Source organism: Coregonus clupeaformis, chromosome 18 (assembly GCF_020615455.1).
Source record: "Coregonus clupeaformis isolate EN_2021a chromosome 18, ASM2061545v1, whole genome shotgun sequence".
NCBI classification, from domain to species: Eukaryota; Metazoa; Chordata; class Actinopteri; order Salmoniformes; family Salmonidae; genus Coregonus; species Coregonus clupeaformis.
The window spans coordinates 20,798,820-20,942,998 of NC_059209.1; the positions used below are offsets into that span (position 1 = coordinate 20,798,820).

General features: G+C 43.4%; 2 protein-coding genes and 1 pseudogene across 2 annotated transcripts; 1 reads left to right on the forward strand and 2 right to left on the reverse strand.

The window, feature by feature from the left end:
* The first annotated feature begins 10,496 nt into the window (after positions 1–10,496).
* On the forward strand, positions 10,497–46,899 carry LOC121550390 (nuclear receptor ROR-beta-like). The gene is made up of 10 exons (XM_041862621.2): positions 10,497–10,820; positions 38,378–38,463; positions 38,680–38,821; positions 39,390–39,818; positions 40,706–40,827; positions 41,793–41,925; positions 42,081–42,188; positions 42,329–42,439; positions 42,946–43,058; positions 43,423–46,899. Exons 1-10 carry the CDS (start codon positions 10,814–10,816, stop codon positions 43,585–43,587), a joined length of 1,416 nt encoding a protein of 471 aa, XP_041718555.1. The 5' UTR covers positions 10,497–10,813; the 3' UTR covers positions 43,588–46,899.
* On the reverse strand, positions 24,189–24,475 carry LOC121550391 (annotated as a pseudogene).
* A 306-nt stretch (positions 46,900–47,205) lies between the features above and the next one.
* LOC121550730 (transient receptor potential cation channel subfamily M member 6-like) lies at positions 47,206–120,452 on the reverse strand. The gene is given in 35 exon segments (XM_041863083.2): positions 47,206–48,636; positions 49,367–49,476; positions 49,616–49,667; positions 49,882–50,087; positions 50,275–50,357; positions 50,697–50,986; positions 51,206–51,271; positions 61,290–61,310; positions 61,517–61,542; positions 62,244–62,287; positions 62,622–62,722; positions 64,360–65,381; positions 65,484–65,616; positions 65,836–66,032; positions 66,187–66,301; positions 66,459–66,633; positions 68,473–68,724; positions 85,708–85,836; positions 86,101–86,169; positions 86,492–86,641; positions 87,035–87,263; positions 87,416–87,725; positions 89,028–89,160; positions 89,310–89,363; positions 89,920–90,054; positions 90,212–90,312; positions 93,435–93,507; positions 93,754–93,877; positions 106,271–106,445; positions 106,647–106,818; positions 107,423–107,547; positions 118,954–119,167; positions 119,353–119,542; positions 119,762–119,807; positions 120,338–120,452. Coding segments are annotated over 35 exon segments (5,523 nt in total). The 3' UTR covers positions 47,206–48,550.
* Between the last annotated feature and the right edge of the window lie 23,727 nt (positions 120,453–144,179).

The window sequence follows — 144,179 nt, forward strand, 5'->3', positions numbered from 1 at the left end:
AAAAGCTTCTAGCCAAGCATCCCTCTGATAGGGCGGAAGTCTAAGGGTAAGGGTTAGAGGTGGACAGGATTTGATGAAGTGGTGAGCGATAGGGGCCTGTGTGATGTGTTGTCAATCTGACAATAGGTAGAGACTTAACACAGTGACAAGCCATAAATGCCTTAAGAAAATAAGATAAATACATAGTGGAAATACCTGCTGTTAACCTTTTAATGACATTCAAGCAGTCATAGCCAACATTACTATTGGAGACTGAATAATCAGAAACAGTAATAGAGTACCACAGTATGAGTCATAATACCCATAAAACCTAGCGGTCAAACAGGGAAATGGTTCCAATCGTTTTTCCACCATTCATTTTTCCCATAGGGGATAATAGAAACACTTGAAATAAGGGCTGTGTTTCGTGTAGGCTTACCCTGCCGTGATGTTTTGATAACCGTGTAACTCTCTCTAGGACAAGGTGACTTTGATCAATATATTTGCATATATTTACCCCTCAAAAATGAAACGCTAATTAGCTGCTAATGTGGCTATCATAAAGAACTACAAATGTCATGATGATCTGGACGAGACTGACGAATCGAGGCAAAGGTAAGAATCTCTGGATTAACTATCTAATGTTAGCTAAATTGGCAACATTTCTTTAAATTGACAATTCTGTGAACTGTCTTGTACAAGTTTTAAACTGACACAATACCTGTTAGCAAAGATGTCAGCCAGAGATGACGTGTAGGAGCTTGCAGGGATTTGTAGTTTTGCATGATGTCTACTTTTATGCTAATTTTGCATTTTCAAATCTGAGAGTAAATAGAGCCACATATATTGCTAAAGGTCACGTTGTCTGAGAGAGATTTACATGATTATCAAAACGTCACACCAGGGTAAGCCTACACGAAACACAGCCCTTATTTTAAGTGTTTCTAAAATCCCCTATGGGAAAATGTTATGGTGGAAAAATGATTGGAACCATTTCCCTGTTTAACCTCTAGGTTTTATGGGTATTATGACACCTCCACTTTGGGGCTCTATGCTGGAGCCAGTGTTCTTGGTCCTTTTTGTTACTCATAGTTGCTATAGAGGATATTTTTCAATAAGGGCTGATGGGAGAACAGTTATTATTGATGTACAGTGGGGAAAAAAAGTATTTAGTCAGCCACCAATTGTGCAAGTTCTCCCACTTAAAAAGATGAGAGAGGCCTGTAATTTTCATCATAGGTACACGTCAACTATGACAGACAAAATGAGAAAAAAAAATCCAGAAAATCACATTGTAGGATTTTTAATGAATTTATTGGCATATGATGGTGGAAAATAAGTATTTGGTCAATAACAAAAGTTTCTCAATACTTTGTTATATACCCTTTGTTGGCAATGACACAGGTCAAACATTTTCTGTAAGTCTTCACAAGGTTTTCACACACTGTTGCTGGTATTTTGGCCCATTCCTCCATGCAGATCTCCTCTAGAGCAGTGATGTTTTGGGGCTGTCGCTGGGCAACACAGACTTTCAACTCCCTCTAAAGATTTTCTATGGGGTTGAGATCTGGAGACTGGCTAGGCCACTCCAGGACCTTGAAATGCTTCTTACGAAACCACTCCTTCGTTGCCCGGGCGGTGTGTTTGGGATCATTGTCATGCTGAAAGACCCAGCCACGTTTCATCTTCAATGCCCTTGCTGATGGAAGGAGGGTTTCACTCAAAATCTCACGATACATGGCCCCATTCATTCTTTCCTTTACACGGATCAGTCGTCCTGGTCCCTTTGCAGAAAAACAGCCCCAAAGCATGATGTTTCCAACCCCATGCTTCACAGTAGGTATGGTGTTCTTTGGATGCAACTCAGCATTCTTTGTCCTCCAAACATGACGAGTTGAGTTTTTACCAGAAAGTTATATTTTGGTTTCATCTGACCATATGACATTCTCCCAATCCTCTTCTGGATCATCCAAATGCACTTCAGACGGGCCTGGACATGTACTGGCTTAAGCAGGGGGACACGTCTCGCACTGCAGGATTTGAGTCCCTGGCGGCGTAGTGTGTTACTGATGGTTGGCTTTGTTACTTTGGTCCCAGCTCTCAGCAGGTCATTCACTAGGTCCCCCGTGTGGTTCTGGGATTTTTGCTCACCGTTCTTGTGATCATTTTGATCCCACGGGGTGAGATCTTGCGTGGAGCCCCAGATCGAGGGAGATTATCAGTGGTCTTGTATGTCTTCCATTTCCTAATAATTGCTCCCACAGTTGATTTCTTCAAACCAAGCTGCTTACCTATTGCAGATTCAGTCTTCCCAGCCTGGTGCAGGTCTACAATTTTGTTTTTGGTGTCCTTTGACAGCTCTTTGGTCTTGGCCATTGTGAAGTTTGGAGTGTGACTGTTTGAGGTTGTGGACAGGTGTCTTTTATACTGATAACAAGTTCAAACAGGTGCCATTAATACAGGTAATGAGTGGAGGACAGAGGAGCCTCTTAAAGAAGAAGTTACAGGTCTGTGAGAGCCAGAAATCTTGCTTGTTTGTAGGTGACCAAATACTTATTTTCCACCATAATTTGCAAATAAATTCATTAAAAATCCTACAATGTGATTTTCTGGATTTTTTTTTCTCAATTTGTCTGTCATAGTTGACGTGTACCTATGATGAAAATTACAGGCCTCTCTCATCTTTTTAAGGGGGAGAACTTGCACAATTGGTGGCTGACTAAATACTTTTTTGCCCCACTGTATGATGAAGTGTTCAACATTTATAAACTGATCTAAGAGGAGTATGTATTGTCTCCCTTGCCAGAGCCATCCAGAACATATCAGACAACAGGCCCTAAAAATGAAAGCTTCTGAGCCTCTGAGTGCTATTCCTCACCATTTCAACGTCAACGTTTATTAAGCTCTCCGAACAAAATCAACGACTAAATTATTTTCAAAGTGCGCCTCAGGCCATACAGTCATATTCCAATGCGTAGTAAAATAAGGACAGGAAAAAAACGACAGACTCAAAGTAAAACTAGATTGAATATCTTAATGGTTTTGTGTGGAAAAAACAGGGATAATACAGAAATCCAATTAAATCAGATGATTGGTACTGTGAGGTATAGTGTGGGAAATAGGCCTGTTTTGTTGGATTGACTAACTCTATAGAAAGCTTTGATGAGATGATGCTTGTTACCACAGACTTTTACTGTAACTGAAGTGCAACACTGTTTAACAAGAATAGGATTAGACCTGTGCCGTGAATCAGATCCTACAGTCATTTTCATTATTCAATAATATTGATATGATTTTCCACATATGAAGAGCATACATGATGAACAGCATACTGCTTGTGCATGCAGCATGTGCATTAATATTTATTTTGATAATGTGTGAATTTGTGTGTGTGTGTGTGTGTGTGTGTGTGTGTGTGTGTGTGTGTGTGTGTGTGTGTGTGTGTGTGTGTGTGTGTGTGTGTGTGTGTGTGTGTGTGTGTGTGTGTGTGTGTGTGTGTGTGTGTGTGTGTGTGCAAAAGTACTCAAATGTCATACTTTAGTCAAAGTAAAGTTATCTTAATAGAAAATGACTCAAGTAAAAGTGAAAGTCACCCAGTAAAATACTACTTGAATAAAAGTCTAAAAGTATTTGGTTTTAAATATGCTTAAGTGTCAAAAGTAAATGGAATTGCTAAAATATACTTAATTATAAAAAGTAAAAGTATTAATCATTTCAAATTCCTTATATTAAGCAAACCAGATGGCAAAAATGTTTTCTTAATTTTTTTTTTACGGAAAGCCAGGGGCACACTCCATCACTGACATTAATTTTTCAAACGAAGCATTTGTGTTTAGTGAGTCCGCCAGATCAGAGCCAGTAGGGATGACCAGGGATGTTTTCTTAATAAGTGTGTGAATTAAGAATGTAGTGAAGTAAAAGTAAAAGTTGTCAAAAATATAAATAGTACAGGGGTGTAAAGTACAAATACCCCCAAAAACTACTTAAGTACTACTTTAAAGTATTTTTACTTAAGTACTTTACACCCCTGTGTGTGTGTGTGTGTGTGTGTGTGTGTGTGTGTGTGTGTGTGTGTGTGTGTGTGTGTGTGTGTGTGTGTGTGTGTGTGTGTGTGTGTGTGTGTGTGTGTGTGTGTGTGAGCAGACGTTTCCTCTAATGCTTCTCAAGGTGACACGGCCTTCCTCTTCAGGGCTTTCCTTTCGATTCTTTTTGGGATTGAAATTATGATTAAGTAATTTTTCTCCAGAAATTGCCTATGTCACTTGTGGTATATTTCTGCAAATTTCTCAAGTGTATTTTCAATCTCTCTCTCGTCCTACCCCTCTCTCTATCTCTCACTCACTCTCACGCTCTCTCTCTCTCTCATTCTCTCTCTCTCTACTTTGACACCTTTGTCAATGTCATATCACAGTTCAGTAGATGATTGTAAAGCACGGGGGCAACCCCTTCATTTCAACTCAGAAAGTTCAAGGTGAATAATATCACACAGACACCCATTTATGCACACAGACACAAATGTTCCCTCACGTAGATTTACACACGCGCATACACACTCACACACACACACATTCATAGAGTGAAAATCACCTGCTTGTTTCGGGAGAAAATAAAAGGCAATGTTGTACATGTCGTTTGAGACGAGAGGGGGAATCCTCAGAGACCACTGGCCTAATTTCTTATTTTCAGGAGGAAACTTATCTAATTATATGTAAGTTAACTTCCTGATGGTCGACTCAAGGGCAGGACAGAGTCCAAAAAAAGGACTTCTTGTTCTCTCTCTCCAGCACACAATCCTATTGCTTATTCTCTTCTGTTCCTGCTCACACACAATAGTCCTCCCCAAATCCTCTTTAATTCTGTGGTGTGTGCACAAAGTGTGCATTTGTGTGTGTGTGTGGGTGGGTGACACACACGCATAAAGAATAAGGAAGATAATAAACCCAAGAAGGTAAAGCAAAGCAGTAGTACTGAATCAAGCAGAGAGACAGACAGACAGACAGACAGACAGACAGAGTGAGAGAGAGAGAGAGACAGACAGACAGACAGACAGACAGACAGACAGACAGACAGACAGACAGACAGACAGACAGACAGACAGACAGACAGACAGACAGACAGACAGACAGACAGACAGACAGACAGACAGACAGACAGACAGAGAGAGAGAGAGAGAGAGAGAGAGACCTTGGATCCTCTCTCTGGTCTGAGTGCTTTTCAGTGCTTTCTCCATGCTAAGCCCTTGGGCATGGCTAGGTCCGTTCCTTTCTCACTTTGCTTAGACCAGCCAGGTCACCCGTGATACAAGTCAGTATTCGACGTCCATCCATGTCTGAGGACGTCGGGAGAAGACGTGGAAACCAGCCACTAGGAGCAACCGTGAGCGCTGTTACGTTCAAGTAGGTTTCAGTTTTACTAGGGCGATGGGGATGGTAGTTGGGTGTAAGCATCTGTCTCTGATTCCAAAGGTTGCATGTTCAAATCCAGTGATAGGAAGTTGTTTTTGAAATTGTTGTTTTAAGCCTATCGCAAACCTTAACCCTTACCTTAACCATTCAGAGTTAATGCCTAACCTTAAGATTTCTGAGTTAATGCCTAAACTTAACCTTAAACACTTTGAAATTTGACGTTTGGAACAACTTTGAAATTTGACGTTTGAGAAACACGAATGAACGTCTTACTAATTCTAATGTGAGACTGTGAGAGCTGGTTGGTTTAGACACCATATGGCAGCAGACTTCTTCAATTCAGAATTACACATTTAGTATACCGGCAGTAGTACTTACAAGGAGGATTTTTGATAAGCCTATTAATATTATTTAATATTTTTTCATCTGAGGTCTATCTTCCGTTACGTACCTAGATGAACCTCCACTGACAAAATAATCGTATTCTCTTTTTTTGATTTACTTATTTTTCCCTTTTCAAGGAACTATTTAATGTCACATCATTTCATTTCCATGTCATCAATAGGTTTTCTCTCCGTTGATAAGGCATCAGTTTGAGAGGTAAACCTGCTTAATGGATCCTTAGTGCTCAGATGGCTCATGCTTACTCTACTGTATGCCATTAAAATCACTGCACACAAAGATCACATGAGGACAGGTTTTATTGCCTGAACAAAAAGGAAAAGCTTTTTGTATTTTGACACAGCTCACTCTTTTCTTTCTTCCCTTCTGTCTGTCTGCCTGCCTGCCTGCCTGCCTGCCTGCCTGTCTGTCTGTCTGTCTGTCTGTCTGTCTGTCTGCCTGTCTGCCTGTCTGCCTGTCTGCCTGCCTGCCTGCCTGCCTGCCTGCCTGCCTGCCTGCCTGCCTGCCTGCCTCTCTGCCTCTCTGTCTGTCTGTCTGTCTGTCTGTCTCTCTGTCTGTCTGTCTCTCTGTCTGTCTCTCTGTCTCTCTGTCTGTCTCTCTGTCTCTCTGTCTCTCTGTCTGTCTGTCTCTCTTCAGGACCATCTCACTTTGACCAGTCTAGGCTTTTGTCACGCTTGCTTTGGTCATTACATCACAATTATGGAGCTGTTGGTACGAGAGAAATTAGAGATGAAAAAAAGGATGGATGAAGAAAGCAAGGGATGAAATGTAGGTCAGTGGAGATGTGCTTGGGGCGTTCTCTCTCTCCCTCCCTCCTTTTTTTGGTCTCAAGACAGTGGGGTAAATACTGTGCTTTTATTTAGGTTGAAACATATACTAGTGGTAGGCCTAGTAGTATTAGTAGTAGTAGTAGGCTAGTAGTCATTGTAGGTAGAAGAAGAATCAGGGACGGCCATGTGCATAAGCGGCATAGACGGTCGCCTAGGGGCCCCAAATATATTTTAAAACATTTAAGAACTCAGTCGGGGTCTCAATTTACAGTTGAGCATTAGATTAGTAAACTACACAAAGTGCAATTTCAAAATGTGGTTGGGCATCAGCAGTTTTCCTCTTGTTATGTCAGGCACAAAACAGGTTTCCATCCAACATTTTTATGCGAGTAAAATACATGTCTGAGAAAAATGTAATGACAGGCCTGATGGAAACAGAAAATGTGATGGTAAACTTTCCAAATGCGCTTTTATGCACAAATATTAATATACTGTACAGTAATAACTATCATATCAAAGTAAACTTTGAGTCACACGATGTTGTGTGGTCCTCCCACTACAACTCGTTGGGAAAGCATGCAGTTTGTTGAGCTACAGATTAAATAAATTATGATGAACTTCACATGGTGGGGAAAGTGCAAGGTGATGAGCTTGATGCTCCTTTCTAATAAGTATCAAGGGTCTTATTCTGGTGACATGATCATTGATGATTGGGTGCCGTTTGACATATAAAAATAGTCTTGCTCTTTTGTCCATAATAATCTCATCATGTAGATTATACCCACACTGTATCTGCCAGCTGTTGGCTAGAGCACATGTGCCAATACCAGAGTGGGCACACGCTATATAACACAACATTTTTTGTAATAAAATCATCAGTAGAGTTGAAAATGTGATGGAAACCCATTTAACTTGTATTTTTTATTCGTTACATGGGAAGTTTACCGCAAAAGGTATTTTTATGTGCACTATGTCATCACACACAGCCTTTTAAGCGCAACTAGTCAATTTGATGGAAACATCTCTGGTAGGAAAATGCGCATATTATTTTTATGCAGATTTTTTTATATTCGCATCTGTCCTCAATTGGATGGAAACCTAGCTATAGACAGTCACTCAATAAGCCCATGTCAGCAAAACATTTTTTTTGATTGATAAGTTAGTCTACCCAGCTATCTAAACTTGTAGTAATTATGGCCGAATTATGGCCAAATTACCAACCAGTCACGAAGGGCACGTGCCCAGGGGTCCTGACCTCCAGGGGACCACCATTGATTTTGTTAGTCCCGCTCACTCAGATATCATATTATATATTGCAAACTTATCGGTAATTTCTCATTATTGAAGACATGCATTGTTTGTTCCTCTCCGCAAAACCCTGCTTAAAACCATGCATGTTTTACACTGTTATTGAAATGTAGTATATGAAATGTCAATCAATCAATCAAATGTATTTATAAAGACGTTTTTACATCAGCAGATGTCACAAAGTGCTTATACAGAAACCCAGCCTAACACCTCAAACAGCAAGCAATGCATATGTAGGAGCATGTAAATGTCCATGTAAATGCCTGTATATGGTTATTGATAATGTAAGTTAAAGGGGCAATGCAGTCAAAAAACGTGTTTTTTCCTGTGTTTTATATATATTTCCACACTATGAGGTTAGAATAATACTGTGAAACTGTGAAAATTATGATAATACCGTTTTAGTGGAAGAACTGTTTGAAAAGATTGCCTGAAATGTAAGATCATTTTGCATGGGTGGAATTTTGGCCTGCCTCGCAACATCACCAGGTGGTATAAGTTAATAGGCCAATAAGAAAGAAAGTTTCAAACCTCTCTGCCAATAACAACTTGTTTTCATATCCCTCCCTAGTAAAATTCTTGCTTGAGAAATTGCTTTTTGCTAAGAAGCTATTTTTGTTTCTTTTTTACCATTTTGATTGAAATATATCATAGTAAGGTACTTAATTGTTACCCAGAAATTATATGATATTCAGATAAAAGCGGCTGCATTGTACCTTTAAGGGGTCCAAGTACAGGTGGATGAATGACTTTCTGTAGGAGCAAGGACTGGATGGAGACTGATAATTACTTAGCAGCTTTAAATCACATTGAACACCATCAGCCCCAACTCAAGACTGTCTGTTACTTCCTGTTTTCAATATTAGCTATTTCCAAAGATGGTGGATAAATAAAGATAGGCCACTCAGGCCGTTTACCATTGAACAAAACTGGTCATTTCCTATGTACCTAAAGGAAAACTCCACCCAAAAACAATATTTGGTACTTGTTTCATTAGTCCATTTTTGATATAGTCCCACAATGTTTTGCATGTCAGTAATCAGGTTTTCAAGATACTGTATATACCTTTCAAAATACAGAAAAACAGCTGGTATGATGCATTTTGCAAAACCGTTATGATGCATTTTACATTTCTGCAAAATGGCAAACACCATCGTGTTCGTGAGAGTCTCATCTTTCCATAGAGGTGTCATAATAGTTTGTAGGCCAACCTGTTCTGACAATACAGACGATTTTGTGAGAAAATCAATTTTCGGGAAGTGTCAAACATCACTCTAGCTCTGTCACCTTTCACCACAGATGCATCCAAACAAGATATCTCTAGTGATGGAATTTTATGGGGATGTTTTAATTATGCTAATTAGAACCCCGCGGGGGCGCGGACATCGACCTTTAAAAACACAGATTCACCACACCACTTATTAGCAATTTGTAAAGTGCCATCATAGAAAACAGGTTAGTTTAGTTTAGCTAAATATAAATCCTCATCAAATAAATTTACAGTAATTTTTTGTCTTTATTTCATGACACTGATTAATGATTTGTAAATAATGGTAGGCTATGGTACAGGTGAAGGCCATTTTGAAAAAGTAAGCTCCTTCATTTCTGTCCTGATCAGACAGGTAAATGTTGGCATGCTGCCAGTTTCAGGAGTACTTGAGCCCTGGTTATTTTGAGGACTCTACTACGATTTGAGTTACGCTCAGTTATCCCCAGTTTATGTTTCCTGTTTTTTAATTGTCCTGTTTGTTGTTGTTTTTTGTACATATTTTGCACATAGTGAACAGTCTGCCAGCTTCTGCACTGTAAATAAACACCCTCACCCTGGACATGCACTGGGAACTACTTTATGTGCCGTAGAGAGGAAACATTAGACATGTGTAATGTCATTTGAGCCTGTACCCTTAGAGCCTGACACATAAGCATTTAAACAGCTAAATTGTACTGATTACCATTTTAGTATTTCATTATATATATTGCAGATGTTCAATATTTTTTCAGTGGTTCTGTTTTACTATTTAATCCACAGCCATTACAGTGTTTAACATCCAAGGAAGATATTAAATATTTACCAGCGAGTGTTGAACTGTGTAACCAATCAACTATTTAGATTCAACCATTTATCAAATCCTAATTCTGAAGGATTTAAAGATTTGCTCATCTATCTGATGTAGCCTAATCTAACTAAGTGTGGGCCTGCATATACATTACAAAATAATTTATGTAACCTATTTCTTTGACTGCAAACTGTCTGTGAAATTAAAGAAAAGTGTGATTTTGACCCCCTTCCATAGTCAACTCTAAAGATTATTGATGATGTAGACATACACAGGCTAAACCCAAACGCTCCTCTTTAGTCTATTAAATTCTGCATAAATATGGTTGTTAGATAGTTGGATTATGTATTATAGTAGGCTAACTAGCTGTTTGTAAACACCATTTATTAGGGAGGACGATATAACAAATTTATCCTCACTGTTATGAAGGTACGTGCTGGATTACGGCCTACTGTATGCTATGGGCTACTACACTGGCTCATTATTGGGGACGTCGAGAGTGGGAGGAGCAGAAAGTGCTAGTCCAATCCCTGCTCCTCTAAGCCTCTCTGGCGCTCTCCCCTCCGCAGGGGGAAACAGTGAAAACCTCCCGTAGATGTAGGCGCAGATGTCATGTGAAAACCCGCATGCTCGCTGCGCGCACGACTCAAACCGTCCGACCACCTCTCCACACTCCACCGCCCGCGCTCTTCTCCGCTCTACCCTTCGCGCCAACAAGCACGAGCCTGTTCTGGTCTGGAATGCTTTTGCACAGAAACAACACTCCCTGAATGAACGTGGACGACGGCAAACATTAACATTGTTTTTCTTCCCGAGGATTTTGCTTTTTAAAGTATTTATGTTTGTTTCTTCATGACTGCTGCATTCGGAAGCGAGTCGCACCAACACCACAATGCGAGGTAAGGATCCAACTGCTTTTGACAGCTCATTTAAATAGCGGGCGCCCGGCCGCTATATCCCTCTCCTCTCATCTACCCACTCACATCACTGGTATTCCCCACATCCATTCGGTACTGTAGTTCTGTTGTGTGTGCGCTGTGTAAACTTTACTAGGGAAGTTTTTTTCTCCCAACTTGCTCATGCCTCTGTCACTATTAGCCCCAGTATGAGGATAACATGGCCATTTATTCTCACTATTTAGTAACCTATTCGGATCTTTATACATTGTGTGTGTGTGTGTGTGTGTGTGTGTGTGTGTGTGTGTGTGTGTGTGTGTGTGTGTGTGTGTTGTTCTCCATGAAACGTCCATGTATGGCCCATTAAACACCTTGTATAAGTGAGTTAACGTCCCAGTGTTGGAGTTAACTCTGAGTTAACTCCACACTATCTAGTTTGGATGAGCATCAAGGCTTCAGATGCTCTGGCTCAAAAGGGTGTGCCATCTTCACAAAGGACAACATTTGATGTTTGCTATTGCCGTAAACTATTGCCACTGATGATTTAAAGCGGCAATCCCCTGTTGAAACAATAACAAAACCTTTCCCCACCCCTGTTTCGGTAAAAAGCTGAGGGATGGGGCTGGAGAAATGTAAATTGTTTAGTAGAGCGTACCCCATCAGAACCCAAAATAAGCTTGTATTACATGTATAGGCTGTGTGTCCGACAGACCTCCATGGTGCCATAGGGCCAAGCAAGGAGGTTCTGTGTTCCAATGTGTCATGCGCTCTACTAACCCATTTCCATCAGTCAAGCGCCGCACCGCACCGAAAGCATCGAAATGCAACATCAGTGCCCCCACACGTCCAACACACACACACGAAAGAGAGAGGAGGGAGGGAGGGAGGGATGGTGGGTGAGACAGAGAGAGAAATGTCCCCATGTCTTCGAGACGAAAGTTCAATCCACAGCTCTCTCCCACTTTTTCCCTCTTTCTCCCGTTACAATCGTGCATTGGATCAAAGGCCTTTAATGCTGAATAGTAGGCCTATTTTACAATTTATTCCTACAATTTATGTCAGAACAACAAAACATAGTGGCATGCTGTTCTGTCCATTAATTGAAAATGAAAATTTCCGTGATGGCCAATTGTTGTCAAATTGCATAGGTCTAGTGTTATTAATTTGTATGATCACTAGCCTATAGGCTACCTTATGAATTGGAAAATAAATATCATCACTTAAAAGCAAATCCGTGATGAAAGTAAGCCTACAGGAAATATTATCATAGTGTAAAATTATAAATAAAGTAACCAGTTTTTTAAATGAAAGACAGTTGAGAGTCTCACTTAGAGGTAGTCTATAGCCTCTGTTGTTCAGGCTGCGTGCTCATTCCTTCGTTGTAGGTGTATAGACCTATGATACATTAAAAAAAAAACACCATTGTGTTGATATTAATAAAGTGTAGTTAAACTAAACTGTACTGAATTATGGGTAATTTAACGTTAAAAATCGATTATCAATGGGTAGTTTAATTTGAGTTTGTCATCATTAAAGATACAACATGCCCCATACAGAAATTACTCTTAAAATAAATAACATTCAAATTATTATGATTATGATTATTAGCCCATTGTTGAAGTTCTAGCTATAAGACAATATTTAGCCTAATTAATTAATATTTGTTCAAAGTATTTTCCTATTTTTACATGACTATTATGGTGTCCATTGTTATTGCTATTTGGCTTTGAAAATCAAGCGCTTGCTTCAACATTAGCTAGATAAAAAGAAACCGCTGTTTACATCTGCGATGAGCAACTTCAGCAATATAGCATGCCTTCTCTTATAACCCTGCTGAAAGAAGAGGACAAAAACATCTCTCTCTCTCTCTCTCTCTCTCTCTCTCTCTCTCTCTCTCTCTCTCTCTCTCTCTCTCTCTCTCTCTCTCTCTCTCTCCGCGCACCTTGCAATAACTGTAGCCTACACACACACACTTTATTGGGCCTTGCGACCGCTCTCGTGCATGGGCTTCTTGAGGGGATGCCAAAATCTCCGGCTTTATAGCTGTGGGAAGAGGGCCCGAAGCGTCTCTCTCTGTCCCCCGGTCTTCCTCTCTCTGTCTCTCCTTCTGCACGCCCCAAAGGGTTTGTCAGATAGAATTAAATCAGTGTGCGCCACGCGGCCCCTCTCCCAACCTTCGCAGCCTGTGGAGTCTACACTGCTCACAGAGAAACGCAATCACATCCACGAGGTTATGAAAAATAGAGGCCCCGGCATATGCCTTTTTAATTATCATTTAGCAATGGCCAAAACTCCTGTCCCGACTGACCGACGGACGATGATGTAGCCTATGATAGAATGATAATCACAACCAACCAAGGGAGGGAGAAAATGCTGTTTGGTGAAAAATATAAAAGTTTATTACCAGATTATTTTCATGTGTGTGATCGTTTTATGCGATTTGCTGCTCTTATACTGTTAAATGTTCCGTTATTCAATGACAAGCAGTTATTCAATGACATCAGGAAACGTTCTGAAACGATTATAACCTGATGCGCCGAAACACATAAAAAAAGAACGCGCTCAGGGTCAAATGTTTTTTACGTGGTCTTGATTAATTGTTGCTAGTTTAATTTGGCTGATGCGATTCCATTACCTCGTCTTTAGGATTTAATGGTTGGGGTCCGAGCATTTTGTTTCCCAAGTTCAACCTTCCCATACATTTTTATTGCCAATTAAATCACTTAAAGATTTTGTTGACAGGGCTATAAGCCTATCCTTAACAATTGTTTTATACAAGTTCTGTAATCATTCTAATCATCGAACAGGCTACTTTTTTTTTAACGAAAATTGTCCTTTCGAATTGAATAATTTTTCATTTTTGGGTTCTTTTTGCATATTTTCCTAAGGTTTCAAACCTAAAATCATATTTAAGCAGATGGGTTCGTTTCTTTAGGTTTGATTATGTTTGGTCAGGGGACTTCTGGAAGCACGTGCACCTTTACACCTCCACTTACTGTACACTCCCACCCTCACACAGTGACCCCCAAAACACACCTTCAGTATAATAGATTGATGCCTCCACGCATGGTCACATCACATGCAAACACACACAATCACTCACACACACATGCTCACAGATATAGGCATACATGCATAAGCCTACCACACGTGACACACACATTAATAATATGTATGTGTATGTGTATGTATGTGTGTACATGCACAAATGCATACCAACAGACACACACACACCCCACACACACACATACACACACACACAATGGCACACAACTGCAATGCAATGCAATTTTATATACCTCATACTATTTATTCCTGTGCATGTGTGTGTGTGCGCACCTATGTGTGTGTGTTCAGTAGGATAGACTGAGTCTGGTGCTTTGTATTACTGATCAGATTAGGCTGTTGCAGCCAGTATCACACAGGCTAACCCTCCCATAGACGGTATAGGTCACTGTGTTCAGTCCAGAGCAGGAGGAGGATGGGTCAGGGGTTGGGTGTGGGCTATGTGATCCTTTCTGTGAGTGATAGGTGTCAATCACAATCTCCCACACTTCCTCTCTAATTGGAAAATATAGAACGCCAGAGAGAGAGAGAAAGGGGGATGACAAAGGGGGTGTGGTGGGTAGATGTGAGACGGCAACACACTCCATAATCTACAGACGGCACCATAGAAGGCCCCACACGCCATAATTAAAAGAGCAAGACATTCCATATCCCTGTTGCTTGCGGTTATGGCCAGTTATGGCATTCCTTTAGAGGTTACGTTGGTATAACTATAGTTGTGATTGTGTATGTTATCATTTCTATCGCAAAGATTAACATTTTATCCTCCAGTGTGCACCCCATTTCTGTTTTGTGTTGGGGAAAAATACTCTCTGACGGTATTGAGGTGAATGTCATTACATTAATTTAATCTGGTCCTTCTATAACAAAATAATGTCAATCTAGTAATCCTATTGCTATATTCCCAAAACTCTCCTTTCTGCTGTAGGGCTAGTTAGTGTGGCCTTTCCATCAACACCTTCACACCCTAGTTCTCTCTCGCTCTCTTTCTCTCTCTCTCTCTCTCTCTCTCTCTCTCTCTCTCTCTCTCTCTCTCTCTCTCTCTCTCTCTCTCTCTCTCTCTCTCTCTCTCTCTCTCTCTCTCTCTCTCTCTCTCTCTCTCTCTCTCTCTCTCTCTCTCTCTCTCTCTCACTCTCACACGCCGTTCTCAGCTCTGGCCTGTAAAACACAAATAGGCACAATGCCATGCATGAGGTCCCAATGCCAATAGAATTTGAGGCATCCTGCATCTGCATTGATTAGCCAATCCCAGCGTTATCAGGGGATCGATGCTTCCTGAAGGTCTATGGAAGCAATCCACAACATAATCTATACTGTGGTGCATAGTTTAATTTACATAATCTACTCCACATCATTTATATCACATTACATGATCTATTTCATCACTTCATCAACATTACCCACAGCTTGATCAGCATTCTCTATATTGTCATAGTTAGGAGCATAAAACTTAATTTCATTGGGTAGCATTCATTGTGGGGAAGAGCATGCCTACACACCTTAGTTGGTGGGAGGAAACAGTATAGAGGAAAATGTACTCATCGTGTATGTGTGTGTGTATGTGTGTGTGTTACTGACTAATGGCCCAGTGTTATGTAACTGGGGGAAAGATTACTCAAAGCCTGGGCCAGGAGAGCTAATCCTTCACACTGAGGTGTTGCACCATCACACACACACACACACACACACACACACACACACACACACACACACACTGCACCCAATTCATCCACGTATGACTATGTATAGCCTCTCTCTATCTATCTATAACTGTGTTCTTCTATCCCCCTCTCTCTCTTGCTCAGTGGTGGAAAAGTACTCAATTGTCATACTTGAGTAAAAGTAAAGATACCTTAATAGAAAATGACTCAAGTAAAACTGAAAGTAACTCAGTAAAATAGTACTTGAGTAAAATTCTAAAAATAAAGTCAAATCAAATCAAATTTTATTGGCCACATGCGCCAAATACAACAGGTGCAGACATTACAGTGAAATGCTTACTTACAGCCCTTATCCAAAAGTGCATTTATTTTAAATAAAAAAGTAAAATAAAACAACAACAAAAAAGTGTTGAGAAAAAAAAGAGCAGAAGTAAAATAAAATAACAGTAGGGAGGCTATACAGTGGGGGAAAAAAGTATTTAGTCAGCCACCAATTGTGCAAGAGGCCTGTCATTTTCATCATAGGTACACGTCAACTATGACAGACAAAATGAGAAAAAAAAATCCAGAAAATCACATTGTAGGATTTTTTATGAATTTATTTGCAAATTATGGTGGAAAATAAGTATTTGGTCAATAACAAAAGTTTCTCAATACTTTGTTATATACCCTTTGTTGGCAATGACACAGGTCAAACGTTTTCTGTAAGTCTTCATAAGGTTTTCACACAGTGTTGCTGGTATTTTGGCCCATTCCTCCATGCAGATCTCCTCTAGAGCAGTGATGTTTTGGGGCTGTCGCTGGGCAACACGGACTTTCAACTCCCTCCAAAGATTTTCTATGGGGTTGAGATCTGGAGACTGGCTAGGCCACTCCAGGACCTTGAAATGCTTCTTACGAAGCCACTCCTTCGTTGCCCGGGCGGTGTGTTTGGGATCATTGTCATGCTGAAAGACCCAGCCACGTTTCATCTTCAATGCCCTTGCTGATGGAAGGAGGTTTTCACTCAAAATCTCACGATACATGGCCCCATTCATTCTTTCCTTTACACGGATCAGTCGTCCTGGTCCCTTTGCAGAAAAACAACCTCAAAGCATGATGTTTCCGCCCCCATGCTTCACAGTAGGTATGGTGTTCTTTGGATGCAACTCAGCATTTTTTGTCCTCCAAACACGACAAGTTGAGTTTTTACCAAAAAGTTATATTTTGGTTTCATCTGACCATAAGACATTCTCCCAATCCTCTTCTGGATCATCCAAATGCACTCTAGCAAACTTCAGACGGGCCTGGACATGTACTGGCTTAAGCAGGGGGACACGTCTGGCACTGCAGGATTTGAGTCCCTGGCGGCGTAGTGTGTTACTGATGGTAGGCTTTGTTACTTTGGTCCCAGCTCTCTGCAGGTCATTCACTAGTTCCCCCCGTGTGGTTTTGGGATTTTTGCTCACCGTTCTTGTGATCATTTTGACCCCACGGGGTGAGATCTTGCTTGGAGCCCCAGATCGAGGGAGATTATCAGTGGTCTTGTATGTCTTCCATTTCCTAATAATTGCTCCCACATTTGATTTCTTCAAACCAAGCTGCTTACCTATTGCAGATTCAGTCTTCCCAGCCTGGTGCAGGTCTACAATTTTGTTTCTGGTGTCCTTTGACAGCTCTTTGGTCTTGGCCATAGTGAAGTTTGGAGTGTGACTGTTTGAGGTTGTGGACAGGTGTATTTTATACTGATAACAAGTTCAAACAGGTGCCATTAATACAGGTAACGAGTGGAGGACAGAGGAGCCTCTTAAAGAAGAAGTTACAGGTCTGTGAGAGCCAGAAATCTTGCTTGTTTGTAGGTGACCAAATACTTATTTTCCAAATAAATTCATAAAAAATCCTACAATGTGATTTTCTGGATTTTTTTTTCTCTCAATTTGTCTGTCATAGTTGACGTGTACCTATGATGAAAATTACAGGCCTCTCTCATCTTTTTAAGTGGGAGAACTTGCACAATTGGTGGCTGACTAAATACTCCCCCCCCCCCCACTGTATATACAGGGGGGTACCGGTGCAGAGTCAATGTGCGGGGGCACCGGCTAGTTGAGGTAGTTGAAGTAATATGTACATGTGGATAGAGTTAAAGTGACTATGCATAAATAATTTACAGAGTAGCAGCAGCGTAAAAAGATGGGGTGGGGGGGCAGTGCAAATAGTCCGGGTAGCCATGATTAGCTGTTCATGAGTCTTATGGCTTGGGGGTAGAAGCTGTTGAGAAGTCTTTTGGACCTAGACTTGGCACTCTGGTACCGCTTGCCGTGTTGTAGCAGAGAGAACAGTCTATGACTAGGGTGGCTGGAGTCTTTGACAATTTTGAGGGCCTTCCTCTGACACCGCCTGGTATAGAGGTCCTGGATGGCAGGAAGCTTGGTCCCAGTGATGTACTGGGCCGTACGCACTACCCTCTGTAGTGCCTTGCGGTCGGAGGCCAAGCAGTTGCCATACCAGGCGGTGATGCAACCAGTCAGGATCCTCTCGATGGTGTAGCTGTATAATTTTTTGAGGATCTGAGGACCCATGCCGAATCTTTTCAGTCTCCTGAGGGGGAATAGGCTTTGTCATGCCCTCTTCACCGACTGTCTTGGTGTGTTTGGAACATGATAGTTCGTTGGTGATGTGGACACCAAGGAACTTGAAGCTCTCAACCTGTTCCACTACAGCCCCGTCGATGAGAATGGGGGCGTGCTCAGTCCTCTTTTTTTTCCTGTAGTCCACAATCATCTCCTTTGTCTTGGTCACGTTGAGGGAGAGGTTGTTATCCTGGCACCACACGGCCAGGTCTCTGACCTCCTCCCTATAGGCTGTCTCATCGTTGTCGGTGATCAGGCCTACCACTGTTGTGTCGTCGGCAAACTTAATGATGGTGTTGGAGTCGTGCCTGGCCATGCAGTCATGGGTGAACAGGGAGTACAGGAGGGGACTGAGCACGCACCCCTGAGGGGCCCCCGTGTTGAGGATCAGTGTGGCAGATGTGTTGTTACCTACCCTTACCACCAGGGGGCGGCCCATCAGGAAGTCCAGGATCCAGTTGCAGAGGGAGGTGTTTAGTCCCAGCATCCTTAGCTTAGTGATGAGCTTTGAGGGCACTATGGTGTTGAATGCTGAGCTGTAGTCAATGAATAGCATTCTCACGTAGGTGTTCCTCTTGTCCAGGTGGGAAAGGGAAGTGTGGAGTGCAATAGAGATTGCATCATCTGTGGATCTGTTGGGGCGGTATGCAAATTGGAGTGGGTCTAGGGTTTCTGGGATAATGGTGTTGATGTGAGCCATGACCAGCCTTTCAAAGCACTTCATGGCTACAGACGTCAGTGCTACAGGTCGGTAGTCATTTAGGCAGGTTATCTTAGTGTCCTTGGGCACGGGGACTATGGTGGTCCGCTTGAAACATGTTGGTATTACAGACTCAGTCAGGGACATGTTGAAAATGTCAGTGAAGACACTTGCCAGTTGGTCAGCACATGCTCGGAGTACACGTCCTGGTAATCCGTCTGGCCCTGCGGCCTTGTGAATGTTTACCTGCTTAAAAGTCTTACTCACATCGGCTACGGAGAGCGTGATCACATAGTCATCCGGAACAGCTGGTGCTCTCATGCATGCTTCAGTGTTGCTTGCCTCGAAGCGAGCATAGAAGTGGTTTAGCTCGTCGTTATATCCTTACATTAAAAGTATCTGGTTTTAAATATATTTAAGTACAGTTGTGGAAAAAGTACTCAACTGTCATACTTGAGTAAAAGTAAAAAGTAAAAGTAAATTCTAATAATCAAATTCCTTATATTATGCAAAGCAGAGGCCCGCTTTTCTTATTTTTTTGATGGACAGTCAGGGGCACACTCCGACACTCCGACATAATTTACAAATGCAGTATTTGTGTTTAGTGAGTATGCCAGATCAGAGGCAGTAGGGATGACAACACGTTAAATTGATGGTGCGTGAATTGGACCATAATGCTGTCCTGCCTGAGCAATCGAAATGTAACGAGTACTTTTGGGTGTCAGGGAAAATGTATGGGAGTAAAAAGTACATATTTTCTTTAGGAATGTACTGAAGTAAAAGTAAAAACTGTCAAAAATATAAATAGTAAAGTACAGATACCCCCAAAAACTACTTAAGTAGTACTTCAAATAAATGTTACATAGTTACTTTACACCACTGCTCTTGCTCTACCCCTGTATCCCTGTCTCTCCTCACTCGACCTGTCTGCTCTGCTATCACTTGTGCTCTCAACTCAACTTAGGAGAGCTAATGTGTGTGTGTGTGAGGGTTTGTGTGTGTGTGTGCTGTTGCATGTTTGACTTATCAGTGTATTTTAGATAATGTGGTTAACAGCAGTCTGTAGACCGTGCTTCTCTATCAGTGTGTGGTCCCAGTGGTTCTGAGAGTGAGGGTGGCATCCAAGCGTGCTTACTTAGCGACTGCTCCGTGTTGATTTTATTCCTCAGTGTCTGAGGGATTCTATGCGATACCCCGCTGAGAGGGATGGAATATGTTCAGTCAGTGGGGTGTGTGTGTGAGAAAGAGAGAGAGAGAGCGAGAGTGTGCGTGTGCGTGACTAGCAGTACATTGTGAGCTGGAGCTAGCAGTACATTGTGAGCTGGAGCTAGCTGTACATTGTGAGCTGGAGCTAGCAGTACATTGTGAGCTGGAGCTAGCAGTACTTTGCTTCTAGTTTATCTTGGCTGTGAGGGATCTTTTGCTATCACCCCAGTGCTGCCTGACCCTGAGTTAAAGAAACAGGCTTTTTCTCTTTAGTATGTCCTTGTTAAACACACTGGAGGTATCTCTCAATTATGCAGTGTATCCATACACTGGCTGGTGGTGGTAGCAGAGGCACCCTGGTAGTATGGTGGAGTGTGATGTGGTGCAATATGGGATTGAACTTTGATCTCATCAGCTCACTTTTGTTCAGTAGTAACGAGATGTGTTCATTGTGGGTGGTAGTCATCATGATGTGAATCACATGGATACAAGAACAGGCAAGGAAGAAAGCGAGATGGGAGAGGGAAAGAGAGAAGGAGGGAGAAAGGAAAAAGATAAAGAGAGATGGAGATGGAGACAGAGAGAGAGAGAGAGAGACTTAAGAAGAGTTATGTAATGGTAAAATCAGATCTTGTGAGCGGTTAATTCAAGTTTCTGGATGTGTGCAATTCACCATCTGTGTGTGTGTGCGTGTGTGTGTCTATGCGGTGTATTCAATTCAATGACAATGACAGCTAATAAACAGCTAATAAACAGTTAATACAATTTCATGGACACAGTGTGAAGTCAGGCAGAACCCTTAACGGTACTTTCTAGAGGCACTTAGCTTCTACAGTAGCCTCCACCATTCAATTTTTTTAGTTGTATTAATGGAAAATAAAACACTAATATATCTTGATTAGATAAGTATTCAACCCCAATACATCAATACATGTTAGAATCACCTTTGGCACTCTGATTATTTCTGGGTAAGTCTCTAAGAGCTTTGCACACCTGGATTGTTCAATATTTGCCCATTATTCTTAAAAAAATTATTCAAGGTCTATCAAGATGGTTGTTGATCATTGCTAGACAGCCATTTTCATGTCTTGCCATAGATTCTCATGCCGATTTAAGTCAAAACTGTAACTAGGCCACTCAGTAACATTTAATGTAATCTTGGTAAGGAACCAGTGTTTATTTGGCCTTGTGTTTTAGGTAATTGTCCTGCTGAAAGGTGAATTTGCCTCTTGTTGGAAAGCAGACTGAACCAAGTTTTTCTCTAGGATTTTGCCTGTGCTTAGCTCAATTCCGTTTCTTTTTATCCAAAAAAGACTCCCTAGTCGTTGCCGATAACAAGCTATGGGGCGGCAGGTAGCTTAATGGTAAAGAGCGTTGTGCCAGTAACCGAAAGGTCGCTGCTTCTAATCCCCGAGCCGGCTAGGTGGAAAATCTATTGATGTGCCCTTGAGCAAGGCACTTAACCCTAATTGCTCCTGTAAGTCGCTCTGGATAAGAGATGACTAAAATGTAAATGTAATACCCATAACATGATGCTGCCACCACCATGCTTGAAAATATGAAGAGTGGTACTCAGTGATGTGTTTGCCCCAAACATAACACTTTGTATTCAGGATTTTACAGATAATTGTATTTGTGGGGTACAGAGATGCTGTAGTCATTTACAAATCATGTTAAACACTATTATTGCACACAGAGTGAGTCCATGCAACTTATTATGTGACTTGTTAAGCACATTTCTACTCCTGTACTTATTTAGGCTTGCCATAACAAAAGGGTTGAATACTTATTGACAGCTTTTTATTTGTAATTAATTTGTAAACATTTCTAAAAACATAATTCCAATTTGACATTATGGGGTATTGTATGTAGATCAGTGACACAAAATCGCAATTTAATACATGTTAAATTCACGCTGTAACACAACGAAATGTGGAAAAAGTAAAGGGGTGTGAATACTTTCTGAAGGCACTGTAGTGTTAAGTTATGTCCCTGTTACATTCCAGACTTTACTATGCCCTGGGAGGAAACTAGGTGTAATTTCTGCGCACTTAATAGCGTCCTATAGAAGGTGACCATAGCTACCATGGAAGTAACACATTTGTAGTTACCTAAAGCTCTTTTCTGAAGACTATTCTATATTATGCATTTAGCATGTATTCTACAACTCAATGCCTTTTCCATAGAAGGAGGTTTGTGGTAGCATACCTATAGCACTTACTGTGTCAACTAGACGGATGAGCTTCTAATAGGGGTTAGTGTCAGTGTGGCATGTTTTGTGAGTGGCAAAGATTAGCCTGTGTTAGCGTCAGTAGCTAATCTCATTGAGGAGATTCTCCAGGGCATCATCAGTTCTATTTCCCTCTTGTGAGCTGCACTTCATCTTGAACCTCAGTACCAGACCTGCTGGTACTGACCTGCTGGTACCGCCCACAATACCTCCCACAATTATAAACCCTGCCCATCTGGTACTCCAGATGGGCTAAAGCAAACGCTCAAAGTATTTGAAAGATTTCAAATAGTATTTTAACCCAGGTCTGCTCTAACCTCAGTGCTCTGAATAGTGTCCTTATAAAAAAAAGAATCATATCTCATTATAGCCTCTTTGTTTTAAGCAGTGCCTTCATATTCATTTTCATGAAATACTCATATTGTATGTGTGTGAGAGAAAGAGAGAGAGAGAGGGAAAGAGAGAGTGCAGGTGAAGTGAACAGTTTGATTGTCTTTGTGATCAATTTGGCTCTTTGTGAAAGATGCCCCTGGGGCCACTTTGGGAAAACCTTGTTAGACTGAGTTAAATTGTGGCCTGAGGCGAGCTATTAGCGTCCATCCCTGAGAGACACATACACACTCACTCTCCCTCCCTCACACACACACACATTCTCTCTCTCTCACACACCCTCTCTCTCTCTCTCTCTCTCTCTCTGTGTCACACACACACACATTCCAAGGCAAGTGTTGTAGTTTGGTCCAAATATTTTTGTATGCACCACTGTCTTCTCTGTGGATTACAGTAACACTTATTTTAGTATAATTGATATGTTTAGCCTCCATTCCTTTGGGTCCATGTGATTAGCTAGTGTCCTCCAACCAAGATGTGGCAGAATCTGCAGGTTTTTAATGCTATAGCTCTCTTGTTTTTCACTCTCTTTCTCCCTATTAGTCCCCTCTACCCTCCCCCTCTCTCACACACACAAACACACAACACACACACACACAATGTCATCTACAATTAGGATCAAGACCATAGGAAGAACAGTGTGAGGTTAAGGGAGGGTTAGGGGGCAGGCAGTGACAACAAAATGTTTTTTTCTCAAACCAGAAAAGGCGTGATGCTACGATGACATGTGCTCCAGGCATTCACTTATTCTTGTACACTCCAGCAAATACGTGATTTGGATAATTCTTATCATTAGCTCTGTACACAGTGTGTAGGCTACCCCTGCTCTCAGAGTAGAGGGGGAAAGACCAGATGCTGCGGTCACACACGTCATCCTTAGACTTGTTCCTTCCAGTCCGATGCGCCCCCCCCCTCCCTCTCTCTCTCTCTCTCTCTCTCTCTCTCTCAGGCCTGAAAGAAAGCTCAGAGGTCAAGCCCGGGGAGGCCTTACAGGTCACAGAGGATGGTGTTGGGAAGGAGATAGTACAGTGTCCTTGATAGGTAGACCTGAGGGGGCAGGGGGGTGGGAGGGATGGGATGGGGGCGTTGGGATTTGGTCTACCCTGTGGAGTATTTCCCACGCCTCCCTTGCATGCCTCCCCATCTCAGGGCCACTCACTAGGAACCCCACAATGTGTTGTGTGGGCTTCACTTATAGTGTTTATATACATTTACATTTACATTTTAGTCATTTAGCAGACACTCTTATCCAAAGCGACTTACAGTTAGTGAGGGCATTCATTTTTTTATTTTTTATATATATTTTTCGTACTAACCGCAATAATATTTAATTGAATCCTCACATCCTCCCTCCTTCTCAAAGCACATTGGAGTAGATCTTAGGTTCCTCTCCTCTGATTTTCTCCTCCAATGCATTTTGAGAAGGAGGCAAGTAGAGGATGCAAGGAATCAAGGAAATACAATTGACATACACACCAGGAATTGGACTATTGTGAGGTCATCCTAGAGAACGAGGCTGGCCGACTATCCGTCTTGCTGCTGGATGAAGGGGTTGGGGATGGCTTCCATGCCGTCCTGAGGACAGATGAGCACCACGGACGTCCCTCTACAAACCACCAGGCCCAGCTGCCGCGTGTCCTCGGTCAGCTTGAACTGGTCGTCAGGATCCCACAAGTACTCAATGGTGCTATCCAATACCAGGTTCAACAGGGGGTCAAACCCCTTTAGAACTCCACTGGACTCTCTTTCTTCTTCTTCTCTCCTTCCTTGTTTCTGTCCTGGTTTCTGTCCGCCATTTTTAACCTGTTCCAGCCACACAGTATGTTTCTGTGCAGAAAATATTGTATACTCATACACACAGTTGTAGTTAATACATAGGATGTATAAATGCTATATAAACACTATCATGTGTGCGTACGTGTGAGTGCATTTGTACGTGTGTGTATACATATGTACACTTTTGTGTGCATGCATGTGTCTGTGTGTGTGTGCGTAAATCGATGCGTTGGACGTCAGCCAGTGGCCCCCTTCTGTTCGATCTCTGGGGTGTACAATCAGAACACAGAGCTGGATTCCATGAGCCCAATGCAGCTGATCCCAGACCTGCCCCATAAGCAATTACCCACAGAGCATTGCGGCCTTGCGGCAAACTGGACAAGCCTGTGCCCTCTGACACATAAGGGAGGGGAGGAGGGCAAAGGGGGAGTAACTAACATCCTTGATGCATCATGGCTACTGTCAACTGGACAAAGACATGTTTGCCCCACATCACACAGGCAGGCATCAGGGGAGGGGAGGGGGGATGGGCCCCTGACTGCCTGCCCTGCGTTATTCTTCACTCCAGCAGATTGTACGGACCCCATGGAGACAGTGCCAACCACACAGACAGGTCTGAGTAATTACCTACAATACCCGGCTGCTGCCACGATGCCAGAGCCGTCCAAGTGGGTCAATGTAGGCGTTAGTGACCCTAGTGAAAACACAGGTGCGAGGGTCCGGGAGAGTGTGTGTGTGTGTGTGTGTGTGTGTGTGTGTGTGTGTGTGTGTGTGTGTGAGCAGCAACACAAGTAGAAACATAACCCATATTGTTGCTATTCCACAGTCCTATCCCATGCAACAGCATGCTGAACACAGTATAGCCCCGGGTGTGTTTCTTTGTAACTAGTCCCCTCTAGCTAATAAATGAAACATGCATGTCCAGGCTGCCCCTCCTGTTCACGCTTACATAAATAGCCCCTACGGCTGTTGAAATACAGCAACACCTAGTGGTAGAAAGATCACTCCACAGTTTTAGAGGCGCTCAAGGTGAGGACGATTGCTGGTCCAATAAGGGCTGGAATTGCACTTGGTATTGATGTTATTTTTGGGGGGGGTGGGGGGATCAGCTATCAAATTTGCAGATAGAATTGGAGTCTGTGAAATAACATTACTTGCATCATTTCTAATCCCCTTTTTATATATTTTTTATTATGCCCCTACTCCCCTCTTTCCTGGTTGGAGGACTTGGTGGAAAACATTACAATTCAATATATAACGTTTATTTCCTAATCATACTGGATTCTAAGTTTATCAGCCAATCAACCAATCACTCTAATCTTAATTCCAACCCTCAGATTTCCACAGACTAACCCATCTTTCCCAGTCCACTACCATTTTACAATTTCCTTTTGTAATACATTCTTCTATTTTACTGTGATGTCTTACGAGGGTCTTGAACCTCTTTATTTGTACCATTTCTACCGAGATTGCCCTAAAAAATGTATTGTTTACCTAACAGTATAATCATATTTTCCATTGATTGATCATGGTTTTTCAGATCTCCTAACAGTACTGTTTGTAGAACCATCTGGGACACAGACATTATGACTTAACAACCACTCCTGGAACTGACATACAAAAGCGAACCAAAAGAGATTTACATTTTAGTCATTTAGCAGACGCTCTTATCCAGAGCGACTTACAGTTAGTGAGTGCATACATTTTCATACTGGCCCCGCGTGGGAAACGATCCCACAACCCTGGCGTTGCAAGCGCCATGCTCTACCAATTGAGCTACAGGGGACTATTGATGATTGAGATGATCTATTGATCCTTGAGTCTGCACAAGGATGACTGTTCAATGCTATATTCACTACCAGTCAAAAGTTTGGACACATCTACTCATTTCTTTATTTTTACTATCTTTTACGTTATAGAATAATAGTGAAGACATCAAAACTATGAAATAACACATATGGAATCATGTAGTAACCAAAAACGTGTTAAACAAATCAAAATATATTTTATATTTGAGATTCATCAAATAGCTACCCTTTTCCTTGATGACAGCTTTGCACACTTTTGGCATTTTCTCAAGCATCTTCATGAGATAGTCACCTGGAATGCATTTCAATTAACAGTTGTGCCTTGTTAAAAGTTAATTTGTGGAATTTCTTTCCTTCTTAATGCATTTGAGCCAATCAGTTGTGTTGTGACAAGGTAGGGACAAGGTGTGGTCCTCTGTAGCTCAGCTGGTAGAGCACGACGCTTGTAACGCCAAGGTAGTGGGTTCGATCCCCGGGACCACCCATACACAAAAATGTATGCACGCATGACTGTAAGTCGCTTTGGATAAAAGCGTCTGCTAAATGGCATATTATTATTATTATAGGGAGGTATACAGAAGATAGCCCTATTTGGTAAAAGACCAAGTCCATGTTATGGCAAGAACAGCTCAAATAAGCGAAGAGAAACAACAGTCCATCATTACTTTAAGACATGAAGGTCAGTCAATACGGGACATTTCAAGAACTTGGAAAGTTTCTTCAAGTGCAGTCGCAAAAACCATCAAGCGCTATGATGAAACTGGCTATCATGAGGACCGCCACAGGAATGGAAGACCCAGAGTTACCTCTGCTGCAGAGGATAAGTTCATTAGCGTTACCAGCCTCAGAAATTGCAGCCCTAATAAATGCTTCACAGAGTTCAAGTAACAAACACATCTCGACATCAACTGTTCAGAGGAGACTGTGTGAATCAGGCCTTCATGGCCGAATTGCTGCAAAGAAACCACTACTAAAGGACATCAATAAGAAGAAGAGACTTGCTTGGGCCAAGAAACACGAGCAATGGACATTAGACCGGTGGAAATGTCCAAATTTGAGATTTTTGGTTCCAACCGCCGTGGCTTTGTGAGAAGCGGTGTGGGTGAACGGATGATCTCCGCATGTGTATTTCCCACCGTAAAGCATGGAGGAGGAGGTGTTATGGTGTGGGGGTGCTTTGCTGGTGACACTGTCTGTGATTTATTTAGAATTCAAGGCACACTTAACCAGCATGGCTACCACAGCATTCTGCAGTGATACGCCATCCCATCTGGTTTGGGCTTAGTGGGACTATCATTTGTTTTTCAACAGGACAATGACCCAACACACCTCTAGGCTGTGTAAGGGCTAAGGCACTGCATCGCAGTGCTAACTGTGCCACTAGAGATCCTGGTTCGAATCCAGGCTCTGTCGCAGCCGGCCGCGACCAGGAGACTCATGGGCGGCGCACAATTGGCCCAGCGTCGTCCAGGGTAGGGGAGGGAATGGCCGGCAGGGATGTAGCTCAGTTGATAGAGCATGGCGTTTGCAATGCCAGGGTTGTGGGTTCGATTCCCATGGGGGGCCAGTATAAAAATAAAATAAAAAATGTATTCACTAACTGTAAGTCGCTCTGGATAAGAGCGTCTGCTAAATGACGTAAATGTAAATGTAAAATGTAAGGAGAGTGATGGAGTGCTGCATCAGATGACCTGGCCTCCACAATCCCCCGACCTCAACCCAATTGAGATGGTTTGGGATGAGTCAGACGGCAGAGTGAAGGAAAAGCAGCCAACAAGTGCTCAGCATATGAGGGAACTCCTTCAAGACTGTTGGAAAAGCATTCCAGGTGAAGCTGGTAGAGAGAATGCCAAGAGTGTGCAAAGCTGTCATCTAGGCAAAGGGTGGCTATTTCAAGAATCTCAAATATATTTTGATTTGTTTAACACTTCTTTGGTTACTACATGATTCCATATGTGTTATTTCATAGTTTTGATGTCTTCACTATTATTCTACAATGTAGAAAATAGTACAAATAAAGAAAAACCCTGGAATGAGTAGGTGTGTCCAAACTTTTGACTGGTACTGTATATTGAGCATGTTCTTTGTGGCAAGAATTATATATAATAATTACTTAGGCCCATCGCTCCTATGAGGACATAGGCCATAAGTAGTACTTTAAAGTATTTTTACTTAAGTATTTTTTGGGGGTATCTGTACATTACTTTACTATTTATATTTTTGACAACATTTACTTTTACTCCACTACATTCCTATAGAAAATAATGTACTTTTTACTCCATACATTTTTCCTGACACTCAAAAGTACTCATTATATTTTAAATGCTTAGCAGGACAGGAAGATGGTCCAATTCACGCACTTATCAAGTGAACATCCCTAGTCATCCCAACTGCCTCTGATCTGGTGGACTCACTACACACAAATGCTTCGTTTGTAAATTATGTCTGGGTGTTGGAGTGTGCCCCTGGCTATCCGTAAATGTAAAAAACAACAAGAAAATCGCGCCGTCTGGTTTGCTTAATATAAGGAATTTTAAATTATTTATTTTGATACTAAAGTATATCGATTACATTTCCTTTTGATACTTAAGTATATTTAAAACCAAATACTTTTAGACTTTTAATCAAGTAATATTTGAATGAGTGGCTTTCAATTTTACTTTAGTCATTTTCTATTAAGGTATCTTTACTTTTACTCAAGTATGACAAATGGGTACATTTTCCACCACCGCTTCAATGACTCCTCTCCATCGCACTCTGTTCTGGGCAGTGTTTTCAGGCTCGTTCCACCCCATGCTGGTTCTCCTTGTATCTGCCTCAATCTCCCGCCTCCAGGTGTTTTTTTCGGGAGCCCTCTTTTCCTTTTCCCTTGTGGGTTCCAGGATAGAGCTTGCCTGGTGATGTTGGAGGGGAGCTTTCAAAGGGTGTGGCCGAATCATCCCCATCTTCTCCTCTGGATCTCCTCTTCCACCGGGACCTGGCTGGTGGGCTCCCACAGGTCGATGTTACTGACTCTGTCCATCCATCTGTTGTTAAGGATGCGTCACAGGCACTTGTTTATGAAGGTTGTTGTTATTGTGGTTTTAGTTGTCTTCCATGTTTCCGAGCCATACAGCAGTACTGACCATACAGCATACTGACATTGGTGTTGAAATGACAGATTTTTGTATGTTGTTTTTATTTTCTTGGAGCTCCAGATGTTTCTCAGGGAGACGAAGGCTATTCTTGCTTTGTAATCTAGCCTCTACATCCTCCTCGGTTAGGGATACCTGGTCAGTTGCACAACTGAATGCATTCAACCGAAATGTGTCTTCTGCATTTAACCCAACCCCTCTGAATCAGAGATGTGCAGGTGGCTGCCTTAATCGACGTCATCGGCAGCCGGGGAGCAGTGGTTGTTGGGGGTTAACTGCCTTGCTCGAGGGCAGAACGGCAGATTTTTCCACCTTGCCGGCTCAAGGGTTCAAAACCAGCGACCTTTCGGTTACTGGCCCAATGCTCTTAAACGCTAGGCTACCTGCCACGCCTTGTTTGGTGATGATGCTGCCCAGGTAGTTTTAGGAGCTGACGTTCTCCAGTGGTTCTTTGAGGGTGATTGGAAATGTGGATTTGTTGTTGAGCCTTATTATCTTGGTATTGTTTCTGTGGATATGGAGTCCTAGTTGGGATGATGTGGTGTCCAGGTCTGTTATTTTATCTTTGTCACGACTTCCGCCGAGGCTGTCTCCCCTCCTTGTTCGGGCAGGCTTCGGCGTTCATCGTCACCGGAGTACTAACCACTGCCGCCCCAATCATCATATCAATTGTCTTGTCAATCACACATACCTGGTTCTATTCCCCTAATTAGTCCATGGACATCGAGGGGGCCCCGGCGTACTCTATTCGTGCCATCCTGGATTTGAGGCGTCGGGTGGGGGGCCTTCAGTACCTCGTGGGGTGGGAGGGGTACGGTCCGGAGGAACGGTGCTGGGTACTGGTGAGGGATATCCTCGATCCCTCCATGTTACGGGATTTCCACCGTCGCCATCCGGCTCGCCCTGCTCCGCGTCCTCCTGGCCGTCCCCGAGGCCGGAGGGGGTACTGTCACGACTTCTGCCGAGGCTGCCTCCCCTCCTTGTTCGGGCAGGCTTCGGCATTCGTCGCCACCGGAGTACTAACCACTGCCGCCCCAATCATCATATCAATTGTCTTGTCAATCACACACACCTGGTGCTATTCCCCTAATTAGTCCATGTATACGTTTTCCCTCTGCCCCCTTGTCCTTGTGGATGATTGTTTGTTGTGGAGGTTAGTAGCTCGGTGGAGCTCTTGTATTTGGTATCGACTGAAGTATTTTTCCCGTGTGCCTTGTATTTTCCAGTGTGCCCTGGAGTGTGTTTGACGCATTTCTGCGTAAACCTGTATTTTTCGTATTAAAGCCTGTTTCTGTGATTTACCCTCCTGCACCTGACTCCTTCAACACCACCTTATCACAATCTTGCATTTGCTGTTGACTGTGTGACAGAAGTGCTAGATCTTCCGCAAAGTTGAGGTCGTCCAACTGTGTCCATAGAAACCACTGTATGCCATTTCGCCTGTTCCCTGTTGTCTTCCTCATGATCCAGTCAATGGCTAACAGGAAAATGAATGGTGACAAGAGACATCCCTCTGCATGTTGTGCCATCATAGGTGGTGCGGATTTATATAACAGTTTAAATTGAAAAGAACGGATTGATGCATCAATTGTTGCTTTGAATATCAGTTCATAAACCCGATGCCATGGTTTTGGGACATAAAAAAATCTCTTACCAACAATCTTGAATTTGAAGCGGCATAGTTATCAAACCTCTCGACTTAGACTTAAGTGAAACTGATACATTTGACAATTTATACTAATAATTTTAGGCCATGCATTGTTTTTCATTGGAGGCAGACAACACATTTAATTCCTTTCTCTTTTGAGTAATTGCCTCTTCCATTTTTGTGGCAGAGATGCAATGAGTTGATTATAATTTTGTATTGAGCATACATCGCCATACACCGTTGTTAATTGCTTGTGTGACATAATTGTACCATCCTTATTTACAATGTAATTCATAAACATGATACCTTCCTTATACATTTCTCCCAAGAAAATTGATCTTTCCTCTATCAGTACATTGGAGTTTTGCCATATTATTTACTGTAATATTTGTTCTGCCTCTTCTGGAGGATGAAATTGGAATTGTAACCAACTCTGTATCGCCTCATTTAAAAAGGATGATACTTTAAACAGGGATCCATTGTCAATCCACCGGAAATGGTTGTATAACGGCAAAAAGACCCCTTTGAACCTTGCGTGCTCTTAGTAGCCTGCTGCAAAACAAGTTTGGATTTAAATATCATTTCAGTATTATAATGGAGGCTTTAAGAGAGAGGTTTAATGCCTTAATATTTCATTGTTTTAACCCTCCTAACTCATGTTCATAATACAAATGTGGCCGTTTAACATTATCTGGTTTGCCATTCCAAATAAAATGAAAAAAATAAATGTCTTGCATGGCTTGAAAAGGACTCTCTTGGAGTCAGTAGAGTCGTGAATAAATATGTAAACTGCGATATCAATAGAACATTAATCAGGGTAATTTTCCCGTAGATGGACAGGTGTTTTCCTCTCCACAGTTTCAAGATCCTATCTATTTTTAAATGTTCTATCAAAGTTAATAGTAGCAAGATCGCTAAACTTTTCTGGGATATGTACACCAAGCACATCAACTTCAACATCCACCCATTTAATCAGGAGACCACATGGCAATTTAAAGTTTTTATGTTGTCTTGCTTTGTGCTCATATCCTCTGTTTGTGTGTGTTCTTTATAAATTGAGTTATGGTAAGCCAGTGCTCATGTATGGGTGCTCCCATCTCCTCTAATGAAGCTAATTAAGGCTCTATTTAGAGAGATGGGAACCCAGGAGACTGAGTGGAGTTCCTCACTTCATTAAAAATCAATTAACACACTCGACTCACTGCACCAACCAGACTACCTTAGAAAACTGTCTCTCTTACATTACTGTAACCCACCTGTCTGACTGTATGTTGGTCTCTCTCTCTCTCTCTCTCTCTCTCTCTCTCTCTCTCTCTCTCTCTCTCTCTCTCTCTCTCTCTCTCTCTCTCTCTCTCTCTCTCTCTCTCTCTCTCTCTCTCTCTCTCTCTCTCTCTCTCTCTCTCTCTCTCTCTCTCTCTCTCTCTCTCTCTCTCTCTCTCTCTCTCTCTCTCTCTCTCTCTCTCTCTCTCTCTCTCTCTCTCTCTCTCTCTCTCTCTCTCAAGAGATTGTGGGGCTGAGCTCCTCTTAGCCATGGAATCGCCAGCGCTGCACTCCGGCTCTTACATAACCTTTAGATAACACACAGCCAGCCAGTCAGAGGGTCAGAGGGCAGCCACGCCCACACAGCCAGCCAGTCAGAAGGCCTAGGTATCATTAATGCAGCTATTTATATGCTATCTATGTGTTCTAAATATTGCAAACTCATGTAGAATAGGCTCCTGAAGCACGTGTTCCATATATACAGTAGTAACTGCACTCAATCTACCTGTCTGCATTACCACTATGTAAATACACAGTTTTAGAGCTGCATGGTGAAAAATACGACCATAGTGTTGGTGCACCAAGTGAGAGGAGGCAGTAAGAAGGGTAGGATGGTGATAGTAAGCAAGAAATACTCCAGAATTTGGTGACATCACTTCCTGTAGGCGTGTGTGTGATATCTCAGCAAATCATTGCTCTGACAGCCAGACGACAGAAGCGAGTGGGTGGTCGTCTTAGCAACAGCCAAGCTGTCATGACTGGCTCCTTATTCCACCTGACAGGCCCAGTGGCTATGCACACACTCTCTAACACACACACACACAAACACACACACACACATATTCTGAAACACACACTCTCTAACACACATAAGAATACAGACGCCTACACACAAACTCACATACACAAAATCCCCCAAAATCTTACACACTCATACACACTCACCCACATGAACACAGAAACATTGACAGCTGGATTATAATCTTTGTCGGTTCACACACCCCTCAAGCCGTTATTATAAACTGTAGACTGGTCAGTTGATAAATGCGTTTTTAAGCTGTCCATCCTTGAAGTTCAATTAGGAGTTGTTCCTAAAGGAGCTACAAAGAGGCATTCTGGGATATATAGCAGAATGTGGTTGTAAAAGAGAGCGGTGGAACACACATACACACACACACAAAGAGTTTTGTTCTCTGTTTATTACTGCCATTTCCTGCAGCACAACTGACCTGTTTTTCACAATATAAATAGACATCTTCACTGCATCACACTGTGTGTGTGTGTTCCTTCCCAGTCCGGCCCAGTCCAGCCCGCTGCGCTGACCCAGTTTGGCACTGGCCAGGAACTGGTGGAAATGGGTCACCTCTAGAACCAACCCAGAGAGTCCTTTCTTCATAACACTCACAGTCCCAGTCCACACACAGCAGCTGTGGACTTCAAACACACACACACCCCGAACATACAGTTAATGACTCTCATTCACAATGTGTATGTAGGGCTTGTAGATCGATAAGGGAAAGGGAAAGGAAAAGGTAGAAGATTATATAAATGGGGGTTTGAAGAGGGTCAGTAAGTACAAACTGTCCTGTCTGCTGAGGGTTTTCAGCTCTCAAGAGGGCCTTGTCTTACCCCTCGTCAGTCTTAACCCCTACTCTACCTCTTCTCCACTCCCACATGAGTGGCTAAGTGTGTGGCCGACCAATCGTGAGGCTGAAAGAATGTTACAAAGACTGTTACAGTATATGGAGTCTCCATAACCCATACATGAAATTGGACATTGTTATCTTCAATCTTTCAATTTCTGTCTATCTTGCTGATTATGTGTCTGTCTGTCTGTCTAGAATATAATAGTGTCCTGGGTTGGGTGGGGTCAGGAACTAACTAACCTTGTGTCACCACATGGTCTTAGACTCCGGGGTCAGAGAGGTCATGGTCATTAAACCCCTAGTCGGACCCTCTCTGACTCAGGCTTTGTGGGGGGAGTGGGACGTCCCTCCCTGGGTAAAGAAGTACAAGACCGCTCCAGTTTAGACAGCAGACAACTCTGAGTAGTCATCATCTCCCTGAGCTAATCCCATTATGACACTGTATACACACATGCACACAGATGACATACAAACCACATACACACACTCCATAAACACTGCTGATGCTCATCAGACCAATTAGGTCCTGGACGTAAACCAATCAGACACCCACACAACATGCATATGCACACAATCATTACCACACACACATTAAAACACCTGTTATCCTGTTGTAGCTGCAACACAGAGCGGTGTGTGTAGGCTACATGTGTTTATGCATGTCTCTCCACGGAAAATGAAAACGGATGCAATAGGTAAGAAATACTTTTGGACATTGCCTTTGACCGCAAATTACTACATTAATATGAGAAGCTCGGGTTAAAATGTTAGAAGATTAACCCTTTGTAATTTCTCTGTGTACTTTGCAGTTTTTCTGCTATTGCTCTTCCACAGATCGTAATGAATCCTTGGTTGTGTTCATTAGGGCACACATAAAAATAATGTTTGTAACGTAAAACAAAAAGTAGTGTTTCTTATTGGGCAAATCCAGGTAGTCCCTTCCTGTTTCTGTACATTTTTCTTCCGTTTGGTTCCTAATGAACACAACCCAGTTGGGGTCCCTTGTTTTGTGTAGTTTTGTGCTATTCTCAGGGTCATCAAAGTTCTATGTGTTTTTATCTGTTTCAGACTAAATCTGAAGGCTATTAATTCTCGTAGATTTGTGGAATATTACTATTTCAGAAACTGAAAATAGGACAACTTCTAGGGCTCTATTCAATCCGTATCACAGACGTTCAGCGTTACAGCGTGATTGAAATTTAAAGGCAATGTTCCCGTGTTAGCGGAGACTGCATTCACGGTAAATGCTGCATATGTCGGTTCAATCGGAAATTACCTTTACATTTCTAACGTGCAATCTGTAACGCTTCAGCGATACAGATTGAATAGAGCCCTAAAGCCTCGTTCATAATACCCATAAACACTCCGTTACGTTGTGCCGGATGTCATGCATTTCAATGGAAACATCCACAATGTAGTTGAAGGCTCCGTCACGAAACGGGCACCGCATACTTTGAAAATGTTCAACCTTTGTGGAGATGGCTTTATGGTATAGCTAGCAACTTGTAAACAATTACCCATTCCTATAAGTGAGTACTATTTTAATGGTAATATTTAAAAAATAAACATGTTTAAAAAAGGTATAATCTTATATCATAAATAGGACTGGTGGAGTTGTCACACATGCAGCTAACAGAAATATATGGAAATGTCTGCTCTACCCAGATTTACAACCAACTAATTGCAGCATTACCGCAAAAATGAAAGAGGCAAGTTTCATTTAAAGACCAAAAAATTGACAGCTGTGCCATATAGATTGCAACATAGTTGGGAAGAGATTTTCGATGTACGGATTCCATGGCACATGGTTTATGAACTGATACACAAAACGACTTATAATTTTTATGATTATACAAAATTCTTGCAACCAATAGAATGTTAAATATATGGGGGATAGAACCATCCCAGCTCTGCAGATCTTTCTGCGAAGAGACAGAATCATTAGATCATTTGTTATGGTATATGTAGCTTGTTTTTGGTCGCAGGTTCAGGAATGGCTGAAGAATTGCAACATTTACCTGGAGCTAACTCTGCAAATAGCACTGCTGGGTGATTTGAAAAGTCATAGTCAATCGATCAATAATATAATAATACTTTTAGCAAAAATGTTTATTTAATTTACAATCTGTAGAAACTATGAAGGTTCAGAACTTTTGTGAAACATCACGGCACAGTTGAAAGATATATGGCAAATATAAATAAAAACTGGATGGTCTTCAGAGATAGATGGGAGGGGTTGAGGGTAGCTGAAGGATTGGATTAAAAACAAACAAAAGATAACTACTGTAAAATACATTGTGTCCGTAAAATGTATATACAGTTGAAGTCGGAAGTTTACATACACCTTAGCCAAATACATTTAAACTCAGTTTTTCACAATTCCTGACATTTAATCCTAGTAAAATGTCCTGTTTTAGGTCAGTTAGGATCACCACTTTATTTTACGAATGTGAAATGACAGAATAATAGTAGAGAGAATGATATATTTCAGCTTTTATTTCTTTCATCACATTCCCAGTGGGTCAGAAGTTTACATACACTCAATTAGTATTTGGTAGCATTGCCTTTAAATTGTTTAACATGGGTCAAACGTTTCGGGTAGCCTTCCACAAGCTTCCCACAATAAGTTGGGTGAATTTTGGCCCATTCCTCCTGACAGAGCTGGTGTAACTGAGTCAGGTTTGTAGGCCTCCTTGCTCGCACATGCTTTTTCAGTTCTGCCTACACATTTTCTATAGGATTGAGGTCAGGGCTTTGTGATGGCCACTCCAATACCTTGACTTTGTTGTCCTTAAGCCATTTTGCCACAACTTTGGAAGTATACTTGGGGTCATTGTCTATTTGGAAGACCTATTTGCGACCAAGCTTTAACTTCCTGACTGATGTCTTGAGATGTTGCTTCAATATATCCACATAATTTTCCTTCCTCATGATGCCATCTATTTTGTGAAGTGCACCAGTCCCTCCTGCAGCAAAGCACCCCCACAGCATGATGCTCGGTGCTTCACGGTTGGGATGGTGTTCTTCGGCTTGCAAGCACCCCCTTTTTCCTCCAAACATAACGGTGGTCATTATGGCCAAACATTTCTATTTTTGTTTCATCAGGCCAGAGGACATTTCTCCAAAAAGTAAGATCTTTGTCCCCATGTGCAGTTGCAAACCATAATCTGGCTTTTTTATGGTGGTTTTGGAGACTTCTTCCTTGCGTGTGCAAAGCTGTCATCAACGCAAAGGGTGGCTATTTGAAGAATCTCAAATATAAAATATATTTTGATTTGTTTAACACTTTTTTGGTTACTGCATGATTCCATATGTGTTATTCTACAATGTAAAAAATAGTAAAAATATTGAAAAACCCTTGAAAATGATGCAGACAACTACAATCTATCTGCATTATTAAAGCTGGTCTATAAAACACAAAATATATATATATATTATCTGACTGTTGCCTCCCGTTTAAATGTATTTTGATGGTAAGGAGCTTTGATTTTGATGATAATTGTTAGGTTGAGGTTGCTAGCTACAATGGTATCTTCAACCTAGCCTAGCTTTTAGCTAGCTAACGTTAGCTGCTCTGCAGTGCAAGCTAGCTTGACTTGCAGTAAAGTTAGAGAAACAATTTGAGGAAAAAATAACTAAACAAAACATGTTTTGTTATCACCTGAAATGTCTGTTTAGTCAGTTAATAACCATCTTACCTGGTTCTACCAAGTGCAGGTTCAGGTACAGAGAGAATATTAGGGAATTGTTGCTTTGGATAAGCCAGTGTGCAGCGCAAGGAAACAGCGTGGGAGGAAGAAAATCATTTAGGATTAGATTGAGTGTATAATCTCTTTATAGTCAGTGTACAGTCTCAGCAGATATGTGCCATCTATCTCTCTATCTATCACTCTCATTCTCCATCTTGAACTACGTGGCTACACTGGTTACTGTGGTCACTGGACGCTCCTAATGGTTTCTGTGTGTGGCGATTTCAGACCTACAGTACACAGTTCAGTCCTACAGTACACTACATTTACACTACGAGTGAGCGAATAAATGAAGATACTTTGATGATGTAACCCCATTACAATCCTGGGACCACATCTAAGGACCCCTGCTCGTCCTCATGACATAAAGTATGTCACTAGTGTTCCTGTCATTACCACTACAGAAAACACTGCTAAAATTAACAGGATGTCCCAATGTCACAGTGACCTGTTGACTGGAGAGGTTCCTTCTGATTGGTAGAGCTGTGCCCCTTCACTGGGTCACATGTGACAGAAACACACACACACACACACACACTCTAATGGGCCCCCGACAGAGGGGGAAAAATTGAGTGGCCATTAATTCTGGTACAGTACAGGCAAGTGTGTGTGACACAATAAAACGGTTATGTAACCCAGGTGTGTGTCTTTTCCCCTCCCCCTCTCTCTGTCCGCAGCCCAAATCGAAGTTATACCATGCAAAATTTGTGGAGACAAGTCATCAGGAATCCACTATGGGGTCATCACGTGTGAGGGCTGCAAAGTGAGTTCTCAACACAGCTCTGTCGTTTCCTCTGTCCATCATTCTCCTCTGTCATTTAGTTTTATATCTCCTTTCTTATTCCGTCGTCTCCTTACTTCTCTCCGTGAGATCTTTTCAATTATATTCTTTTGTTTTCTTTCCACATCTTTTCTTTTATTTCCAAAACATTGACCAAACAACGTTAACTGACCGCTCGTGTTTGTGATTGTCCTGTAGGGGTTCTTCAGACGTAGTCAGCAGAACAACGCTGCATACTCCTGCCCTCGCCAGAGGAACTGCCTGATCGACAGGACCAACCGAAACCGCTGCCAACACTGTCGTTTACAGAAGTGTCTCGCACTCGGAATGTCCAGAGATGGTGAGACCGGTTAGACACACACATGCACGTACACACAAATACATGCACAAACACAAGTGTAGACACTTGCTTACTTAAAGGGATAGTTTGCGATTTTGGCAATGAAGCCCTTTGTCTATTTCCTAGAGTCAGATGAACTCGTGGATATCATTTTTGTCTCTGCGTACAATATGAAGGAAGTTAGAGGTAGTTTCGCGAGCCAATACTAACTAGATTAGCGCAAAACCTGGAAGTCTTCAGACACAGCTAGCGCATGCTAGCTGTATCCGAAGACTTCCGGTCTTTGCGCTAAGCTAGGGCTAACGCTAGTTAGCATTGGCTTGCGAAACTACCTTGAACTTCCTTCATACTGGGCGCAGAGACAAAAATGGTATCCATGAGTTCATCTGACTCTAGGGAAGTAGATAAAGGGCTTCATTGACAAAATCCCGAGCGATCCCTTTAAGATTGTCAACTACACATACCATTTACACTATTATTGTCATCTCTAAAATGTAAAAGCACAGGTGAAGCTGAGAGAGAAAACAAACACAATGTGACTAATAAAGAACCCTCCCTCTGTGTGTAGCGGTGAAGTTTGGCCGCATGTCAAAGAAGCAGCGAGACAGCCTGTACGCCGAGGTGCAGAAGCACCAGCAGCGGATCCTGAATGAGCGGCAGCAGCAGACTGGTGAGGCCGAGGCCCTGGCGCGCGTCTACTCCTCCAGCCTCACCAACGGCCTCAGCACCCTCAACCACGAGATCGGAGGCACCTACGCCAACGGCCACGTCATCGAGCTTCCCAAGGGTCAGGTGAATGGTGGTGCCCCGGGCGGCTACTACCACGGAATGGACTCCACCCAGCCCTCCCCGGATCAGTCAGGCCTGGACATGGCGGGCATAAAGCACATCAAGCAGGAGCCTGTGTACGACCTGACCCCTGTCACCAACCTGTTCAACTACAGCGCCTACCAGGACAGTCAGCTGGCGCCAAGCAACGTCAGCATGGGAGAGCTAGGTAACTAAGGGTTAGGGTTAAGTTCATTCAAAGATGTTCAATTGGACCATCAGTGCACCCTCAAAAACATTAGGTGCATGATGAGGCCTGAGTGTTGTACTGGGTAGGAAGACACCAGGCCTTAGTTGATGATTTGAACAGGAAGGTGTCATGGCGAGGCTAAGTGTGATAAGCTGTCAGTGTGATAAGCTGTGTGAGGGACATGAGATCAGACATGCTTAGCGAGAGCGAGAGCGAGAGAGAGAGAGAGAGAGAGAGAGAGAGAGAGAGAGAGAGAGAGAGAGAGAGAGAGAGAGAGAGATGTTTTTGTCCTCTTCTTTCAGCAGGGTTATAAGAGAAGGCCTGCTATATTGCTGAAGTTGCTCATCGCAGATGTAAAGAGTTGACCATGCATCATATTGAAGCTCAGCCCATCAATGCAGGAAAACCCTGTGAGATTGCAGAGTGAAGCTTGAGTGTTGCCTGCCTTACTAAGGTTGCAATGTCAACTCAGCTGAACACAGTTTTACTAGTGCACTCTATATTGGAGTTTTCACATACTCGGATGGGGGTATACAATACATTACCTGATTCTTGTAAAGATCTGTTCTGCTGTTGTCTATACCCCGTTTCAATTAGCCCCAGGATTCAGACAACATTTTTTTCTACAATTCAGATTCAGATACATAAAAATAAACTTTGTCCCCTGACTGGTGGGGACTTGCATAAAGACTAAAACTTTCGGAAGTTGAATAAAGTTAAATAAAGTTTTCATTAAATGTATGAACGGTTCATCAGTTTCACACTCCATAGACAATGAATGGTAAGCTACCGTTTTGCTACAATTTTGATCAAAGTGTGTGTCTGACTCTGTCTCTTCTCTGTCCTCTCCCCCTCTCCCTCCATAGATCGTATTGCCCAGAACATTATAAAGTCTCACCTGGAGACCTGTCAATACACAGCAGATGAGCTCCAGCAGCTGGCCTGGCAAACACACTCCTACAATGACATCAAGATGTACCAGAGCAAAGTGAGTGTGACTAGTGTGTGTGTGTGTGTGTGTGTGTGTCACAGGAGGTTGGTGGCACCTTAATTGGGGAGGACGGGCTTGTGGTAATTACTGGAGCGGAATCAGTGGAATGGTATCAAATACATCAAAAACATGGTTTCCAGGTGTTTGATGCCATTCCATTTGCACCGTTCCGGCCATTATTATGAGACGTTCTCCCCTCAGCAGCCTCCTGTGGTGTGTGTGCGTGCGTTCCTTGTGACCAGCCGAGTTTACACTGCTCACTAACCTACAACCTCTGAGCACCCCCCAACTTTACTGTCATCCAATGTCTCTTTTGTTCCCTATACCAACTGCCCTCATTCTCTCCCAAACTCTGCTTGTCTATAGAATCTCACCCCCCTCTCTTTCTGTCTCTTTTATTTCTCAAGTTCTCTCTTTCTCTGCTCATTTCTCCTACTTCTGTTTCTATCTCTCTCGCTCCTTTTCTCTGCCTGTGTGTGTGTGTGTGTGTGTGTGTGTGTGTGTGTGTGAAACAGCAGTAGTTCCTTTATATCACTGTGACTTCTCTCATTCCTCTGTGTCTAATGGATTATGGGTCATTACAGAAGAACCCTTTGAAATATTCTCCATAGAGATTCATCTTACAGACAGACATTATAGAACACACAAAGGCAATTTGCTGATATTGTACTTTGGATATTCTGAGTAGCGAGGGAGCTGACTATTTTATAAGTAGGCATTTTCCAAATTCCTGTCTTTGTATTGTACTTAATTTAACTGTAAAAAGGGATGACTTACCCAAATACAACTCTGCGTGTCTTGTTGTGTGCATAGTCCTGTGGCATAAACAATACGGTTTGTATTTGCACTTGCAGAAGTGCTATAGCAGTGTTTGAAAAGTGTGTATATGAGCCGTCATAACACACGCATTGATAGGTCTGCACAGATGTCCCTAACATGCCAACGTGTGTATTTCTCTGCAGACGCGAGACATGCTGTGGCAGCAGTGTGCCATCCAGATCACCCATGCCATCCAGTATGTGGTGGAGTTTGCCAAGCGCATCTCAGGCTTCATGGAGCTGTGCCAGAACGACCAGATCCTTCTGCTAAAGTCAGGTGAGCTGACACTGTTGACCCACTGGAAACAAGCTGCTTGAAACAACCACGTTTCCACGTCCTTAAAAAATGATGTTTTATCAACGATGTAGCACCAACATGAAAAACGTATTGGATTAGCAAAAAGTCATCAACGTCTCTTTCTCTCGATCTAGGTTGTCTGGAGGTGGTCCTGGTTAGAATGTGTCGGGCGTTTAACCCGCTCAACAACACAGTGCTGTTTGAGGGGAAGTACGGGGGCATGCAAATGTTCAAAGCCCTAGGTAAGGCACTGCTGCTAGCGCTACTGTACCACCTCCATCAACTGCCATCTAAGTAGCATGATGTACTACACTACCCATAATGCTCTGGACAAGATATAACTATGACAATGAATTGACCACCGCTTTATTGTCTCTCTCAGGCTGTGACGACTTGGTCAGCGCAGTGTTTGACTTTGCCAAGAGTCTGTGCTCTCTGCAGCTCACTGAGGAGGAGATCGCTCTGTTCTCCGCAGCAGTGCTCATCTCCACAGGTCAGTACTGACTACACACAGCCACAGCTAGCCTTCTGCCGCCACCTACAGGCAAACCTTACTGATGTTATTGCCTGGCTGGAGAATGCTGCTGTCACAGTGATTGACATGTGCTGCATTACTGAAGCTGTCTTTATTATTAGTAAGACAGACACGATTTATTCCTAGATTCCTGCCTTTATAGGGAGTTTTACGTAGCCACCATGCTTCTACATTTTACATTTAGTCATTTAGCAGACGCTCTTATCCAGAGCGACTTACAGTTAGTGAGTGCATACATTTTTTCATACTGGCCCCCCGTGGGAAACGATCCCACAACCCTGGCGTTGCAAGCGCCATGCTCTACCAACTGAGCTACAGGGGACTACTACACCTGCATTGCTTCCTCTTTGGGGTTTTAGCCTGGGTTTCTGTATAAGCACTTTGTGACATCTGCTGATGTAAAAAGAGCTTTATAAATACATTTGATTGATTGATTCACATGTGGTTGTGTGTTCCTTTGTCAGACCGGCCGTGGCTGATGGAGCCCAGGAAGGTGCAGAAGCTCCAGGAGAAGATCTACTTTGCGCTGCAGCACATCATGCAGAAGAACCACATGGATGAGGACACGCTGGCTAAGGTAGGGCGCATCACCGCACAGATCACTGAGCCTCATACAGTACAGCTGTTGTGAGGCTTCACATTGGCATCGAAGAGAGTTACACCTAGGCGCTGTTAGATGGCAGCAGGGGCGCAACTTTGGTTTTAAAAGTGGAGGGGACAATTATTTGGTAAAAAAATATCCAGTCGGATAAACACTCCAAACAGCCTACCCGACCACTCGGAGGTGTCTGCGTGGTCCTAAAGCACACTGTTGCCTCGTTTTGTATCACATTCCAATGATAAAACTGATGGCAATGTATTTTAGACAACCTATTTCACTTTAGCTGCGGTTTGTACAGCCTGAGACTTCTTGACCTCTGACTCCTCTCTGTCCTCTGTAGCTGATTGGTCGGATCCCCACACTGTCGGCCCTGTGTACTCTCCACACCGAGGAGCTACAGGCCTTCCAGCAGCTTCATCCCGAGACGGTCAATGTGCTCTTCCCCCCGCTCTACAAGGAGCTGTTCAATCCCGACCCCAATGCAGCCATCAGCATACCCAAGTGACTGCCTACGGTCCAATCTCAGAGAGTGGACCACAACGTGGCCACGGATGCATCATTACCGCAACCGCAAAGCCCGGACCCCAGGCCTGGACCATCCAGACACTTACAGCCGCAAACACTAGGAATGTCCAGCACTTATCCGACCCTATTCACCGATACAGTCTAAAGAATGTATATAATGCACCTATGACCAAGGGGCTCTTCAGAACTGATCAGAAATGTACAGACTTTAACTAGCAAATGTAAACTGTCTTTTAACTGGGTAAGTCAATTTGTTTATCTTTTTTTTTTTTTTTTACATGATATTGTGATATTGAAGGTGGGGAGGGATTCAGAAAAGCTATTGTAGATATTCTTTAGCACAGAGCGGATTCCAGTATTACTTCTTGTTCTGTTATTATTTTAGTCCTAATTTAAAACTGCAGCAGCCCTATGTGGCTGATACCTTGTCTATGTGTTTTTGTATTTGATAGATTCATGTGTACAGTATTTGTAAAGTTTAAATGAGACTTGTTAAAGAATATTGGGTTAAACCTGGGGGGTGATTTCTGTAGGTCGAGAACACTTGTCTGGGCTCTGTTGATATGTGAAGATGGTATTGCATCTTTCAGTTGAGAACTATTAAACTGTAAAAGAAGGATTAAAACAATTAAGGCTACTTTTCAAGGTGAAGATATGTACATACATATTCTATTTTGGGTGAAAAAAAGGTTCTGGCAGATTGCCATCCTGCCAGCCCCCCTAAACCTACCATCACCTCTCTCCACCTCTCCCCACCTCTCTCCACCTCTCTCCACCTCTCCCCACCCCACCTAGCCAAAACGACTGTGTTGATCTTGGTGTCTTTTCATGATGGCTTACTTAGCCAGTGAATATAAGAACCACAGTCACTGCATAAACCTCTTCCTCTCTACATCCCCCTCATTTTGCACAATCTACGCCCATCCTAATCACTGGGCAGTTTATATGAAGAATACTTTCTCTCTCTTTCTCTCTGAGGAGATATAACTTTCACACTGCTTTATCCTTATTCTTGCATTTCTCTGCTCAGCCTCATCCTTCTAGAACAGTCAATCACAGGGTAGTCATGATTAGCTAGAGTGGATACGCCAGTATGTCCACTGATCAGTTCTTTCCATTTGACTGACAATATTCGGACATTCAATCTTTCAGATTAAAATGGAAACTTGAAACACACTCCACATTACAGAGAGTGCTCTCTGGGACTGTAGATCTTGCACTGTTTATTCTAGAACAGGGGTAATAGATATTCTTCACTGAAACGTTTGCCACTTAAAGTTGCAATACATTGTACAACCTTTATAGTAAACTATGATAGACAATCACTTCCTGTTTTGTTTTATTTATTAACATTTTAGAATGTTTTTCAAATGCTTTTTAAATGTTAATGTTGAAGATCTTCGAGGATTTCCTTAGATGTTATAATAGACACGTTTCCGTGTTTCGCACAGTTGCCAAATCCCTCTGAGCTTTTAGTGGAGACTAGATGCTAGCCAGTGCCAGTGTACAGAACAGTATGACCTGAAACATTATCCTCGACTTCCTATATCTATTTCCCCAGACCCTTTCCCATATGCAGTGAACACTATGTTGTCCTGTCATCCTCTGTACACACAGAGGATGAGCTTCTCCTAGTCATAGCTTTCCCCCCCAACCCCCTGCGCCCCATTCCATACCCAAAAAGTAGTTCCCATCCCTCTCCCCTCATAGGTCAGAGGTCAGTTAAAGACAATCACTCGCATTTCGATGCACTACACAGCATCTTTCTCAGGGAGCAACAATTTTTCTGTCTTTGCATAAAAATATCATTTTTATATTTTTGAAAAATGTAAGCATTTTTTTGGAGATATAAATATGCTGGTGGCTCCCAGTGAAGGAACCTACCCAGACAAGGCTTGTGTGTGTGTGTGTGTGTGTGTGTGTATATGTATCTGTGTGTGGGAAAGATTCACTGTCCGGGTGCATTTTGAGTCCATATAAATGGGGAGAGCTATTATCTACAATAGTCCCAGAAATTCATGTTAATAATGTCCTGAAAATAACATTTTCAGGTGCGTTCATAAAACCACCCGTTCTAGATGTGCTGCTTGTGTTACAATGAAGGAAGACCATAACTAAGCTGGCGTCCAACCATTCCATGCCTATAGGACAGTGAATTCAACCCCACTTTGTCTTTATTTTCCCTTTCTAGACTGTGAATCGGGGAGTTTGGTTTGGGGGACGGGGTTGGTAATCTGAGTGACAAATCAACACTGTAAGGTACTGTAGCAATAATATCTGGAAAGAATTTACTACTGTATTGTAAGATTATTTTAATTTTATTACCATTACTATTATTATTGTTATTATTATTATTACTACTACTCTTATATTACTATTAGCCTATTGTCGTTCTGTTATCTTTGCATGCCGTTTCATGGCAATGAAACATTGGGGCTTTTGTGTTTTCTCATGCGATGCTGTGGGTCAGATTGATGGGTTGGTTTGGGAGGGGCGGGAGGTGGGGTTATTTTATTCTGAATGTTATGGAGTAGCGTGTTCAGCGTGAGGGACTGAACGCATTATGCGCCTTTTACTCCATCAACAGACACCACGGAGCGCAGACAAATGTGGTTGTTATCCCAACGAGACCACTGGACAAAGTGTGCTGACATTTTATATACTTAATCAAAAACATTTCACATACTTAGTCAAATACACTCCACCCCAACTTATGCCTCCTTAGAGAACCCGTGCATATGTGTGTTTGTGTGTGTGTGGGGGCTTGTGTAAGAGAGAGAGAGGCTGAAAGAGAGTGAATGAACGAGAGAGCGGGAGAAATTGAGGTTCTTTGCTCTATTGACGCTTTGTATGCTTTCTTAATGCATTAATAATGTGTGCTATTGGAGTAGTGTTGAAACTGTTAATTTATTGATTAGAATGTCTTTGCTTCCCATGATGAGAAAGTAAAGTAAATGTAGCATCTGTGACCAAAACTCTTAAAAAGGTACTTGGGGTAAAGAAGAAAAAAAAAAAAAGGGGAAAAAAGGAACACGTTTTTTCAAGTGCCATAGTTAGAGAGGACGAGATGGATTGGCGAAATGGGAAATAGTTGCTTTACTGTTGAGTTTACTTGAGAACCAATCAAAAAGGGGAATTTTGAGGCAAGTGTATATTTGATTACATTGTATTGTTTGTTTATATATTTGCTTTTTTCACTTGTTGAGTCAGCTCAAACCTTAGAACTTTGACCCAGCTTTGTGTGTGTGTGTGTGTGTGTGTGAGTGTGAGTGGAGGGTGAGTGTGAGTGTGAGGTGAGGTGAGTGTGAGTGTGAGTGAGAGAGTGAGAGAGAGAGAGAGAGAGAGAGAGAGAGAGAGAGAGAGAGAGAGAGAGAGAGAGAGAGAGAGAGAGAGAGAGAGAGAGAGAGAGAGAGAGAGAGAGAGAGAGAGAGAGAGAGAGAGAGAGAGAGAGAGAGAGAGAGAGAGAGAGAGAGCAAGATAGAGCAAGATGCATAAATTAAGAGCTTTGGTGATCCAGTTGTGTTGAAGTTCTGAGTTTTCCTGAGCCATCTCAGTGTCTCCTCCTTCGAGATGTAAATAATGAGGTCAAGGTCTGAAGTGATTTTTGTTAAATTCTATATTTTATCGCTTTTGTAGACATTTCTTTGTGGGAAGAAAAATAAAAGAAATGTTATGGATGCATTTCTGTCTTGTTCTTTTTCCATTCACACACACAAACACACAAAGACAAACTAGCATTTTAAGGGTTACAATGCTGACATCTTCAATGAGAACTGCACTATAAGCGAAGGACTAATAACAGTATCTAAACGTCTGTGCTATCAATTATAATAATTGTAATAGTTTGAGTCTGAGCCGTGCAAATTCCAACTACCAAGAGACCAGATTTAGTTATTCTTGTGTAAGCCATAAACCATGCGTCAGCCGAGTTATGTCAATGCTTATTTTCCAAAGATGAGAAGCATTGTTTTTTCATGTAACCACTTTGAACCTAAGCAGCATAACAATACATTTTTGCATTCAACATTGCTAAAAAATGAAAATATGATTTCACACATACACAAGTGTTTGAAAACAGAAAAAAAAAATGATTTCATGAATTTGAGAGGGTCTGTTATGCTGAAAAACAAATCCCAGATTGAATGTTTAATGTGCAATGTCTCTGATAAATAAATCGTCTTTTTTTAAATGAAGTTTTGTTTTAATTTCCAAAAGAATAACATGCTTGAGTCCAGCCAGAGCAATTTGGTCAGTGTCTCTAAAGACGGTTTCCTGTTGAGTCACAAGCTTGATGTAGTCATTGCATGCTAGGAATATGGGACCAAATACTCAACTTTTGACTACTTTAATACACTATAAGTGAATTTGTCCAAATACTTATGACACCATCAAATGGGGCGACTAGTTCAATAAAGTGCTTTAATTTCAAAAAATACCCTCAAATTAAAGTTTACATACTGTACTGTCACCTCATATGAAACATTTGATCTCAAATCCAAAATGCTAGAGTATAGGGCCAAATTTCGCTTCACTGTCCAAATAAATACGGAGGGGAGTGTATGAACATAACATTAATTCACCTTGGCCTCCCTCCACTATGCACTCCATAGGTGGAACGAATGGAAGACTACGGCATCTGGCTTGCTGCTGAGACTAGTGCAATGTTAACCGTTATTACAACCAAAGCCCTACCAGCCATCTAACGCAAGAGGTAGTCCACATAAAGTTATACAATGTACACTATCCATTCAAAGCCCCAAGTGAGTACTTTCATTCCTGGTAGAAGTTGCCCTTAAGCACACCTCTGGATCAGCTTAGCCTTCCCAAATCCTATCCATAACCATTTAGGGAGAAAAAACAAAACCGACTTAGATCAGTGTCTATGCTTTAATGGCAACCCAACCAGAGGTTAAGATGGCGTACATCTGCTTTCAAGTAAGCGGTTACACTCTGGTCATGTTCACTCCTCTTTCCTCTTCAGAAGATCTGTGTTCTGTTTTCCTACAGCTGTCCGTGCTCCTCTTCAAATCTGACAACACAAACATCAATCAGCTACATGGTAGTCGACACAGTCATTACCACTAAAACTATAATTTGATCAGACCTGAGAGGTGGTCCATGGATTTTTCAATAATAATATGTTTTGATTTTATGGGAATCTTGGAGAGGACACAAAAACAAAAAAAACAAAAAACACCTTTGAAAATATCAAAACAAGTATGGCTGAATGTTTGCTGTGTGTGTTTGTCTGTTTGCTCACTTGTTTGTTTTGGAGTGAATTTCCGAGGCGAGGCTCCCTCTAGATGCTGGTATCATGTGTCTCGTGTCTACCCAGATTAATATCTAATCAAAGCTAATGTCTCCACAGCACTTTGCCAGCACAAAGCCCTGTTTAATATGTAATCAAAGAGAGCCCAGCACACCGCACAAAGCAAGTCCCTCCCCCTGCCTCCAATGCTTTGTTGTCATCAAAAGAAATGCTTCCCTTGGCTTAATTAGCTGGTTCTATCATCATTTGAAGTTCAGAGCTTCATCTCCAAGCCAACGAGACTCCCAGGTGAAGACATGAAGGTGACACACACACACACACACACACACACACACACACACACACGTGCACGCTACAGATCCACTCTCTGATTACACATGCCAAACTGACCACACATTCTCACACATTACAAGATCGCATACACACACACACTCTATCTCCTCTATAACCCCTTATGAAAGTGGTGGACTGAATAGTTACTTTCTCTCACCTGAGAGTCTGAGGTTCTTGCAGCAGGAGTTGCAGGTGTGTTTGAGGACAAAGCTCTGGATGGCAGTATCTCCCAGGTTAGCAGGACCAAACACCATGTCACCAGTCAAGCTACAGGTAGACCAGGGGCAGAAGAGAGTACTCAAAATTCTAAGTTTTTCAGACATCTTTAAACCTCAAAAGAATATATGTCAAGAAGATGATAAGTGTCAGTGTCACACACTGAACCTCCACCGTGTGAGGCGAGTACCATTTGTTGTCCGCTCGGATGACTGATGGGTCTGTAAGCTCCAACCCCACTCCTGTGAAAGATTAAGGAGAGAGAGAAGAGACTTCAATTCAATGTAGTAGTTTATACGACAACCCTGTTAAGTGATGTGGATGCAAAACAGTATAAATAATAAAGAGGAAAGCATGATGTTAACTAAATTAAAATCTATCCATAGTCAGATATACAGACAGCGCAACAGAATGGGTCGGACGGACGGACAGACAGAACAGGACAGAGAGACAGACCCTGTATGTCCAGCACCATTAGTTCTCTACGGGAGTATTGGTAGGTCCAGTGGGAGAAGGCCAGGAGCGTTTCCTCCATCCCACAGCAGGGGGCGATCTCCTCTCCTGTGTTATTGTTGTACTTCCTGAAGTCTCCCACCAGGTTCCTCTCTATGGTCAACCACTGGCCGTCTGAATGACAGTGAAGAAGAGACACATCCAGGAATCTAGGAGGGAGATACACATTCAAATATGTAACACATAACACACACACACACATAAGTTGATGCACATATGAACACACGTACACATGTGTGCACACATTCAAACATACACAGACAGATTCAATCAGCTCACACAAGCACACACACACACACGTGTAATGTAGACAATTCCTAGCTGTTGAGTAAAAACCTGGGAGAATGTGGCACGTTTTCTGGTTTGACTTGATTGAACACATGCATGAGTTTCTGAGCAGCTCTCTGTTGCTGTATCTCCTGTAAGAACAAGAGAAGGCCAGAATGATGCTATTAGTGGATGTAACACATGCCAAGTAAAACATTAGGGTAAAAATAAGAAGACAACGATGTGAACAGCTTTCTGTGGAAAGTGGATGTACATAATTGTAGTCAGGGGTTTTCCCTGACTATGTGACCTGAACAAGAAAGAATCTGAGCACCAGTTAAAGCCTATAACTATAAGATACTATAGGCTAACAATAACCAGGGCCCAGAGTTTAACTGGTCTCATGGTCAGAAAACACTCCTGGCCCCAACAACAATATATGATGTTACAGTATATAATGTATATGATGATGTTATATATGAATTGTATACCCGCAGACAGAGTTGGAGGGGGGTGTCGCTGTGGAAGACCCTCTGCCAGGTGCAGATCACCTTGGGCTGGAAGGCTTTGACCACGTACACGCAGCCCACCCTCAGGACGTCCCCCTCGGCCCAGGTACACAACACGCGCATGGTCCTACGCAGAGCCCCGTCTAGACAGCCCTCGCTGGACAGCGGCTGCAGCACTGCAGACAGCCCCCGGGGCAACCAGGAGATTATGGAGGACTCCGCACCTGCAGTTTCCACCTCCTCCAGGGAGTAGACACTCACCACCTCTCCTGCTTACAGGGACCATGCAACCATGGGGGAGATGGGTATTAGGGAGGCAATGGCATGCTTTTGAATCCATCCCTAACAGAAATTATTCTATAAATTGCTACATAACCAGCTAACAAATGTAAGAACACTTTGGAGGAAACAACCACACCCTAGGAGTAAAAAATAATAGAAACTTCAAAAACAGTGAACTATCCCTTTAACGTGACTAGCTGATGTCTTACCGATTATGGAGACAGGTGTGAAAGGTATGGTGTGAGCAAGCCTCATCAGGTTGTTCTTTTCCATGGCTAACACGGCCACAACACAACACAACACATTTACAACACAACATAATATAACACAACCAGATAAAAACACACATGGAATGAGGTAATATAAATTAGTTATCAGATATATTTTTGGGGTTCACAAAAAGCTGTGAAACCTATTGTTTCTGTGTATTCTTCTTGGCATGGTCAAATAACTCAAGCATAGATTGGTAGCTTTTTAAAATTATTTTCTAAACACCAAATGTAGTAGGTAAGCCCATGGTACATCTCTTAATTTAGTTTAAGAAAAACTAACGGGTTGGTTAAGAGACGGCTGAATTATTGATAAATCAGGAAATCAGATCCACAATGGCCTATTAACTTGAAAAATGTTTGGTTCATTAAAGCCATTACCATGATGAGCCATGTTCAGTTTGGCATTGATATCTTAAAAAAATAACGAAACTATTAAGAATTCACTTTTTTGACAATGTAATGCAAATGCTTAAAATAATCATACAAAATCTACTTGTCATGAACTAAAAGTCAGATTCCCTCCAAATTTGTTCTATGGACTCATCACAAGTCCATAAAGAATTTGAAAAAATAACAGATGCATTCAAAGATGGCCACATTATACCAGTAGATGCATATTAGCACATACGCTAATATGCTAAAATATGCTAAACATACTTCAAAAATCTTCTTATCATGAACCATAGGACTGTAGGCCCATGGTACATGTCTTAACTTAGTTTGAGAAAAGCTAAGGGATTTGTCAAAAGATGGCTGAGTTATTGACAATAATCATCTGCAATCATCTTCTCCTCATGAACCACACATCAGATTCACTCCAGATTTTGTATTTAGACTTATTACGTCAGTCTTTAATGGTTCTGAGAATAATTAATTGCTGCATTCAAATATGGCGGCACTGTACCTATAGATGCACGTTAGTACATATGCTAATGCAACAAATATTTTTAAATGCGTTTTTTCTGGATTTATTTGTTGTTATTCTGTCTCTCACTGTTTAAATAAACCTACCACTAAAATTATAGACTGATCATGTCTTTGTCAGTGGGCAAACGTACAAAATCACCAGGGGATCAAATACTTTTTTCCCTCACTGTATATATGAATTAGCCTCTAATGAATTTGAGAATGATTAGCTGCTGCATTCATAGTCAGACACGCTACACCACTGAACCGATGGACATTGGGACATGATACAGTTGAAGTCTGAAGTTCACATACACCTTAGCCAAATACATTTAAACAAATACATTTAAACTCAGTTTTTCACCATTTCACATTTAATCCTAGTAAAAATTCCCTGTCTTAGGTCAGTTAGGATCACCACTTTATTTGAAGAATGTGACATTTCAGAATAATAGTAGAGAGAATTATTTATTTCAACTTTTATTTCTTTCATCACATTCCCAGTGGGTCAGAAGTCTATACACTCAATTAGTATTTGGTAACATTGCCTTTAAATTGTTTAACTTGGGTCAAACGTTTCGGGTAGCCTTCCACAAGCTTCCCACAATAAGTTGGGTGAATTTTGGCCCATTCCTCCTGACAGAGCTGGTGTAACTGAGTCAGGTTTGTAGGCCTCCTTGCTCGCACACGCTTTTTCAGTTCTGCCCACAAATGTTCTATAGGATTGAGGTCAGGGCTTTGTGATGGCCACTCCAATACCTTCACTTTGTCGTCCTTAAGCCATTTTGCCACAACTTTGGAAGTATTCTTGGGGTCATTGTCCATTTGGAAGACCCATTTGCGACCAAGCTTTAACTTCCTGACTAATGTCTTGAGATGTTGCATATCCACATAATTTTCGTTCCTCATGATGCCATCTATTTTGTGAAGTGCACCAGTCCCTCCTGCAGCAAAGCACCCCCACAGCATGAAGCTGTCACCCCCGTGCTTCACGGTTGGGATGGTGTTCTTCGGCTTGCAAGCATCCTCCTTTTTCCTCCAAACATAACGATGGTCATTATGGACAAACATTTCTATTTTTGTTTCATCAGACCAGAGGACATTTCTCCAAAAAGTAAGATCTTTGTCCCCATGTGCAGTTGCAAACCGTAGTCTGGCTTTTTTATGGCGGTTTTGGAGCAGTGGCTTCTTCCTTGCTGAGCGGCCTTTCAGGTTATGTCGATATAGGACTCGTTTTACTGTGGATATAGGTACTTTTGTACCGGTTTCCTCCAACATCTTCACAAGGTCCTTTGCTGCTGTTCTGGGATTGATTTGCACTTTCCGCACCAAAGTAAGTTAATCTCTAGGAGACGAACACTTCCTGAGCGGTATGATGGCTGCGTGGTCCCATGGTGTTTATACCGGTGTACTATTGTTTGTACAGATGAACGAGGTACCTTCAGGCGTTTGGAAATTGCTGCCAAGGATGAACCAGACTTGTGGAGGTCTACAATTTTTTTTTTGCGGTCTTGGCTGATTTCTTTTGATTTTCCCATGATGTCAAGCAAAGAGGCACTGAGTTTGAAGGTAGGCCTTGAAATACATCCACAGGTACACCTCCAATTGACTCAAATGATGTCAATTAGCCCATCAGAAGCTTCTAAAGCCATGACATCATTTTCTGGAATTTTCCAAGCTGTTTAAAGGCACAGTCAACTTAGTGTATGTAAACTTCTGATCCACTGGAATTGTGACAGTGAATTATGAGTGAAATAATCTGTCTGTAAACAATTGTTGGAAAAATTACTTGTGTCATGCACAAAGTAGATGTCCTAACCGACTTGCCAAAACTATAGTTTGCTAACAAGAAATGTGTGGAGTGGTTGAAAAACTAGTTTTAATGACTCCAACCTAAGTGTATGTAAACTTCCAACTTCAACTGTATACAGTGGGGAAAAAAAGTATTTAGTCAGCCACCAATTGTGCAAGTTCTCCCACTTAAAAAGATGAGAGAGGCCTGTAATTTTCATCATAGGTACACGTCAACTATGACAGACAAATTGAGGAAAAAAAATCCAGAAAATCACATTGTAGGATTTTTAATGAATTTATTTGCAAATTATGGTGGAAAATAAGTATTTGGTCAATAACAAAAGTTTCTCAATACTTTGTTATATACCCTTTGTTGGCAATGACACAGGTCAAACGTTTTCTGTAAGTCTTCACTATTTTATCCAAATAAATGTCATGGATATCACAATGAATTGATCCAGAAGTTGAAGTCAACACTTAATTGGTTTCTGATGCAGCTGGAATCATTTAGTCACTTGTCAGTACACTTCTATAAAACACAATTATACATTTACATTTACATTTACGTCATTTAGCAGACGCTCTTATTCAGAGCGACTTACAAATAGGTGCATTCACCTTATAGCCAGTGGGATAACCACTTTACAATGTTTTTTTATTTTTTTGGGGGGGGTGGGTTGGGGTAAGGGGGGGTAGAAGGATTATTTTATCCTATCCCAGGTATTCCTTAAAGAGGTGGGGTTTCAAATGTCTCCGGAAGGTGGTGAGTGACTCCGCTGTCCTGGCGTCGTGAGGGAGCTTGTTCCACCATTGGGGTGCCAGAGCAGCGAACAGTTTTGACTGGGCTGAGCGGGAACTATGCTTCCGCAGAGGTAGGGAGCCAGCAGGCCAGAGGTGGATGAACGCAATGCCCTCGTTTGGGTGTAGGGACTGATCAGAGCCTGAAGGTACGGAGGTGCTGTTCCCCTCACAGCTCCGTAGGCAAGCACCATGGTCTTGTAGCAGATGCGAGCTTCAACTGGAAGCCAGTGGAGTGAGCGGAGGAGCGGGGTGACGTGAGAGAACTTGGGAAGGTTGAACACCAGACGGGCTGCGGCATTCTGGATGAGTTGTAGGGGTTTAATGGCACAGGCAGGGAGCCCAGCCAACAGCGAGTTGCAGTAATCCAGACGGGAGATGACAAGTGCCTGGATTAGGACCTGTGCCGCTTCCTGTGTAAGGCAGGGTCGTACTCTCCGAATGTTGTAGAGCATGATCCTACAGGATCGGGTCACCGCCTTGATGTTAGCGGAGAACGACAGGGTGTTGTCCAGGGTCACGCCAAGGCTCTTCACACTCTGGGAGGAGGACACAACGGAGTTGTCAACCGTGATGGCGAGATCATGGAACAGGCAGTCCTTCCCCGGGAGGAAGAGCAGCTCCATCTTGCCAAGGTTCGACCGGTCAGGTAGGACGCAATCCAAGAGTGAGCCGCGCCGGAGATGCCCAGCTCGGAGAGGGTGGAGAGGAGGATCGGATGGTTCACAGTATCAAAGGCAGCAGACAGGTCTAGAAGGACAAGAGCAGAGGAGAGAGAGTTAGCTTTAGCAGTGCGGAGAGCCTCCGTGACACAGAGAAGAGCAGTCTCAGTTGAATGACCAGTCTTGAAACCTGACTGGTTTGGATCAAGAAGGTCATTCTGAGAGAGATAGCAAGAGAGTTGGCTAAAGACGGCACGCTCAATAGTTTTGGAGAGAAAAGAAAGAAGGGATACTGGTCTGTAGTTGTTGACATCAGAGGGATCGAGTGTTGGTTTTTTGAGAAGGGGTGCAACTCTCGCTCTCTTGAAGACGGAAGGGACATAGCCAGCGGTCAAGGATGAGTTGATCAGCGAGGTGAGGTAAGGGAGAAGGTCACCGGAGATGGTCTGGAGAAGAGAGGAGGGGATAGGGTCAAGCGGGCAGTTTGTTGGGCGGCCTGCCGTCACAAGTCGCAAGATTTTATCTGGAGAGAGAGGGGAGAAAGAAGTCAAAGCATAGGGTAGGGCAGTGTGGGCAGGACCAGCAGTGTCATTTGACTTAACAAACGAGGATCGGATGTCGTCAACCTTCTTTTCAAAATGGTTGACGAAGTCATCCACAGAGAGGGAGGAGGGGGGGGGAGGAGGATTCAGCAGGGAGGAGAATGTGGCAAAGAGCTTCCTAGGGTTAGAGGCAGATGCTTGGAATTTAGAGTGGTAGAAAGTGGCCTTAGCAGCAGAAACAGATGAAGAAAATGTAGAGAGGAGGGAGTGAAAAGATGCCAGGTCCGCAGGGAGTCTAGTTTTCTTCCATTTCCGCTCAGCTGCCCGGAGCTCTGTTCTGTGAGCTCGCAATGAGTCATCAAGCCACGGAGCTGGAGGGGAGGACCGAGCCGGCCGGGAGGATAGGGGGACATAGAGAGTCAAAGGATGCAGAAAGGGAGGAGAGGAGGGTTGAGGAGGCAGAATCAGGAGATTGGAGGGAGAAGGATTGAGCAGAGGGAAGAGATGATAGGATGGAAGAGGAGAGAGTAGCAGGAGAGAGAGAGCGAAGGTTGCGACGGCGCATTACCATCTGTGTAGGGGCAGAGTGAGTAGTGTTGGAGGAGAGCGAGAGAGAAAAGGATACAAAGTAGTGGTCGGAGACATGGAGGGGAGTTGCAGTGAGATTGGTAGAACAACAGCATCTAGTAAAGATGAGGTCAAGCGTATTGCCTGCCTTGTGAGTAGGGGGGGACGGTGAGAGGGTGAGGTCAAAAGAGGAGAGGAGTGGAAAGAAGGAGGCAGAGAGAAATGAGTCAAATGTAGACGTAGGGGAGGTTGAAATCCCCCAGAACTGTGAGGGGTGAGCCATCCTCAGGAAAGGAACTTATCAAGGCGTCAAGCTCATTGATGAACTCTCCAAGGGAACCTGGAGGGCGATAGATGACAAGGATATTAAGCTTAAATGGGCTAGTGACTGTGACAGCATGGAATTCAAATGAGGAGATAGACAGATGGGTCAGGGGAAAAATTTAGAATGTCCACTTGGGAGAGATGAGGATTCCTGTGCCACCACCCCGCTGACCAGATGCTCTCGGGGTATGCGAGAACACATGGTCAGACGAGGAGAGAGCAGTAGGAGTAGCAGTGTTTTCAGTGGTAATCCATGTTTCCGTCAGCGCCAAGAAGTCGAGGGACTGGAGGGTAGCATAGGCTGAGATGAACTCTGCCTTGTTGGCAGCAGAACGGCAGTTCCAGAGGCTGCCTGAGACCTGGAACTCCACATGGGTGGTGCGTACAGGGACCACCAGGTTAGAGAGGCAGCAGCCACGCGGTGTGAGGCGTTTGTGTAGCCTGTGCGGAGAGGAGAGAACAGGGATAGGCAGAGGCATAGTTGACAGGCTGCAGCAGATGGCTACAATAATGCAGAGGAGATCGGAATGAAATGAACTAAACATCTGGGAAAGGAGAGAGCGGGGCCTCCCTCACCACAACTCCCAAATATAACTCTCCCAACTTCCACCTCAGAAACTATAATTGTTGTAAACTACAGCGGTTCAATGTTTTCTAGGAATAGACTAACTTAGTTTATTCAGCTAGCTAACTAGGTGCAGTATTATTCCGTGAAAATCGTCCTGGCACCTAGTCATAAGACGCCACAGCCAGCTAGCATGCCGGACTCCAACAACACGGTTTAGCGCCAATACTCGGCCACAACAAACCACCAGTGTATCAACACGCAAGCAGATCGTTCGTGTCCGTGTCTAACATTGTAGGTTAGTCCCGACAGCTTGAGCGAATCCGTCGTCAACTTATTCAGCCAGTTAGTTAGCTAGAATAGTTAGCAAACTAGCTAGCCATTGCTTTCAGACAAAGAAGAACCCCTCCTTTCACGGCACGAACACACAGAGAGAGCCAAACTAACATTAACTAGTCACCCATGTCCCAAATTCCTTGAACGACTCGGGCTATCAATATGTAAAAAACTAAACACAAATGTAGGTTATGACTTACTCCTAGCAGCTACTGTTAGCTAGCCAAGTGCAAAGCTAGCCACTGAATTGACTCAGCCAGTTCGCGTCTGTTCGCTCGGTCGTTCCAGCTATTGTTTACTAGTAGCTATCCAGGTAGCAACAAGCTAGCTAAATTTCAAGCACAGTAGCCACTTGCTACCTAACGTTAACATTATATACATATGTACAAGCTAGCAATAGCTATACCACAATGCAGTTGTGAGCATACTAGGTATTCTATATTAAACTACAACATCAGTCTAACTGAATATGGATATTGTGTTGGTTGAATATTGCAGGCAGGTTCCAGAATGTTCTTCAACTGTTGCACCTCTTCTTGTGTTGGGTAATGGCAGCTGGTTTAGCAGGCTTTGGCGCTGTGGCGATGTTGGCAGGGATGTTGGGTTTGGGGTGCTGTGACTCTGGCTCCTTGTAGACAACCGTCTGGTCCTTTCTGCACTTCACAACAAGGTGGAAAAGCCTCTCCCTGAAGTGGTGGGTTCTGGGCTTGTACACTTTCTTCAGCACCCACTGCTTCGACCTCTTGCAGAAGATTTGTTTGTACTGCAAGTGTCCTGGAAAGACATGAAGACTGATCATGAGGATGTGTAACTATAAAAGAAACCATGTTATCTGTAAACAAATAAGGGTACAGTAGACTGGTAAGTGTTTTCTTACACTCAGAGTCAATAATGGCGCAGTGAAATGGGCTGTTAACAAAGATGTGAAAGGTTTTAGGGGGGCTTGACTTTTAGACAGTCTAGTCATGTATTGTCGTGTATGAGCACCTACAGCACCTACACCTAGAGTGAATAGGCTAGAAGAATATGCTAACAGCCCCTCTCCCCATGCCAAAGAACTGACTGCAAGGGTATGAAGAGTTTTGTTTTCTCAAGAGTGAATTGTGCTTTCATAAATACAGTACCCTTGGCTGTCCTGGCTTGTTTCAGAGTCAGATGATGTTGAGCTCGAGCTTGTTCCTGGCTGAAATCTTTATCCAATGGGTCTACACTCATTTGCTGTCATCTAGTGGACATTATGCTTAATTGCCCTCAGCTATGTTTAGACTGTTGTTGTTCATGTTTTGCTGGTTTCTAGTGTACTATGGAATATATTGCTTTCTTATTTTTGACACTTTTCCCAGTCCTATTTAAGGTTAGAACTACCTTTCTAAGTGTTCTGATACTTCTAACTTGGAGTTGTATTTGTATGATAACTTGACTTTTTCTTTGACTTTTCCACTTTGTTACGTCACAGCCTTATTCTAAAATTGATAAGTGTTTTTTCCCCCTCATCAATATACACACACTACCCCATAATGACAAAGCAAAACAGGTTTTTAGACATTTACATAAGTATTCAGACCCTTTACTCAGCACTTTGTTGAAGCACCTTTGGAAGCGATTACAGCTTTGAGTTTTCAGTATGACGCTACAAGTTTGGCACACCTATATTTGGGGAGTTTCTCCCATTCTTCTCTGCAGATCCTCTCAAACTCTGTCAGGTTGGATGGGGAGCATCGCTGCACAGCTATTTTCAGGTCTCTCCAGAGATGTTTAATTGGGTTCTAGTCCGGGCTCTGGCTGGGCCACTCAAGGATATTGAGACATGACCTAAAGCCACTCCTGCGTTGTCTTGGCTGTGTGCTTTGGGTCGTTGTCCTGTTGTCCCATTGCCCCAGTCTGTGGTTTTCATCAAGGATCTTTCTGTACTTTGCTCCGTTAATCTTTTCCTCGATCCTGACTAGTCTCCCAGTCCCTGCCGCTGGGAAACATCCACAGCATGATGCTGCCACCACCATGCTTCACCGTAGGGATGGTATTGGCCAGGTGATGAGCGGCGCCAGGTTTCCTCCAGACGTGACGCTTGGCATTCAGGCCAAAGAGTTCAATCTTGGTTTCATCAGACCAGAGAATCTTGTTTCTTATGGTCTGAGAGTCCTTTAGGTGACTTTTGGCAAACTCCAAGTGGGCTGTCATGTGCCTTTTACTGAGGAGTGGCTTCCGTCTGGCCACTCTGAGCTCCATTTTGAGTCTCATAGCAAAGGGTCGGAATAATAATGTACATTGTTTATACAATTGCACAAATAAAAAATAAAAAATGTTTTTGCTTTGTCATTATGGGGTATTGGTGTAGATTGATGAGGAAAACAATTAATTTAATCAATTTTAGAATAAGACTGTAAGGTAACAAAATGTGGAAAAAGTCAGGGGGTGTGACTACTTTCCGAATGCACTGTATTTGCTCATCATGGAGCCATGGAAAGATTTAGCAAATGTGACTTACACTAGTTCCTGGTGCTGAGCTTGATGTTGAGGCTGCTGCAGATGTTGATGGGATCGGGCTCTAAATAGAACACTTAGTCACGTTAGCCTCTGCGGTAGTTAGTTAGCTAGTTAGCTAACGGTTAGATATGGTCCGGTAGGCTGTAGCTAATGTAACCTAATTAAGCTAACGTTAGCTTGCAAAGCTACAAAATCACGTCACCTTATAGCAACTGGCTAATTACATTGATTTGCTTTGGAATGTCTAGCCAGCATATTATTAAATCTAGCTAGCTAGGTTTAAATAAACAAATGTAGTTAGCTACGTTACCTCAGCTTGACTTATTTTCTGCTGCGCTGATGTTCGCTGATCGGATGCCTCCCTTTTTTAAGTTAAGGGGAAAATCGATGGAATAGCTTCACTTTTCAACGTTCGATGACCTGGCAACTCCATCAGTTTCGAAATCCTCTGGCTGAAAGTGCTGGTTACAAACGCAGACATTTTGGTATTCCTCCACATCAACTGGATCCACCTCCAATGGGGCAGTACTACGTCCTGAAATCGCTATGAATTCTGGATATTGTGGTTTGCTTACAACCAGGAAATGAGATGCAGAAACGCTGATATTTGCTTGTAGTGAAGAGATGATCGATTTTTATGACACGTGATATGTTAATAACATATTAATGGACATACAGTTTAAGTCGGAAGTTTACATACACTTAGGTTGGAGTATGCTATCTGGGGGGGGGGCCCGACCTCCAGAGGGCCCACAACCCAAAAAAAGTAATAAATACATTTGGTTGGGGGCCCCTTGGAGGTCGGGGGCCACAGAGCACATGCCCTGTGTGCCCGATCGGTAATCTGGTCCTGCTAGTGTCATTGTGGTATTGAGAGATAAACATGGTAATGATTGCACACAAAAGAAGATCGTTCCTACATGATAAAGTCCTTACTTTGTTATCCAACTGATCTTGTGTCGTATCTGTCATCCTGTGAACCCCGTTCATTGCTGCTTGCAGCTATATTTTTATGTATGATTTATGTGATTGTTGGGGAGTACCTGAGTAGTGTGGGTCCAGGTCTTCCATCGATTGAAATGTAACAGACAAACACAGGGATAACAACAAAGAACATAAAAAAAAAACAATTACAGTTAACAATTACGACATTGATTTGGAAGGTGAATATTCTAGCAGAAGGGAAAGCTGAGAAAAAGAATGAGGGAAAACTAATATATACATTTTATAAATACAAGCAATTAATCTAGACATGAGTCAGGTTGCCTACCTTCAGGTGTGATCCCACCCTGCACTCTATAACAGAAGAACATACAGAACTGATAAAACTATCCTACTATACACAACTTCAGTACTTCCACAATGACTACTTTCTCCACAATTCCAGCACTACTCCATGCAGACCTGAGATCAAATGTGTTTTCCTTCAAATACTAGCTGCTAGCTAATTGATAGCCAATCACTAGCTGTGGTTGATTGATATTGCCTGGTGCAATGGAACCAATGGGATCGTACACTGGGCCCCGTGTAGCTCAGTTGGTAGAGCATGGCGTTTGCAATGCCAGGGTTGTGGGTTCGATTCCCACGGGGCGCCAGTATGAAAAATGTATGCACTCACTAACTGTAAGTCGCTCTGGATAAGAGCGTCTGCTAAATGACTAAAATGTAAAAATGTAAATGTACCAAAACTGTAAACCCTGCCCATCTGTCACTCCAGGTAGGCTCAATCAAACGATCAAAGTATTTGAAAGTTCAAGAAAATTATTTGAACCCAGGTTGGACTCCATTTGGGCTTTTTACACTACTAAGCCGAACCGAGCCAAACTGAGCTGCACAGATGCATCCACCATAATAACTGGAACCATGCTAAAAAGGACCATGTGGAAAGGAAACATTCGAGCCAGCAGAGTTTGGTTCGGGTCGTCACGATTGTGTAAAAAGGGTACATGTATAGTACATGTGATCTCATGGGCTCGTCCCACCCCATGCAGACTTACGAGACAGAGCGGGCCCAGTTGGTCCACACGGACTGACTGGAGTCCTGCAGGACAAGAGCAGGACATACATAACAGTTGTTGCATTGCATCAACCAATAGTTGGTTGCCATGTCACCGACTGCACAGTCAGGCATCAGATTGCTACAGTGCCTAGTGAAAGTCTACACACCCCTTGCACAGTTTTCACATTCTGCTGCCTTAAATTTAAATCTAAAAAGGGATACAATTAGATTTTTTTCCCAACTGATCTACACAATTTACTCCACATTTCCAAAGTGAAAGAAAATGTATAAAACATTTCTAAAATGATTAAAAATAGGAAACTAAGATATATGATAGAACAGATTCAGTGTTCAGATGTCGGTCTGTCTGTCTTACAGCGTCTGAAGAACTCCCCTCCGAAATCTTGACTGTCTTCCTGGCCTGACACCTCTCTCTGCTCCCTGAGGTCATTGCCAGGTCAGACGACTTGGACCACTCTGTAAAACACAACCAGGACAGGTAGAATCACTAGAGGTACATTGGGAAATGGATTAGTGTCATGGAATCATTACCTTATGGGTATTTGTACTTGTACATGAGTATGTGGTCAAGGTAATGCCAAGGTAACCTGTCTAAATAACTATCGTCCCGTAGCATTCATTCTGTAGCCATGAAATGCTTTGAAAGGCTGGACCCACTCCAATTTGCATACCGCCCCGCAATCTCTATTGCATTCCACACCGCCCTTTCCCACCTGGACAAAAGGAACACCTACGTGAGAATGCTGTTCATTAACTACAGCTCAGCGTTCAACACCATTGTGCCCTCCAAACTCATCACTAAGCTAAGGACCCTGGGATTAAACACCTCCCTCTGCAACTGGATCCTGGACTTCCTGACGGGCTGTCCCCAGGTGGTGAGGGTAGGCAACAACACATCCGCCACGCTGACCTTCAACATGTGCTTAGTCCCCTCCTGTGCTCCCTGTTCACCAACAACTGCGTGGCTGCGCACAACTCCAACACCATCATTAAGTTTACAGACGACACAACAGCCTGACACCAACGACGATGAGACAGCCTACAGGGCGGAGATCAGAGACCGTGCACTGTGGTGCCAGGACAATAACCTCTCCCTCAATGTCAGCAAAGGAGCTGATTGTGGACTACAGGAAACGGAGGGGGCTGTTGTGGAGCTGGTCGAGAGCTTCAAGTTCCTCTATGTCCACATCACTAAGGAACTATCATGGTCTACACACATCAACACAGTCGTGAAGAGGGCACAACAACGCCTCTTCCCTCTCAGGAGGCTGAAAATAATCGGCATGGGCCTTCAGATCGTCAAAAAGTCATACAGCTGCACCATTGAGAACATCTTGACCGGCTGCATTAGCGCTTGGTATGGCAACTGCTTGGCATCCGACCGCAAGGCGCTACAGAGGGTAGTGCGGACGGCCCAGGACATCACTGGGGCCAAGTTCCCTGCCATCCAGGACCTCTATACCAGGCGGTGTCAGAGGAAGGCCCTAAAAATGGTCAAAGACTCCAGTCACCCAAGTCATAGACTGTTCTCTCTGCTACTACACAGTAAGCGGTACCGATGCACCAAGTCTGGAACCAACAGGACCCTGAACAGCTTCTACCCCTAAGGTATAAGACTACTAAACAGTTAACCAATAGCTACCCGGAATATCTGCATTGACCCCATTTTGCCTCATCACATACGCTGCTGTTACTGTTTATTATCTATCCAATTACCTAGTCACTTTATCCCTACCCATATGTACATATCTACCTCAATTTACCTCGTAGCCCTGCACATCGACACGGTACTGGTACCCCGTGTATATAGCCAAGTTATCATTACTCATTGTGTATTTATTCCTTGTGTTATTATTTTTCTACTATTTCTCTTTTTTTTCTCTCTGCATTGTTGGGAAGGGCCCGTAAGTAAGCATTTCACTGTTAGTGTACACATGTTATTTACGAAGCATGTGACACATAACATTTTATTCTATTTTATTTGAAATGTGGTACATAATACAAATGTGATGACAAAATAAAATATTGGGTAACTGAGCCTTCTTTGCGTGTTGTTGCTAATGCTCACCAAGCATAAGGGGGTAGTACAGTACCTCTGCTTTTACTGCAGCCAAGGGGTATGTCAGCTGTGAAGCTCCGCTCCCCTGATAGGCAGTCGAGGGAGGGGAAGGAGGCTTGTAGTGGCCTCAGGGGGGGATTAGATAGAGCCATGTACTCCACGCTAGAGGAAGGAGAGCGGCTGTGTCTGTACTGCTGGTCCCTGGAAAGACACGCCCACCGACGAGGACACTTCCTGCCCCACTGGCCCAGTCTGGAGCAAGCTGCCCCAGGGTCGTCATCCTTACAGAAGGCAGGGTTCACCAAACCCCTGGCCCCACAGCCTCTCTCGTCTTGGGGGTCCAACAACAGAAAGGCATGGCTAGAGGCCCTGGACACATCCACATCAAAGGACTGCCCAACCTCCCGCTCTTCCTCCTCCTCCATGGACATCTCAGGGTCACAGCAGGCCCAGGGTTTGCAGTGGGGGGGTTCCAGAGAACCCTCTACAGCCCAGGCCCAGGGATACGGGGGAGAGCCACAGTGGGATGACTCACAGGGGGTCCTGTCCCTAAGCCCTGAACCGCCCAGGTGAGGGAGAGAGTCATGGGGGGCAAAGCCGTATCCCACCGGCCATACCTCGCCACTGTGATGCACCATGATACTCTGTTCCTCCTGTTCCTCTTTTGTCTCGCCAGTCCCCCACCCCCCACGGCCGCCGACCCCCCAGGTCCCCGGGTGCCACTCCAGTGGCGGGCGTTGACTGCGGGAGGAGGTGTGGCCCCGCAGCAGGGAGGGTGGGGTGCTGCGGTAGGCCTTGGGGGTGTGGCAGGGCGTGATGTCAATGTGGGGGAGGGTCCAGCTGTGGGGATGGGAGGGGGCAATTGGCCGGCAGTGGCCCAGGTGGGCTTCCTTCTGCTGCAGGCTGTCAGAGGCCGACAGGAGGGTGAGGGTGTCCACGGCCAGGGCGGACAGGTCCTGCAGCTGGCCCAGCTGGCTGTCCAGCACCTGCAGGGTGTCCTGGATGAAATGGACCCTCTCAGACACCTCGCCAATAACTACACCCATCTCCTCAGCCCTGTCAGGTCAAGGACACAGACAGACATTCAGGGGAGTCACAAAAAGGGTGTCTCAACGGCTATTGAGAGGTAGTTGGACTCTTTCGAAGTCTCAGTCTCACCTTTCTGCAGTGGCTCGGATCCTGTGGATCTGGCTGCAGAGAACATCTTGTTTTTTCTTGTGGAAATACGCCATCACACACCTCTCCTCAAACTCATGCAGCCTCTTCAGCTCCGCTTGGCCCAGGTAAAGCTCTGACAGACGGAGAGAGAGATTACAAACAAGTCCATATTTCAAACACACATACACTCACTTAAAAGTACTGTAGCATTTTCCTACCACGTGGAAATGCTTTGAATCAATACTGTCATAGAACAACAGTGTAGTAGGCTAAGGCTAAATCAGTTGCACTCATCCAAAAACATACATACACACACACACGCATACATGCACACACATACACACACACTCACTAAGCCGACAGGAGTCTCTCTCCTTCTCAGACGAGCCCCTGTGTTTCCGGTAAATGGTGGTCATACACAGGGTCATGTGACACAGGCTGATGAAGGGCGGGGGCAACCACGGCTTCTCCTGATAGGTCATAATGTAGCGGTAGCGGTTGTACTTCCACAACTTTTTGGATTTGAACTTCATTTTAAAGTAGACATTGCTGTCAAAAAAAGATCCATAACAAACCGGTAAGCACTGAGAGAAGCTGCAAAAACCCATTTGTACATAAAGCATAAACATAAAGACACAATCAGGCAGAGAAAAACAGATTCAAAAGACAATTTATATTTTGATGGAGAGTTTAGAGTCCCTACTTGAGAAAGGCAAGGAGGATGTTGACCATGATGAGGTACTGGACGAAGAGGTAGATGGCCTGGAGGTAAGGGTTGAGGAAGGCCCCGGGTGCACACGACTTGCCGTCTGCACAGGCTGCCACAAACACACAGGGGAGGAGGGTCTCAAATGGCACCATATTCCCATTGACTGTGGCCCATGCAGGAGTCAACCCCCACAACTCTGGTATTGCAAGCAACTCCACCCAAACGGAGGCACTACTGTGACTGGACACTGGTTAGTAGTTACTCACCGTCTATTTCATCGGGGTACCCTTCTCCAAACATCATCCAGTACGGCTGGTTGACCACATCTCTGAGCAGGCTCCATGATGGAGCTTCGTCTGGAGACAAGATGGCCTTCCTGGACACGCCGAAACTCAGCAGCACGATGGCCATCATAACCACAATGTAAAACATGTTACTGGTCTGAGCAGATGGGTCGAGAACATAGAGGAAAATATTGAAAATATATTAAATTGGCCGATTCCACGCAAACGGGAGTGGTAAATATTTTTGGTATCTCAGAGTGTTCTGCCAATTTTCACATAAAAACTTAATTGAGAGGAAGAATGTTTGACATGTTTTTTACATTTGTATCACACATGTTTTTTGTTTTATCATGATAAAACGTTCAATTTTAGGCCCTTTTTAGAACTACAGTGCATTCGGAAAGTATTCAGACCCCTTGACTTTTACCACATTTTGTTATGTTACAGCCTTATTCTAAAATGGATAAAATAAATACAAATCCTAATCAATCTACACACAATACCCCAAAACGACAAAGCGAAAACAGGTTTTTAGAATTTTTTGCGAATGTATTAAACATCAAAAACGTAAATAGCTTATTTACATAAGTATTCAGACCTTTGCTATGAGACTTGAAATTCAGCTCAGGTGCATCCTGTTTCCATTGATCATCCTGGAGATGTTTCTACACTTGTGGTAAATTCAATTGATTGGACATGATTTTGAAAGGCACACACCTGTCTATATAAGGTCCCACAGTTGACAGCGCATGTCAGAGCAAAACCAAGCCATAAGGTCAAAGGAATTGTCCGTAACGCTCCGAGACAGTATTGTGTCGAGGCACAGATCGGGGAAAGGGTACCAACATTTTGCAGCATTGAATGGTCCCCAAGAACACAGGGGCCTCCGTCAAGTAAAGGGGTGTAATTACTTTCTGAATGCACTGTATGCTGTGGCATTAGGGCTGGTACAATTACTGTATAACTGTGTAACCAACGATTATGGATGAAGACCGCCATGAAAATAAAATAACAGTCATAACGGTTTGCTTTTTTGTGGAACAAACAGCTGACTGAAGAAGGGACGGCCGAAACAAGTAAGGTGTAGTAGCAACAAGTCTTCGGGTGCCTAGTCAACGCCCCCCTCCCTGCAGCAGCAGCACACCTAGAAATAGAATGAATAGAATGGGCTTGGAACCTCTAACCCTGGCAATTTGACTGGTAAACTCATGGGTACACTCACAATGGCTGGCTGGTATTGTGATGCAATAATTTCCATGGTAATCCCAGCACATCACAAATAGCAAATCACAGCACATATTGATGGGTACACTTCCTGCTTGTAATTCCTGCTTTGCTCCTATTGGTACACTCGTAATGGCCACCAGTCCACCCATTATGCCATAATTGATTTGAATGGGGACGCGCATTCTATTCATTCTATAATGGTGACCGCGGTCATTTGGCTGACCAATAAAAATAAATCCAAAATTCCATGACCGTCACATCCCTATGTGGCGTAAGTCAGTGTTTTTCCATCCTGGTGCTAGGGGGGCACACAAGGGTGCCCATTTTAGTTGTCCAAGCAACAAAACAAAACCCCTGATTCTTATCAACAAGCCCTTGATTCGCTTCATCAGGTGTGTTAGTGCTAGACTAGAACTAAAACGTGCATTCCTGTGGGTCCCTCTAGACCAGCAGGCTCCAGACTACGTAGTCTGGAGCCTGCTGGTTTTCTGTTCTACCTGATAATTAATTGCACACACCCGGTATTCCAGGTCTAAATCAGTCCCTGATTAGAGGGGAACAATGGAAAAATTCAGTGGAACTGGCTTTGAGGTCCAGAGTTGAGTTTGAGGGCTATAGACCAAGATTTTAAAAACACTGGGCTAATTAGCTATTACACTAACCCAGTAGTGTGCACCTGAAATGGCTTACAAAAATAGTGCAGTATATAGGGAATATAGTTTTGTACGTACCCTAGATGTTAGTCCAAGGAAGGAAAGGCTATACTCACCATCTTGGTGATCATGGTGAGGTAGTGTCCGGCATACTGGTTGACCGCTAGCAGGTCCAGCATCCGGACGTACCAGAAGATGATGTCCAGGCAGTAGGTGACCCGCCCTGCTGTCTGATAGGACCCACTGTGCCAGCGCAGTGCCAGCCCCACCAGGAAGAGGAGGATGGCCAGGAAGTCAGCCACGTTCCAGTACTCTCCGAACCACACCTTCAGCTTCTGACTGGGCTTCTTCGGCTCCGACATGAACACCTAACAGGTAGCCACAACCCACACATTTGTCACATAAAAAAACAACAACATATAAAGCCAGTACACACATTTAGGCTGTGTCCCAACTGACCCCCTATTCCCTAATTAATGCACTACTTTTACCAGAGCCCAATGGGCTGCATAGTAGTAAAGTAAAACATTTTGTTTAGGGGCTGCTGTTGATTATCTGATTAGCCCTCAAATTCTAAATTATAATTTAATTTGACTCAACAATACAACATGTAGAATTGTAGCTTTATCCAGCCATGGAATTGAAATCATACTTATGTTGTCTCCCACAGCAATTCCTTGAATTACAATGGTGATGTAATGCAAGACATTGTGTATGCATGTATTCTATGATCAGAATCAGAACACAGCTCACACCGAAAACAAAGGCTGATTAATGTATATCAGTGTTAGACACTTTTCCTGATTCACATTCCATGTAGTCCATTCATGGATGTAACACTTCATGTTGTAGCTAGTTGTATGTAAAGGTAAAATCAGTTAGATAACATTTGGCTGCATTTTTTGCCACCTTTGTTTGTCATGCAGCTACATATTGAGTTGTACTGGTGAAGTGAGAAAGTGAAGTAGTATGAGAGGGATACTGTAGCTACCAGTGTGGTAGTCTGAAATTGGGGAACAGCTGTGGTAAGACATTTTAAACAGAAAAGCTTCTGCAGTAAATTAACATTCACAGTCTAGTAGTAGAAGTGCACTTGAGTGGGTACAGTGCAGAGTAGAGGTCTGCGCGGGACTGATTAATTCATCCCGCTCTCGTCCGCACCCGCTGGCTGTCTGTCTGACTCCCACCCGCTACCGCAGTTACTGGTCCCGAACCTAACCGCAGTCCCGCATTGTTATTTGAGTCATGTGACGCAGCTCACTTGCCAGCCATGGTCCCTCTAGGCAATATCAAAATGCGCAAAAATTACCTAAGAAATAGGTTAAATTAGCAGAGATTCTCACGTGGACCGTTATATTAGGCTATACTAGGCAGTATTACAGTCATAGTTTTACTAAGACGTTGTGGACGGATTTCAGCGGTTGGACATAATAATCTGCCTCCGGTGCCAATGGTTGCATTTTCGAATCCAGCTATAGAAAGTTATTATTTTTGTTTTTGTTTGTTTAAGCCTATCCCAAACCTTAACCATTCAGAGTTGATGCCTAACCTTAAGATTTCAGAGTTACATTTACATTTAAGTCATTTAGCAGACGCTCTTATCCAGAGCGATTTACAGTTAGTGAATACATATATTTTATATATATTTTTGTTTGTCTAGTTTTTTTTTTTATATACTGGCCCCCCGTGGGAATCGAACCCACAACCCTGGCGTTGCAAACGCCATGCTCTATCAACTGAGCTACATCCCTGCCGGCCATTCCCTCCCCTACCCTGGAAGACGCTCCGCCCATGAGTCTCCCGGTAGGTCTTAGTCCCCTCCTGTACTCCCAGCCGGCTGCGACAGAGCCTGGATTCGAACCAGGATCTCTAGTGGCACAGTTAGCACTGCGATGCGGCGCCTTAGACCACTGCGCCACTCAGGAGTTAATGCCTAAATGTAACCCTAACCTTAACATTTCGGAGTTAATGCCTAAATTTAACCTTAAACACTTTTAAATGTGATGTTTGGAACAACTTCAGAATTTGACATTTGAGAAACATGGATTAACGTCTAATTCTGATGTGAGACTGTGAGAGCTGGTAGTAAAAATCACTATGTAAAGTCTAATGCAGTGTAGGAACAGTCTGTATTATTGTGAGGTTTAAAGAGATTATTTGGTACTTTTGTATACTTTTTAGACAGCAGTTCTGAAAGTAGTGCTTATGAGCAAAAAGTGGTCCCAGAAAATTGCATACTACATCACATATGTGCACAATGTCATTGCTCTCTCTCACTCTGCTGTGTGTGCCTCTTGCTAGCTGTCACTCAAATGGCAAGGGGCTGAAGCTCATTGGCTAGAACTCTAATTGCTAGGGGGCTTGCCACGTGTAGGAAAAATGTAGGGATAATGGCGCCGCACAGCTACCAGTAAACCGTCGCTTTCAAACTAGGGATTTTGTGGCTAATTGCGGTAAAACTAATTCTGCTCATAATTAAATTATGCATGTATGAACTACATATTGACACATCCAGCCCAAAGTGGGAGGTTTATAAAATACTTGTTTGAATGATAACTGAAATATAACTAAATATAGATTGAAAAAACAGGTGTCACTAATTTCCTCCAACGTGTGGTCCTCTGTAGCTCAATTGGTAGAGCAATGCCAGGGTAGTGGGTTCGATCCCCGGGACCACCCATACGTAAAAATGTATGCACACATGACTGTAAGTCGCTTTGGATAAAAGCGTCTGCTAAATGGCATATTATTATTATTATTTAGAAATGCTCCTCTCCCCATTAGTAGGTACCCTCTAGGCTAATCTCAAATTACACCCTATTTCCCTTAGTTCATTTATGCGCTACAAACACTCTCCTCAAAAGTAGTAGCCTATTCCAGTCTGTAATCCCCACATGTTTTAAGAAGACCACCACCATCATTCCTGTTCCCAAGAACTCTAAGGCTTCATGCCACAATGACTACCGCCCTGTAGCACTCACATCTGTAATCATGAAGTGCTTTGAGAGGCTGGTTATGGCACACATAAACTCCATCATCCCAGACACCCTAGACCCACTTCAATTTGCATACCGCCCCAACAGATCCATAAACGACGCAATCTCAATTGCACGCCACACTGCCGTCACCCACCTAGATAAGAAGAATACCTATGTGAGAATGCTGTTCATTGACTACAGCTCAGCGTTCAACACCATTGTCCACTCCAAGCTCGTCACCAAGCTTAGGACCCTGGGACTGAACACCTCCCTCTGCAACTGGATCCTGGACATACTGACGGGCCGACCCCAGGTAGTGAGGGTAGGCAACATCACCTCCGCCATGCTGACTCTCAACACATGGTCCCACAGGGGTGTGTGCTTAGTCCCCTCCTGTACTCCCTGTTCACCCAGGACTGCATGGCCATGCATGAATCCAACACCATCCTCAAGTCAAGTTTGCTGACGAGATGACGGTGGTAGGCCTGATCACCGGCGACGATGAGATAGCCTACAGGGAGGAGGAGGTCAGTGACCTGGCAGTGTGGGGCGCGGAACAGCAACCTCTCCCTCAACATCAGTAAGACCAAGGAGCTGATCGTGGACTACAGGAAATGGGGGGGGGCGAGCACGCCCCCATCCACATCGACAGGGCTGCAGTGGAGTGGGTCGAGAGCTTCAAGTTCTTCGGTGTCCAAATCACTAACAACTTAAAATGGTCCACACATGCACAGTCATGAAGAAGGTGCGACAGCGCCTCTTCCCCCTCAGGAAATTGAAAAGGTTTAGCACCTCAAATCCTCAAAAAGTTATACAGCTGTACCATTGAGAGCATATTGACTGGCTGTATCACTGCTTGGTATGGCAATAGCACCGCCCTCGATCGCATGACGCTACAGAAGGTAGTGCGGACAGCCCAGTACATCACTGGGGCCGAGCTCCCTGCCATCCAGGACATCTATATCAGGTGGTGTGAAAGGAAGGCCCGGAAAATCATTAAAGACTCCAACCCCACAAGTCATAGACTGTTCTCTCTGCTTCCGCACGGCAAGCGTTACCAGTGCATCGAGTCTGACACCAATAGGCTCCTGAACAGCTTCTATCCCCATGCCATAAGACTGCTAAATAGCTAACAGAATGGCTACACAGCTGAGTTGACCCTTGTATTTTATTCTTATGCACACTGACACTCGAACAAACATACAATCACTCACTCCATCATTTGCTTACACACACATAATATGCACACATTTATACTGACTCTACACACACCCACTCACATACAATCATCATATACGCTGCTGGTACTCTTTATCATACAGTATTTCCTGATGCCTAGTCACATTACCCTTATACATACAGTATCTACCTCTATCGATCCAGTATCCCTGCATATTGTAAATATGGTACTGGAACTGACCCTGTATATAGTATGCTGACTTATTTTATCGTGTTCTTCTTATTTCTATATCTCGTGTGGTTTTGCTCTAGCTTGTTATTTTTAGTATTACATTGTTATTGATTACTGCATTGTTGGGGTTAGAGCTTGCAGGAAAGGCATTTCACTGTACTTGTGCATGTGACATTAAAACTTGAAACTGAACTTGGTTAAACATTCCTTTATGGTAAAATAATGACCCAGGCGTTATTCAGTGAATGTATATTTATGGGTAGACATTATTTTTCTAGGAGAGCAGTGAGCAAGACGACGTGCAGATTTTCAGTGAAGCTCCTGTTATGGTGAGTTGATTTGGTTTTTTGTTGTTGTCTATATCATATTTTCTTCAAGATAAATCAGTCCCAAAGCTTTTTCAAGTCTTGAAGGTGTCCGACCCAAATGTTGATAATAAATATGCAGAGGAAAAATTGTGTGTCCATTTTGGGGCTGTAACTCCGTGCACCACAAGCGATAAAAACATGGTAGTGTTCAAGAGAGCGAGAGTTGCACCCCTTCTCAAAAAACCAACACTTGATCCCTCTGATGTCAACAACTACAGACCAGTATCCCTTTAGCCAACTCTCTTGCTATCTCTCTCAGAATGACCTTCTTGATCCAAACCAGTCAGGTTTCAAGACTGGTCATTCAACTGAGACTGCTCTTCTCTGTGTCACGGAGGCTCTCTCTGTGTCTCCTCTGCTCTTGTCCTTCTAGACCTGTCTGCTGCCTTTGATACTGTGAACCATCAGATCCTCCTCTCCACCCTCTCCGAGTTGGGCATCTCTGGCGCGGCTCACTCTTGGATTGCGTCCTACCTGACCGGTCGCTCCTACCAAGTGGCGTGGCGAGAATCTGTCTCTGCACCACGTGCTCTCACCACTGGTGTCCCCCAGGGCTCAGTTCTAGGCCCTCTCCTATTCTCGCTATACACCAAGTCACTTGGCTCTGTCATATCCTCACATGGCCTCTCCTATCATTGTTACGCAGACGACACACAACTAATCTTCTCCTTTCCCCCTTCTGATAACCAGGTGGCGAATCGCATCTCTGCATGTCTGGCAGACATATCAGTGTGGATGACGGATCAGCACCTCAAGCTGAACCTTGGCAAGACGGAGCTGCTCTTCCTTCCGGGGAAGGACTGCCCGTTCCATGATCTCGCCATCACGGTTGACAACTCCGTTGTGTCCTCCTCCCAGAGTGCGAAGAGCCTTGGCGTGACCCTGGACAACACCCTGTCGTTCTCCGCTAACATCAAGGCGGTGACCCGATCCTGTAGGTTCATGCTCTACAACATTAGGAGAGTACAACCCTGCCTTACACAGGAAGCGGCACAGGTCCTAATCCAGGCACTTTTCATCTCCCGTCTGGATTACTGCAACTCGCTGTTGGCTGGGCTCCCTGCCTGTGCCATTAAACCCCTACCACTCATCCAGAATGCCGCAGCCCGTCTGGTGTTCAACCTTCCCAAGTTCTCTCACGTCACCCCGCTCCTCCGCACACTCCACTGGCTTCCAGTTGAAGCTCGCATCTGCTACAAGACCATGGTGCTTGCCTACGGAGCTGTGAGGGGAACGGCACCTCCGTACCTTCAGGCTCTGATCAGTCCCTACACCCAAACGAGGGCATTGCGTTCATCCACCTCTGGCCTGCTGGCCCCCCTATCTCTGCGGAAGCACAGTTCCCGCTCAGCCCAGTCAAAACTGTTCGCTGCTCTGGCACCCCAATGGTGGAACAAGCTCCCTCACGACGCCAGGACAGCGGAGTCACTCACCACCTTCCGGAGACACTTGAAACCCCACCTCTTTAAGGAATACCTGGGATAGGATAAAGTAATCCTTCTACCCCCCCTTACCCCACCCCAAAGAAAGAAAAAAATAAACATATTGTAAAGTGGTTATCCCACTGGCTATAAGGTGAATGCACCAATTTGTAAGTCGCTCTGGATAAGAGCGTCTGCTAAATGACGTAAATGTAATGTAAATGTGTATGTGTGTTAACTCTTCTAAATCACCTAGTCAGGGTGCCATTATTTTCAACAACTCACTATGAGTAAAGTTTGGAGCACACATAATAAGCAAGTCATGAGTGTGTTACACCAGGTGGCACTCTAAAAAGACCCCAGGGTGCCTTCTCTTACCCACACACAAGCCTTATGATAGAGTTCACTCCTACCAGTCGCCGCCTCTCTCCACTGACCCCTCACACTCAGCTGGTTGACCCACAGGGAGGAGATGGACAGATGAAGTGGACCCACAATGTTAAGGATGACATTGATGATAATACCATTGATGACACTGAGACAACTGGCAGTGAGGCCAGCTATGAGGCCAACGATGAAGTCAAAGATGGCCACGAAGCGAAGGATAAGTCCAAAGTTATACATTTTATAAAATCCTAAATTAATCAGGAATGAGCAGAGTCAGCTATACCATAATAACCCCTTATTCATGTCCTCATTACATGTAGTGCAGTAAGTCCACTCATGGTCTGTAGTTCTCTACTTTTGATATATTTAAACAAACAATATTGGAATCACCATAGTTACAACCATAAACTCAACTCCATCTGCCTGATAGAATATGAATTTTGGTTAAAATATGTTAAATTTAATTAGGTTTTAGAGTCAAAGCAACTGAGGAAAAGCTAAATTGCTAGTGTGTATACCACTTGAATGAAGAAGAAAAATGCTATTTTGTCAACTCAGTAAAACATAAACTCAGTCAGATTTTTTTATAACATCAACTCCGTCAGAGTGCTTAAAGATCTGATAGAATGGTTGTTTTTATTGTGGATTTTCAAATGAATCTTTTTACATATTTTACAAATGTTTTGTATTGAACTTTTTATAGGCAAAACATGTTGTCAACTCTGTCAGTGGCTTGTCAACTCAGTCACTGATGGCAAACCCCCTTAAAATAGATTTTTTTGTCAATATTCTGACAAAATATTTTCAGCACTGTTCTGCAACCTACGCTTAAAGCCAGACTCAGTAAGTCACAAATCAAATGTCACAATTTCTTTCTGGTTTAATATATCTCAAAATGTATAGATGAAGGATGAATTTGCCATTTGGATCACTTCAAAGTGATACAAAAGTAGGTTTTACGAATTATAAGTACAGCACCTTCGTTTACAAATTGCATGTCAGATTTCTCCTGGTAATTATGACACATGGGCCTATTGATACATTCTCTCGCGCACGTTCTATCCGTCGGTCTGATCCATCCATGACTACAGCAACACATCAAAATACATATCTAGCTATATCCCTCTCAATACAAACGAAACTCATAAATGAGAGTTGAGTGATACAGAATAAACGTGTAATTTAGCTGAGAAATGCATGTCGTAAAGGTTAATAATATTGGCTCCTGGCTGTCCGTCCGTCTGTGCGTCTGCCTGTGTGCGCAACAGCTGACCATATGCAGGAGCACAGATTTGAAAACACTGGTGGGTTTGTCATTACAAAGTTGCTTTGATGTTGCTAGCTTGAGCTTCTGAATTGTGGGCAATTTTCATTCAGCAAGGGATTGAGAATATTTTCCTAGAACAACACTTGCTAGTTGGACCATATTTCAGACTTCTCAGCACAACCAGTGCCAGCAGTATGCTGGACACTATGGATAATAATCACGAAAGCCAGTTCTGTCTACTGTTAAGTTAAGCAAGCTAGCCAGCTAGCTAATTTAGCTGGCTAGCAAACAGATAGATCCACACCTGCATTGCTTGTAAGTGGGCATAGCCTGCTGGTGGGTGATTAGCCTACAGCCAAATAAATGTTCATGCACTTAAACTTTGCTGGAGTTGCTAGCTGGCTAATTGTTTTCCTCTTAGATGTGGAATTTACTATTGCAACCTTTTGATGGCGAATTTATTCAAATCTGGAGCATTTAATTGTGCTATAAAACAAAACAAAAATACGTTTGGAGATTTGTATTACATATTTGAATAATCTAATGTTAGAATTAAATAATCAAGGCCTTTAAAAACTTGTTGGACAATTATTGTAAAAATGAAATGCCTTTTATGTTGTCTGACGGAGTTGACATAAATCCAGTTAGTTGCATTTTATGAAAACTGTCACGAATACCGCCGAGGCTGCCCCTCCTCCTTGTTCGGGCAGGTTTCGGCGTTCGTCGTCCCCGGAGTACTAGCTGCCACCGTTTGATGTTTCGATGTTTGTTTGGTCATGTCTAGTTTAGTGCACCTGTTTCGTATTCTGTCCTGATTATGTCACCTATACGTTTCCCTGTGTTATGTTTTGGAGTTGTGTGTTGTTGTCCGCCTGTCGTTTATCTTTGGTCGGTACCTGTTTGCATTTGTGTATTTTACGCGTTGCACGTATTCTTTGCCTCCTGTGTGTTTCGAGGCCATTTATTTTTGTATTATCATTTTTGAGTCTCAGTAAAGTCGTTTGACTTATCCGCTGTGTCCTGCGCCTGACTTTACCACCACATCCACTAGTGTACCGTGACAGAACAACACACCACTTACTATGGAGTCAGCAGGAGCAGCGGGGGGAACCGAGTCGCTGGAGGATCGGGATCCAGCAACTCGGATCTGCCATGCAGGAGGTCATGGACACCCTGCGCCGATGGGAGAGAGGAGGTTTGCCCACACCTCCTCCTACCTTACCACCACCATCGGCCAGCCCCACCATACCAGCTCCGGAGTCCAGTGGCATACGGCTCTCGCTCCCGAGGGCATATGATGGCACCGCAGCCGGGTGTCAGGGGTTCCTCCTTCAAGTGGAGCTCTACCTGGCTACCATACACCCGGCACCCTCGGGATACGAGAGCGTTTCCGCCCTCATCTCCTGTCTCTCCGGCAAGGCGTTGGAGTGGGCCAATGCCGAATGGAGGGGAATAGACGCCGCCACCATCAGCTACGCGGAGTTCTCCCGCCACTTCAGGGCTGTGTTCGATCATCCCCCTGAGGGTAAAGCGGCGGGAGAGCGTCTGTTCCACCTTTGACAGGGGAAGAGGAGCGCACAGGAGTTTGCCCTGGACTTCCGGACTCTAGCGGCGGATGCGGGGTGGAATGAGAGGGCCCTCATCGACCACTATCGGTGTAGCCTGCGTGAGGACGTTCGACGAGAGTTGGCCTGCAGGGACACCAATCTCACCTTCGACCAGCTGGTGGACATGTCAATCCGTCTGGATACCCTGCTGGCCACCCGCTGACGTCCAGAGTTGGGGCCGTCCATTCCATCCCCCAGCACCTCGGGGGTGCTGGCGCTAGAGAGAGGAGGAGGGAGATACCGAGGTACCAACTGTGGTCGTAGAGGACACACTGCGGCTAGGTGCTGGGGAGGGTCTCCAGGGGTTCGAGGCAGCAGGTCGCGCACTGGGGAGTCATTCCAGGTGAGTAGGCGCCCACCTCACCCAGAGCTCTGTTGTTCACTTTTGTATACCTGTAGTATTTCCTCAGGTTGCATCTCAGTCCCAGCATAAGGCGCTAGTCGATTCAGGCGCAGCTGGGAATTTCATTGATCGTAATTTTTGTGTTAAGTTAGGGATTCCCCTCCTGCCCGTTGATGCACCCTTCCCTATCCATGCCCTAGATAGCCGTCCGTTGGGATCTGGGTTGATTAGGGAGGTCACAGCGCCACTTAAGATGAGGACGCAGGGGGTCATGAAGAGATTATTCAGTTGTATCTGATCGACTCTCCTGCGTATCCCGTGGTACTGGGGCTTCCTTGGTTAGTCGCCCATGATCCCACCATTTCGTGGCAAGGAGTGGTCTAACCAGTGTGTCGGGCGATGTTTAGGTGTTTCCGTAGGGGCGACCACGGTGGAGAGTCCGAACCAAGTGCCCGCAATGCACATTCCCCCCGAGTATGAGGATTTGGCACTCGTGTTCAGCAAAACTAGGGCGACGCGTTTGCCACCTCATAGACAGGGAGATTGTGCGATAGATCTCCTGGCGGGTGCGGCACTTCCGCAGAGCCATGTGTATCCCTTGTCTCAAGAGGAGACGGCGGCTATGGAGACATACATAGCCGAGTCTCTGAGACAGGGATACATACGGCCCTCCACTTCCCCTGTGTCCTCGAGTTTCTTTTTTGTGAAGAAAAAGGATGGAGGATGGAGCCCGTGTATTGATTACCGTAATCTCAATCAGATCACAGTTAAATACAGTTATCCTCTTCCTCTGATTGCGAGTATGACGGAATCATTACGCGGAGCGTGTTTCTTCACAAAACTGGATCTCAGGAGCGCTTACAACTTGGTGCGCATTAGGGAGGGAGATGAATGGAAGACAGCATTTAGTACCACCTCGGGTCATTATGAGTATCTCGTCATGCCATATGGGTTAATGAATGCTCCTTCAGTCTTCCAATCCTTTGTGGACGAGATCTTCCGGGACTTGCATGGGCAGGGTGTGGTCGTGTACATTGACGACATTCTAGTGTACTCGTCTACACGAGCCGAGCATGTAGCCCTGGTACGCCAAGTGTTGGGTAGGCTGTTGGAGCATGACTTGTATGTCAAGGCAGAGAAATGTCTGTTTTTCCAGGAGTCCATCTCCTTCTTGGGTCATCGGTTGTCCGCGCCAGGGGTGGAGATGGAGATTGACCGTGTGTCAGCCGTGCGTAATTGGCAGACTCCAACCACTGTTAAAGAGGTGCAACGGTTTTGGGGTTTTGCCAATTACTACCGGAGGTTTATCCGGGGTTTTGGACAGGTGGCAGCTCCCATCACTTCCCTGCTGAAGGGGGGCCCGGTGCGTTTGCAGTGGTCGGCTGAGGCGGACAGGGCGTTTGATAAACTTAAGAACCTGTTCACCTCGGCTCCGGTGCTGGCGCATCCGGACCCCGCTTTAGCGTTCCAAGTGGAGGTGGACGCGTCAGAGGCCGGTATTGGGGCAGTATTGTCTCAACGCCCAGGCACGCCTCCTAAACTCCGGCCCTGCGCTTTTTATTCAAAAAAGCTCAGCCCGGCCGAACGAAATTATGTCGTAGGGGACAGGGAGCTGCTAGCCGTAGTTCAGGCCCTAAAGGTGTGGAGGCATTGGCTTGAGGGGGCTCACGGGAACACCCTTTTCTCATTCTGACTGACCATCATAACCTGGAGTACATCCGGGCAGCTAGGAGACTGAACCCTCGTCAGGCTAGGTGGAACATGTTTCTGACCCGGTTTGTCTTTAAGCATACGTACATCCCAGGGTCCCAGAACGGTAAGGCAGACGCACTGTCCCGGCGGTATGACACAGAGGAGAGGTCCATTGAGCCCTCTCCCATATGGCCGGAGTCTTGTCTGGTGGCACCGGTGGTGTGGGAGATCGATGCGGAAATCGAGCGGGCGTTACGCACCGACCCTACTCCTCCGGAGTGTCCAGTGGGGCGGACGTACGTGCCGCTCGAGATCCGTGATCGTCTAATATATTGGGCTCACACGTCACCCTCCTCTGGACATCCAGGTATTGGCCGGACAGTGCACTGCCTTAGTGTTAAGTACTGGTGGCCAACATTGGCTAGGGACGTGAGGGTTTATGTCTCCTCCTGCTCAGTGTGCGCCCAGTGCAAGGCGCCTAGACACCTGCCCAGGGGGAAGTTACAGCCCCTGTCCCTTCCACAACGGCCGTGGTCTCACCTCTCTGTAGACCTTGTCACTGACCTACCTCCCTCCCAGGGGAATACCACCATTCTGGTCGTTGTGGATCGGGTCTCCCTACTGCCCTACAGACCACAGAGGCTTTGTTTACCCACATCTTCCGGCACTGCGGGGTTCCCGAGGATATAGTGTCCGATCGAGGTCCCCAATTCACCTCTAGAGTCTGGAGGGCGTTCATGGAACGTTTGGGGGTCTCGGTTAGCCTTACCTCGGGTTTTCACCCTGAGAGTAATGGGCAGGTGGAGAGAGTGAACCAGGATGTGGGCAGGTTTCTGAGATCGTATTGCCAGGACCGGCAGGAGGAGTGGTCGGGTTATATCCCAGAGATTGCCCAGAACTCTCTTCGCCACTCCTTTACTAACCTGACCCCTTTCCAGTGTGTGTTAGGGTATGAGCCGGTTCTGGCACCATGGCATCAGAGCCAGATCGAGGCTCCTGCGGTGGATGAGTGGTTTCGGCGCTCGGAGGAGACGTGGAACGCTGCACACGTCCATCTGCAGCGGGCTATCCGTAGACAAAAGGCGAGCGCCGATCTCCACCGCAGTGAGGATCCAGTATACGCACCTGGAGATCGAGTCTGGCTCTCGACTCGAAACCTGCCCCTTCGCCTGCCCTGCCGGAAGCTGGATCGGCGGTTTGTGGGGCCATTTAATGTCCTGAGGAGATTGAACGAGGTATGCTACAAGTTACAACTGCCTAATGAATATCACATCAACCCCTCGCTCCATGTGTCTCTCCTCAGGCCGGTGGTAGCTGGTCCACTCCAGGACTGTGAGATAAGAGAGACTCCCCCGCCCCCACTGGACATCGAGGGGGCTCCGGCGTACTCAGTCCGGTCCATCGTGGATTCGAGACGTCGGATGGGGGGTCTACAATATCTCGTGGAGTGGGAGGGGTACGGTCCGGAGGAACGGTGCTGGGTGCCTAGGAGGGATATCTTAGATCCCTCCCTCCTGACGGAGTTCCACCGAAACCATCCCACGCGCCCTGCTCCGCGTCCTCCTGGCCGTCCCCGAGGCCGGGGTCGGTGCACGGCTGGGGCCGCGCGTCAAGGGGGGGGTTCTGTCACGAATACCACAGAGGCTGCCCCTCCTCCTTGTTCGGGCAGGTTTCGGCGTTCGTCGTCCCTGGAGTACTAGCTGCCACCGTTTGATGTTTCGATGTTTGTTTGGTCATGTCTAGTTTAGTGCACCTGTTTCGTATTCTGTCCTGATTATGTCACCTATACGTTTCCCTGTGCTATGTTTTGGAGTTGTGTGTTGTTGTCCGCCTGTCGTTTGTCTTTGGTCGGTACCTGTTTGCATTTGTGTATTTTACGCGTTGCGCATATTCTTTGCCTCCTGTGTGTTTCGAGGCCATTTATTTTTGTATTATCATTTTTGAGTCTCAGTAAAGTCGTTTGACTTATCCGCTGTGTCCTGCGCCTGACTTTACCACCACATCCACTAGTGTACCGTGACAAAAACATTTAAGATTTTAGGAGGTTGTTCCTTTACCTGGTATGATAGCTGATACTTTGGTCTATCAAAATATATATTTCAAATTGTGTTAATATTAAGACAAAAATTTGTGGAAAAAAAGGGTAAAATAGCACGAGATTAGCTATACAACTGCACATTTGGGGGGCACTTAGACCCCGCCAAACTCCGCTATGCCACTGGCCACTGTGCCATGTATCCACAGGCACATCATCAACAAGCTCATCCACAGGGACCGTGATGAAGAGGGGGGTATCTGCCCTTAGCCCCATGCGATCACTGGCCTGACAACGGCTCCACTGTGGCCAACCACCTGGATGAGCCTCCCACCACTCTGCTCTGCGCCACCCTAGTGATGCCTGTGAAGATGAGGGGCTCGCACGGGCAGAGGAGGAGCTACAGATACCCTGGAACCTGGAACTGGTGACGGTAAAAGAGAGGGAGAATGAGGACAGTGTAAAAGACAGCAGGGTAAAGAAATGGAGGAAGAGGGAACTGAGAGCGCGAACGAAGAGATTGACACTCCCAACAACAGTGTGCTGAGAAAGGCAGAGGCCAGCTGTGCAACCGAGCACATCACAGCCATGTCATACGATGAGAGAGTTGCCTTCATAAAGATCGAGGCTAAGAAGACAACCTTTCATTCAATAGAATAAATTAAGAAGAGTATAGTACAAAAATAACGGGTATCAGAATAAAAACGTCGATAACAACAATAATGTCAACAACAAAAAAGTTCATTTGAGTATGATTTGCCCCCCCCCATATATATATTTTTTTTTACAACAAATAGATAGAGCTGCAACAACCTCTTTGAATGAAGTGAGATAAGAAAGATGGATGAAAATGTGAATGAAAGAGAGGAAATCAAATGAGATTATGAGGAGAAAGAAAGAAAGGGAGGAGAAGAGGTTAAAAGAGAAGGAGCAAAAAATATCTCGGGAGGAGGATAAGTTGAAACAGAAAGTGGAGGAGCAAGAGAGAATGGAAAAGAAAAGGAGGAGAGGAAGAGATTTGCAGAGCAGATAGAAAGTGAGAAGCCCAGATGAAAGCAAAGATACACAAGGAGATCCAAGATGTATGAGGATTCTATGAAGAGGTAGAAGACAGTCAGGAGGAGGAAGAGGGGATGTTGTCTAATGTAGATTTTGACTCAATATAACAGCAGTATAACATAGTAGAATAAAGTATACCAATAAAGTTGTCCTCCGATGAGGAGGGGTGGTAGAGGATAAAACTATGTTATAATATGCCCGGAGTAGACATGTCTTTCTGAAAAAATGCAGTAATAAGTAGGGCTGTCAGAGTTAATCAGTCAACCCAAGTTTTTGTTGTGCACAATTGTTTTATCGTGATTATTCGCATTGTCTAAAAGCGTTCAAAATACACTGAAAACATCAAAAAATACATAATCTATACAGCTAAAAACAACAATGCGATGTCAAAACAAGTTGACATTGAGGTTAAAGAAAGTGTGCTTTATCAATTTATTTTATTTTGCTAACTGTTACTGTGGACAACATCTAGATGTCAATATTCTTGCAATACTTTTTGTATATATAAAACAATGTAATTACAGCTCAATTTGAGCAAATTCTGAATTTGTGATTAATCGTGATTAATCACAGCAAATCCTGCCATTAGCGCTCTTTTAAAAGAAAAATCGTTTGACAGCCCTAATAAAAAGACATACAAGTATTTATGTATTGGTGTGTGTTCTTTTTTTTCAACAATTCAAATGCTTTGTGATGGTGAATAGAATCATATTATAAATTGTGGAGCAACAATTCTAGTATGTTCTCATGTACAGTTGAAGTCAGAAGTTTACATACACTTAGGTTGGAGTCATTAAAACTCGTTTTTCAACCACTCCACAAATTTCTTGTTAACAAACTATAGTTTTGGCAAGTCGGTTTAAGACATCTACTTTGTGCATGACACGTAATTTTTCCAACAATTGTTTACAGACAGATTATTTCACTTATAATTCACTGTATCACAATTCCAGTGGGTCAGAAGTTTACATACACTAAGTTGACTGTGCCTTTAAACAGCTTGGAAAATTCCAGAAAATTATGTCATGGCTTTAGAAGCTTCTGATAGGCTAATTGACATCATCTGTGGATGTATTTCAAGGCCTACCTTCAAACTCAGTGCCTCTTTGCTTGACATCATAAAAAAAATATATATATATATATATATATATATATATATATATATAATTGTAGACCTCCACAAGTCTGGTTCATCCTTGGGAGCAATTTCCAAACGCCTGAAGGTACCACGTTCATCTGTACAAACAATAGTACGCAAGTATAAACACCATGGGACCACGCAGCCGTCATACCGCTCAGGAAGGAGATGCATTCTGTCTCCTAGAGTTGAACGTACTTTGGTGCGAAAAATGCAAATCAATCCCAGAACAACAGCAAAGGACCTTGTGAAGATGCTGGAGGAAACAGGTACAAAAGTATCTATATCCACAGTAAAACAAGTCCTATATCGACATAACCTGAAAGGCCGCTCAGCAAGGAAGAAGCAACTGCTCCAAAACCGCCATAAAAAAGCCAGACTACGGTTTGCAACTGCACATGGGGACAAAGATCGTACTTTTTGGGGAAATGTCCTCTGGTCTGATGAAACAAAAATGGAATTGTTTGGCCATAATTACCATCGTTATGTTTGGAGGAAAAGAGGGTGGCTTGCAAGCCGAAGAACACCATCCCAAACGTGAAGCATGGGGGTGGCAGCATCATGCTGTGGGGGTGCTTTGCCGCAGGAGGGACTGGTGCACTTCACAAAATAGATGGCATCATGATTGAAGGAAAATTATGTGGATATATTAAAGCAACATCTCAAGACAGGAAGTTAAAGCTTGGTTGCAAATGGGTCTTCCAAATGGACAATGACCCCAAGCATACTTCCAAAGTTGTGGCAAAATGGCTTAAGGACAACAAAGTCAAGGTATTGGAGTGGCCATCACAAAGCCCTGACCTCAATCCTATAGAACATTTGTGGGCAAAACTGAAAAAGCGTGTGCGAGCAAGGAGACCTACAAACCTGACTCAGATACACCAGCTCTGTCAGGAGGAATGGGCCAAAATTCACCCAACTTATTGTGGGAAGCTTGTGGAAGGCTACCCGAAACGTTTGACCCAAGTTAAACAATTTAAAGGCAATGCTACCAAATACTAATTGTAAACTTCTGACTCACTGGGAATGTAATGAAAGAAATAAAAGCTGAAATAAATCATTCTCTCTACTATTATTCTGACATTTCACGTTCTTAAAATAAAGTGGTGATCCTAACTGACCTAAGACAGGGAATTTTTACTAGGATTAAATGTCAGGAATTGTGAGAAACTGAGAAAATGTATTTGGCTAAGGTGTATGTAAACTTCCGACTTCAACTGTATCTTGTGAAATAGCTTAATTACAAACAAGTTAATTTTTAAGGTTAGCAATTACAATGTCCTACTAAGTTAAAGATGAGACTGCATGCAAAATAAAGGAAATACGTGAAATTGTATTCTGACTGTGGGTATGAGGTTGAACAGTGATAAAAGAGGGGGAGAACATGTGAAAGAGAACGAGACAGAGACAGAGTGGGAGGGAGTGAGAGAGAGAGAGAGAGAGAGAGAGAGAGAGAGAGAGAGAGAGAGAGAGAGAGAGAGAGAGAGAGAGAGAAATAGAAAGAGAGGTAAAGAAGGATAGAATAAGAGATTAAAAGAAAGAGAGATGTGAATCCCTATCAGGTGTAACAGATAAGCTGTGTCAGACCTTTGAGTGTAACATGCCAGATAGAAGACAGCTTTTTACTTATTACACACACACTCACCTCTCTTATTTTCTCCACTGCGGTGGATACAATATAGGTAATGACCAGCCACTCCTGAGTGCTGGGCCGATCCTCCATCTTCACCAGAACAGTGTAGGAGAACAGCATGAGAAAGGCCAGGTAGGACATCTAGACCACACAGTGAAAAAGCATCAGCACATGGACCAGAGTGTGAAAACCACCAAGACACAGGGATCTAGTGATTCTAATCACTGTCATTTGTATCAGACTGAGAAATATTTTCAACAAAAGGTCCCTCTTTGCATAATAAGCATGTCCTGAGGCGTAGAAGAGTTTTATGATTACTTTTTTTCCCTCAACATATTGCAAACTGTATGGGAGAAATGACAGTGATAAACAGAGAAGTGGGGTGGGTGCATGCTGCTAGCTCACCGTGTGGAACATGAACTTGACGACAGGAGCGTTGTAGAACTCGTACAGCCTCCTGGTCCAGAAGAGACACTGAGTGGTAACGGGTGTGACTGTGTCAGCTACGGGGTCTGAGATCCTCTCCCAGCACGCTGACCCCTTCTCCACATACTGGCCATCCTTCAGAGCACCAAGAGATCAGGGCCACGTTCATTAGGGCACACAACAGAAAACGTTTTGCAACGGAAATCAATAATGAGCAAAGTCCCTCCCTGTTTCAGTCCATTTTCTTCCATTTGATGCCTAATAAAAACGACCCTGGTATCAACAATCTCACATTAGAATACCAACCTACATGACAGGAATGAAATTCAGAGCGACTGGTGTACGGTGTACATTTTGGCACCTTAGTTACTGTATGCCCCTCCTCCTGGTCTGCCTCTGGTCTCCCCGTGTCCCAAACAAACTGCAAAGCCTCCTGGGACTGGGGCACATGGGACATATCCGCCTGGCTCTTAAACTCTAGTAGCAGGATGGCAGGGGGCATGAGGATGCTCAGGATGATCTGACACACACACACAAGATTGAGACACAAAAACAAACATCTAATCTGAGGTGTAACTGCTGGAACAGCACAACATCGACTGATATTAATAGACTAATAATAGACTATTTATAGACTAATCATATTAATAGACTAAGAATACACTTGAACTAATGCTTATTTATGCTGTCATTCAATCTCAGCATGGAAAGAACATTGAGGTGCACTGGCTTTACATTACTTTCCAGAATCGTAAAAGGAGGCAAGGTGCCTTGAACACTCAAACTGGTGGCCCTTAGGCCAGATACGGCCCATTATCTGATTTAATGTGATCTGCGGTTGTCTTAGTATGTACGGCCCGTGGCTTTTGAGGCCAAGGCAATACAGAAGACAAAATAAGTTTGAGACCCTCACCTTGAACCAGGAGTTCTTCCTCATGTTGAGGCGACCAGTCCACAGGTCGGTGAGCAGCATCTGGGTGCAGGAGTGGGAGACGAAGGGGCGGAGCTGGGAGGACATGGCCATCTGCAGGCAGGTGAAGTGGCTCCAGGCCTCCATCTCCGAGGTCAGCAACTTCATGGCCATGCGCTCGTTCTGCCTGAAGGCATTGTCCAGCACATCCACAGCCAGCTGACCAAAGTCCCTGCAGCCATCCATTCCACAACAGACGAACATTGAGAAACACAGACCGGAAAACACGCACTCATAAACATAGTAACACAACCACAAAAGTCCACTCTGCTGAAACAACATACAAAAAAAAACATTTCAACATGTGTACAAGGAAACACTGACAGCGAGTAGGTTTTGAGTTGCTCCGTCGTGTTGTCATCCATGTTGCTTTGCTGAGCCTCGTGGGCCATGGCACGGTACAGCTTACAGGCCACCGTAGCCCGGACCATGGCCTCCTCCCCGTGCTGCCACAGGAATAGCGCCATCTGCTGGCGTCTCTGCAGCACGGCCCACACAAACAGGTCGTTGAAGTTGAACACAACCAGAGAAGAGTCGCCCAGCTTGGAGCTCTGCTGATGGGCTTCCTTCAGTTCCCTGGGCACCATGGATCTCTCCTGTAGAGAAAGGAGAGAGAGGAGGGAGGGAGGGAGAGAGGAGAGAGAGGAGGGAGGGGAGAGGCAGCCAGTCAATGAGAACACTAATACACAGGGGGTATTTGTAGCCACAGAATATACTAGCAATCAATAGCCTGTGTGTGTGTTTCAGTGTGTGAGTGGAGACAAGAGTCTTTAAAAGACTTTGCGTTTGTAGGAGACAAGTTAGCCTAGTCCCAGATCTGTTTGTGCTGGTCCCAGATCTTTCACAGACCTTGCGTTTGTAGGGCTGAGCAGTGTGGAAGACGGGTGGGCATGACGGACTGCTGTTAGGGCTTTGGGGTGGGTTGATGGTGCAGGCTGCCCTGTTTGGTCCGGGGTCCTGAACTGTCTTGTCCAGTCCAGTGTCCTGGAAATGATGGCCACTCAAATCAGTAAAGTACACAAGGTTACATTTCAAAACAAAAACATAACAAACGAAAACCATAACAACAACAAAAAATACTGCTATATTATTGGTGTCCATTGGTGTCCACTGCTTGAGGGCCAAGGGTAATATCTTGCCGTGCGTGTACTGTATACAGACATTTAACATGGGCTGTGTTGTAGACCAACTACATTGTAGTCACACTGCATGCAGCATCCAATGGCTGTGTGCCATGTCATCGACTGAATAGTGGGGCTCTACATTACTATGGTCGTGTTCCTCTGCCAAGATGTTGCTGACGCATTCCAGATCTTAAAACACCTGGATAGGTATTTTATGTAGGCCTATCTGCTAACCACATCACACACTGAGTATACAAAACATTAAGAACACCTGCTCTTTCCATGACATAGACTGACCAGGTGAATTCAGGTGAAAGCTATGATTCCTTATTGATGTCACTTGTTTGTGTCATGAACTGCAACATTGCTGGGTTTTTCACGCTCAACAGTTTCCTGTGTGTATCAAGAATGGTCCACCACCCAAAAAACATCCAGCCAACTTCACACAACTGTGGGAAGCATTGGAGTCAACATGGGCCAGCATACTTGTGGAATGCTTTTGACATGCCCTGACAAATTGAGGCTGTTCTGAGGGCAAAAGGGAGGGGTGCAACTCAATATTAGGAAGGTTCCTAATGGTTGGTATACTCAGTGTATGTTATAGCAACATGGTGCCCGACAGCACAGTCGATGACTTGGCACGCAACCATTGGTTGATGCATGCAACGTCTGAGCAGGGGAACACAACATATATCATATGATGCGGTCAGTTGATAGGCCTAGGTTAAATACCTATCCAGACACTGTGACATCTGGCAGGCAACTTCAAAATAGTCGGCCTGAAACGCGACCATGGTCTCTTACCATAGAGTGGGCTTGTAGGCGTTTATAGTAGGCCCGGAAGTGTTTCCGTGTGTATGTGCTCCGATAGGCTCCTCCTATCAGATACTCAATCACCTGCCCCACGTCTATGAGGGAGTATCTGTATCCTTTGGGTATATGGTTCTACACACAAACGCACACACACATACACACAACACACGCACACACACCTGAGTATTTGAAACATAAATATTTCCACAAACAAATACTGTAGAAACACACATACGAAAACCTTACATTTTCACTAATGTTCCATGTTCAACAGTATTCACCTGTTTCACATCTTCCACAAGTTGATGGAGGAAATTGTCTGTTGGTCCCTGTTGCTATATGAAATAATGACATGTCATCTCTTCATTATCCACAATCAACTCAGAAATAACCAAATGCCAAATGCCAACCAGAATAATATTTAAATGGCTAGTAATCTGGATTATAATACATTTGTTCCTATGGAATGAAGTAGTAGACCAGATTAAAAAACTTTCAGAAAACAAACTTCCACAATTTTATATGATCATATATGTTGTTACTTGTCTCCTTATGGAGCTACATTATTAAAAATGTAATGAATTATTGAATATTGTTTATAACTGGAAAGACCATCCACAGCTGGACTAATGACAAAGAGCTATGTGATCTACAAAACATATTCAAACAATTGGAAAACCAAACAACCAAAGAGATACTTACACTGTATTATTGTGATTGCAATTAAAAACCACTGCTATGGCAATTGTGATATATGAGTAAGCTAATAGCCACTGTACTTTCAATATGAAAACCCATAATTGCTTCTTTATGTACAGCATACAATATATTGTAACTCATAAATACGGAGCTGAAAAGATGACAAGAGAGAGAAAGTGATCAAGTCAGTACCGTGTTATAGAGCTCTTCCAGACGTGACACGGTCAGGAAGCGGTTCATGGTCATACCGTTGTCGATCAACAGTTTGACAAAGCCAACACGGTCCATGACGAGAGCATCCAGCATGGCCTGCTCCAATGAGCCAACCTGACAGACAACAACCACCACCATCAAGCATGACTGTCATACCATCAAACACAGCAGTTCCATTTTACTTCCTGAATAAAAATGTTTTAACAAAAATTAAACATAAAATCAATGACAATGGGTAGCCTTGCCCTGGCTGCCTCCTTGTCTGTGTTACCTGCCAGTACTGGCCGTACACTTGGATGTGTTTGTTAGCCACGTCTGCTCTGTCCCAAGCCAGAGCTGTACTGAGCTGCTCCACCGGAGATGCCTTGGTACCTGTCAATCATCACAAAATCTGTCAATGACTGTGGGCCGATCCTAACGCAACATTCGCCCTGCCTAACTCACAATTTTGTACATTTACATTTACATTTACGTCATTTAGCAGACGCTCTTATCCAGAGCGACTTACAAACAGATCATGTATAGGTTTATTTAGTTACAGGCTTCTCCAAGGTCTGATGCTGCTGATGGCCATTAGTAGCCTACCAAACTTGCTAACTGCCTGGTACTCAGCACTCTATTGTCCCTCTAATCACTCTGACATCAATGCAAATATAATCAAAATCTAATCAAACACTTCATCAGAGCCCATGAGCTCATGTTGCACAACATTTCTATAGGCCATGCAATTCCGTGAGAAAACAAAGTTTTGATGGCCTCTGTTAAAAAGAGGAGGATCCCATCAGCTTTCTATAGGCCAGGCCTACTATATTTATTTCTCAACGTTCCTAATATTAAGCACATTGCTTCTCTTTACAACAGGAGTGCAGCCTACCTGACTGGCATGAAAATGAACCACGGGAAAAGTGTCCTCCATTTGCTATTTAAGTGCATAGATGACATGTAATTTTTTCCCCTGCCCCTGTTTCAAAACAGGTGCATGATAATGGTCCATTCGAAATCAGAACAAATTTCATAAAAATGTTATTTAGTATATGTAAAGACAAGATTAAATCAAGAATAGTCTGATGGGTGACAATATTAGCCTATCACTTGTGAATGATATACACTACATGACCAAAAGTATGTGGACACCTGCTCGTCAAACATCTCATTACAAAATAATGGGTATTAATATGGAGTTGGTCCCCCCTTTGCTGCTATAACAGCCTCCACTCTTCTGGGAAGGCTTTCCACTAGATGTTGGAACATTGCTGCAGGGACTTGCTTCCATTCAGCCACAAGAGCATTAGTGAGGTCGGCACTGACGTTGGGCGATTAGGCCTGGCTCACAGTCGGCGTTCCAATTCATCCCAAAGGTATTCGATGGGGTTGAGGTCAGGGCTCTGTGCAGGCCAGTCAAGTTCTTCCACACCAATCTTGACAAACCATTTCTGTATGGACCTTCCTTTGTGCACAGGGGCATTGTCATGCTGAAACAGGAAAGGGCCTTCCCCAAACTGTTGCCACAAAGTTGGAAGCACAGAATTGTCTAGAATGTCATTGTATGCTGTAGCATTAAGATTTCCCTTCACTGGAACTAATAGGCCTAGCCCGAACCATGAAAAACAGCCCCAGACCAGTATTCCTCCTCCACCAAACTTTACAGTTGGCACTATGCATTGGGGCAGGTAGCGTTCTCCTGGTCTCCACCAAACCCAGATTTGTCCATAGGACTGCCAGATGGTGAAGCGTAATTCATTACTCCAGAGAAAGCATTTCCACTGCTCTAGAGTCCAATGGCGGCGAGCTTTACACCACTCCAGCCAACGCTTGGCATTGAGCATGGTGATCTTAGGCTTGTGTGCAGCTGCTCAGCCATGAAAACTCATTTCCTGAAGCTCCTGACGAACAGTTATTGTGCTGACGTTGCTTCCAGAGGCAGTTTGGAACTCGGTAGTGAGTGTTGCTACCGAGGACAGACGAGTTTCAAGTTTGGGGAAGATAATTTTCACCATAAGAATACACCTTTATAATAAAGCATTACATGCATAATCGCATTTGCGGTCACTTTTGAGAATGGTGTTTTCCCAGTAATTGATTGCAATTTGGAACATTTGCGTTTATAGCCTACTGCCGAGTGCACACTGCTGTGCTTATAATGTGAAGAAATAGCCTAATAGTTTATCAACATTTTAAGCTAAACATTCTGATCTGTTGCATCAGCCTCAATGCTTTTAAACGTTTTTTTGATGCCTGTGGTTGTATTAATTTGGGATCTATCGGATCGCATAACTGTCCCAGTTAACATAGGTCAACATTTGTACTATGGGGGATAGTAGATTGACATACGCTAGTGCTTTTGCTGTTCGTTAGGCCTACTCATCTTGTTGGCTGACGAAAAGTAAAAAGTAAATAGTGGATAGTTCCTCCAACATCTTTCAATATGCGCCTCGGAATTCGATAAGGACGCGCACAGTTGCATCCCCGATGTGTCTGTCTTCACTTGTAGCCTGTGAGAAGGACCTGAGATGCCTGCGAGAAGGACCCAATCACGTGAAGGGCATTGGCTAATAAGAATTGGGATATCTGAGAGAGACGTGAGTGAGAGAAGGGAATTCTAATGATTATATTCAACCCAAGGGCACACAGGCCCCACAAAGGAGATGCTGCTGGGAAATTTGAGTAATTATCAAGTTCTTGTCAAATTGTGAATGAGAGACTGATGAAGCGAGTGCAGCCTGCGCAAAAAAACAAAGCAGAGCTCATGCCTTTCATGCGTCTTTTTTCTATTCATTATTAGAGTCGCATCATGCAGCCTTAGAATGAAATATCAAAACATATAGCCCAACGTTTGTGTCACAACTAAAGTTGCATAAATAATGTAGGAGGACCTGATTCTTTGTTAACCGCTCAACACAGACTAGCCACATTTGTGTACTCCCTCAAATCGTTTGGAGAAAATATAATTTATATTTTATTCAGCTATGTTTAATTGTATTCTTCATACTATAAAATACTATAAAATAATGCCACTGCATTCTAAGCATAACTTGTCTGCTAAATTAAATAGTGTAGCCCACAGCCACATGGCATAGCCAGATCAGGGCCTAACATAAGGACAACTCAGAGTATGCTATTCTGTTCTTCTGAAATAAGCTACATTATCTTCATATCATGTTTCTTTATACCTGTCTAAAATAAATAATGGATTTATTGTGATGGTATAGGCTATATTTAATGGATTTATTAGACTTTTTGAAATGTAGATGTTCCAAAGGTCTGCATCAGTGGCTTGTAGGCTATGCATGGAAGCCAGGAGATGCTAAATGTGTTTATGTTAATTAACGGTCAATTACCGGACCGGCAGTTATTTGCTTGACAATCACCAGAATGTCATGACCACCACAGCCCTAGGCACGACATGACTGGGTCAAGTCTCATCTGAGTATCTACTGAATGACAACACACATTCCAGTGAAAGACACAAGCATAAAGGGCAGGAGGAGGGGTACCTTTCAGTGTGGCTGTCAAAATGGCGCAGTCTGCCTCCTGTTGATCTTCGGATTCCGAGTCGAAGATTGTTATCTGTATTTTATAAAGATAGAAATAGTTCTATGCAGTGAACAACAGTCATTGGATTTCCACCCTTTATGTAAATATTATACTAAGCCTGGGAGCCTGTTGAAAGGTAGAAAATAATCATGAACTGAACATGGACGGGATGGTTTCCTAGACCCAGGTTAAGCCTAAATCATTCTTTAAAGGAGAATCTCAATTGAAAGTGCATTTTAGTCCATGAGTAGGCAACCGGCCCACAGTCAAATTACTCACAGACTGTCTGTAGTCCATACACTCCATCAGAAGGTTGTAGAGCTGGGTGACGTCTGCTCTGTCCAGACCAAACATGCCCCCTATCCTCAGAAGAAAGTCCTCCTGGATGTCTGTGTCCAGCTGCCTGTACACAGTACCAACAGTAAGTATAGACTGATACACCAGTGAGGTAAGACACAGGCCAACAACATGGGTCCATTTGGCCCGACCACATGCTAAGATATGAGGTCTGATTATCTAGCTTCCTCTTCCTCTCAGTTCAAATGTTTGTCATGTTTTGGCCCAGAAAACGGCCTGTGTTATGCCTCTATACACCTATATACAGCGTACCGCATACACACTGACTACAGAGCTACGGATGCACATGAGTAGAGCCCTGAGATTTTCCTGAACCTGTGACCTGACCAGGAAAAACTCTGGGCCTTCCACTGGGTTAGGGACAGCTCTTAATTTACTGTTGGGGAGGAGTGATCCAAAATAGGGGAGGGTTGTCCCAATTTTTTGTTGTTGCTTTGGGCAGGGTTGTGTGGTTTTTGGGGGGGCACAGGGGAGGGTAGTGCATTTTTTCCCTAGTTTAGATGTTCTCTTCTGCTCGTATTTTTCCTATAGACAATGGCTTGACTTACTTTTGATATTACCCTAAGAAAGTTTAGAAACGTTTGTGAAGGTTCGGTATGGTGTGGCTATTTGTAGCGGGTGATTTTGGATGGAGTCAGGCGCAGGACTCCATCCCTTTGACGCGCAGCGCCGACACTGGCCTCGGGGACGGCCAGGAGGACGCAGAGCAGGGCGAGCCGAATGGTGACAGTGGAAATCCCGCAACAGGGAGGGATTGAGGACATCCCTCACCGGGACCCAGCACCGCTCCTCCGGACCGTACCCCTCCCACTCCACGAGGTACTGAAGGCCCCCCATCCACGCCTCGAATCCAGGATGGAACGGACAGAGTACTCCGGGGTCCCCTCGATGTCCAGAAGGGGGTGGAGGGACCTCCCGCACCTCAGACTCCTGGAGCAGACCAGCCACCACTGGCCTGAGGAGAGACACGTGAAACGAGAGGTTAATACGGTAATCTGGAGGGAGTAGTAACCTATACGTAACCTTGTTTACTCTCCTCAGGACTTTGAACGGTCCCACAAACTGCGGGATCAGCTTCCGGCAGGGCAGGCGGAGGGGCAGGTTCCGAGTCAAGAGCCAGACCCGATCGCCCTGTCGTGACTTACTTTAATGTATGACTGTTATTTATCGAATCGCCTAACTATGTTTAATTGTCACTCGATTAAATTAATCATGCAACAATTAACTCATTAGGAATTTGGGGCACCACGGAATAAGTTGTTTAACGAGTTAACATCTCCCGAATTAAACTCTTAGAATATATATATGTTATATATATCGCTAACAGTCACTTGTGAAATAATTACCTCTTATCAGTCTCATTCTGAACGTCACATAATCCTTGAACCTGCAAAAACCCTAACCTTATTGATCAATCAACAATACACAAATTGGCTTCATTATTTATTTACTAACTAACTAAATAATAACACAATACAAACACACACACATAGATTATTGATTACTAACGTAATACAATGAAAACAGGTCCCTAGTGGACTGGACTAACAATAGCATGAATGCTTGGGTAGAAGGAGGGTCAGAGTGGAAGGGAGAGACAGAGATTTAAACTATCGTAGTTACTTTGGAAACTATGCTCACAGTAATCATATTACTTATGCACCATAATAACGCTAATTCGGATTAGAAATGCAACATGTATTTACGTGTTGCTGTCCTCGATAGTTGAGTTGATGATGTAGGACTCTGGTTTGCCCACCAGAGATCTCAATGTCCTTGGTAGAGTTTCTGGTCGTAGTGGTGGTTAGAATGGATACTTCAGATGTACCAGCGGTTGTCCTCTAGCTTGTGTCTTTAGTGAAAGTTCTCTAGATGACTATACATGCCAGCTGCAGACTGAAATGATAAAGTCTAGTGCATTTTCTTCACCTCGTGTAGAGGTTGAGAGTTTCAGAGTTTCTCAATTTCAAACGTGTGGACTAACGTCTCACGTTTTCTGGTCTTTCTAGTCTAACCATTTGCAACGTTTAGCTCACGCTCCACGTCTGCTGGTCTGAAGTGAATTTTGTCAAAAGGCTTTTTATGCATTCGGGGTAAAAGGGGCATTCGATCATGTTTGTGCTCATCTGGGCGTGTCCACTGACTGAGAACAAATCAATATGGAAAACAATCATCTCATCTAGAATGCTAAAATGACATTGTTATCTTCACAAAAGTATTATTATACTTAATCATTCTTTTTATACAACAAATAGATGCAACCCTAACTGGGAAGTGTACCCCCCTGAGATACAGTTATGCTGTTCCACCGTCTTTAACGGTAACGAATTTGACATGATTGTACTTTAAGTCCCCTCAACCATTTCCCACATACTTTTAAGTAGGAATGTTGTTTCATTATCCACTTTTGGATGTTGGGGTTTTAGCGGGAAGACTTCCTTTGTTAACAAAGGGGTCCTTTCTCCCAATACTTCATGGCAAGGAAGAGAAAGTCTCTGCAAGGAATTTACAACCGGTCATAAAACTGGCCCCCAGGAAAGGGGGTGTTCAAACCTTTGCCTATCAGGAATTGTTGATCCTCAGCCAATGAGGGCAAGTCATGACAACCCGGTACAAAGACCGGGGCCTCACTGCGGTGGCAGTCAGCATTGGCCTTCTGGCGATGCACAGCGCGCTGGAGTTGGACATGGGCAGCGTTCCACGTCTCCTCCGCGCGCCAAAACCAGTCATCCACCGCAGGAGCTTCGGTCTGGCTCTGATGCCACGGTGCCAGGACCGGCTGATAACCTAAAACACATTGAAATGGAGATAAGTTAGTGGAGGAGTGGCGGAGAGAGTTCTGGGCATATTTGGCCCATGGAAAGAACACCGACCACTCCCCTGGCCGGTCCTGGCAGTAGGACCGCAGGAACCTACCCACATCCTGATTCACCCGTTCCACCTGCCCATTAGACTCGGGGTGAAACCTAGAGGTCAGGCTGACGAGACCCCCAGACGTTCCATGAACGCCTTCCAGACCCTGGACGTAAACTGGGGACCCTGGTCAGACACTATGTCATCTGGCACCCCGTAGTGCCGGAAGACGTGAGTAAACAGGGCTTCCGCAGTTTGCAGGGCCATGGGGAGACCGGGCAGAGGAAGGAGGCGGCAGGCTTTAGAAAAGCTGTCCACAATGACCAGGATGGTGGTGTTACCCTGAGAGAGGGGAAGATCAGTGAGGAAGTCAATTGACAAGTGGGACCATGGCCGTTGTGGAACTGGTAAGGGATGTAACTTACACGCTGGAAAGTGCGTAGGTGCCTTACTTTGGGCGCACACCGAGCAGGAGGAGACATACACTCTCACGTCCATAGCCAAGGTAGGCCACCAGTACTTCCGGGTCAGGCAGCGCACTGTACGGCCGATACCTGGGTGACCAGAGAAGGGGGACGTGTGTGCCCAATAGATAAGACGATCATGGACAAGAGACGGCACGTACCGCAGCCCAGCTTGGCACTGAGGTGGAGATGGCTCTGTGCGTAACGCCCGCTCTATGTCCGCGTCCACCGCCCATACTACCGGCGCCACAATGCAGGAGGCCGGGAGTATTGGAGTATTGGGGTGTTGTCTATGGGCCTCTCCTCTGTGTTGTACAGCCGTGACAGTGCGTCTGCCTTCACGTTCTTAGTGCCTGGTATGTATGACAGCGTGAAATCCAACCGGGTGAAGAACAAGGCCCACCTGGCCTGGCGAGGGTTCAGCCTCCTCGCTGCCCGGATGTCCCCCAGGTTACAGTGGTCAGTCCAGACGAGGAAAGGGTGTTTCGCCCCCTTGAGCCAGTGCCTCCACGCGGTCAGGGCTCTGACAACAGCCAACAGCTCCTGATCACCAAAGTCGTAGTTCTGCTCCGCCGGTCTGAGCTTCTTAGAGAAGCAGGCACAGGGGCGGAGCTTGGGTGGCGTGTCCGAGCATTGGGATAGGACATCGCCTATCCCTACCTCGGACGCATCCACCTCCACTACGAACGGTAATGATGGATCGGGATTGGCCAGTACCGGGGCTGATCTTGCCAAAGCCCTGGATAAACCTCCGATAGTAATTGGCAAAGCCAATAAAGCGCTGCACCTCCTTTACCATGGTTGGAGTCGGCCAATTACGCACGGCTGAAATGTGGTCTCCCTCCTTCTCCACACCTGAGGTGGTGATGTGGTATCTGAGGAAGCAGACGGACTGTTGGAAGAACAGACACTTTTCTGTCATTCTCCAACAGTCTGCCCAGCACTCTGCGAACCAGGGACACATGCTCGGCGCGTGTAGCGGAATACACCAAATGTCTTCGATGTAGACCACCACGCCGTGACCAAGCATGTCCCAAAACACCTCGTTCACAAAGGACTGGACGACTGATGGAGCATTCATCAACCCGTACGGCATCACCAGGTATTCATAATGCCCCGTGGTTGTGCTAAATGCTGTCTTCCACTCGTCCCCTTCCCGGACACGCAACAGGTTGTACGCACTCCGGAGATCTAATTTTGTGAAGAAGCGCGCCCCATGCATTGAATTGATAACAGAGGAGATGAGGGGTAGAGGGTAACTATAGCGAATGGTAGTTTGATTAAGTGCCCGGTAATCAATGCAAGGGCGCAGACCTCCGTCTTTCTTCTTCACGAAAAAGAAACGCGAGGAGGCGGGCGAAGTGGAGGGACGTATGAACCCCTGGCGCAGGGACTCGGAGACGTATGTCTCCATAGCCTCCGTTTCAGCCTGCGACAGGGGATGTACATGACTCCTGGGAGGCACTTCGTCTAACCGGAGGTTTATCGCACAATCCCCCGCCTGATGGGGTGGTAATTTGGTGGCCTGCGTTTTGGAAAACGTGTGTGCCAAGTCGAGGTATTTGGGGGAAATGCGCACGGTGGAGGTAGCGTCTGGACTTTCTACCGTGGTTGCACCAATGGAAACAGCTAGACACCTACCCTTACACTCTCGCGACCACCCCGTGAGAACCTTCTGCGGCCATGAAAAGGTGGGGTAATGTAGTGCGAGCCAGGGAAAACACAACACAACAGGGAAATCAGGGGACTCAATAGTATGAAAAATGTATGCACTCACTAACTGTAAGTCGCTCTCGATAAGAGCGTCTGCTAAATAACTAAAATGTAAAATAATATAAAAGGTGATTTGCTCCATATGGGTCTCCTGCATCATCATCGTGACTGGTGCTGTAACCTCCCTAACAAAACCTGACCCTAATGGTCGACTGTCAAGTGCTTTGATGGGCAATGGAATGGGTAGGGGAACCAATGTGATACCTAGACTATTAGCTAAAGACCTGTCCATAAAGTTCCCAGCTGCGTCTGAATTGACCAGCACCTTACACTGGGGAATTACCGTGTGCTCAGGGAAGTTGACGTGTATGGTGAAGTGTGCAGCAGAGGGCTCTGAACAAGTGTAGATTTGCGCTACCTGGGGTGACGCGAGAGTGCCCTGCCTGCCACCTCCAGACCCAGAAGAACTCTGACAACAGCGTGCAGCAGAATGTCCTCTCTTGCCACAAGAGTGACACTGGATCTGTCGCCCTCCGTTCTCCCGGATCACTGCACCACCCAGCTCCATCGGAACGTAATCCGGGTTGAAGGGGGGTGAAACGGGTAGGCCCCTTCCAGGACGTCCTCTAGAAGCCAGCAGGTTGTCCAACCGGATGGCCATGTCCACCAGCTGGTTGAAAGTCAACGTGGTATCCCGGCAGGCTAGCTCCCTTCGGACGTCCTCACGCAGGCTGCATTGGAAGTGGTCGATGAGGGCCCGCTCGTTCCACCCAGACCCAGCCGCTAGAGTTCTAAACTCCAGGGCAAAGTCTTGCGCGGTCCTCGTACCCTGCCTCAGATGGACCAGACGCTCGCCCGCCTCTCTACCTTCGGGGGGATGATCGAAGACTGCCCGGAAGAGGTGAGTAAACACCCCGTAGTTGACCAACGCGTCTCCTCCTTCACTCCAGACCACGTTGGCCCACTCCAGGGCTTTCCCCGAGAGGCAGGAGACGAGGGCGGACACCTTCTCCCGCTCCGATGGAGCCGGACTGATGGTGGAAAAATAGAGGTCCAGCTGCAGGAGGAATCCCTGGCAGCGGGCCGCTGTCCCGTCGTACTCCCTTGGTCGAGATAGGTGAATACCTCTGGGCGCTGGGGTGTGGGTGGCTGGATCCGGTCGCTCAGCTGGTCACGAAGGGTAGGGTCCTCTCCTCTCCAGGCGTTGGACAACCTGGAGAACCCGATCCATCGCTTCGCCCAAGCTGGCTAGCATGTTGGCATGCTCCCGGACCCGCTCCACGACTCCAAGCATATTCTCCGCTCCTGCTGACTCCATGCTGTTGGGTGTGTGATTCTGTAGCGGGTGATTTTGGACGGAGTCAGGCGCAGGAAGGTAAATCACAGAATAAATGGTTTATTCAGCAATACAGCGGTACGCAGCAATGCGTGAAACACTACAGTGCGGTAAAACGGCGCACTGGAGAAAACAAGGCACATGGGTGAATATCCCGGCGATACAAAATACAATATACAGTGGGGGAAAAAAGTATTTAGTCAGCCACCAATTGTGCAAGTTCTCCCACTTAAAAATGATGAGAGAGGCCTGTAATTTTCATCATAGGTACACGTCAACTATGACAGACAAAATGAGAAAAAAAATCCAGGAAAATCACATTGTAGGATTTTTAATGAATTTATTTGCAAATTATGGTGGAAAATAAGTATTTGGTCACCTACAAACAAGCAAGATTTCTGGCTCTCACAGACCTGTAACTTCTTCTTTAAGAGGCTCCTCTGTCCTCCACCCATTACCTGTATTAATGGCACCTGTTTGAACTTGTTATCAGTATAAAATACACCTGTCCACAACCTCAAACAGTCACACTCCAAACTCCACTATGGCCAAGACCAAAGAGCTGTCAAAGGACACCAGAAACAAAATTGTAGACCTGCACCAGGCTGGGAAGACTGAATCTGCAATAGGTAAGCAGCTTGGTTTGAAGAAATCAACTGTGGGAGCAATTATTAGGAAATGGAAGACATACAAGACCACTGATAATCTCCCTCGATCTGGGGCTCCACGCAAGATCTCACCCCGTGGGGTCAAAATGATCACAAGAACGGTGAGCAAAAATCCCAGAACCACATGGGGGGACCTAGTGAATGACCTGCAGAGAGCTGGGACCAAAGTAACAAAGCCTACCATCAGTAACACACTACGCCGCCAGGGACTCAAATCCTGCAGTGCCAGACGTGTCCCCCTGCTTAAGCCAGTACATGTCCAGGCCCGTCTGAAGTTTTCTAGAGTGCATTTGGATGATCCAGAAGAGGATTGGGAGAATGTCATATGGTCAGATGAAACCAAAATATAACTTTTTGGTAAAAACTCAACTCGTCGTGTTTGAAGGACAAAGAATGCTGAGTTGCATCCAAAGAACACCATACCTACTGTGAAGCATGGGGGTGGAAACATCATGCTTTGGGGCTGTTTTTCTGCAAAGGGACCAGGACGACTGATCCGTGTAAAGGAAAGAATTAATGGGGCCATGTATCGTGAGATTTTGAGTGAAAACCTCCTTCCATCAGCAAGGGCATTGAAGATGAAACGTGGCTGGGTCTTTCAGCATGACAATGATCCCAAACACACCGCCCGGGCAACGAAGGAGTGGCTTCGTAAGAAGCATTTCAAGGTCCTGGAGTGGCCTAGCCAGTCTCCAGATCTCAACCCCATAGAAAATCATTGGAGGGAGTTGAAAGTCCGTGTTGCCCAGCGACAGCCCCAAATCATCACTGCTCTAAAGGAGATCTGCATGGAGGAATGGGCCAATATACCAGCAACAGTGTGTGAAAACCTTGTGAAGACTTACAGAAAATGTTTGACCTGTGTCATTGCCAACAAAGGGTATATAACAAAGTATTGAGAAACTTTTGTTATTGACCAAATACTTATTTTCCACCATAATTTGCAAATAACTTCATAAAAAATCTTACAATGTGATTTTCTGGATTTTGTTTTCTCATTTTGTCTGTCATAGTTGACGTGTACCTATGATGAAACTTACAGGCCTCTCTCATCTTTTTAAGTGGGAGAACTTGCACAATTGGTGGCTGACTAAAAACTTTTTTCCCCCACTGTAGCTCCACCGACCTATAGTAACCTCCACAATAAACAATCACACACAAAGACATGGGGGCAGAGGGAATACTTATACAGGTACTGATGAGGGGGTATGAACCAGGTGTGTGTAATAAACAAGACAAAACAAATGGAATGGTGATATGAGGAGCGGCAGTGGCTAGAAGGCCGGTGACGACGAACGCCGAAGCCTGCCCGAACAAGGAGAGGAGGCAGCTTCGGAGGAAGTCATGACACTATTACTAAGCTTTAGCTACTGCAGGCCTATGATATGAAGGCAGTGCGCACTGGCACTCCAACTGACTCCGACAGTTGAACTTGAGGTGAGGAAGACTGTTTCAGGCCTACCAGAGTTACTCCTATATCTAACAATATCTGAATGCATATGGATGTCCGTAAAAGTTCTCAAATATCCGGTAAATTAAAATGTTCACTGTCATGTTGTCCAGCGACACATTTTCCTAAAGGAAACTCTGAAATGGCATATTGTTTTTATGAAGATTTTAGAATATTCACATGAAAATCTGTCGCCAATTGGATGGAAACCTAGCTATAGACACCTTAAATAATCTGGCAAGTGCGCTAGTCCAGTGTCACTTTGACTATGCCTGCATATCACGGTTCACCAGCAGCCCCAAACATCTAAAGAATAAGCTACCAGCCAAACAAGCTTGTAAGAATTGTATTTAAACCCCCCTCATACTCATCTTGAGTTTGAGTTTTTGTTTGTCTCTATCTCTGTAATGTGTCTGTATCTATGTAATTGTATATGTAATTATGTTTAAAAAATAGGGACCACAACTTTATTGTGCAATCCCAGTCAAAAATCTTTGTGTATACAGTGCATTCAGAACGTATTCAGACCCCTTCACTTTTACCACATTTTGTTACGTTACAGCCTTATTCAAAAATGGATTAAACACACAATACACACATTACCCCATAATGACAAAGCAAAAACAGTTTTTTTGACATTTTTGCGAATGTATTAAAAATAAAAACTGAAATATCACATTTACGTTAAATATTCAGACCCTTTACTCAGTACTTTGTTGAAGCACCTTTGGCAGCGATTACAGTCTCAAGTCTTCTTGGGTATGACGCTACAAGCTTGGCACACCTGTATTTGGGGAGTTTCTCCCATTCTTCTCTGCAAATCCTCTCAAGCTCTGTCAGGTTGGATGGGGAGTGTCGCTACACAGCTATTTTCAGGTCTCTCCAGAGATGTTAAATCGGGTTCAAGTCCGGGCTCTTGCTGGGCCACTCAAAGACATTCAAAGACTTGTCCCGAAGCCACTCCTGCGTTGTCTTGGCTGTGTGCTTAGGGTCGTTGTCCTGTTGGAAGGTGAACCTTCACCCCAATCTGAGGTCCAGAGCGCTCTGGAGCAGGTTTTCATGAAGGATCTCTCTGTACTTTGCTCCATTCATCTTTCCCTCGATCCTGACTAGTCTCCCAGTCCCAGCCACTGAAAAACATCCCCACAGCATGATGCTGCCACCACCATGCTTCACCGTAGGGATGGTATTGGCCAGGTGATGAGCGGTGCCTGATTTCCTCCAGACGTGACGCTTGGCATTCAGGCCAAAGAGTTCAATCTTGGTTTTATCAGACCAGAGAATCTTGTTTCTCATGGTCAGAGTCCTTTAGGTGCCTTTTGGCAAACTCCAAGCGGGCTGTCATTGGCCTTTTACTGAGGAGTGGCTTCCATCTGGCCACTCTACAATAAAGGCCTGATTGGTGGAGTGCTGCAGAGATGGTTGTCCTTCTGGAAGTGACCATCGGGCCCTTCTCCCCTGATTGCTCAGTTTGGCCGGGCGGCCAGCTCTAGGAAGAATCTAGGTGGTTCCAAACTTCTTCCATTCACGAATGATGGAGGCCACTGTGTTCTTGGGGACCTTCAATGCTGCAGAAATGTTTAAGTACCCTTCCTCAGATCTGTGCCTCGACACAATCCTGTCTCGGAGCTCTACGGACAATTCCTTCCACCTCATGGCTTGGTTTTTGCTCTGACATGCACTGTCAATTGTGGGACATTATATAGACAGGTGTGTGCCTTTCCAAATCATGTCCAATCAATTGAATTTAACACAGGTGGACTCCAATCAACTTGTAGAAACATCTCAAGGATGATCAATGGAAACAGGATGCACCTAAACACAGTTATTGTTATTTGTGGTTGAAAACATTATTTTGAGTTAATTCTATGAGGGGGGAAGGTGTTCAATTTATTTCAGAGTGCAAGGGAAGGGTCATGTGAAAATATGTTTTACTTTGGGGAGGGCGCACCGCCGCTGCTAAATTGTTGCCGCCACACCAAAAAACTATGGAACAGGAAAAAATATTGCGATGTTAATGAAAGCCTTCGGGTAGATGGAAAGGCTTTCCCAAAAACCTTCTCAATTAAATGTGAACTATGAAATGAAGCCTATGCCTACTTGGCAGAATGATATCATGATTATTTGCATCAACCCAGTGGGCATTTGTTTTGCAAACTTCATCACATGTGTGCGCCACAGAAACGCTGCTAACCAAACAACAGTGCTAGGTGCATTCACTTGAATTAACGGGTAACTACACACAAAAAAAAAATTCACAGAAGTGGTCTCCTGATTTGGTTTTATCATAGTTGTGTAATTAAAGTGTGATTTTGAGAGCGAAAACCTGAAATAAACATATACAGTGGGGAGAACAAGTATTTGATACACTGCCGATTTTGCAGGTTTTCCTACTTACAAAGCATGTAGAGGTCTGTCATTTTTATCATAGGTACACTTCAACTGTGAGAGACGGAATCTAAAACAAAAATCCAGAAAATCACATTGTATGATTTTTAAGTAATTAATTTGCATTTTATTGCATGACATAAGTACTTGATACATCAGAAAAGCAGAACTTAATATTTGGTACAGAAACCTTTGTTTGCAATTACAGAGATCATACGTTTCCTGTAGGTCTTGACCAGGTTTGCACACACTGCAGCAGGAATTTTGGCCCACTCCTCCATACAGACCTTCTCCAGATCCTTCAGGTTTTGGGGCTGTCGCTGGGCAATACGGACTTTCAGCTCCCTCCAAAGATTTTCTATTGGGTTCAGGTCTGGAGACTGGCTAGGCCACTCCAGGACCTTGAGATGCTTCTTACGGAGCCACTCCTTAGTTTCCCTGGCTGTGTGTTTCGGGTCGTTGTCATGCTGGAAGACCCAGCCACGACCCATCTTCAATGCTCTTACTGAGGGAAGGAGGTTGTTGGCCAAGATCTCGCGATACATGGCCCCATCCATCCTCCCCTCAATACGGTGCAGTCGTCCTGTCCCCTTTGCAGAAAAGCATCCCCAAAGAATGATGTTTCCACCTCCATGCTTCACGGTTGGTATGGTGTTCTTGGGGTTGTACTCATCCTTCTTCTTCCTCCAAACACGGCGAGTGGAGTTTAGACCAAAAAGCTCTATTTTTGTCTCATCAGACCACATGACCTTCTCCCATTCCTCCTCTGGATCATCCAGATGGTCATTGGCAAACTTCAGATGGGCCTGGACATGCGCTGGCTTGAGCAGGGGGACCTTGCGTGCACTGCAGGATTTTAATCCATGACGCCGTAGTGTGTTACTAATGGTTTTCTTTGAGACTGTGGTCCCAGCTCTCTTCAGGTCATTGACTAGGTCCTGCCGTGTAGTTCTGGGCTGATCCCTCACCTTCCTCATGATCATTGATGCCCCACGAGGTGAGATCTTGCATGGCGCCCCAGACCGAGGTAATTGACCGTCATCTTGAACTTCTTCCATTTTCTAATAATTGTGCCAACAGTTGTTGCCTTCTCACCAAGCTGCTTGCCTATTGCCCTGTAGCCCATCCCAGCCTTGTGCAGGTCTACAATTGTATCCCTGATGTCCTTACACAGCTCTCTGGCCTTGGCCATTGTGGAGAAGTTGGAGTCTGTTTGATTGAGTGTGTGGACAGGTGTCTTTTATACAGGTAACGAGTTCAAACAGGTGCAGTTAATACAGGTAATGAGTGGAGAAAAAGAGGGCTTCTTAAAGAAAAACTAACAGGTCTGTGAGAGCCGGAATTCTTACTGGCTGGTAGGTGATCAAAATACTTATGTCATGCAATAAAATGCAAATTAATTACTTAAAAATCATACAATGTGATTTTCCGTCTCTCACAGTTTAAGTGTACCTATGATAAGAATTACAGACCTCTACATGCTTTGTAAGTAGGAAAACCTGCAAAATCGGCAGTGTATCAAATACTTGTTCTCCCCACTGTAGATGACTACAGTGTCACTCCACACCTATCCATAGTGGTCTGTTTGTGTAAGAATGCCAGCAAGTCAGCCGCCCGGCCTGATCCCTCGAAGACGAACACAGGCACGGGGGGCACACTGCTCACATAGTCCAGCACCATGGACACAATTCCAGGGCCGCCCTCCACCACCACACACACCACTGGCACACCCTGGTTAAGCCCTGCCAGAGAAAGATACATCACACACACACACACACACTGTTACACACGTGTATTACAATACTCTCACACATACAAACACACACACACACATTGCAATCTTTCTTTTTCTTACACACACACACACACACACACACACACAAACACACACACACACACACACACACAGATCGACACATTCACACAGCCACACACATACTCACTAGGATGGATCTTCTGCAGTTGAATGTGTCTCTCCAGCTTCCTCCTGAGTCCCAGCTGGCAGCCATGTTTTCCCAGAGTTCCATCGTCCACTAACAGGAAGTGGGAGTGCAGGCTGTTCAAACACACCGTCTTACTCAAGGGGTTTCTCAGGGGCTGGTAAGGCCTGAGCACCTGGTTTAGGTATCAGAAAACAGGTCAGAAAGCAGGCCAGAGAGAAAATAGAAGAGGATTTGGGATAGTCCAAGCGGAAAAGTGAGAGCATATGGCAACTCAAGGGAGATAAAAGGTGACATTTTCGTGGCAAAAATGAGTACAGATCTGTGCAAAAAATACAGCAATCCTTCTTATAATGTGGACGCATGATGTAGCCCTTTCCTGCAGTCAAATTACCTAGTGGCCTCATGGGTGGAATGTTATTAATATTTTTCATAATTTCATAAATAATCAACATTATTTTTTAAAAGCCGCCGACAATCCAGTGTTTCTATGTCAAATGGTTTTGTTTAGTTCAGTCTTCTGTGATGTATATAACGTGTAATATTGGGATGCAAATTATAAATTGAATACATTTCAACTCTATATCTGACATGGTAGAGGTGTCTTCTTTTTTAAGCCCATAACCATATGTGTGAGGTGTATACTTTTGTTTCAAAGTAGATTTGTTTAATACTACCAAGAAACACTCTGTGTGACCCTGATTTAGCCCATTGCAGTAAAAGGTTCATTTGAAACTTTCCTTAAATGCACTGATATCTTAACAGAGAACAACACTCACATCTCTCCCTATAAGGTCACTGTGGTTGTCAATTACGCCCCAGGGCGTGACCCCTACAGCGTTCCTCTTCCTGCGGCAATGGGTGCCGTATGCTTTCACAGCCTCCCCTACATACTGGGACACACCTAGGAAGGGTCGTATACTCAGTCCATTTACATACAGTACCAGTCAAAAGTTTGGACACACCTACTCATTCAACGGTTTTTCTTTATTTTTACTATTTTCTACACTGTAGAATAATAGTGAAGACATCAAAACTATGAAATAACACATATGGAATCATGTAGTAACCAAAAAAGTGTTAAACACATTTTCTTCAAATAGCCACCCTTTGCCTTGATGACAGCTTTACACACTCTTGGCATTCTCTCAACCAGCTTCATGAGGTAGTCACCTGGAATGCATTTCAATTAACAGGTGTGCCTTCTTAAAAGTTAATTTGTGGAATTTCTTTCCTTCTTAATGCGTTTGTGCCAATCAGTTGTGTTGTGACAAGGTAGGGGTGGTACACAGAAGTTAGCCCTATTTGGTAAAAGACCAAGTCCATATTATGGCAAGAACAGCTCAAATAAGCAAAGAGAAACGACAGTCCATCATTACTTTAAGACATGAAAGTCAGTCAATACGGAACATTTCAAGAACTTTTAAAGTTTCTTCAAGTGCAGTCGCAAAAACCATCAAGCGCTATGATGAAACTGGCTCTCATGAGGACCGCCACAGGAAAGGAAGACCCAGAGTTACCTCTGCTGCAGAGGATAAGTTCATTAGAGTTACCAGCCTCAGAAATTCTGGTTTGGTCTGATGAGTCAAATTTGAGATTTTTGGTTCCAACCGCCGTGTCTTTGTGAGATGCAGAGTAGGTGAATGGGTGATCTCTGCATGTATGGTTCCCACCGTGAAGCATGGAGGAGGTGGTGTGATGGTGTGGGGGTGTTTTGCTGGTGACACTATCAGTTATTTATTTAAAATTCAAGGCACACTTAACCAGCATGGCTACCACAGCATTCTGCAGCAATACGCCATCCCATCTGGTTTGCGCTTAGTGGGACTATCATTTGTTTTTCAAGAGGACAATGACCCAACACACTCCAGGCTGTGTAAGAGCTATTTGACCAAGAAGGAGAGTGATGGAGTGTTGCATCAGATGACCTGGCCTCCTGATAGAATACTTTTTAATGTTAAAAGTAGTGACTAAAGTATTCCACCCTGAAACTATATAACGGTGTGAAATGTATTAGAAATATAAGACTATAATCTAGTAATGCGTGTGCGTAGGACACGTTAAGATTATGACATTGTTTAGCAATATAAGTAGGAGTTAGGTCAGACAACAAAGGAGAAGGAGAACTGTCGACAGACAACTTGTGACAACTGTGAAACCAATAAGAGGAAATAGGCCTCCCAACCCAGGGAGGGGAGAAACTGTTAGGCTCTGAGAAGATTATGAAACATGTTGCAGAATATGAAAAACAATGTTTGTGTACAGTGGAAAAATACAGCCCGCCTAAAGCGGGTGGGATTTTCGTCTGACGTGTGTAAAGGATGGGCTCTGAACATGAGAGGCCAGAGCGCTCTCTGAATAAAGAACTGACCATTGTATGCTGGGACTCTGTCTGTTTCTTATAACTGGAGCTTTACAACCTCCAGGATACAGATGGAATTATAAAATAGTCCAGTTAGAACATTGAGATAGAAATTCTCGTGACAACTTGGTCCTTCGAGACGGATCTCAATACCTGTTTTGTCGTCCCAGGGAACCCCGAAACCATGCACGGGCGGATCCAGGATCCGTAAGACAAAGACCTGACCTCTGAAATTGAGGGTCTATTTCAGGTCGGTAAACTGGTACACGACAGAAACGGTGACGAGATCCAACCAAAATTGAAATCCCTGCTGCAAGGATAAAGTCAGTAATTTTTATTCATGGATTTTTGGGGGGATTGATATCTGGAAACTGCAGTAGAAAAAATTAACAGTTTAAATCTGCTGTAGTGAGGGTAGTAATCCGTCGATAATCCAAAACGGGATCGTCATCCGGTATACCGTTTTTTGACGTTTATCTAGAAAAAACCCATGCGCCAGTATTCTAGATAAATATAAAACGGGGTTGGGGCCGCAATTGACTACAGGTAGTTGAGGCCATTACCCAAAATAAACTAACCTTGTGTTGAGACAATTTGGGATTGTCAATAGTATACAAGAAGGAAGTGAACTTCGGCATTTTTAGACGTTTATCTAGAGAAAACCCATGCGCCAGTATTCTAGATAAATATAAATTAAGGAATAATTGTTGACTTGTGAAATAGATATATTAATAAACGGTGTATACGTGTGAGACCTAATAATCTATCAACAGTCATAATATAATTATTAGAGGGGGGGGGATTTCTTATTTTTCCATCATGGGAAGCAAATCCTCAAAGGAGGTCCCGGAGATAACCGGGTATGAGAAATCCTGTTGGAGGAACAGGTCACATGTACGGGTGTCACGCCCTGACTCAGGGGACTCTTATATGTTGAGTCAGGGTGTGTGTATTCTTTGTTTGTATAGATTCTATGTTGTATATCTAGCATGTGTGGATCTATGTTGGCCGGTGTGGTTCCCAATCAGAGGCAGCTGTCGCTCGTTGTCTCTGATTGGGGACCATACTTAGGCAGCCTATTGGCACTGTCTAGTGGTGGGATCTTGTTCCGTGTAAGGTATGTTGTGTGTGCTACCTTGGACTTAACGTTTCGTTTAGTTTGTTGTTTTGTCGTGGTGTTTATTCAGTTTTAATAAACATGTACGTATACCACGCTGCGCCTTGGTCTGACCCGTCCTTCAACGAACGTGACAACGGGTTGATCATAGGACGTCAACACATTGTATTTCGGCCAAGCTCTTAGGGGTTATTACATTTTGGAAATTTAGAAGTAATATAGGATTATGGTAAAATTGACCATAGTGAGATATCAAACGTGCTAGGGTGAACATTCCAAATCTGGGCACTTTTATAGAAGAAAATATTCCTGTAGGTTATATGAATATTGATTGTGTGTTGGGAAATAGCAGTGTGTGAATGTGATATGAGAGTCGTGTGAATATGAGAATGAGGTTATCTGAAGTTTGGAGAATAAGCTGTTGATATAATGATATTTTGGGGGATGTAAGATCAGTGAATAGTGACCAGTCTATAGGATTCTGGGAGGATTCTATGACTGAGGGAAGGGGTCTAGGTAGTAAAGTGATAAGTGCTGGCTTGCGCGCCCAAACACGTAGACGTACGGATGGGGGGTGGGAGACAGTACATAAATCATGTGATAAAAACAAGATTAAGCATTATAAAAACAAACTATCATCTCGGAGCAGAGGTAATATAGTAAAGACATAATCCATTTAATTACATTTGTTAGATCTGTTTCCAAATCAATGAATGTAGATTTGACTCGTTGACTGCTAAGTCATTCCCTTTGAGCTTGTGGGATCTTTGTCCTGTAAAGCTATTTTCTGATAAGTGTGGTGTGTGCCAGATACTAAAACTACAGACTTATAATTGGAATAAAGGAGGATTTACTTGTCATTTCAATAAAGCATAGATTCTGCATTACTGACTAAAATCTAGATTTTCTGATTATAGTTCAACTATGGTTATGGGGTTGTGTACATTAATAAAACAGCCAGTGTTGATTTTGGGATGTAAGACTGGGATGTAGTAGTTTGCGGGGTTCGAATTGAACGACTCACTTATTCAACAAGAATAGTGGGGGGAGTAAAATAATTATTTTTGTGTTGCCGAATGAGTTGATAGTTTAAAAACGACTGAGAATAGAGTTGTAATGTGGACTATTGAATTGAAATACATGGAATCTAAGGATAACCTCCATTATGGAACTAGGTGGAGGGAGAGGTATGGGTTTGAGGGGCGTCTAGACATAAACAAACTTGAATCCATGGTAAAACAGATGCACAAGGTGTGTAGAGATAGAGTAGAGAGACAGCGATTAGAGGGGCTAGACACTGCTAGGGTGTGTCTCTCTGAAGCTCGGAAGAGAGAGGAAGGTCAGAGAAGGAAGGAGGAAGTAAGTGAGAAGAAGGTGAGTGAGATGAAAAGAGAAGTAAAGGTTGAGGTCCCAGTGCCTCCCCCAGAGCAGAGGGCAGAAAGGTTATATCCAGTCCTGGCAGAACAGGCTTGGAAAGAGAATCCAAATTATGAGGTTGTTGTGTGTAGAAGAAGATTAGGACAGGTCCCCGCATCTCCCCCGCCATATGACGGCCAAGCCGGAATGTTTGAGGAGGAAGGAGCAGTGGGGGGGAGGGGAGAGACCAGTAAAGATTAGGAAGAGGGGGAGAGCAAGATAGAGAGAGAAAGCGAGAGACAGAGAGAGAGCGTAGGGAGGATGTAGACAGACTGAGAAAAGAGCTGGAACGAGCAGTCAGACAAGTGGTAGGAAAGGATTGGGCAGCTGTGAAGGGAGACTGGACCCCAGGAAGGGGGGACAGAGTTATTTTACAGTGGGCTGTAGACGAAGAGTATCTAATAGCGACTCTCGGGGAAATAGAAGATCAGCATAAAGGGAGCTTTAAGGGAAAGGGACCTAACAGAGAAGGGAAAAAATGGACAGGATCAGACGATAGAGTGTTTTAATTGTGACAAAACAGGACACATGGCAAGGGAGTGTAAAGCTCTTCCAAGGAATGACAGACAAAGACAGTACCGCGACAGACAGAAAAGACAGAACAAAAATAGAAAGAGAGTGGAATGTAACAGGAATAGAGGGAACACCAAATACTAGCAATGATAGGGAATGTAATATTAAAGAACATTTATAGTAAGTATAGTATGTTAAAAAAGGATAAAAATATATAACAAGAAAAGATAACAAACAGAATAATAGATCTTCAAATACAACTAATTGGCGGGCAATTGTTGTTTTGGCGGGCAGTTGTTGTGGTTGGTCCTGTGTTTTCCCTGGCGTCCTTTCCCCCTTGCGGCAGGTGTGGGATGCAGGTGCATTTGCGCGCTCGGCCCATTTCCTCCGCAGTCAACCATGTGGTGTGCATTTTTGTGTTTGGAAGGGTGTGGCGTTAAGTGAGTGAGAGGGGAAATGGTTGCATATCCCAGAGCCGACGGGTGTCTATGAGCAGGGGTAGTGAGAGAGAGCTTTCAATTTTGTGCAGATGAGGGACATACATTTTTAAATATAGTATACATCTAATCTAATTTTTTATTGTCCTATCATGAAAGATCCCCAACCCTATATCCTGGACACCCACCTGAGCGACCCATACACCAAAGAGAAGTTCCCATCTGTTTTATGGACCTGCTGTGAGTATGCAGCCTAAAGAGAGAAATAATGCAGTCAAAGACCTACTTGAGCAGCACCGCCCCCTCAGGATTCTGAGCCTGCCTGGCAGGGTTGGTCATACAAAGCCAGAGCCCCCTGATGGGAGAGCATTATATACAAGGAAATTCTCAAAGCTGCTAATGAGAACCTTGACGACCTTGTACCTAGCCGGTGGGGATTCCGGTTGGGTACCCCCACCCAGGTAGTGGCAGTGCTGGCAACACTGGCTGCAGTAACCCATGGGGAGGGGGTAACACTTGGACAATCAGAGAGGGGGTTTATCATTGTGGCCCAGGTGGCACAAAATAATCAAAGGTCTGACTGCACGGAGATGCTTGGGAAAAATGGTTACAACGGGGGACCAGAGTGTTTGTATCTCAGGTGAAGAGGGTGGATCTGATCTCCATCACCTAGAACTTGACATAGATTAAGTAGATTGATCAAATCTCACATTGTTGTCAATATCTGCTCAATCTTGCATGCTTTCTCAATTAGCTGTAACTGTATGTGCACTTGTAAATCAGGTCCTTTCTTGAGTTGTGCTCTGGGATGTAACAACCGTTGAGCATCTGATTTTATGGTTGATTGTGGAGGAAGGGGGTTGAGTGTGTTGGAGTATGTGAGTATGTGCGTGTGTGTTTGTCCCGCATCTGTTGTGGGGGGGTGAGGATGTTGGGGGGAGGGTATGGGATGGACCGCGGTAATTATTTGCTAGGATAATAATTGCTTGTCAATAAATTAAATGTCATACAATGGCAATCCGGGTTGTATGTTGACATCCTGCGCATGAACTGCCGACATTGTTACGCATATTAATTGATAATGATGGAAAATAAGATATGCAGGATATTTGAATAGATATATATTTTAAATAGTTATATATATATATATAGAGGTGACAGCATTGGAAATGCTTTTGGCGGTTAATCTGCTTCTGTTTTTGTGGGTGGCACTGTGTGCTGTTTTCGATGGATGGGTCCTGGCCTCTCGGGGCCCTAGGGATCCGGAGGGACGTGGGTGGGATGCCGATCACTGGGATGACGGCTCAACTTGGAATGGGGAGGGGCTTTAGCGGGGGAATTAGTGGAGAACAATTGAAAAGTTACTTAGTAGCAATGCAAATATCACGGTACAGCTATATGGACACTCAAACATTACAGTATTTTTAATTGGTAAATTTACAAACATATATAATGATAAATAGACTTGAAACTTGTATCTCATTATGGTGTATGGTGAAATAAGTATAGCCAGTTATATAATTGTAATGGCTTAGTTGATAATAACAAAAGAAGAACAATATTTACATGGCTCAAAGAGAAGGAATATAATATCTATTGTTTACAGGAAACTCATTCAACAATTCTAGATAAAGTTGCGTGGAAAAAGGAATGGGGGGGGGGGGGGGCAAATATACTTCTCCCATGGGCAAAGAAATTCAAAAGGGGTGATGATATTAATTAATAGTAATTTCGATCCGAATGTGCAAATTGTCCAAATAGATACACAAGGTAGATGGATTATTTTAAATATGTTATTGGACCATAAACAGATATGGCTCATTAACCTTATGGACCAAATAATTTTGATCCACACTTCTTTGACAATATATATAATAAATTATCAACCCTGCAAGCAATTCAAGACAATATTATTATGGTGGGGGATTATAATACTGTTTTAAATAGCTCAATGGACCGTAAAGGAAATAACACCACAAACAATCACCCACATGCTCTTAAGGTAATTGTGAATGTCATGGATACATTAGAACTAGTAGATATATGGAGGCTTAAATATCCTGATCTAGTGAGATACATGGCGGAGACTCAATCAAGCTAGTCGTCTTGACTTCTTTCTTATCTCATTCTCGTTGGCACCAAAAGTTTAAAAAGTGTTGATAGGGGACAGAATGCGGTCGGACCATCATATAATTGGCATATACATTACTCTTACTGAATTTCCACGTGGACGAGGATATTGGAAATGTAATCAAAGCCTATTGGATTATAATTTATTTTTTACTAGGACAAAGGAATTTATAACTGAAGCTAATTGTAGAGATTTTTTTTCTATTGATAATGTAAAATTAACAACCACACAGAAAGTCTCATGTGAAGGTGAAATTACAGAGGATGAACTTCTGGATGCAATTAAAGACTTTAAGTTCGGGAAAACTCCAGGGTTGGATGGCATACCAGTCGAGGTATACCAAACCTTTTTTGATATACTAAGAGGACCGTTATTAGCATATTTTAACCACTCCTATGTAAATGGTAGATTATCTAACACTCAAGAAGAAGGTCTGATCTCATTATTACTGAAACAGGATTGTCATGGGTTCTGCCGAGACTGCCCTTCCTTCTGGTTCGGACAGGCTTCGGCGTTCGTCGTCACTGGAATACTAGCTGCTGCCGATCTATGTTTCATGTTTCTATGTTCATCTGGTTGTTGTCTAGTGTTGCACACCTGTTTCCCATGATGGTATTATGTCCTTCCCTATTTAACCTGTTCGCTCCCACTGTGTGTTGTGCGTGTTTGTAACTTGTTTCGAGTGTTGTTTGTGAGCGCGTTTGCTCCTCCCTGTGTTGGAGGTTTTGCTTGTTTCTTTACTATACAGTAAAGTAGATTTTCATTTCATTCTGTGTCCTGCGCTTGACTCTGGCCTACCGCATTCCACAGACATTCATGACAAGGATACAAGTGGAAAATATAAAGATCCAGTCCATTAAAGAAATTGGAGGCCCCTTACACTTCAGTGTTGTGATGCAAAAATTCTAGCAAAATGTATAGCGCATAGAATTAAAAAGGTATTGTCGGATATTATTCATTCTAATCAGACAGGTTTTTTACATGGAAGATACATTGGAGATAATATAAGGCAAGTATTGGAAAAAGATAGAACACTATGGAAAATCTGGGAAACCAGGCCTGCCATTCATAGCAGACTTCGAAAAAACATTTGATAAAGTACGACTGGGGTTTATATATAAATGCCTGGAGCGTTTCAATTTTGGAGAATGTCTTATAAAATGGGTCAAAATCATGTATAGTAACCCTAGGTGTAAAATAGTAAATAATGGCTATTTCTCAGAAAGTTTTAAACTGTCAAGAGGAGTGAAACAAGGTTGTCCACTATCGGCATATCTATTTATTGTGGCCATCGAGATGTTAGCTATTAAAATCAGATCCAACAATAATATCAGGGGATTAGAAATACAGGGCTTAAAAACAAAGGTGTCATTGTACGCTGATGATTCATGTTTTCTTTTAAATCCACAACTAGAATCCCTTCACAGCCTCATAGAGGATCTAGATACATTTTCTCTTCCTCTCTGGATTACAACCAAATTATGACAAATGTACTATATTACGTATTGGGTCACTAAAAAATAAAAATTTTACATTACCATGTAGTTTACCAATAAAATGGTCTGATGGTGATGTGGATATACTCGGAATACATATCCCAAAGGAAATAAATGATCTCACTAGCGAACAGTTTTTTTTTATTATATGAGAAAAAAATATTCCATTGTAAAACTAATTTTTTTGACAAATAAAAAAATAAAAAAAGGTATAATCTTTGTAAATGATATCATTGGTAGGACTGGTGGAGTTATGTCACACATGCAGCTAACAAAAACATATGGAAATGTCTGCTCTACCCAAAATTATAACCAAATAATTGCAGCCTTACCGCAAAAATGGAAGAGGAAAGTGGAAGGGGGAGACAGTAAGGAACTTGTCTGTCGGCCTTGCATTAAAGAACATCATTGGTTAAGGAAAACTGTGATAAATAAAAAAGTATATCAGTTTCTTAAGGACCAAAGGATTGACAGCCATCCCATATAGATTGCAAAATAGTTGGGAAGAGATTTTTGACGTACTGATCCCATGGCATAGTGTTTATGAACTGATACGCAAAACGACACCGGATTCAAAACTTTTGCTACCAACAGAATGTTATTTATATGGGGGATACAATCTTCCCAGCTCTGCAGATTTTGCTGCGAAGAGACAGAATCATTAGATCATTTGTTTTGGTACTGTCCATTTGTAGCTTGTTTTTGGACACAGGTCCAGGAATGGCTAAAGGATTGCAATTTTTACCTGGAGCTAACCTTGCAGATAGCATTACTGGGTGATCTGAAAAGTCATAGTCAATCGATCAATAACATAATAATACTTTTAGCAAAAATGTTTATTTTCAATTCACAATCTGTAGAAACAATGAGAATAGAAAGGTTCAGAACTTTTGTAAGACATCACAGTACAGAAATATATATGGCAAATACAAATCCTATATGGATGGTGTTAAAGGATAGATGGGAGGTGTTGAATGGAATTGAAGGATGTGACTAATAACAACTAACAACAAATAATAACAAGATAACTAATAATGTAAGCATACTGTGTCCATAATAAGTATATAGGTTGTAGTTTGGGAGCTTTTGTGAAAGATATGGCGTATAGAAGCAAACCGGATGGACATCATGAAAATGATCGAAGAGGTTGAGAGTAGAGGAAGTTCAGGAGAAAAAACTAACAAAATATAATTATTGTAAAATTGGAATAGAAAATAGGAATAGAGGGGAAGTAAGTGAAGGGAACTGAATATTTGATGGCCACATTGGGAAAGTTTGAACCTCTGGAAGGAAGCCACATTTTAATTTATGTAGATGATATTCTATTGGCTAATCCCACTCAAGAGGGATGTAAGAAAGATACACTCCAATTGTTAACCTTTCTGGCAGAACAGGGATACAAATGTAGCAAAAGGAAACTTCAACTCTGGCAGAGCAAGGTGATTTACTTAGGACATACCATAACTCAGGAGGGGCGAACGTTAAACTCATCCAGGAAAACTGCTATACTTGAAGCACCAAAACCGTTAAACAAGAAACAAATGATGAGCTTTTTGGGAATTATAAACTACTGTAGAGCTTGGGTACCCCATTATGCACTGCATACTGGTAAATAAAGTGATCTTATCTATGGGAAGGCAATGGCAGGCCATGATAAAATCATTTGGAACTCCGAGGCGAAGGAACAATTTATAGAGATAAAAAAGTTGCTCACTTCCCAAACAGTCTTAGCTTTTCCTAGATATGACAGGCCTTTTACCCAAACGGTAGACTGTAGGGAGGGATATATGACATTGGTCTTGACTCAGAAACATGGTGATGAGGGAGATTATTTAGTGGACTATGAGATAAACTTGGTTAATCACAAACAGAGAGCTAGAATTCTTTGTTGCTAGGCAAATAACTTAATTGGGTCATTTCACTATGTGTGTGGGTGAAGTGGGAATCTGACCTAGGGTCGAATTGCTCGCTCTTACTTAAATCCATGGCTGTCCTACTTTATCAGAGACTGAAACCAGACTGTGGCCTTTTGCCTCTCCTCAAACAAAGTGGAAAGAGAGCCGGGTTGAACAGAGTTTAAACTAAACATTAGTGTTTTTGCAAGATAAGGGATTGATTGATTGTATTACTATTGATTCTGAACTGAATGAAAGTCGAATTTAGCCGCCATCATAGACAAAATAAGTGGGCGGAGCGATAAAGAAGCAAGGGTCAGTCTCAAAAGAAGGGACATGGCATAAGGATAATTTACCAATATTACCTAAGTAATTGTTTATATATGTGGCAATATTGACACATGGGCAGAGCCACCTTCAATAATCACCCGACATCAACCCAATTGAGATGCTTTGGGATGAGTTGGACAGCACAGTGAAGGAAAAACAGCCAACAAGCTCTCAGCATATGAGGGAACTCCTTCAAGACTGTTGGGAAAGCATTCCAGGTGAAGCTGGTTGAGAGAATGCCAAGAGTGTGAAAAGCTGTCATCAAGGCAAAGGGTGGCTACTTTTAAGTATCTAAAACATATTTTGGTTTTTTAAACACATTTCTGGTTGCTACATGATACCATATGTGTTATTTCATAGTTTTGATGTCTTCACTATTATTCTACAATGTAGAAAATAGTAAAAATTAAGAAAAACTCTTGAATGAGTAGGTGTTCTAAAACTTTTGACTGGTAGTGTACATACAACACATATAAACGTAATACACCCCCTCCCACACACACAGTATAATACACGTAAAGTGAGCCAAAATCACACACACAGACGCTCACATCCACACATGCTTACTGTCTTAAAGCCCCAGTGCAAAATGAATCTGCGATATTTCACACACCTGTGTTGATGCCGTCTGTGAGTATCCAGGCTCCAGTGCTCTGGGCTGCGGTGATCAGGCCTTTGCTGAAGGCCTGTCTAACCTTGAGGGGGAGAGGGAAGTTCTCTGCCCCCCCGTGGACAGTCAGCAGTAGTTTAGGACGTTCCATCTGCCACTCCCTCAGCATCAGCTGCAGCAGAGCCTCAGCTTCGGCATCGACCGCAACACGAATGTACTGCACAGTCATCACATAAAGCATGGTCAACCACATGAATATGAGATAACAGTTCCTAACAAGCTTCCAAGTGGGAAATACAAGTGGGAAACCCTGGTAGCATCGTTGCACCCCCAGTTTCCCAGTTGGATATTTCTGAGTTTCCTAGTTCCGACTAGCACATGAATGCAGCAATTGCTACAGACCTTGGCATGGCAGTTACGTTCAGCGCTGTCCTGGAAGTCAATGGTTCCGTAGGCATCGGTGGCACTGGCTTGTGTGTGACACTCCACTGACCACCTCTCTTCCTGTTCTGCCTGGGGTCCAGGCCAGTGGGACATGAAGGGGCCAGTCTCCAGCCAGATGTGCTCCCCGACCAGACGTCCACAGCAGCATCTGGGAGGTAGGGAGAGAGGAAAAACTCAAACATTTCTAGTTGTAAAACATTAGCACAAAAATGATTTACTGTCTCTATAAATGTCATGATAGTATACATGGAATTACTGTCTGTTAGTTTACTTTTACACTAAAATGGGAAATCTCACTCTCAAAACATGCACACGCACACACACACGTACACACACACACACACACACACACATAGTAAAGTCATACCTTATTAGGTTTTGGCATACTTGACACCCTGGATAACATCCAGTCCCTCCAGGATTCCACAGATTTCGCTTCTTCAATTATGACATTTTGCAAGGCAATATGCAAAGATTTTGTCAAATTTGTCACAAACATGTGCTGACGTGGGAAAACATTTGTTAGCATGTGGCTTGATTGAACCATATTATGCTGTAAATGTGAGGTGATTGGTTGAAATTGCGAGCCCTCTTCTTGTACTGCGGCAATGGGTCCGTTTTATGTAATAATATTGCGAAGATTTGACTGTTTTATGCGGTCAAATATGGTTGGTCAAATAAGCAAGCCCTCGCACAACATGCAGGGAATTTATGATTTTGCTAAGAATTCTGCTGTCACAGAATCGAGGAGGGACTGAACATCTGCAATAAACAGGAAATTATACATCAGCAACATAACCACATACCTAGAGTTTTCCTGGAACAGTTAGTATGGTTGCCAAAAGTTCGCTTTTTCAAAAACCAGACATTTCTGCTTACCATGGTAAAAATCATAATTCCAGCACTACTATCATATGACATTTTGACATTGTTCAGCAAATACCATTTCCAGCTCACCTGTGTATGTCTTGACGTGATGGGATGAATTTAATACACTCTCTCTTGCAGAAGGTGTTGTCAATCCAAGACCTCTGTGACTGGAACACAACATACAACATGTTTTAACCCCCTAAGGTCTAAGGGCCCGGGGCTGGCTTTCTACTAAGCTAACATACCAAGGATCATTTAGATATTTGATTTTGGATTTCAGGACCCCTGTAGCCTCACAAAGCCGCCTGATCCCACAAGCTTACATTAAACGCTGCATGGATATCAGTCTGGCAGGGCTGTGATTCAAACAATGAGGTATAACTAGATCGGTAACTTTACAAGTAAAGTTGTGGGGCTTGCTAAAGCTCTTTAAAAGTTATTTTTGTGGTAGTGGAAGAAAATGAGAAAGACAAAATGTTTGTCTATACTCTGATTAAAGTAATACATGAGAAAAAAATGAAAACTGCCTATCTTGTTACACTGTTTGATTTGTTTGAAAAGTATACTTTCCCTGAAAACATCTTGCATTTGTCCAATATGTTTTCTCATTCATATTAACCTAATGATGCTCATTCATGATTGTTTTAATCTTGTGTAGAATAACGACATACAGTCAACTGCTGAGGAAGAATAGATTCTGCCGGATCATCCTATACATAACCACTGTTTGTCTACAGTACATATACATATAGTTTCAATAAATTTTTCGTTTACCCTCTACACCACTGCTCTTGATTTTTTCACATCATAAGAAACAGGAATTCCGGAACGTTTGTTTTGAAATGTCTCTCAGGTTGATGAGAGAATGGCCAGACTGATGCTATTGATACACTAACAGGTACATTTTCCAGAAAGTATATATTTCCATCTGTCTAGTAGGAGTATTTCTCATCCATTTTCACCTAATGCTGCTCACATATTTTTGTTTGAAACTTTACTTTAATATCAACAAGAGTGGTCAGTAGTTTTGGTCAGTAGTTATGGTCAGTAGTTGTGGTCAGTAGTTGTGTGGTTGTGGTCAGTAGTTGTGTGGTTGTGGTCAGTAGTTGTGGTCTGTAGTTGTGTGGTTGGGGTCAGTAATTGTGGTCAGTGGTTGTGGTCAGTAGTTGTGGTCAGTAGTTGTGTGGTTGTGGTCAGTAGTTGTGGCCAGGAGTTGTGGTCTGTAGTTGTGTGGTTGTGGTCAGTAATTGTGGTCAGTGGTTGTGGTCAGTAGTTGTGGTCAGTAGTTGTGTGGTTGTGGTCAGTAGTTGTGGCCAGGAGTTGTGGTCTGTAGTTGTGTTGTTGTGATCAGTAGTTTTGATGTCAGTAGTTGTGTGGTTGTGGTCAGTAGTTGTGGTCATTAGTTGTGGTCAGTAGTTGTGTGGTTGTGGTCAATATTATTGTGGTTCAGTAGTTGTGTGGTCACTAGTTTTGTGGTTGTGCACAGTAGTTGTGTGGTTGTGGTCAGTAGTTGTGGTCATTTGTTTTGGTCAGTAGTTGTGTGGTTGTGGTCAGTAGTTGTGGTCAATATTTTTGTGGTTCAGTAGTTGTGTGGTTACTAGTTTTGTGGTTGTGCGCAGTAGTTGTGTGGTTGTGGTCAGTAGTTGTGGTCAGGAGTTGTTTGCAGTTGTAGTGGTCAATAGATGTGTGGTCAGTAGTTGTGTGGTTGTGTTCAGTAGTTGTGTTGTTGTGGTCAGTAGGCATGGTCAGTAGTTATGGTCAGTAGTTGTGGTCTGTAGTTGTGTGGTTATGGTCAGTAATTGTGGTCAGTGGTTGTGGTCAGTAGTTGTGGTCATTAGTTGTGGTCAGTAGTTGTGTGGTTGTGGTCAGTAGTTGTGTGGTCACTAGTTTTGTGGTTGTGCGCAGTAGTTGTGTGGTTGTGGTCAGTAGTTGTGGTCAGGAGTTGTTTGCAGTTGTAGTGGTCAGTAGATGTGTGGTCAGTAGTTGTGTGGTTGTGTTCAGTAGTTGTGTGGTTGTGGTCAGTAGGTTAGATCAGTAGTTGTGGTCAGTAATTGTGTGGTTGTGGAGATAGTTGTGTGATTGTGGTCAGTAGTTGTGTGGTTCTGGACAGTAGTTATGTGGTTCCGTAGTTGTGTGATCATTAGTTGTGGTCAGCAGTTTAGTAGTTGTGGTCAGTAGTTGTGGACAGGAGTTGTGGTCAGTAGTTGTGGGGTTGTGGTCAGTAATTGTGGTCAGTGGTTGTGGTCAGTAGTTGCGGTCAGGAGTTGTGGTCAGGAGTTGTGTGGTGTTTGTCAGTAGTTGTGGTCAGAAGTTATGGTCATTAGTTGTGTGGTTGTGGTCAGTGGTTGTGGTCAGTATTTGTGGTCATTAGTTGTGGTCAGTAGTTGTGTGGTTGTGCTCAGTAATTGTGGTCAGTAGTTGTAGTCAGGTGGTGTGGCCATTAAATGTGGTCAGTAGTTATGTGGTTGTGGTCAGTAATTGTTTTCAGTAGTTGTTCATTGTGGGGGACATATTTCAATATGTTATGCTCTTGTGAAGGCTGGCTGAATTCTGGCAAAGAGTATGTTATTTTATCTCAGCATGTCTACAGATTCTCCTTTCTCCCTGTTTTTGTTTGCTTGGAAATGTTGATACTGGAGACTGTTATCAGAAGAAACTGTGTAACCTAGCATTTATAGCGACTAAGAAATGCATTGCCATTAATTGGAAGGTTGGTTATCGTCCCACAATGTCACAATGGATGGCAGAAATGTCAATTTATTTATCACTAGATTTGATTTATTACAAGATTACGGGTATACTTTCATAAGGTCTGGATGCCTTATACTGTAGTGTGTTATTTTGGAGTCACTTTTACTGTAAATATGAATATAATATGTTTCTAAACACTTCTACTGTATATGAAATTGGATGCTACAATGATTACGGATAATCCTGAATGATTCGTGAATAATGACGAGTGAGAAAGTTCCCCCCCACACACACACACAAGCTCGATGTAGTCATTGCTATGAATATGGGACCAAATACTTAACTTTGAACTACCTTAATACAAATATAATTGAATTTGTCTCAATACTTTTGGTACCATAAAATGGGGCACCATGGGACCACGCAGCCGTCATACCGCTCAGGAAGGAGACGCGTTCTGTCTCCTAGAGATTACCGTACTTTGGTGCGAAAAGTGCAAATCAATCCCAGAACAACAGCAAATGACCTTGTGAAGATGCTGGAGGAAACGGGTACAAAAGTATCTATATCCACAGTAAAGCGAGTCCTATATCGACATAACCTGAAAGGTCGCTCAGCAAGGAAGAAGCCACTGCTCCAAAACCGCCATAAAAAAGCCAGACTACGGTTTGCAATTGCACATGGGGACAAAGATCGTACTTTTTGGAGAAATGTCCTCTGGTCTGATGAAACAAAAATAGAACTGTTTGGCCATAAAACATTTTTTTTAAATGACCATCGTTATGTTTGGAAGAAAAATGGGGCAGCTTGCAAGCTGAAGAACACCATCCCAACCGTGAAGCACGGGGGTTGCAGCATCATGCTGTGGGGGTGCTTTGCTGCAGGAGGGATTGGTGCACTTCACAAAATAGATGGCATCATGAGGAAGGAAAATTATGTGGATATATTGAAGCAACATCTCAAGACATCAGTCAGGAAGTTAAAGCTTGGTCGCAAATGGGTCTTCCAAATGGACAATGACCCCAAGCATACTTCCAAAGTTGTGCCAAAATGGCTTAAGGACAACAAAGTGAAGGTATTGGAGTGGCCATCACAAAGCCCTGTCCTCAATCCTATAGAAAATGTGTGGACAGAACTGAAAAAGCGTGTGTGAGCAAGGAGGCCTACAAACCTGACTCAGTTACACCCGCTCTGTCAGCAGGAATGGGCCAAAATTCACCCAACTTATTATGGGAAGCTTGTGGAAGGTTACCCAAAACGTTTGACCCAAGTTAAACAATTTTAAGGTAATGCTACCAAATACTAATTGAGTGTATGTAAACTTCTGACCCACTGGGAATGTGATGAAATAAATAAAAGCTGCAATAAATCATTCTCTCTACAATTATTCTGACATTTCACATTCTTAAAATAAAGTGGTGATCCTAACTGACCTAAGACAGGGAATTTTTACTAGGATTAAATGTCAGGAATTGTTATAAACTGAGTTTAAATGTATTTGGCTAAGGTGTATGTAAACTTCCGACTTCAACTGTACATATATATCATCTTAAATTGACATGTTGAATTATTTTTCCATATTAAATGGTTTTATATAGCACTAATTTCCCTAATTAATTAATGTGGACAGTTTGCGTTACTACCTTACACAAGCTTGCATTTTCACTCCATAAAATTTAAATGGAATTACATCATTTTTATTTCAAATGGGTGATGTTAGTATAAACGTTTATACTCATCACAATGACATAAAATTGATTGCTTAAAACAGATCAATATCTTTGGTTTTGTACCGTTGATTTTGTCACATGCGCTGGGGTGCGCAGGATTTAGAACGCAGTGTAAATTAAATGGCACAGAATGTTCAGGGTGTTCTCTCTATAAATGTCGATGGCCACATACCAGGGCCGTCACCAGATTTTCATAACATTCGGGCCTCAGTCCTGAAGACCAGAGGCTGAGAGGTTTGTGGGTCAGAGTTAAAAATAATTTCCTACAGTTCTAGGAATGACTGGAGACATTACAATAATATTTTTATACCACACAAAATGACAAGCTACTCTGACATTGGCATACTGAGATCAATAAAACGAACGACCAATGTCTTAAATGCAACCAATAGCATAGGCCAATGAATAGTGGATACACAGATCTTAGGTCTACAATATGAGGAGGAAACTATAGTCCACCAACTTTCCAGTGACAATCACTTATCCAAGCTGTTTTTTTGTGTAATTGTATTTTGAAATATTTCAAAATACCTTTTAGCTGCTGCCTGCTGTTCATTGACAGCCACAACTCAACAATCAGCTGTTTGATATGTGCCGCGCAGGCTTCCCAATAGCGAGATTCCCGACTGTAGGCCTATATGCTCGTAATGTGACAAAACACAATCTACAGCAAAAAAAGATCTGTGGCTAAATTATGATCTCTGGTGTAGTACTTCATGATTTTATTCATTTCTGAAGACAATGAGTAATTATAGAATTTTGCAAATTGATTTCAATTTATCTGCTGCCCTTCCAGCACCCCTTCCTGCAGCACTATGTTTTCCTCCATGCGCTGTGCTCTCCCCAAGGTCAAATAATCAACACTTCTTCTTATTAACTCAATGGATTGTGGTCAGTAACCCCATATGAGGTTATTGTGTAGGTAGGCCTTGTTCTGGACCTGTTAGTTGTTTATCACCCCCTAGTGGCAGTTTAAGTGCAGCAGTGTAGAATTTACCTGTTTGTGTCATGTGACAGGAAGCCGTTTCAGAAGAGAAGCAATGTGTAAGATGTGCAAGTGTAACAGAGTAGTTACAATCCTTCAACATCCTTCTTTATAAGCTTTGTAAGACGCAATGTCTGTAAGTAGGCTCCGGTTCGGTACGGCTGTGCTGTGACTGGGTCAGAGATGGTAGGAGATAGTGATGGAGAAGAAAGTGAAGCCAGTATGGAGCATAGTGGTACAAATAAAGGAGGGAGTAAGAAAGAGAAAAAGAAAGCGGGAGAGAAAGGGAGGAGGGGTTTGAAGGGGAGCGAGAGGTCTATGGAGGCAGAAAAGGAAGTTTGAGGAGAGCAACCTAGTTTCCAACGCTAGCGGAAGTTCGGAGGTAGAAAGTGCAGAGGAAGGGCAAGATAAGACGCCAGGGGAGCATGGAGGTAAGGAGGAGCATAAAGTGATTCTGAAGTTTAGGGAGGAAGGGGGAGTTGGGGCGATGAGTCCGATAAGGTTGACGGCTGTGATAAAAGAGTTGATTGGGGATGTTGTCAATGCTAAAGTGTTAAGAGATGGGAGCTTGTTGGTGTTATGTAAGGACATGGCACAGAGGGAAAAAGCTCTCAGAGTGAAGCAAATAGGGAAGTGTAAGGTGGTGTCGAGCAGCTGGACTGATCAAGCAGGGAAGCAGTGGATTAAAGGGGTGATAGCAGGAGTGCCTGTGAGTGTTAGCACTAAAGGTGTGCCTGAATGATGGCAGTGGGACCAAGATTGAGGTATCCACAGGAAAAGAGTCTGCCTTGGACCTCACTCTGGTGTCTAGTGCGATGGCAGGAATCTGTGAGTGGGAGGTATGGGAGGAGTCGACAGTAGGGAGTGATCATTACCCCATAGTATGCACAGTAGGCCGGATGGAGGAGGAGGTGTCAGTGGATGGAGTAGGCAGGTGGGTGTTTGGAAGGGCAAAGTGGGATCAGTTTCAGGAGCTGAGTGAGCAGGTGATGGCTCGGGTGGATATGAGAGGGGATGTGAATAGTATGAATAACTGGGTGAGAACAGCGTTATTGGGGGCAGCTACTGAGGCTATACCTAAGAGTTCAGGGAGGAGGAGGAGGAAAGCAGTCCCATGGTGGACGGAGGAGTGTGGGGCAATGGTGAGGAGTAGGAACAGGGCATTTAGAGTACTGAAAAGGACGCAAAACTTCCAACATCTGATTCAGTATAAGCAGGCCCAGGCCATGGTGAGGAGAACTATCCGACAGGCAAAGAGGTGATGTTGGCATCGGTTCTGTGACACCATTGGAAGGGCGACACCTGTGGGAGAAGTGTGGGGGATGATTAAGAGGATGAGTGGGGACAGAAGGGAGTGGGATTATCTAGTGTTGACAAGTGGGGAGGATGTGGCAGTAACAGATGAGGAGAAGGCAGAGATGATGGCCAAAGCATTTGTCCAAGTGCATAGCTTGGAAAATTTGTCAGAGGAGGGGCAGAGGGGGAGAGAGAGCATGAGAGAGGAGCATCTTGGAGTGCTGGATAGGAGGTAGGATGTAAATTATGCGTTGAATGCACCATTTACCAGGGCAGAGGTGAAAAGAGCAATAGGTAAGGCTGGGTTAACTTCACCTGGGAAAGATGAGGTGTGCTATGTTACGTTGGCCCATTTTAGTGATGAGGCACTGGATAAGGTATTGGTGTTGTACAACAGAGTGTGGGAGCAGGGGAAACTACCAGGCAGTTGGAAGGAGGCAGTAGTGGTACCAATCCGGAAGCCAGGGAAGGACCCAACGAGGCCAACAAGCTATCGACCAATAGCTTTAACATCACATGTATGTAAGATTATGGAACGTATGATTACGGAGAGGCTAACTTACTTCCTGGAGAGCAGAGGGCTAGTATTGCCACATCAGAGTGGGTTCAGGAAGGGTAGGGGAACTATGGACCCAGTGCTCAGCTTAGAAGCACAGGTCAGGAAGGCTCAGGTGAACAAGGAGACTGTTGTAGCTGTCTTTTTTGATGTGGAGAAGGCGTATGATATGATGTGGAAGGAGGGGTTGTTAATCAAGCTTGATATTATGGGGTAGGAGGAAGAACATAGAACTGGATAAAGGATTTCCTGTTTGGAAGGTCTATCCAGGTGAGGGTGGGGAAGTCTTTATCAGGCAGCTACCTGGTGGATAACGGTACACCACAGGGGAGCGTGATTAGTCCTCTGTTGTTCTCAATCATGATCAATGATGTTTACTCTCAGGTACAGACGGATATTGGGAGGTCGTTATTTGTAAAAATGTGTATTAGAAAGTTCAGGAAAACATCAGGGAATCTCATCAGGTAGGCTATTGTGTGTGTGTGTGTAGGCCTAATTGTAACCAAATATCCAAAGGAGATTCAGTGAAAACAAAAATCTGACATTTATTGATTTATCAAGAGGAGTTCCCATGCTTGTCTCAAAGCAGCGCAATGACACTGTTCCAATCACTGTTCTTATCAGTTATTTTTTAGTTTTTTTGTCATTTAGCAGACGCTCTTATCCAGAGCGACTTACAGGAGCAATTAGGGTTAAGTGCCTTGCTCAAGGGCACATCGAAAGATTTTTCACCTAGTCGGCTCGGGGATTAGAACCAGCGACCTTTCGGTTACTGGCACAACGCTCTTAAACACTAAGCTACCTGCCGCCCCACTAAGCTACCTGCCGCCCCAGTTGACAACACATGGCAATTGCTTTACGTTTATCATAACCAGTGGTGTAGTGCTATTTTTCTAGGTAGCATACCGGAGCAAAGAAAAATATTATTGTGTCATCATTTCGGAATGAAAGTTGGTACCGACATGTAGCCTATTGTATAAAATCCTTTTAGAATATACATACATTGCATCATCCAAATTACATGATTGCCTATGTCTACACATGGCTTAGTGAAAATGTTCTATTTCTAAAATCCTAAAACACAAAATTAGGACTATTTTATTATCGTGAATAATAATTCTACACGTTTTACAAGTCCAACATCCATGCTGCATGCCAACCATTTGATCCCAATCAGTTTCATGGGAATATGCATTTCGATCTTCTTAAATGATGTAGGCTAAGTAGCTTTCTCGAATTTTAGAGCAGATGGAGTTAAACACAGCCGCCTGTATTCTGTTTCAATCAAAGCATATTTTAGCCTATTTTGTATAGCAGTAGCCTAGCATTATCTATGCCATTACATTCCGTTTGCTACAGGGGCTGAGTGTTTAAAAAAATTATGAATGTATACTTTTTTTGTTTTTGCTCAATCTGATTGGGTGGGCCTGGCAGGGCCTGGCTCCCTAGTGGGTGGGCCTGTGTCCACCCGAAACCACCCATGCCTACACCCCTGGTTTGTTATGTAGAATACTAACTGATCATTAAGTGATCTTGCAAGACATAGCACCATTCTGAGAAGTGGCACCACAGCTGTATGAACTAAGTGGCGCATTCAGTTGACTATAATTTTACTACAATCGCAGCAGCGCTAAAGCCCGAAAGCCAGGTCCACACCAATACATGGATTTGACAGGCAAACAAATCACTTAAATAGCAGCCAACCGTTGTCACTGTTGATATCCTATGCCGCGTCGTGATTCGTTGAAGTTAACAGAAAAAGTGATTTGCTCTCTTTTCCGTGATGGCAGCAGGGACGGCCTGTTCAATAGGGCGATATGGGCGACGCACTGCCAAACGGGAAAAGGAAGGGATTTTTTTTCTAATCAATTATATCACGGCAACAGTAGTTATCAGTGTTGTAATCTATACGTCTGATCTGCCACAGTGCCACACTGCCACTAAATGTCGAATCAGGCTAAAGTCGGTGCTTCAAATGGCTCCACCCCCTTTTGGGGCGATTTCAGTCAGATTGAAAATCGCCCAGAACTTCTGTCATAGACTCCCATGTAAAATCTATTTTTTTCAAATTTCAGAGCCTTCAATACAATCTCAATGGGTGTCTGTGGGCTTGCACTTACGCTGTCGTCACATGAACGTAACTAAGAAAAGAGAGGGTAGCAGTGTCAATCAATTCACTACTACTATCAACATGGCTAGGCTTCAGTGCAACTCGATTGTGTCTTTGAAAGAATTTCCTTTTTGTCGGCGAACAAATGAAGATAAATTGGCAACGAAACAATTAGGACCTCCCAGACCAAATTTAATAATTCAACAGGTTTCTACTAAAGGGGGGAAGTCCTACACCCGAGGATTTTCCAAAAAATGGTACGAACGAAAAAAATAACATTGCCACTCAACTGGATGAGGGATACAGGCTAGCTGTCCGCCGCCACAACGATGAGGTTAGTGTTGATAATCACAAGTTTACTGGAGAACTGAGACCAAGTAGAGACTTTGGACAGGGTGGATATGGTTATATTGCGATATTGTCAATACAGTATATCGTAAAGTATCACTATGTAACTCGATTTCTTTCACCCCAATCCCTCAAATTAACGGTAAATAACTGAATTGTTTGCCCCACATTTAGCTAAGATGATTAGCTAGCCAGCTAAAATGTTTTATTTAGTTAGCAGTCGCATCTACAATAGTTTACTGTCAATAACATGTCTCCAAAAATGACGTGGTGTCTCCAATTGTGTTTACATTTTACAATTGCGATGCGCATCCATGAGTATCCACTTTCTGTAGCTCAGCTGGTAGAGCACGGCGCTTGTAACGCCAAGGTAGTGGGTTCGATCCCCGGGACCACCCATACACAAAAATGTATGCACGCATGACTGTAAGTCGCTTTGGATAAAAGCGTCTGCTAAATGGCATATTATTATTATTATTATTATTATTATTCCAGCCTTGTGTAGGTCTCCAATCTTGTCCCTGACATCCTTGGAGAGCTCTTTGGTCTTGGCCATGGTGGAGAGTTTGGAATCTGATTGATTGATTGCTTCTGTGGACAGGTGTCTTTTATACAGGTAACAAGCTGAGATTAGGAGCACTCCCTGAGATCAGTCAATAAATGATTCTGGTATTGACTTATATGCTGCCCCTGTCTTCATGTTGTTGCTGGACATATCTTTTTAAAAATGTGTGTAGGTCACCTAAATCATCAGAAAAATTGCCCCTCCTGAGAATTTTTTCAGGAGCCGCCACTGGATGGCAGCCTCTCGAAATCAACATCAGACATTCCAAAATATACATATAAGCCTTTTATAAGTTATCATCTAACCAAGCATGTATAGGTTATTCCAACTTTCCATGTGGTCTTTGAATAGTGTTAGTTTAAAGCTGCAATATGTAACTTTTTGGGCGACCCAACCAAATTCACATAGAAATGTAAGTTATAGATCTGTCATTATCATTGAAAGCAAGTACAAGAAGCGATAGATCTGTTCTATGTGTGCTTTTTCTATGCTTCCCGGACTTTACTTTAGGTTTTGTACACCAGCTTCAAACAGCTAAAAATACAAAATGTTTGGTTATGGAAAATATATTTCACAGCGGTTTAGATGGTACAATGATTCTCTACACTATACTTGCTTGTTTTGTAAACTGAAATTCGGTGAACTATTCGAATTTTTGCAACCAGGAAATGGCGGAGCAATTTCTGCATAGTGCATCTTTAAGCAAAATATCTTTATGAGAAACAATTTACCTGGCCCTCCCCGAGCATAAAAAATTAAAAACTTAACCCTCCCCCTCCAAAATGATAATTAAAACCAAATAGCAGGGAATATTAAATCACTTTTTATTAGGCTATCAATGTTGCAGTCGTGGTTTCTATCAAATCAATCCGTGGTTGAAAACCACTGCTGTATTAATACCCCCCCCAAAAAAATTTTTTTGCCCGTTCTACAGATGGCTATATCGGTCTGCTAATACAGGACTAGTAAAGGTCCAGTGCACTAATTTTGTGAGTAATATATATATATATATATATATATATATATATATATATATTTTTTTTTTTATTATTATTGTATTTTTACTTCCTGCAGATAAGCATCATATCATTTATTGCCTCCTTGCTCAAGTGGTTTGCAAGTGATTTCCATATTTCTAATGGATGTCAATTCGTTTGGATCTTTTTCTCTGTGCTCGTCACTCTGTCCTCTGCAACCACTTAATACATCAGTGCAACAACGTTATCATCACTGGACTGGCCAGTGATGCACTCTCTCTCCGCAACTTTCCCCGACTGTTCATTTGGCCTAGGCCTATTTTACATTAAGCAAGAGCAAGCCTGCTTCTCTCCACAAAAAGCCTATTAAGCCTAGTATACAAAAATGCACCTCCTATAGATTTTGTAGCCTATAGCATTTCCTGGGATTTCATGAGAAGAGGAATAGCGGAGAGTCTTGCGTCCGTAGCCACACTCTTAGCACCTTTTTTTTCTATCTAGAACTTAAAAGGGTTCTTCGGCTGTCCCCATAGGAGAACCCTTTGAATAACCCTTTTTGGTTCCAGTTAGAACTATTTTGGGTTACATGTAGAACCCTTTCCACTGAGGGTTCTACCTGGAACCAAAAATGGTTCTCCTATGGGGACAGCCGAATAACCCTTTTGGAACTCTTTTTTCTAAGAGTGTATAGCCTATTGTGCAAGGGAATAGCTGGAAGAGAGAGGCTAGAGTTGTGTAGCTGAATAAGCTAAATATTAGCTAGATATTAGGCTACTCATTAGCTAAATATCACAGGCTATAAATACTTACCTGTCAAAGTGCAATAAAAAAAAGTTAGATTATCAAATGGCAAATCTGTGCGTTCCTCCAGGCTGCACTCTGCAGTAGTCGGGCACGCAAAGCTCCAATATTGAATAGGCCTACGTTTTTAGACAATAATATTATCCTACCTAGGCTACACCAACAACAATGAGGAAAGTATTATTGTTATCAAGTGAGTAAACAATTATTGGCTTGGGTTGTAAACTGCAGTGATGTAGGCTAATTTGAATTGTGGTATTTTATTTTATTAGGATCCCCATTAGCTGTGGCGATTGCAACAGCTACTCTTCCTGGGGTCCACACGAAACATGAAACATGACATAATACAGAACATTAAGACAAGAACAGCTTAAGGACAGAACTACATAAATGTAAAACGTCACACATAGCTGGTGAGGTAAGTGTGTGTGTCAGTGCTGTGTGTAATTTGACTATGCAAACAATTAGGAATTTAACACATTAATGCTTCTTATATTAAAACAAAAGGTGATGCAGTCAGTCTCACCTTTACTTTTAGCCAAGAGAGACTGGCATGCATAGTATTGATATTAGCCCTCTGATTAGTGATTCAAATGTCCTGTTTTGAATGCTTCATGCCAGAATAACTGCATAAAATCGAAATCTAATTTTATGTCACATGCACTGAATACAACTGGTGTAGACTTTACCGTGAAATGCTTGCTTATGAACAATGTTCCCTCTAAGAGCAATGCTCCCTCTAAGCTGCGCGCGGGTGCACAGCTCCCCCGGGACTGCCGCGCAGAAGAAATATCAGCCCATGCAGAGAAGCAACGAGATTGAACTTCACTCAACTTTCTAGTTATCCCCTTTAGTTGACACTATCAACGTTTCCTTTTACTGTGGGAATTGTGATCGAATCAACACAATACTAGCCACTTTCAATGCAACATACAGAAACAAAACAAACTATGCAAGTTATTTTCTTGTATGCAGAGTGCAATGGAGTAGGATTCTATTGGATTGACAGGCACGACTCAGGCCCATACTCTACACAGACCGGTGCACCATAACCAATCAGAGCTGCAGTAGCCCTACATGCAAATAGACCATTGCCATATACAGTGGGGAGAACAAGTATTTGATACACTGCCGATTTTGCAGGTTTTCCTACTTACAAAGCATGTAGAGGTCTGTAATTTTTTATCATAGGTAATGAGGAAGGTGAGGGATCAGCCCAGAACTACACGGCAGGACCTGGTCAATGACCTGAAGAGAGCTGGGACCACAGTCTCAAAGAAAACCATTAGTAACACACTACGCCGTCATGGATTAAAATCCTGCAGCGCACGCAAGGTCCCCCTGCTCAAGCCAGCGCATGTGCAGGCCCGTCTGAAGTTTGCCAATGACCATCTGGATGATCCAGAGGAGGAATGGGAGAAGGTCATGTGGTCTGATGAGACAAAAATAGAGCTTTTTGGTCTAAACTCCACTCACCGTGTTTGGAGGAAGAAGAAGGATGAGTACAACCCCAAGAACACCATCCCAACCGTGAAGCATGGAGGTGGAAACATCATTCTTTGGGGATGCTTTTCTGCAAAGGGGACAGGACGACTGCACCGTATTGAGGGGGAGGATGGATGGGGCCATGTATCGCGAGATCTTGGCCAACAACCTCCTTCCCTCAGTAAGAGCATTGAAGATGGGTCGTGGCTGGGTCTTCCAGCATGACAACGACCCGAAACACACAGCCAGGGCAACTAAGGAGTGGCTCCGTAAGAAGCATCTCAAGGTCCTGGAGTGGCCTAGCCAGTCTCCAGACCTGAACCCAATAGAAAATCTTTGGAGGGAGCTGAAAGTCCGTATTGCCCAGCGACAGCCCCCGAAACCTGAAGGATCTGGAGAAGGTCTGTATGGAGGAGTGGGCCAAAATCCCTGCTGCAGTGTGTGCAAACCTGGTCAAGACCTACAGGAAACGTATTACATTACTTTTACTTTTAGTCATTTAGCAGACGCTCAACCAGAGCGACAAGATTTTATCTACGTGATCTCTGTAATTGCAAATAAAGGTTTCTGTACCAAATATTAAGTTCTGCTTTTCTGATGTATCAAATACTTATGTAAAGTGGTTTCTTGCATCAAACAACAAACAATAGTACGCAAGTATAAACACCATGGGACCACGTAGCCGTCATACCGCTCAGGAAGGAGACACGTTATAAAGGCCGCTCAGTAAGGAAGAAGCCACTGCTCCAAAACCGCCATAAAAAAGCCAGACTACGGTTTGCAACTGCACATGGGGACAAAGATCGTACATTTTTTCAGTCACCTCCTTTTCTGAAGGACAAGTGGATAAACAGGTTAATGTCAATCCCTTCATGTTTTTTTCAAAAGTCTCATTGGAATGTAGGCCTACATGGAACACCACACATTGCCTGCTACTGTAGGCTGAGTGACAGAACAGCTATTTCCATGTTAAAATGTTATGGGATGCATTTTCTCCATTGTTTTTTATGGTAGGCCACTCTGACAGGCATACATTATGATCAAATAGCCACAGTAGCCTACTTGGGCACTGTTATGACTAACTTAAAGCCGGTACAACCTCAGTGTTCACAGTAAACATGCGGCAGAAGTTGCAAAGAAATTGAGCTCAGCAGACCTGAAATTTGCTCAATGCTGAAGAAAACTTTAGGGAACATTGCTTACGTGCCATTCCCAACAATGCAGAGTTTTAAAATAATACAAATAAAATAGTAACACAAGGAATAAAATATACAAGAATGGAGCTATATACGGGGCGTACCACACAGCCTAGGCCTGATTGTCCAACCATTTGGATCAGTTATGGGTCAATTGTCAACAAGGTCCAGAAAGGTACATTAGCAGGCTACATTTTAGTCATTTAGCAGACACTCTTATCCAGAGCGACTTACTGTTAGTGAGGGCATACATTTTCATACTGGGCCCCCGCTACTTACTATCTATCTATCGCTCTCTCTCTCTCTCTCTCTCTCTCTCTCTCTCTCTCTCTCTCTCTCTCTTTCTCTCTCTCTTCTCTCTCTCTCTCTCTCTCTCACTCTCTCAAACAGAGCAAAACAAGAGTTTCTATTGAACAAATTCAGGTAGGTCCCTCCCCATTTTGCAACAGAATCGGCATAATGAATACACCCTAGTTCTTTTGGTTTCTGTATTTTACATTCAGCAAGAAAGAACAAGCTGTAGTAGTAACTATATATTTTTCAATATAAGTGTACAACAAGCTATTGTAGGCCTAGTCTAGCTATTGGCCCAGTGATTCCCAACCAGTGGTACTAGGACACCTGGGGGTACTTGGCCTATCCACTAGGGGTACTTGAGAAGACTCATGAGACCATATGCTTACTGGTAAAATGCACATGAGGGGGTACTTTAGGGATACTCTGGGCAGAGCCAAATTCTTTTGGTGGTACAGTAACCGAAAAAAGGTTGGGAACCACTGTTTTACACTATAGGCCTGCCCAATGAATTTACAGTGATTATTTATTTTTACAAATCAGATTTATATGAAATGACAGGCAGCCTAGGATAAACGTATTGCTCTTTTTTTTTTTTCAATATATCACGAACTGTTTCAGCATATTGGTTATTGATTTGGACACTTTAAAACTGTTTTGACATTGGGCTAAGCAGCAACAGCATCATTTTCAACTTAAGTTTTAGGAATATATATAAATGTAACTTTCAACATTAATTTCCAATGGTATTGGAACCTGCTTTATTTATTTTCATGATATAGCCTACCAGAAATCAACAAAATGATTTAGCATGTACTGTTTAGTAAAAAAGTATGCCACAGCCAAAACCTATTACTTTTGGTGCGTTCAAAACAACTTGGTATTTGGAAAGAGAACCAGTGCCAGACGAGTCGATTTGTTAAAACTATTATCGCCGATTGGGCTGAAGCTGTCTAGTAGTGTGCGTCTTCTAGTATTAGCTTAGTGTGGCTATCTAAGGGTTTACGAAATGACAATTGAGATTCTGTGCTACATGACATTTGTGCTAGTTGGCAAAATATATGCTGCATAGCTAGCTCTAGCTGAATGGGCAAAGCTAGCTCCATTGATTCACTATTACTGACAATCCTGTGAGAAGTAAAGGCGCACGAGACAAGGAAGAGTGCTAGAGACGGAATCCCCACCAAAACACTGCCAACCATACTTTGCATTTTCCTGAATTTGGCCAATAAAAAGAAAAGATAAAGATTGGCAGTCTGAGATATGGCTTTTTCTTTGCAACTCTGCCGAGAAGGTCAGCATCCCGGAGTCGCCTCTTCACTGTTGATGTTGAGACTGGTGTTTTGCGGGTACTATTTAATGAAGCTGCCAGTTGAGGACCTGTGAGGCGCCTGTTTCTCAAACTAGACACTCTAATGTACTTGTCCTCTTGCTGAGTTGTGCACCGGGGCCTCCCATTCCTCTTTCTATTCTGGTTACAGTCAGTTTGCGCTGTTCTGTGAAGGGAGTAGTACACAGCATTGTACGAGATCTTCTGTTTCTTGGCAATTTTTTGCGTAGAATAGCCTTCATTTCTCAGAACAAGAATAGACTGACGAGTTTCAGAAGAAAGGCCATTTTGAGCCTGTAATCGAACCCACAATTGCTGATGCTCCAGATACTCAACTAGTCTCAAGAAGGCCAGTTTTATTGCTTCTTTTATCAGCACAACAGTTTTCAGCTGTGCTAACATAATTGCAAAAGGGTTTCCTAATGATCAATTAGCTTTTTAAAGGGATAAACTTGGATTAGCAAACACAACGTGCCATTGGAACACAGGACTGATGGTTGCTGATAATGGGCCTCTGTACGCCTGTGTAGATATTCCATTAAAAATCTGTCGTTTCCAGCTACAATAGCCATTTACAACATTATCAATGTCTACACTGTATTTCTGATCAATTTGATGTTGTTATTTTAATGGACAAAAAAATTGCTTTTCTTTCGAAAACAAGGACATTTCTAAGTGACCCCAAACTTTTGAACGGTAGTGTTTATATATAGATAACTATGAGTAATTACCATATACTTACTTAATACTCATTACCAAGTGAAAACAAACAAAATATGAGCTTCTACTTTAGCCAACTTTATTGCAACATGTAAAAATACCTTATCTTTTTTACAAAATAAGGATTTTTATTGTTGGGATAATAATTTGATTAATTAGAATAAACAATTATATATAGGCCTACTCGATAATCCAAGTGGGAGGATAGTGGTGACTCAAAAGTGCAGCCTATAGAATGGGGAGTAGCCTAGCTAGCTAGCTAGCTAATTCAGAGAAAACCGGTTTGTCTTTTTCCCCACTTTTTCAACAAAAAATCAACAACGTTTGTGTCTTCATCTGTTTTTTTCTTGAAAGCATTTTCCCATCCTGGAGTCTGAGACCTTTTGGGAATCTCAACAAAGATTATTTGTTTACATACAGTAGCAGGTTAGGATAATGAGGTTAAGGTTAGGAAAAGGGTTAGGCTTAGCTACAATGCTTGTCCCCACACGAAAGAAACAGGGCGAGCACCAATGGTAACTTGACATCAGAAAACGCCCCTAATTGGGGTCCGCAATTACACCCTTCTCGGTTCTATGCGCATTATCACTATGAGTCAGTGTCAACACAAATTGTGGGCATGTTTGAGGTTGCCTTTACATCGAGCGTGTTGGGCAGATGGGCAGATCTTGACATGATGCCTGAATTCCTGAGATAAATAAGTATGCATCCCATCCAAAAGTGAGTGTTCTTCAACCTTGAAACCCTTGCAAGGGTTACATGATGAAAGAAGAGGTTGTCTTATGATAATTTTTGTGTATTTATAAACCATTATTCAACCAAGTTCAATAGGCTCACAGTTTGGCAAGCACTGAAGGACTAGTTCACAATGTTAGCCATAACTGTGTATTAATGTATAACAAATGTTTGAGTCATGCTTAATTAAATAATTCACCCATTTTCAAGCCCTGCCCTCCTTAGCTACTGTTGCTTTCCAGGTCAAATGCACTGTTAAATTATACAGTGAGGGAAAAAAGTATTTGATCCCCTGCTGATTTTGTACGTTTGCCCACTGACAAAGACATGATCAGTCTATAATTTTAATAGTAGGTTTATTTGAACAGTGAGAGACAGAATAACAACAACAAAAATCCAGAAAAACGCATGTCAAAAATGTTATAAATTGATTTGCATTTTAATGAGGGAAATAAGTATTCGACCCCTCTGCAAAACATGACTTAGTACTTGGTGGCAAAACCCTTGTTGGCAATCACAGAGGTCAGACGTTTCTTGTAGTTGGCCACCAGGTTTGCACACATCTCAGGAGAGATTTTGTCCCACTCCTCATTGCAGATCTTCTCCAAGTCATTAAGGTTTCGAGGCTGACGTTTGGCAACTCGAACCTTCAGCTCCCTCCACAGATTTTCTATGGGATTAAGGTCTGGAGACTGGCTAGGCCACTCCAGGACCTTAATGTGCTTCTTCTTGAGCCACTCCTTTGTTGCCTTGGCTGTGTGTTTTGGGTCATTGTCATGCTGGAATACCCATCCACGACCCATTTTCAATGCCCTGGCTGAGGGAAGGAGGTTCTCACCCAAGATTTGACGGTACATGGCCCCGTCCATCGTCCCTTTGATGCGGTGAAGTTGTCCTGTCCCCTTAGCAGAAAAACAACCCCAAAGCATAATGTTTCCACCTCCATGTTTGACGGTGGGGATGGTGTTCTTGGGGTCATAGGCAGCATTCCTCCTCCTCCAAACACGGCGAGTTGAGTTGATGCCAAAGAGCACGATTTTGGTCTCATCTGACTACAACACTTTCACCCAGTTCTCCTCTGAATCATTCAGATGTTCATTGGCAAACTTCAGACGGGCCTGTATATGTGCTTTCTTGAGCAGGGGGATCTTGCGGGCGCTGCAGGATTTCAGTCCTTCACGGCGTAGTGTGTTACCAATTGTTTTCTTGGTGACTATGGTCCCAGCTGCCTTGAGATCATTGACAAGATCCTCCCGTGTAGTTCTGGGCTGATTCCTCACCGTTCTGATGGTCATTGCAACTCCACAAGGTGAGATCTTGCATGGAGCCCCAGGCCGAGGGAGATTGACAGTTATTTTGTGTTTCTTCCATTTGCGAATAATTGCACCAACTGTTGTCACCTTCTCACCAAGCTGCTGGGCGATGGTCTTGTAGCCCATTCCAGCCTTGTGTCCCTGACATCCTTGGAGAGCTCTTTGGTCTTGGCCATGGTGGAGAGTTTGGAATCTGATTGATTGATTGCTTCTGTGGACAGGTGTCTTTTATACAGGTAACAAACTGAGATTAGGAGCACTCCCTTTAAAGAGTGTGCTCCTAATCTCAGCTCGTTACCTGTATAAAAGACACCTGGGAACCTGAAATCTTTCTGATTGAGAGGGGGTCAAATACTTATTTCCCTCATTAAATAAAATGCAAATCAATTTCTAACATTTTTTACATGCGTTTTTCTGGATTTTTTTGTTGTTATTCTGTCTCTCACTGTTGAAATAAACCTACCAATAAAATTATAGACTGATCATTTCTTTGTCAGTGGGCAAACGTACAAAATCAGCAGGGGATCAAATACTTTTTTCCCTCACTGTATATCAATTAAAACAAAAAACTGATGTAAACCCCCCATTTTTGCCATATCACTCATAAGCTTCCATGTATTTAAAACAGACTCCAGAGCCCTTTATAGCAGAGTTGTGTCAGAGGTGGTTGGTTTTCAATTGGCTAACACTTACAACATGGTTTGTACTGAAAAATTGTGAGTTTGGATGCTATCAGAAACTTTAACATTTGTAATAAGCATGGTAACAAGCATTCAATGCTACACCTCTGTAATTACAGACTGCAATTTCCACCTGTTACATGTTGTTAGTACAGTAACTATGAATTATTACAATTAATTACAATACTTGTTAGTTTAATTACATATGTAATTACACTATAATAAGGACCCCTTAAAATAAAGTGTTACCCAATATTGTGAGGAAATTGTTACAGAGAGGCACTTTAGAAGAACTGCTTAGATTGCGTCGAGCCAAAGGGTCTTAATGAACAGCTCTCTTTCTCATCTTTTTTGTAAATCAGTTTTTCTTTGTTTATTTCTCTGTCTTTTGTTATTCAAGTGGAATGGATGTCTAGGAATCTTGAATGAAGATAATAATAATATTATAATAATATGCCATTTAGCAGACGCTTTTATCCAAAGCGACTTACAGTCATGCATGCATACATTTTTGTGTATGGGTGGTCCCGGGGATCGAACCCACTACCCTGGCGTTACAAGCGCCGTGCTCTACCAGCTGAGCCACAGAGGACCACAAGATCATACTCTTCTTTGAATAACCTGTGTAGTTGCTACTCCTACTGACAGTATTGACATTATGACATGTTTGATTGACATGACGAGGGGGACACTCACCTGTGAGGGTATATAATTGCCTCTCACCTTTTTCCTATGCAAGGCTCTGATGAAGGCGATTCATGCCGAAACGTAACCAGTTTAAGTATCCTGGGGTAAGTAATGTTTTTTTGATTTTCATGGCCCTCAGTCGAGCACCTGATCCCTTTTTTAGTTGAACCATAAGTCTGTGTGATTAACGGGGCTGAGCTAGAGAGGTGTTATTCTCACAAAAATGTCTATAAAGTTAGAACGGTTTGAGCTACAAACTATTATGACCAATCTATGAAAAGCTCAGACTCTCACGAACATGTAACCTGTATTGCTCTATGACGCTCACAAGCCACACGAGTCGTTAGAAGGTAAGAGGTTCTTCTACATAGAAGTTCGTAGGAAATCCAAGGACATAGTGTCTATAATACTGTAATAAGCTCATAGTTGCTGTCACAAATTCCAAACTCCACATAGTTGCCACTGACTAGTTGGATATTCATTTCCCACTGAGCAAACAATGTGCCTTCAGAAAGTATTTGCACCCCTTGACCTTTTCCACATTTTGTTGTGTTATTGCCTGAATTTAAAATGGATTAAATTGAGATGTTTTGTCACTTGCCTACACACAATACCCCATAATGTCAAAGTGGAAATACGTGAAATGTTTACAAATTAATAAAAAATGAAAAGCTGTCAATAAGTATTCAACTCCTTTCTTATTGTCAAGGGCTGATGTAAGTGTGGTGTGGAAGTCAGGCGCAGGACACCGAAGCTTAGTCCAACAAAGTTTACTAGTTAACCACTAGGCAAAAATACAATAAACGGCCTCAAAAACACACAGAGGCGAGCGATTACGCAAACTGTGCGTAAACTCCAAAACAACAAACAGAGCAAACGCGCAGCACTAACTGACATGCGAAAAATAACACACAACCTAACCAATACAAAACAGGCAACTTATAGAACACATAATCAGACACAAACGGACACAGGTGCAATAGACAGACAAAAGCAATCAAACAAAGAAACATTCAACGGTGGCAGCTAGCACTCCGGGGACGACGAACGCCGAAGCTTGCCCGAACAAGGAGGAGGAGCAGCCTCTGCAGAATCCGTGACACTTATGGCAATCCTAAATATGTTCAGGAGTATAAATGTGCTTAACAAGTCACATAATAAGTTGCATGGACTCACTCTGTGTGCAATAATAGTGTTTAACATGAATGACTACCCTACCTCATCTCTGTACCCCACACATTATCTGTAAGATCCCTCAGTCGAGCAGTGAATTTCAAACACAGATTCAACCACAAAGACCAGGGAGGTTTTCCAATGCCTCGCTAAGAAGGGCACTTATTGGTAGATGGGTACAAATAAAAAAGCAGACACTGAATATCCCTTTGAGCATGGTGAAGTTATTAATTACACGTCTGATGGTGTATGAATACACCCATTCACTACAAAGATACAGGTGTCCTTCCTAACTCATTTGCCGGAGAGGAAGGAAACCGCTCAGGGATTTCCCCATGAGGCCAATGGTGACTTTAAAACAGTTACAGAGTTTAATGGCTGTGATAGGAGAAAACTGAGGATGGATCAACAACTTTGTAGTTACTCCACAATACAAACCTAAAAGAAAAGAAGGAAGCCTGTACAGAATACAAATATTCCAAAACATGCATCCTGTTTGCAACAAGGCACTAAAGCAATACTGCCAAAAATATGGCAAAGCAATTCACTTTTTGTCCTGAATACAAAGTGTTATGTTTGGGGCAAATCCAATACAGCACATTACTATGCACCACTCTCCATATTTTCAAGCATAGTGGTTGCTGCATCATGTTATGGGTATGCTTGTAATCGTTAAGGACTGGGGAGTTTTTCAGAATAAAAAATAAACGTAATGGAGCTAAGCACGGGCAAAATCCTAGAGGAAAACCTGGTTCCATCTGCTTTCCATCAGACACTGGAAGATGAATTCACCTTTCAGCAGGACAATAACCTAAAACACAAGGCCAAATCTACACTGGAGTTGCTTATCAAGAAGACAGTGAATGTTCCTGAGTGGCCGAGTTACAGTTTTGACTTAAATCTGCATGAAGATATATGGCAAGACTTGAAAATGGTTGTCTAGCAATGATCAACAAACAATTTGACAGAGCTTGAAGAATTTTGAAAAGAATAATGGGAAAATATAGTACAATTCAGGTGTGCAAAGCTCTTAGAGACTTACCCAGAAATACTCACAGCTGTAATCGCTGCCAAAGGTGACTAACATCTATTGACTCAGGGGTGTGAATACTTATGGAAATTAGATATTTCTGTATTTCATTTTCAATACATTTGCAAAAATGTCTAAAAACATTTTCACTTTTATTATGGGTTAGTGTGTAGATGGGAGAGAATCATAATTTTTTTAATCAATTTTGAATTAATTCTAACACAACAAAATGTGGAATAAGTCAAGGGGTATGTATACTTTCTGAAGGCACTGTATGTACTTACAGCATTCTTATATTCATTTTTAATCAATTTTTTGCTTGGCAGACCTTATTTGTTTATTGACATTTGTCAATCAAACTCATGAATGCAACTGTTAATGTGAAATTGTTTTGTGGTTAACTTGAAACCATGGTTGTCCTGAAAATAAAATGGTAAAACACTTAAATGTGAGGGTAAATATGAGGGCAGAGCAAGCACATGAATGAAAGTAGTGAATTTCAGCTTTTTCACTGTGGGAGGCCTGAGTCCAATGGAGTTAAATTAATAGATGAATTAATACATGAATAGAATGGAGAAAAAGTAAATGAGAACTCCTATTTTGAAGGGACAGGAAGTGTTGGCTGTGCATTTGGCCAATGATAGGCATTCTACATTTAACCCCACCCACGTGTGAAAATTGAAATATGAAGTTGTTTTTTGGTTTATGCAAAAAGCTTTACAAAAACAAAACAATGTCAATTTTTCTCATTCCCTATGGCTCCGTTTTAATACAGAAAGGGAATTATCTGCACGTACATGGACCAGGATGATGCCTGAGTTTCTGACTTGGAATTCCGAGTTGTATACCCGTGCAAAACTATTTTTCAGAGTCTGACAGTTTTTTCTGAGTTCCCTGTCGTCGTGAATGTACCATCACGTACAACTTTAGATATGAACCAGAAAGTACCGTCTGTAGCCCCACCAATTGACCTTTTATTTTTATTTGTTTGTGCTAACGTTAGCTAAGTAGTTGGCATTTGGAACGACATATTTGGAGTAAACTTGAGTGTACTGTAGGCCTATGCATTTATCAATTGAAAAATCACCTGAAGCTTGAGAGGAATGGGAGATGCAGTAGAGAAATGGAGTGCTGAGGCAGAGGGCTCGTAATGAGGACGACTGGTAACTACTCTGAACTGTGTGTGTGGTAAGCTTTCTGGCACACAGAGCTG

Coding starts and splice junctions, on each gene's coding strand:
- LOC121550390 (XM_041862621.2), top strand. Junction 40,828..41,792: donor TCAAGATGTACCAGAGCAAA/GTGAGTGTGACT, acceptor ATTTCTCTGCAG/ACGCGAGACATGCTGTGGCA. Junction 43,059..43,422: donor ATGAGGACACGCTGGCTAAG/GTAGGGCGCATC, acceptor TGTCCTCTGTAG/CTGATTGGTCGGATCCCCAC.